A 144,179-nucleotide genomic window follows, 5' to 3' on the forward strand; every position below is an offset into this window, starting at 1 on the left:
GTAAATTTGTGCTGTAGCTGCCTAAATTTGGTAGAATTTTAAGCACTATTGAAAAACCAAAAAAAAAAAAAAGAAGGTAGAATTCTAAGCTGCACAAAATTAACTTGTTATGGTTCCTGCTTTTACTGCCTTTATGTATTATCTGTGCAGTATTAATTTTACTGAACTAAGTAAATTCATTATAGATTGACCAAGTCAGACTTCCGAGAGCCAGTGAATATCGGAAGTGATGAGATGGTTAGCATGAATGAGATGGCCGAGATTGTTTTGAGCTTTGAGGATAGGAAACTTCCAATCCAGCATATTCCTGGCCCAGAGGGTGTCCGTGGTCGTAACTCTGATAACACTCTGATTAAAGAAAAGCTTGGCTGGTCTCCAACCATGAGGTTAAAGGTAAATTTCATGAATTTCCTAACTCATAAGCTTATCATTGTGATTGGTTCTTTTATAATTCTATCGTTATCTGTGACCATTGAAAGGCTCAAACCATACCTGATCCTCTTAATCGGATGTTATTATAGGATGGGCTAAGGATAACATACAAATGGATCAAGGAAGAGATCGAAAAAGAAAAGACTAAAGGTGTGGACCTGTCAGTTTATGGGTCATCAAAGGTGGTGACCACCCAAGCTCCAGTTCAGCTAGGCTCTCTACGTGCTGCTGATGGCAAGGAATGATGCAATTTTTTTCAAGTGAGCAGAGAAGCCGTCAACTGTTTTAGATTGTATATGGGCTTCGCCTCTGCTTTATAGATAGTCATATGCCTTTTTTTGCTATATGCTTAGAAGTGATTTTTGTAACTGTTTTTATTAAGTGTTCTTCTTGACCGAAATATGGCATTATTAATGCAGCAACAATACTCTGTATTATGTGCATCATAAGTTGGGTAGCATTACTGATAAAAGTGTAAAACCAATATCAAGAGCGTGTAATAGAGCATTATTATTATTCTCATTTTCAGGTCATTTCAGAACCTGAAAATGTTGATTGTCAACTCTTACATAGTAGCATTACAATTTTCAAACTCCTATGGATATACTGTATGAAATTTTGGACATGGTTATCATTCAGTGTTAGGCAATTTGTGATTGTTCAGCACAAGCTTTAATGGTGGCCGTGGAAGACTAAAACTGGCGCCTTATTTGAGTTTTCGAAAATTTGAAGCAGTTGATCAACTGTGATGGTTGGCCTCGTGGTGACACTGATTGAATGGGAATATGCTGGTAAAGTGCTAATAAAAGGATCACAATACCAACTCATTTTTGGTACTTTTGTGACAAGAATAGGACATCTTTGTCATGTTTTCAACTTTTTGGTTTGGTCCCTTTATAATCATGTGGAAGCCCCACATCCACTAGACTTCAATGTTAGCAATGGTCGAACAAGTGAGATCGTGTTTGCTGGAAATTGTGTAATTTGGAGAAGAATATACCGTTACAACTTGTTGGTTGGAGGTATGATGTGTTTATGATTATGAATGAACTTATTCTTATCGTCATTATCTTTACCATTTTGCTTCACTCTTGTTCATTTGGTGTAGGGCCGCCTAAATTATTTCAAGATTTTATATTTCTTTGGAGGACATTTGGTATGTGCGAATGAGACTTTGAGAATTAGAGGTGGATGATTGGGACAAATAAGATATTTGGTGATTCATAGAAACGCATTTAGGAAACACTCTGTATACTACATATTACAAATCTATAAAATTAGCCTTCTCTCCTTTTTATTACCAATGGCTATTGGCAACTTTGTCATTACACTCACACAATACATGTCTTGTTACACCAACCTCCACATATATTTTTAAAGGAATACAAGACCATTATTCCTAATCCTCTTTGGCCCTTTCCACTTACACTTCTATTAACTATTCTCATGTAAAAAAAAATTTCTAATAGGAATATAAGTCCTTTATTCCTAATCCTCTTTGTCAATTTCCCTGTATTCTAGCGTAACAAACATGAGATTTTTCTTTTACAACGAGATTAACACTCTCATTTATATCCTCAATATCCTTGTGCCCAACTCCTCTTTGATGCCGATACGGTTGAATTGATCTCATTGTTGGATAATTTTGAAGGTGTTTTAGACTTTTATGCTATGTTTGGATAACAAAAAATGGAAGGGAAGGGAAAGGGAGGGAGAAAAACTTCCTTGTTTGGATAATATGTTGGGGGAGGGAAGGGGAGGGGGAGGGGGTGGGAGGGATCCATTTTCCCTCCTCCTTTAATAAAGACCATCCCTTCAAAATTGGAGAAATTTGAAGGGAAAATGGAGCTCATCATTTCCTCCACTTTCCCTTCCTTCCCCTTCCTCCTATTTCCCTCCCTTCCATTTCCCCTCTAATTTGTTATCCAAACATAACATTAGTGCAAGTCGATTATAGTGATTATGAACTCAAAATTAAGAACAAGGGAAGGTTTTTTTAAAAATAAGGATCTCCATGAAAAAATGTCCTCATTTGGAATCTTCCATTTTTATCATATGAAATATTGAACAACTTTGCCCTTATAAGCATATGTTAATTGCAGTCTTGTTCTTTTTTTTTTTTACCCAAAAGTGTGTCCTAGTAACAAGAATGTTTATTATAATTTAATTATACTAAATTATGTGAGATTTTAGAACAAGCACTTAATTTTGGAACATCCTGTTAAAAATACTGAAATACAAGCTAGGTACTTAAAAAGGACAAAGGAAAGATGATTTATAATAAGGATTCTCTAATGTCTGTCCATGAAATCATGAATGATGAATGCACAGTAAGGGTCTGTTCTCTTTAGCTTAATTTCGGTTCAGTTCATTTCCAATCAGTTCAGTTCATAATTTTCTTCTCTCATAGAAATTTCATTTAAGTTCTGTTTAGTTCATTTCAGTTCATCACCAATTAGTTCAGTTTAGTCCAGCTCAATTCAGTAAATTAGAACAAGCCCTAAGACTTGAAAGATTTTGTAGCTCTAATAACCTTAAAAAGAAATTATAAAAATTCATCATTATTTATAATGACCTTTGAGTCTATGACTATGAGAATTCTAATTTATCTTTAAGGTTCACTGTACCACTTCTTATTTATAATTTGAAAAGAGTACCCTTTTTTTTTTTTTTTTTGAAACTAGTACTTTTTTTTTAAGGTAAGGAGAAGGGTCCTACTCAACTGGAACCTCTTACAAGTCAAATTAATTAAGGTTAGAGTACTTAAGTTTTTTCAGAGTGGTATTTTGGTGAAAATTTCATCATACACCCAGGTGTATGGTACACCCTGTCAAAATACATGATTTATAAAACCGCGGAAAGAACATTGTATACAAATACAAAGTACACAAGCAAAAAAAAAAAAAAAAAAAAAAAAAAAAAAAAAAAAAAAGAAGAAGATTCTTATCTTAGCTTGATTTAAAAGATTGATTTGTTATTTTTATTTCTTGATTCATTATTTACATTCCATATTACTTTTGATAAACAAAATTTCATTTTTATTGTAAAAAGAAAGAAATTGGGTTTATAGAGAGAGACTATGGTAAATTTTGAATTTCAAAGTGAATTAATGTTATTTTGGAGTTGATTTTATCGTTTAGATGATCATTTAATTGAAAGATCGATGTAATACACAAATTCGTTGTTGAGAGAAAAAGGTATTTTCAAATATTTTTTGTTATCAATTTTTCTGTATTGGTGTTATTTTAGGTTGAAGATGATGTTCTTCCTATTTTGATGAATGTTCTTTTATCATTTTTTTCATTGCCATGAAATATGTTTTATAAGTCTGATCAATATGTTCTTTGAGTCTAAAATATATGTTCTTTACAATACAAACAATGTTCTTTAAGGTAATATATATATTAATAATGTTCTTTGGTTATAATAATACAAATTATATTCTTTGGGTATAATAATACAAATTATGTTCTTTTTGCTTATACAATATGTTCTTATATTTTGAATTTTGAATTTTTGAAATTTAAGAAAGGAATCTTGAATTATATTTGTGTGAAATTAATTTTAGATAGAAGTCTAAATATGTTCTAATTCAAATGCAATATTTTGAAATAGTTTGACATTAAATTATTGGTAAAACACAATTCATAATTATGTTTTACTTTTTTGATAATAAGTATCTCATAATATACTGTGTTCTTTATATTTCAGTGATATATTCTTTTATAAATTCATGATGTACTTTATAATTATCTGCTATATTCTTTCCGCTTTAATTTGAGTGTACCATGCGCATGGTACACCTGGGTGTACAAACCACCAATTGGTATTTTGGTTGGTTGGTTGGGTGGGTGGGGGTTGAGAGAATCCCCGCCACAAATTGCCTTTAATGGGATTTGATAATACAACCTCTTTTTGTGAATTAAATTCGTTTTTGTAATACTATAAAAACAAAATACTACCTTCGTTAACGATTAGACATTTTCTCTCTCTGCTTTATGTCAAATCGTTGCACATAACCTGTAACGGAGGTAGTATAATTATTTTTGTAACTTAACATATCTTGTACAAATGTTGCACGTTAAAAAAAATCAAACCGTTCATAGTTACTCCCTCCGTTTTTTTTATATGCATCACTTGGTGATGCGCGGAGTTTTAAGAGGGTAATATAATATTGTGAGTGGATGAATAATATATTATTGATAGATATTATTTTTTTTTATTTTTTTTGGTGTTTAGAGAGCCACAGGGCGGGGTGAAAATCGATCCCAGGATCTCCTGGAATCGAGAGGGAAGCTCTAACCACTTGAGCTATCCATCACTCTCTTATTGATAGATATTATAAGATTATTATAATATTTGTCGCAGAGTAGGATATATTTGTATATATTTGTGATATAGTTTGTATTCTTATCATACTAGGTTTCCTAACAAGATTAGGACTAGTATTGTAACACTATATATATTATTCAATGGTACACACTCCAACCCAAGGAGTTTTCCCGAAATCTAACATGGTATCACAGCCTAGATTTTTTTAGGGTTCCACAAAAATTAATTTTTTTCTAAAAAAATCCGATCCTTTTCTTCCGCAAACTCTAATCTTTCGTGTAATTTCATCACCTAAATTGCTACCTTTTTAGGACCACTTTGCTGCAACATCAAGTCTTTGTTTATTAGCCTTTTTTAAAAAAGTTCCCAGTAACTTGTTGTCTCGGCTCCCTTAGCAATGGCCAAGGATGATGATCAATCAAACACACCTCCTCCTCCTCCACCCTCTAACGACTACCACCCTGCAAACTCCATCAGCAATATCAGGAACGAAGTTCCGGAAATTCTTGACCGTGACAAAGGGAATTATGGTAGTTGGGTTGAACTCTTCGAGATACATTGTCATTCCTGCAATGTTATCGATCATATAGATCCCAAATCACCTCGTCCTACGGACCTCACCTCGGCGCAGTGGAACCGCCTTGACTCAATTGTGAAAAAGTGGATTTATAATACGATTTCTGCAGACCTACGAAGCACGGTGTATTACAAGAACGCTACGGCACAGGAAACTTGGGATAGGCTCGCTAATATTTTTCAAGATAACGGAGAAATTCGTGCTATCTATCTTGAAAATCAATTTAACAATCTTTTGGTTGAGAATTTTCCAGATGTGTCTTCTTATTGTCAGAAATTGAAGGAACTCAAAGATCAACTAGCCAACGTTGGTCAGCCCGTGTCCGAAAGAACTTTGGTGTTACGTCTTTGTGCAGGATTAATTGACTCAGATTATGATGGCGTGGCTCAGTCCATCACTCAAATTTGCCCTCTTCCCGGATTTGATGAAGCAAGATCAAGAATTTTGTTAGAAGAGTCTCGTAAATCGGCAAAAGACAACTCCGGGCAAGCTTTTCTTACGCACACAAACAACACCACCACCACCACCACCGCGGAAGCCGCCCAGCAGCAGCAGCAGCCACCGCAACAGCACGACAGGGGTGGTGGTGGCGGTGGACGTGGCAGCAGCAGCAAAGGGCAGGGTGGCAAACCCAAAGGCAAGGGCAGAGGCCGTGGTCAGCAACAACAGAACCAAACGGCCCAGGCCCAGACCACCCCACCCAACCAAACAGGCCTAACACAGCAGCAGCTCTAGGCTAGTTTTCAGCAGTGGGCTCAGCATCAGACTTGGGCCAGACCGCCACCTCCTTTCCCAGTCCAGCAGCACCAGCAGTCCATCCTTGGACAGCCCAGACCACAGCAGGCCTATTCGTCCCAATACGGACAACCCATGACTCCGGCAGACTTGTCTTCTTCATTCTCTACAATGACACTTCCAAATCCCGACAATCAGTGGTACGTGGATTCGGGTGCCACATCTCACATGACGAACAATGCTGGTAATCTCTTACCCCTGTTTAATTTAAGCACTAAAAATCATATTTTAGTTGGTAATGGTCATCGTATTCCAGTAACAGGTTATGGTCATGGCTCCCTTCCCCACCCTAAAACACCTCTCATCCTTCGTGATGTCCTCCTTGCACCTCAACTCATTAAGAACCTTATTTCAGTTCGTAAATTTACTACTGATAATTTCGTGTCTATTGAATTTGATCCTTTCGGTTTTTCTGTGAAGGATCTTCGTACGGGGAGACTAATAACGAGATGTGATAGTTCGGGAGATCTATATCCAGTCAAAACCACCAAGTCCACTCCGTCAACCTGTCTTGCTACTACCCTCACTGTTGTTTCCCCATCTACTTGGCATAGTCGTCTAGGACATCCTGGAGCTCAAGTTTGTAGCTTTCTTAAGTCTAAAAATTATATTTATTGTAATAAGGAGCATGACTCCCAGTTTTGCAATTCATGTCAATTAGGAAAACACACTCGACTTCCCTTTGATAATTCTAATAACACTACTATCTGTGCTTTTGATATTATACATGCCGATTTATGGACTTCTCCTATTCGTAGTGCTCAAGGTTACAAATACTATCTAGTCTTATTAGATGATCATACTCACTTTGTGTGGACCATTTCTTTAAAATACAAGTCTCAAGCTTTCCAATCTTTTATCAATTTCCGAAAATATGTTGAAACCCAATTTGAGCGTCAAATTAAAAGTTTTCAATGTGATCATGGTAGGGAATTTGATAATGACCCTTTTAAGCAAAAATGTATTGACCATGGAATGCTTTTCCGATTTTCTTGTCCACACACTTCTTCACAAAATGGCAAAGCTGAACGTATGATTCGCACTCTTAATAATATTAAGCGTACTATTCTTTTTCATGCGTCTCTCCCCCCCTCGTATTGGTTTTATGCTCTTGAAACGGCCACTTATCTTCTAAATATTTTGCCCACAAAAGCACTTAAAAACAATACACCTGCTTTAGCCTTGTTTGGAAAAACTCCTTCGTATAATCACATCCGTGTCTTTGGGTGCCTCTGTTTTCCTAATCTATCTGCTACAACTCCACATAAATTAGCTCCTAGATCTACGCCATGTGTGTTTTTGGGTTATCCCATTGACCATAGAGGGTATAGATGTCTTGATCTCACCACAAATAAAATAATCATATCGCGTCATGTCACCTTTGATGAAGCAACTTTCCCGTTCCGAAATTTAGCTCATTTCCAAAAGCATGATTCTGATTTTTTAGGTGATGATACACCCTCACCCTATTTGTTGCATCCCATACTTCACTTTCCGCAACAAACTAACCCAAACACTCCTCACTCACAAACCGGCCCAGCGCCTTCTCTCACCCCACAAACCGGCCCAACAGCTTCTGTCAGCCCACTTCATGCTCCAGCAAGCCCAGTCAGCCCACAAATGCACCCTGCCCAGCCATTCTCTCCTGCCCAACAGCCCGTCCAGCAGGCTACTCCGCAGGCAGGCTGCGGCAGCCCAGCGTCAGCCGCGGGTAGCCCACGGACCCCACTGCCTACACCACCCTCGTCCAGCAGCGCCACCACGCCCACCCATGCTTACTCCCCGCCACCTATGCGTGGCATTCCGCCCATACAACCCACCCGACCACCACCTCCTTCACCCCGAGTCACCCGTAGTCAACGGGGCATTTTTAAGCCTAATCCGAAATACTGCAACCTTACCGTTCAACCTTCGGGTCCTCACCATCATAAATCACCACTTCCAAAATCCTATAAACAAGCTTTAAATGACCATAATTGGAATGCGGCGATGAATGATGAATATAGTGCTTTAATTAAGACAGTGACATGAGAATTGGTGCCTAGGCCTGCGGGGGTGAATATTGTTAATTGTATGTGGCTATTTAAGCATAAATACAAGTCTAATGGTGACCTTGAAAGGCACAAAGCTCGTCTTGTATGTGATGGCAGGTCGCAGGAAATTGGTGTGGATTGTGATGAGACTTTCAGTCCGGTAGTTAAACCGGCCACTATTCGCATTGTTCTCAGTTTAGTTTTGGCTAAAAAGTGGTCGATACATCAATTAGATGTCAAAAATGCGTTTTTACATGGTGACTTGCAGGAAACTGTTTATATGCACCAACCTCCGGGTTTTGTTGATCAGAAAGCACCCACTCATGTTTGTCGACTCCGCGGGGCTCTCTATGGTTTGAAACAAGCTCCCAGAGCTTGGTGTCAACGCTTTGCAAATTTTCTCATTAAATTGGGTTTTGTCATCTCTCAGAGTGACAACTCTCTGTTTACTTTTCGACAGGGTGATGATATGGCATATTTGCTTCTATATGTTAATGATATTATATTAACTACCTCATCTGACAAGTTGTGTGCAGGGATCATCTCTCAATTACAAACTGAGTTCCCTATGACTGATTTGGGTCCGTTGAGTTATTTTTTAGGGATAGCGGTAACCCGTACTCCCTCTTATCTACTACTTTCACAGGAAAAGTATGCACAAGAGATTTTAGAGCGTGCAGGTATGGGCTCATGTAAACCTGCATCCACTCCAGTTGACACTAAGTCAAAACTTAGTGCAGATGCAGGACCACCAGTTCGGGATCCGACTTTGTATCGCAGTTTAGCAGGTGCTCTTCAGTACCTCACTTTCACTAGGCCGGATATTGCCTATGCGGTACAACAGGTGTGTCTTTTTATGCATGATCCTCGGGAACCTCACTTTGAGGCATTGAAACGCATTCTGCGTTATATTCAGGGTACCATTGATCACGGCTTACATTTATATCCGACTGTTTCTCATCGACTTATTACTTACACTGACGCTGACTGGGGAGGTTGTCCCGATACCCAACGTTCCACATCGGGCTATTGTTGTTTCCTTGGGGACAACCTCGTGTCTTGGTCATCTAAGCGTCAGCATACTTTGTCTAAGTCGAGTGCAGAAGCGGAATATCGAGGCGTCGCAAATGTTGTCTCAGAGGCATGTTGGCTTCGTAATCTTTTACTAGAGTTGCATTATCCTCTACGGCAGGCTACTATTGTTTTTTTTGATAATGTCAGTGCTATCTACCTTTCTGGAAACCCGGTACAACACCAACGCACCAAACATGTGGAGATGGATATTCATTTTGTTCGAGAAAAGGTTGCTTTGGGACAAGTTTGGGTTCTGCATGTTCCTACTAGATATCAGTTTGCAGACATTTTCACCAACGGCATACCACGAGATTTATTTCTGGAATTTAGGTCCAGTCTTAGCGTATGCCCTCCTCCCGCTACGACTGCGGGGTTGTGATAGATATTATAGGATTATTATAATATTTGTCGCAGAGTAGGATATATTTGTATATATTTGTGATATAGTTTGTATTCTTATCATACTAGGTTTCCTAACAAGATTAGGACTAGTATTGTAACACTATATATATTATTCAATGGTACACACTCCAACCCAAGGAGTTTTCCCGAAATCTAACAATTATAATATAAGTAAGATGGGGACCATGAAAGAGAAAAAATGTGAGGGAGAGTAGATATTTTTATTATATAAGTGGGGACCATAGAGGAGAGAGAAATGATAAAATAATTTAAGTGAGGTTTAAAGTAAGAGAGAGAATTGATAAAATTGAGTATAAAGTTTTCAAATAAGGAAGTGATGCATTTAAAAAAAAACAACCATAAAAGGGAAGTGATGCATATAAAAAAAAACGAAGGGAGTAAAATACAATGTCTTGATGGATAAATTATCAATATAAGGCTCCTTGAACTTTTCCTAAAAAAAATACTAGTAAGATTTTGAAGTATCCACATTTAATTTTCCTCCAAAAAAAAAAAAAAAAAAAAAATTACTAGTAAGATTTTGAAGTATCCATATTTAATTTTCCTTACTTGCATTTATGAACTTGATATCCAAAATCCAAATAGATTTCATGCGTACGAAAGGTGATTCACATATTAAAAGACTACTTCATATTTTATAATATTCACTTGTTCCTTAGCTTCAATTCATCACCTTTCAATCTTAACACCACTATAAATAACACAAAAATTGGGATTAGAAAAATAAAAAGAGCTAAATATTGCTTCATAAAAAAATAACACCAAAAAGAAAGATGTTGAAGTTTTTATTAATCCTAATATTATCTTTAATAACCATAGAGCAACCCTTGGTGATGGGTTTTAGTTTGCTAAAAGTACGTTATTGGGTGCAAATAGAGAACAAATTAAGGAAAGATGCTCTTGATGTTCATTGTATGGGTGATGCTGGTGCTCACCATGAAGATCTAGGGCTTGTAAAAGTCCCAAATAGTGGTAATTTCAATTGGACATTCAAAAGTCGTTTTTGGATGCAATTAAAATATCGCTGTAATTTGACATGGCCTAATCACGGTCGTAAAGAAATTATAGCTTTCTATGATGAGAGAAAGTTTGTAGATAAGCGTTGTGGTGGGCGTCACTGTTTTTGGAAAGCAACTGATGATGGGATATATTTGTATCATATTCAGAAAAAGAAATATATTTTTGCGGAAACTTGGGATAAGCTTTCCTATAACTATAATTAGTCTGTAATGAATATTGAATTATCAAAATAAAGTTAATAAAGTTATTGCTTGATACAATATATATTACTCGTATCTTATTTATAAGAAAAGAAAGAAAAAAATACTTCATAGTCCCTTAGTAGTATATTTTATTTTTTAGTTATGGTTTTTTAAATTATTAGTTACGAATTTGAAGTTGTTAGTTACGATAATTCGGTATAGCTACTACGGAGTATTATTTTTGCACAAAGTCTTACATGTGGCTAGCCACATGGTGTGGCCACTTCACATAATCACATACAGAACAATTAATTAAGTAATACGGAGTAGGAGTTATTCGAATTATTCTTTCATTTTTTTAAAACAAAAGAATAGGAGTTATTCGAATGAACAAATGGAGTTACTTATTTCTAAATTAGTTGAATTAACTCGTATAATGAATTTGGATTACTTTTATGAACAACATAACATGAGGTTACTCATACATATAAATGAACATTACTCTTATAAACTAATGTGGCCACACGGACCACACCGTGTGGCTAACTACACACAAAACTTACCCTTATTTTTGGTAATTAGTTATTGTTATCAAGTTATTAGAGCATTAGCAAGCCGCAACAACTAGCTACGATATAAGTCTACAACCCTCATAGCTTTTTTTTTTTTTTGGATGCAAATGCAATTAGTATTATGTGCACCATGGTGCACCTAGAAATAGGTGCACAACTCCTATACTTTTGAACATTTAGTGAAATTTTTTTGAACATTTTACAAAAATATGAACATCTAGTAAAAAAATATGAACACGTCACAAAAAATGAACATAAACATGCAATTTTTATGTTCATATTTTATAAAGAAACGTTCATTTTGTATACAGTAAATGTTCAGTTTATATTACAAAACTATTGAATTATTACACTACAAGAAAATAACCTTTTCGTAGCGATTATTTTAACCTTTAGTATCGATTGTAATTGCAACAAAAAGCTTTCCCAACGAATGGTCATTCGATACAATATCCCCCGTTGCCTTAGCCTTTAGTAGTGGTTTTCAATATCGCTGGGGTTGGCCTCAATAATCGATACGAAAAACTACATCCAATCGTGGTGATTATTGTAGCGATTACAATCGCTATAAATGTTCAACTCATTTTCTTCGGAAAAAAAAAAAAACATGCGTATGATCTTTACAAGATTCGAACATGCAACCTCAAACTCTTATATTAAATGTTTCACCAATAAGCTATGACATATTTTATGTATTCTTTGTCAAACAATATTTATATATCTAGTGTTGAAAAGGTTTTTCGTATCGATTTTTAGGATTTAGTGGCGATTGTAAATGATACGATTTCTCAAAATTATATAAATGTGTAAAAATAGTGTGGATATGTATTATTATGCTTTCCGTATCGATTTTATATGGGAAAACCATGGCGATTGTAAAAATGATACGACATCCTTAATTATTTCACAAACATACTTGCATATTGTAGCGAATGAACAATCGCTACGAAATAATCGCTACGAAAAGTGATTTTTCTTGTAGTGTTACGAGTCAGACAAACTTCTTTCAAAATTTGTTTGACTTGCAATAATTCAAAATTTGTGATTGTTCATATTTTTTTTTACTAAAGCTCAAAATTTGTTATTGTTCATATTTTTTTACTAAATGTTCAAAAGTATATGTGTGGTGCATTGCGATTGTTCAGATTTTTTTTACTAAATGTTCAAAATCTGCGATGTTCAGATTTTTTTACTAAATGTTCAAAATTCGCGATTGTTCAGATATTTTTACTAAATGTTCAAAAGTATAGGTGTGATGCATTGCGATTGTTCAGATTTTTTAACTAAATGTTCAAAATTTGCAATGTTCAGATATTTTTACTACATGTTCAAAATTTGCAATTGTTCAGATTTTTTACTAAATGTTCAAAAGTATAGGCGTGGTGCACCTATTTCTAGATGCACCATGGTGCATCTTAAAATTTGCGATGCACATGAGGGGCAGAGCCCATTTATTAAGTCTTTTTTTTTTTTTTTGAAATAAGCCCATTTATTAAGTCTACAACCCTTGTAGCTAGTTGTGCTACCTAATATTTCTCAAGCTAAATGTAATTCTAGCTACAATCACACCATTAATTAGCAACAAACTTGCCCACATAATATTCAACATACTACTAAAATGTTTTACCTAATATATTTTAATTTCTCAATTGGGCTAAGCTAGTGGGCCGGGCTGCCCATGATCTGGTCTCTTCATCACATTAAAAAAAAAAAAAAAAAATACTTGTATTTATGACTTCACACAAAAAAAAAAAAAAAAAAAAAAAAAAAAAGGTATTTATGAGCATAGTATCTTAAATCTTAACAGATTTCATACTAAATAAATGCATAAAAAAAGGTAATTCATAATAAATGACATAGTTTCGATAAAGAAGTCTATGCTCATAATGACTTGTGTCCATTTTTTTATGCAAGCAATCCATAATTGGTGGCACCAATTAGAGCATTTTTGACACTAAGTGTCTGTTAACATTTACTAGAGTGAGTTGAATTGAATTAAACTGAACTGATTGGAGTTGAATTGAACTTAATTGAGTTGAAATGAATATATTTTATGAGATAAGAAAATTACGAGCTGAACTGAACTGATTGGAGCTGAACTGAACTGAAATTAAGTTAATGTGAACCAGGCCCTAAAATGGTACAACTAAAGACGTTTATTAACACAAACAAAGCCTAAATTTTCTCGTACTCTCTCTGTTTTGTAATAATCACAACACTTGACTTTTACACTATTTATATGATTACTTTGACTATATTTTTTTTTAAAACACTTTGACTATAATTTTAATCAATATATATTTATTTTAAAAAACTTATAGTATCATGTAAATTATTTTTGGATTGGTCTTTAAATATATTTTCATTAGATTAAACTTTAATACTTCTTAATAATATAATTTTAAATATTAATAATCAAAATTAGCATTGACGTATGTGTCGATCAAACTGTTATGTTTATTATGAAATGGAGGAAGTAATAATTAATACGTAGTATCAACAAAGAAGAGTAGTAACCAACTAGTCACAATTTTGTTAGCTTGAAACCATCCATATTCACTCATATACCACTATAAATAATACAAAAGTTGAGATTTAATCAAACAATAACAAGAAAAGAAAAGTAAGCTAAAGGTATTGCTTCAATTCATATATACCAACTCCAAATAAAAATTATGTTGAAGTTTTTACTTATCATAATATTATCTTTAATTACCATAGAGCAGCCATCATTAGTGATGGGTTGGAGATTGTTTAAAGCACGCTATTGGGTGCAAATAGATAATCAATTAAGCAATGATACTCTAATGGTTCATTGCACGGGTGGAGCAAAGCATTTTGAAGATCTTGGTGTTCAAAACATTCCAAAAGGTGGTAATTTCAATTGGACATTCGAAAGTCAATTTAAGGTTACAATACAATATAATTGTAACTTGTCAAAGCCTGACCATGGCCATATTAATTTCATAGCTTATATTGATACAGCACCTTTTTTAGATAATAATTGTGGTGGACGACATTGTTTTTGGAAAGCAACTGATGATGGGATATACTTGTATAATATTAAGCTTAAACAATATGTAATTGCGGGAACTTGGGATTATTAAACCTTCTTATAAGTAGTTCTCATTGAATCAAAATAAAATTTAATAAAAAATTATATTGTTAAAATACTTGTTACTCCATCAGTTTCGTTGATTGCATGTTGATTGAGATCAGATATGATCAAAGCGGTTTCATCGTATATTGGGTATAATAACATTGTCATGATGATGGTTCGGTTATAAGTCAGGTTGAAATGATTTTGGGTTGAAACGGGTTCATTTGGCAAGACTCTAGAGGGTCGGGTTGGGTTGATGCTAATAATTACCAAGTTGGACTATATGGTTGGGTCAGATTAGAGAGTGTAAATAAAGTAAAATGACAAATTTAGCAAGTAAAATAAATAGAGATGATATGAGAGATGTAAACCCGGTTCTTTTTTAATTTAATTCAATGTTAATTAAATTAAACCAAATAAAAACAAACGGAGAAATTAAAATAAATACTCATATTCCATATTTTTTTTTTGAAGAACATATACCATATATATTGAAAGACTTTATTTCAATTCACGTCAATTAAACAATTATTGCCTTACAAACTTTGATTAGTTTATTTAGGAGGCACAACCCAATCATACATATGGTTATATCTCTTCTTCCTATGATCATACAAAGCAAGTCCTTTTTCATCTGCTTTCCAAGTACATTCAGGACTCCCACAAAGTCCATCAACAAATTCTGGAGTATCAACAAATGCTTCATAGTCTAAATGGCCATGACCCCATGACAAATAGCATTCATAATGTGTTGATGTCCAAGTTTCATCTACGAATGTCCAATTGAAATTTTCATGCTCCTCTATACTTTGCAACCCTAGATCTTCCATTTTTGGAGCAGTTTCCCTACAATGAACATCAAGAACTTGTACATTTAATTCATTTTCTATTGTCACCCAATAACGGTTTGGGTAAATCCCCCTACCTGTCACACATGGTTGCTCTATGATTCCTAGAATCAAGAATATTATAGTAGCTAGTAAAAATTTCAACATATTTTTGTTATGTTTGTGATTTTTTTCCCCCGAAAAGGTAAAAGCTAGGTAGACTATCTTTATTTCTCTGTTTTTTCTTTCCTTGCTCTAGCTTTTGGATTCTTTATGGAGGTCTTAATTTATAGTAGTAAGTTATTGAAATTAGGCATCTGAAAAGGAAGAAAATATCAGCACCTTTTATTGTTATCATACTCAATAACTTATGTTGACTCAAAAAACATAAAATCATAACTATTTTGAACATTTAATATTTGGATTTTGTTCCTAAAATCATAAGGGATCTTGTAGTTAATGTTTAATTTGCATGAAGGTGTGTAAACATTAAATAGTTTTCAAACGTAATTAGGGGTGCGGTGATCTAAATCTAATTTAGTGTAGTTTAAGGCTTATGACTTGTTCTCATACATTGAAATTCAGTTCAGTTTAGTTCAGCTCCTAATTTCCTTCTCTTATAAAATATTCATTTCAGTTCAGTTCAAATCAGTTCAGTTCAGCCGAGTTCAGTCAATGAGAACAGGCCCTTAGTCCAAACCAAACTGTAAAAGTACAGGTTTCCAAATCAAACTCGAATCATATTATAAGTCAAACTGAACCAAGCCAAGTCGTGTCAAAAGTGTTTGGTGTTATTTGATTTGCGTTTTATACAAAATTTTTTTTAGTGAGAAAACAAATTTAAATCACATTATATTAGCTCATCATAGTAACAATATTATATCTCATTATATTAGCTCATAGTAACAATATTATTAGCTAATTATATTTTGCTAGTCCTAATAAGTTTAAATTAACCCATTCAAATTTATCTATTAAAGGATTTTGGTTTCGATTTCTCTTGCATTAGTGTGGCAGTTTCTTGATGCATTATAACTTATGTATCAATTGATGACTGATGACTAATGCATGTCTTAAAAAATTGTTTAAGACATGTCTTATTGCATTGCTTCATTTTCATATCTCTTGATAACATTTGAAAGTCAATGCATTGTTACTTTATGCATGTCTTAGTGCATTGTTTAATGTATGTATTAATGCATAACTTTAGGCATTGCTACCATTGGAAAATGTAGTTTTTTTTTTTTTTGGTGTTCTACCCGATTCACTCTTTAGACTTATCGGGATTCGAGGATCAGTTATGGGTGGTTAGGTTCCAGTCCCCTCCCAATTGTTGTTGTGGGGGATTGAACACGGATCCTCCCTACCAAGTGTAGTCCAATCACCACTACACCAACAGTCAATTGGTACATTTGGAAAATGTAGTGACATACTACTATCTTATATATGAAGTATATGAGAAACTTCGCATGCATATGATGAATGAAGGTTGAGAGAGGAAATATAATTTCTATCTTATAAATTTGGCATAGAGAATTATTATCATTTATTCATTTTCACAAAATCACAAACACTTTTATACATTGAATTGCAATAATCCTACAAGTTATTGTAATTGTTTATCGTTGTATCTCCTGAGTAATTTCCGTGATACCCGGTTGTAGTATAGGGTCGGAATTATACTTTTGGGAAAGTGATCCCGTTCACGCCTCGAAGGTTTTTCCAATAATTTCATTCCCATTTCATTATGACCCTTGTTTACTAGAAAATCCCCAACATTTGAGTGGGTGTCTAATGTTCATCAAGTAATTAATATTTATCGAATTTAGGAATCTTAATTTACTTTGTACGTGACCAGCCATCAGTCCATCAGCCATGAAAATGGATCACTAGTTCACTTTAGAGTTTAGACGATAATTTCAGTGGTAAAATTTCAATAACAATTGTTTGATGACTCACTTCAATTAACAAGATAATATGGTATGCATGGACATGGGTATTAAAGACATTTTTACGTGGAATAACGTATTAATTCGGTAGATTCAACCAAAAGTCAATCTTCCTCGGAAACAAAAGTCCATCTTACATTTTTCAAAGATTTATAAATTCATCAACATAATATCTAAACAGATTTCATAATAAATACATAGAAAAAAGACAAATATAATAACTCACTATAGTTTCTAAGAAAGAGTCTTTGCCCATAAGGACTTATAGGTCTGTTCTGATTTACTAAGCTGAACTGAACTGAATTGAATTGAATAGAGCTGAAATGAATTGTTTATGAGAGAAGGATTAGAAAGTAAACTAAATTGAACTGGTTGGAGTTGAACTGAAGAGAGCACATTCTATGTTCATGTTTCTCACATGTAAAGCCGATTGGTGGCCAACCTATACATTATTGTTGGCACTAGATACGGCTGGATACAGTTCATGAATTCTATCAATACAAGTAAATTTTAATTCAAAATAAGGAAAATGTTATACATAGCCCTTATGGCTACATATTAACATTAAATACACACTAGAAAATCGTGTAAAGTTAGGATTCTTAGGAAATCATAAAAATATAAACACTAATTCACTGATTTATGTGTGTTTTTATCATAAATTTCTAATTTTATACAATTTTCAAGAGTGTATTTAATAAAAAGGGGTTACACTCATCTAAAATAAACGCGAATCATTATTGACTAGTCAAACCTCTAATATCCACAATTTCTATAGCTTTAATTATACTTATTACTCATTCATAGCACCACTATATAAGAAGCACCAAAATTGAGCTTTAAACATGTAAAACAAGAAAATTAAAGAAAAGTAGGCTAGAGATATTACTTCTAACGAAGTTTATACAAACACCAAAAAGAAAATGTTGAAGTTTTTACTTATCTTACTATTAACTTTAATTACCATTAATCAACCCTTGGTGATGGGTTGGAGCTTCTTTAAAGCACGATATGTGGTACAAATTGATAATGGATTAAGCAATGATAATCTTAAGGCTCATTGCGCGGGTGGTGATAAATATGAAGATCTTGGAGTTCAAAACATTCCAAAAGGTGGTAATTTCAAATGGACATTCGAAAGTGTTTGGTTGAAACAAATAAAATATAAGTGTAATTTGACAAAGCCAGACCATGGCCATATTAATTTTATAGCTTTTGTTGACACCCCAATTTTTGTCGATGATGATTGTGGCGGGCGTCACTGTTTTTGGAAAGCAGTTGATGATGGGTTATATTTGTATAATGTTAAAACTAAACATTCTATGCGTGTGGGAACTTGGGATTATTAAACCCTCTTAGGATTATTTCTCTATGAATCAAACTTAATTTAATAAAGGTATTTGTTAAGAATTTGTTGCTTCCTTTATCTCTATTATTGCACTCTAGCTCAGGAAAATATGTTCCATGCATTTCATCATATAAATTGGGTATAGCTATATTGATGACAATGAACATTGAAATAGAAGGCTAAAGTAATTTACTAGTTCTCCGACTTTCAAATGTGAGGTCAGGGGTCGAATTTCAATAACCTTATTGCAAGATAAATTCCCTAATTTAAATAATTCCCTCCTTAGATGAGTCTTCTCCTTAGTTGTCATAAAATAAAAATAAAAAATATATTGACCATGAACATTGTTTTTCATATGAGTGTGATCTTAGCAAATTTATCATCACTTTATGGCTTCAATGATTTTTTTATATGGGACTTTTTTCATCTAATAACCGTGAGATGTTCTATTTAACTTTTATATTTAGTTCTATTTAATCATGTGGAAGAAAGCCCCAAATTCACTAGAGATTTAGGCCCTGATCTCTTCACCTTAAAAAAAAAATAATGTTAAGTAAAAATAATTTTAGTTCAGTAAAAATAAGTTCAGTTCAGCAAAAATAATTTTAGTTCAGTAAAAATAAGTTCAGTTCAGTAAAAATAATTTAAATTCAGTAAAAATCAGTAACTTCAAAGAAAAAAATATAACATGGAATCAGTAAAATTAATTTCGGTTCAGCAAAAATAATTTCAGTTCAGTAAAATTAATTTCAGTTTAGTAAAAATAATTTAAGTTCAGCAAAAATAATTTCAGTTCAGTGAAAATAATTTCAATTCAGCAAAAATAAGGTGAAGAGAACGGGGCCTTAGACCGATATAACTCTATTTGCAATTTATGCAATTGTTGAATGATTAGATAGGTACATTAAAAAAAAAATTCTACACATGATTCAAGAATTTAGGAAGATGCAATAGTTTGATGCGATATAATTTATACGAAGTAGCAAATTACATGTATGCAATGTACTATATATTGTGACAAATTATCAATAATCAATCAATCAATAATTAATAATTAATAATTAATAATCATCAATCATCAATCATCAATCAATCAATAATCAATAACTATATACTAAAAGACACACCAGCAATGACACGTGTCATCTCCTAGTGTGTCGTCGGTTTTTTTATTTTTACTGGAGTCTTTATAGGAGTTGCTAACAAAGTTAAGGTCAATTAAATTGAACTTATGAATGTTTCAAACTCAATTTTTTTTTTTACAAAAATCCAATGATAAATTACTGGTAAACCCATGCGATGCACGGGTGCTAACCTAGTTAATTAAAATAAAATCCCTGCCACCCACACGGCCCCACCTCCTATTAGAGTATTGCCCCCATTGGCCGCCACCTCCACACGCACCCTACCAGAGTTGTAGAAGTGTCGTCGCCCTATCTCACCATAGGCGACCCCTTCCCACCTTTTATTTTTCTCTTTCCTCTCAAATTCCTCCAATTTGGGAGGAAATGAAAGTGAAATTTTGCAAAGACTCTTTCTTTCCACTTCCTTTCCTTTATCATTTATCATACCAAATATGGAAAAATAATAAAACTCACTTCCATTCTTTTCTAATCTAGCCAAATTCCATCAACCAAATAAAGCCTTAAAATCAATAAAAAAAAAAAACCCCTAAAACTCCGTGCATTCACAACTCTAATATTTTTTATTCTTAAAAAGCAGAAAGTAGTTTTTTCCTCTAATAAGTAATTTATACCTATTATATGAAAACACTTCTATACCTTTTATATGAAAACACTTCTATACCTTTTATATGAAAACTCAAGCCATATACACCACATGTTCTTCTAGCTTTCACCCTTTGAGTTTATTTTGATATTGAAAATTTTTATAATTCCTCTTGCCTTAACACTCCATCTTCCCCATCCATCTCCAATACTCCCTCCGTGTTTTTTTAAGTGTTGCAATTTGACCGGCACATAGTTTTAGACAATTTAATTGACTTAAATAAAATAAGAGGTAAGTGGGGTAGTTGGAGTATTAAAAAATTGTAAAAGAAAGATAGTGAGGTTAATAATTTATTGAAAAGTAATAAATGTGAGAAGAAAGATATAATAATAATAAAAAAAAAAGTAGTAGTGGGTTTGGGTGGGGACCATGAGAAGAGAAAGATATAATATTTTAATATAGCTTTTTGCCAAAAAAGAAAGTGTAACATTTAAAAAAACACGGCCAGAAATAGGAAGTGTAACACTTAAAAAAACACGGAGGGAGTATTTAAATCTCTTGATCAACAGTCTTCAAATTGAATTTTTAGTGTGAAACCTATTAACTCCACTAAAGAAGAACTACATGTGCATTGGGATCTCTAATGTAAGTTTTAAGTGCTTCCTTATCTATAAGTACAATTAAACAAAAACATAAAATTTGAACTTTACTCATCCCAACTCATAACTTTAAACATTAAATAATAATAAAAATCATAAACAGTCTTTTACTTGAAATTCTACATCAAGAAAAATTTAATATGCAAATGTTCCCCACATAAATATGATTATTTTTCATAATTGTGGATCACCCAAAACATATTCAAAGTAGAAAGTACGTGTGTGAATAGTGTAAAATAAAAAAATATTACAACTAAAAATAAACGGAAGAATTATGAGAGATGTGATAGCCAATATAAGTTAGTTTTGAAATTTTGTTTGATCAACTTAGACCAAATAGGAAAAAAAAAATAGAAATGAGATAAAAGAAAATACCCATATATAAAGGTGAAAGCTTTATTATTTTAATTCATGTTATTTAGTAAAAACATACAAACTCCAATATTGGTTTAATTAGGACTATCCCAATCATAAACATGGTTATATATTTTCTTCTTATGATCATACAAAGAAACTCCCTCTTCATCTGCTTTCCAAATACATTCAGAACTCCCACAAAGTCCATCAACATAGTGTGCATCATCAACAAATGCTTCATAGTCTAGATGGCCATGTAACCATGCTAAATGGCAACCATAATGCGTGGATGTTATAGCTTCATCTACGAATGTCCAATTAAAATTTTGGTGCTCCTCTATGTGTTGCAACCCTAGATCTTTTATATCTGGAGCATTTTTCCTACAATGAACATCGAGAGTTTGTGAACTTAATTCATTTTCTATTGTAACCCAAAAACGGCTTGGGTAGAGCCCCCTACCGATTACACGTGGTTGCCTTATAATTCCTAGAATAAAAAATATTATAGCAAGTAAAAATTTCATCATTTTGAATTTTGTTTGCAATTTTTTATTTTTTTTTTTTTTTTTTTTGAAAAAGATAATAGCTAGGAGGACTATCTTGCTAGCTCTTTTTCTCTTTCCTTACTCTAGCTTTTCTTTCTGAAGGTTTTAATTTATATTAGTACTCCGTAGTAAAAATTTGAAATTAGATATGTAAATAAGAATGTAACTATCACCACATTTTGTGTCTGATCATAAATATAATGTTGAATGGTATCAAGATGACATTATCATTCACAAGATTATTGTTGCAAATACCGTAATACTTTAATTACTATTATGTCATGCTGATGACATCGTATTATTTGATTTATAGCTATTAACTTTAAAATTATGTGTGTACTTATACTTCTTCCGTTCTACGTACTATTGTTGCAAGTTTGTTGCAACAATTGAATTTTTTTATTTTTTTATTTTTATTTATTTTTTTTTTTTTTGAAAAGGTTGCAACAATTGAACTTTGTAATATTCATCATTGTTGTTTGACCACATATTATAATTTATACGTGAAGAAAAATCTAGTCATTTTGGATCTTCTTAGATTTGTCTTGTAATATGCTTTAATACTATCAACTACTTATGTACACCAAAAAAAAAAAAAAAAAAATCAACTGCTTATAATTTAAACTAGCTATTATATAATTTAATTATAGGTATTTAATATATAAATTTGGTTTGGGATGCGTAATTTTCTCCTTGTTGCAATATTAATGGAATATAGGAACTATATGTTAATCTATCACATACTCCGTACTATGTAAACATCAACACAAAAATAAAATCAAAACTACTTTAGACATTTAATATTCAAACTTTTTTCTTAAAATCATAAAGGATCTCAAAATTAATGTTGATAGCTACCGAACATGTACTTTTCAAGCAGAGTGGTTGAATGAGGGTTTCTAATTACACATACACTTAAATGTATGTGGACCCAACATACATAAACTCAATACATGTGATCTCAACATACATTATGAGCTGTCAATGTTTAATTAAGGTGTTGTTTGGTTGGAAGTCAATTTCCTTGGAAATCGAATTTCCTAGGAAGTATTAAAATGAAATTGTGTTTGGCTAGAGAGAAATAAGGTAAGCATGGGAAATAGCAATTTGAAATACAAATTCCAACAAACCAGTGGAAAATTACTCACCAACTCTCTTCTTGGTGAGTTAAATTTTCTAGGATGCAATTTCTCATAGTGTCAACCAAACAATTTAGCTTAATTTCTAGAAAAAATTGATAGGCCTAAATGTAAAAGTGGTTCCTTAATTCTATTAAGCGTAATTTCATTTGAAATTTCAAAATGCTACAATTCAAATATCAATTCCTTTTATGAAATTTTATTCACAATTAATATGATAAACTTAATATTAAAATAATTATTTATGTTATATCCCCCCCCCCCTTTTTTTTTTCTTATCTTCACCTTCTTATTAGCAAATAAATTTTTCACCTCTTCATTTCACCTCTATTTTTCTATCATCTATCTTAGCTGTATATTTTTTTTAAAAAATTAGTTAAAATTTTTGTTTGATTCGATATCTTTCAAACTCATCTTCTTACCCTACATAATGAGAAAGAGTTTGGCACGTAACAAATTAAATTATTTTATTATGAATTTGTGCTAAAAATTCGATTTCACGGCATAAGCTTTGGATAAATGCATTCAAAGTGAAAGTATATACGTTTGATACCAATAAGTTATTTATGATACTATACATCAAACATACAAGCGGAACAATATTAGTATCCAATGCAAGATACAAAGGGCATAACGTTTATTTATCAAAATTTAATTTATTGGCGTCACTAATAAACAAAAAAAAAATATTATATATCGAATTAGGGAGAAAAGAAACCCATGATTAACAATCTTTTGATTGTAGAATGAGATAAGTGAGTTTTATACTCATTTAACATTAGGAATTATATAGATTATCTTATTTTAAGTTGTATCGGGCGAGCCCCAAATTCTCATATCGAGAAACGTTAAGTGCTTCTCTAGTGGTATCTAGTGGCAAAAGATGGTAGGAAAATTTTCAATATTTTATCATTCTTTTGGTTGCTGACACACAAAGACATTTACTGCTCATTTTTGGCGTGAGCATCCATTTTCTTCTCCATCTTTTCTTCTTCCGCCCTTCTCATTCTTCCGTTGTCATCAACATTGGCAAAGAGCCCAACAACTCAACAGAAACCATGTCTAACACCACGACATACCCCAACCCCAACACCACCTTCTTTGGCGGCTCCAAATTTATAGAAAACCCCTAAGAAAAATATTGAAATTAAGGGCATGATTAACCTCTAGAGAGTAGGTGTTTCTAGACTCCATTGCTTTCTACAACATTCATTGTTGCAGACCTGATTATTCTTCAAATTCACATCTTTAGTCTTTACCTTGAACTAAAGTTAGCCCAACACTATTGACTAACTCATGAAATTACATTACTTCCTCCACTTTCCTGCTTATTTGTATATTTTTATTATATAATCCTCTTGTGTTAGTTTCCCTTATTTTTGTTGTTTGGAGGAATTCTTCCCCCATATGTTGGTTTGAATATGCGAGGAGCGAGCTATGAAAGTAAAAGGAGAAGGAGGCTTAGGTCTAGAGAGAGGAAGAGGATGAAAAAATTTGAAAGGAACCATCATCAATCTCACAAGTAGATAAAAAAAGAAAGAAGAAAACGGAAGAAGCTAAGAAGTTATCTTAGTTCCCTTACAATCTAAATGAACAACCATAGAAGATCCTCACTTATGTTTGGATAAAGAGAAATGGATAGAGAAAGGAAGAGAAGAGGAAAAGAGGGATGCATTATCCTTTTATTTGGATATCTGATAGGCCGTCGTCGAGCCTACCAAAGATAAAGTCCTATCTTGGTCTCAATAGCTAATAGCAAGGGTAAGAAAGGGTCGAACCCAAGAGAGGCTTTGGATCAACCACCGAGATACTACCGTTTAAACAAGCTAAATGAAGTCGAAATTGGTTTGGTTTTATGTAGCATGTACTAATTCAAATCAACTAATACTAAGGGGTGATTAACAATATTTAGAGAATTCTAGGGCTTGGGATATACCACTCAACTTCGTCACAAATCACAAATGGCATGTAGCAAACAATGATAAATTAAGGGGATAATATAGGGGAAGTCATCTAAAGCACCCAACTACTCTCTCAAGCTAGAGGGATTACTTGAATCATGAATACAACCTACTCTCGTGGTTACAAAGTATAAACAAGTGTTAAAGCATAATCACGATGACAAAAATATTCCCTTGACTGAAAATTCCTATTCTCATGGCATTTCAAGTCAATTAAGCATAAGGGAGCTAACTCAAGTTCATCTCTCGATCCTTCATTGAGAAAGCTTAGATAATAGTTCTAGCAATGGCCATATACAAGAACTAAGCAATTAAACCACTTAAGCTCAACTAATTAACACCCAACAGTTACCAAATTAACACATGCAACAAGTAATTAGTGACTACATTTTACTCAAACCCTGGAAAATTAGACTACTCACAATCCATGGAGATTAAAGCAATTAAGGGTTTAGTAACTCATGAACAAGAATTAACTAAATATTAAGCTAAATAACAATCTAAGCACACAAGAATTAAGCAAGAAAATTAACAATCAAAGTAATTAAATGGAAGAGAAGAGTGAGAAAAAAAATTACTAGAAACTTGAACTTGAAAGTCAATGGTGGAACTTGTCTTCTATCATGATTGAGAATGAAATTTCCAAGCTAATAATTATAATCTAACTAATGATTTGAGAATATTTGTATTTCTACAATTGCAAACTAAGAGGAAGCACTAAAAACTTGGATGCCGTACAAATGAGCTCAAGGGGTTATTTATAAAGACCCCCAAATAAAAAGGACGGAGAAAACAAGAGTCGGGCACGGCTACAGGTCAACACGGACGTGCTGAGGTTGGCACGGACGTGCAACCATACCTGCACGGACGTGCCAAGGTAGGCAAGGACGTGCACCCTTGAAAGCAGGGAGGCAGAATGTACTGTTTTGGCCAGGGCATCCTGCACGTACACGGACGTGCCAAATATGGCACGGACGTGCAGGCCTTGTTCAGTAGAATCAATTTTGAAACTGATTTGGGCTGAGCAAACTGCACGGACGTGCAGGCCTTGAAAGCAGTAGGCAGTAGCTTCTGTTCGTGTTGGGGAAATTCTGCACGGACGTGCCATACTTTCCACATCCGTGCAAACTCTCTAAGGCCTTTATCTTCACTTTTCTTCGGTTTCACTCCATTGTCTCGGCTTCTAACCTTGGTTTATCATCCAAATGCCTCATATGGTCGTCTTTGAACCTAAAAACTCAACAAAAACACTAATAACCCGTGAAGCAAGGGATACATAAAAGTTGAACAAAAATAGAGTAAAAGTGAACCAAAATGCCAGTATACTAAGTAAACAAGGTTTGAAATCACTCTAAAATCGTATCAAATAACAAGTTATCAATATCTAATGCAAATAGAGAAGGAGAGGGAATAATTAAGAATATTCTACTTGAAGGATTTATGTCTTTTTCGTGTGCAATTACTAGATATATAAATAGATCAAATTATGGAGATAATTAAGTTCGGACATTTGGGTTATTGTTTTATCATAGCTAGAGGTAATAACGATCTTTGGACTAGTAAAATATCCCAAAGCCCAATTGGATGGATCCTATAAGGTCACACAAAGGGTCTATACTGGGCACGAGAGGACAAGGCCCATGATGGGCCTCATCCTCTAGTATGTCCGACCATATGGAATAAAATTGAGGGTTTTTGGCTTCCTAACCCTAGTCTAATTATAATGTGATTATAATAGACTAGGTGCCTAGGGTTTGCAAAAAAGTTGAATTCAGTTGATCAGTAAGATCAAAACCCGAATTAGCAAACACGAGACCTAACCCTCTCAAACTCTCCTCTCTCTCATGGCTCTCTCCTCCTCCCCCAGCCCCGGTTGTGGTGGTTCGTGGTGGTCGGCTTAGTCCATTAAAGGTGGTGATCGCGGTTTTCCTCTATCACTCGACTAATCTAGTATTGGTGGACGACTCGTTCGAAGCTCGTGGACTAATTAGAGGAGCAACGCTTGAGGCTCTATTCTCTCCCTGATTTGTCAATCAAGTTGCTACGTGGAATTCACGCTTCAAAGGTATGATTATGTGTCTTGTGTGTTATGCATGTGACCTTGGGATTATGTACTTGATTGAATATGATTCATGATTTTCCGTTGCGTAGTACCTATAAACTCCTACACCACTTTCCTCCCCCTTTTAATAAGATAATGGAAGGTCACAGTCTCCCTTCCCTCTTTTCTCTTCCTCTCCTTTTCCATCCATGACTAGCGATAAACATGAAAATTTCCATGACCATGTTTTATTTTCAATGTAAGCATGAAACTTATGATCTTCTTCGGGAGTCCATGGTCCTTTCTTTATTTAGACCAAACCTATCACAGCAGCCTAGGGAGATCTTCTCATATAGGCATGTTTATCACATGAAACCTTCGAAAAACAACCAGGTGCGTTGCTTCCTTTCATCCCGTAAACCACTATAGCCACGACGTTGCTGCTAGTGCTAGTTGGAGTCGACACCGAATTGAGTAGTTTTGATTATAGTCACTTATATCCAAACGAGGTGGTGGAGAGAGTACACAATTCTAAAAGAGGAGAGAAAAAGATATGGGGAAAGATGAAGATGGATTAGGGTTATTGATTTGGTGAATTTATTTGGGAAGTGATAGGGTATAAGGATTAGATTAGATGAATTATTTTGGGGGTGAATTAATTTGGGTTGAAATTATTGGTTTCGTTAAATTCTAATTTAGAGTTGTAATTTAAACTAAGAACTAGTTTTTAGGCTCGGGCGATGTCCCGAATTATTACATGGAACTAATCAGTAATATATGTTGTAAATCATGATTCAATTTTCTTCTAATTAAATTTGTTGTTCATATTGTCATTTGTTATACATTAATATTTTGTATTCAAAAGATCACATAAAAAATCACATAGCTTGGTGGTAAGACAATTAGTTTTAGAATTAGAGGTTGTGAGTTCAAATCTTGTGATGAATTTTTTTTTTTTTTTTTAATTATTATAAGTGCATGACATGTTATGAAAATAAATGGAAGGGAGAGCCAAATGGCGTTATGAGTAGTTGAATGAGTGATGTGGCGTAATGAGGAGAGTTTATGTGACATGTGAACGTTGTTAGAACGCCTTTTAATATATTAGTGTTTTGGTTGTTTTTGTCCATCGGGAGAGTTACAACTCGAAAACTGGTCCGGTGGCGCCTGTACCTGCAAACCAACGAAGACTCCAAGTGGTTGGAGCTTTGCCTCCGACGATCAAGTTAGAATGCATTGGAGAAAGTGAAAAGATGCGGAAAGTAAAATGAGATCTTCTCGGATTTCGAAATTAAGTATTTCTCTGATGTGAGAGAATGTAGGGTAGCGCAATAAATGAATGTAATTGTCCCCAAAATGGGAGAAATCTTCCTATTTATAGGGTCATGGGGATGCGTGCTCATTAGGTCATTCTTACCTAATGGGCTGCGCCGCTTTGCGGTTTTCTCGGGAATTGGGCCCTGAAGGCCGCAATTCCAACTGATATATGAGGCTAACACATGTCAGCTGGTGAGTGGCCCACATAGGACCTGTCCAGGCTTAACACGTGTCCTTCTCTAATTGGGCCATATGTAGGGGTGTTAAAAAAAACCCGACCCGGTTGTCCCGACCCGATTTCCTGACGGCCCGAAAAATACCCGATGGGAATTTTTGGCAAAAAAGTTGTTTTTTCGGGTCGGGTACCCGTCCCGGGAAAATGGAGTTCTATCCGGGTCGGGACATGGGGCGGATTTTATTATTATCGGGTACCCGAATACCCGATAATAAATAAAAAAAAATCGCCCCCATTCCCTCAAAGGCCCAGCCCATACTGTTCCACATTTCCACTCTACCAGTTCAGTAGTTCACGGTTTAGGGCTAAAAAAAAATTCGCCTCTCTCTCTCTCTCTGCTGCTCTCTCTTCCTCTCTTTCTCTCTCTCTCTCAGATTTGCTTTCCTTCTTCTCCTGTTCACTCGAGTTCAAGGGAGTTTAAGCCTTCAATCTCAGGTAATTTCTATTCTCATGCAAGTTTAATTTTGTTGTAATTTGTAGTAATCCAAATGATAATGTATTTCGTGCTAATTGTGCTAATTGTGGAAACAATTTATCGTGGTATTGCGTTTGTACAAAATTTGTAGTGTATTTCGTGCTCAAATTCATGGTATTGCGTTTGTTCATGGAAAATTGACTGTTGAATGTTGATATGTGTCTTGAATTTGCTATGTGCGTGAGGATTTGTCACCACTCACCAGATTATGTGCGTGAGGATTTGTCTTGAATCTTTAATAAAATGTATGGCCTGAGGATTTGTCTCACTGTCTTTATTTGCTTCTCTTATAATCTTTCTATATGCAGTATATTCCTTGTATATTAACATGTATGGACTGGTTGTATAATCTGTAAGTTTTTTATGTATATTAGCATGTAATGTATGGACTGATTTGTCTCATAGTATATGTCTTGAATTGATGTATATATGTTTGTTTTTTGACCAGAAAATGTAAGTTTTTTGTTTTTTGATGTATATATATTTTTTGCATTATTTGGTTTTGTAGGAATTAAAGACTTGGTTTTGGAGCAACCAACGATTATTATTGATGAGACAATTGAAGTTTCGGATCTCACAAGTGAATGAAACACACCTCCAATCCCATTTTAATTTGCATTGGGGCTTTGTTATATTATTGTACTTTGTAATTCGTATGTTTTTAATTATGTAACTAAAGACTTTCCCTAAACTTTAGCTTTTACTAGTACTTTAATATGTTAAAACATGTAGTTTAATATATTAAAACAGGTTATAAACAACAGGTTTTTACTAAAATGTAGCAGGTACTCAAGGGCTACATTTTATAGAATAGTATTTCTGGAAATACTTGAACAGGTTTTACACTTTACAAGATTTCTAGCAGAACAGGTTTTTTTTTTAGGTTTTTTTTTTTTGTAAATATATAGTAAGACAGTCAGTCACTATAAATCTGGAAATCTTGAATTTTTACAAAAAAAATGCAGCAAGTTTTTTTATTAAAATAAATCAAATTACAGCAGGTATTAATACGTAAAATTAAGTAAAAGTTAATTAAAAAAAAAACGAAAAGAGATCCGGGTACCCATGTCCCGACCCGAATAATCCGGGTACCCGCCGGGTACCCGGATTATTCGGGTCGGGATATGGGACAACTTATCAAGTACCCGAAACTCCGGGTACCCGAATTTGAACAACCCTAGCACGTGTCTAGGGTATTTTTACCCTAAACAATTAGTATATATAGATAGTTTAAGTAAGGACATTTTAGAGATTTTATTTTTTAAAATTTACTATAAATGAAAAAATTTGGAAAGGTTGCTCATAATAGGAAACATCTATATTTAATAGAAGTTGCAGATAATACTGTATCATTTTTTTTTTATTGTACACACACACATACATATATACTACCTCCGGTCCAAATTACTCGCAACTTTGGAATATTTTATATCTCACAAATAATACCCCAAAGTTGCGAGTAATTTGAACCGGGGGTAGTATATATATATATATATATATATATATATATATATATATATATATATATATTGATATTTAATTATATAAAAATAAAATCAAACTAATACATTAACAAGTGTGCAAAATTTGTTTATGACAAATATTACAGGACAGAGATTAGAGAGGGTAAAATAAAGGGAATAGTTTGTACATAACTTTAATGGCAAATTGTAAATAAATGCAACACTTTTTGCCTTTTTGGTAAAATCGCTAGTCCGCTACCAGAAAGGTTAGTGGTTTAGGGTAAACCGCTACTTGAGATTTCAATTTAAAGTGTAAAACCACTAATTAGCGGTTTAGTCTCTAATATTACAATTCTCCGTTTGGTTGGGGGTAATCAGGAAAGGGAATGGAAATCAGCTGGCCCGATTCCCTTTGTTGATGTTTGTTTAGCACTTTCTTTCATTCCCTTTCCCCTCTTCATTACCCCAAATCCCTTTAAGTTCATTCCGCACCCCCTTTAGACTTTTCCATTCCCATTCCTTAGCCACCACCACATCACCACCTTCCTAACTCCACACACCACCAAGAAACCCAACCATCGCACTACCCACGATTCACCGCCTCTCCGACGACCCTCGCCGCCTATCTCCCTCCCCGTAAAACTCTCTTCTCCTCACGCAAAAACATCCCCAGAAAAATATTTGATAGAATCCGTTTTTGGAACGTAACCCCTAGAAATCCCTCCCTCTCCCCGAAAAACCACCGTCCGACCCTCCCCCACCCTCGAAACCCTAGCTACTAGGGTTTCGATGGTGGGGGAGGGTCGGACGGTGGTTTTTCGGGGAGAGGGAGGGAATTCTAGGGGCTGGGATGTTTCTAGGGTTTTTCTGGGTTGATTTTTGGGGAAGAGAGAGCTGCGTGAGGCCGGTGAAGGGCGGCGAAGGTGAGGTGACCGGCGGTGGAGGTGCGGATGGGGGTTTGGTGGACGGATGGTGGCTAGAAAAGGTGGAAAGTGAATGAATTAGGTGGTTGTGTGGTGGTGGGATGATGGGATTGTTTCCCTTTGTTTTAAAACAAACAACATAGAGAATATTGGGTATTTTCATTCCATTCTCTTCCATTTCCTTTGTTTATTCCATTTCGTTTACCCAGTGAACCAAACGGCCCTAAATCCTTTGATTAACGAGCTTTGTTTATCAATAATTCAATATGACAAAAGGGGCGGCCTCTTAAAAATCCGAAGTCTGTCATAAACTCATTACTCATTAGCAAGATTTTCCTTCCTCTCTTTCGTTCTCCCTATATCTCGCCGGAAAACAACCGCCGACCAGCACTCAGCCACCAGGTAAATGCTGTTCTTCCTCCCCCCTCCGACGACTCATTTCAATTAGGCTTCATATAAAATACTGCTTCCGCCGCCGTCAGCTCGCCGGCGATATAGGTGCCGACTCCATCTTCCCATTCATAGATTAGCCTTCCTATAAAACCCTAATTATAAGATTTCACTTATGTATATATTTAATTGTTACTTATGTTAGTTTGCCAAGCAATTAAACGGATTATTAATTATGATATTTGTTTCTAGAATTTAGATTCATGAGTTAGATTTAATTTTAATTCTGGATTGCACTCTTTTGAGGTATATTAGTTGGATTACCTTTTAATACTTTGAAGGAGTAGTTGATTATAATATTGGAAAATTCGGTTTGATTATTGATACATATAGTATAGTGAATTTTGTAAATGAACGTTAATTTTATATAAGTAGTTTGAATGAATTTTCAATATGCTTTTACGAAGTATATATTGACTACTTAAAAATCTTTAGTGTTGGCAAAAGATTAACTTAGTTTCATGTCGTAGTAGTGTGAATTTATATGGTGGATTTCACAACTTGGAACCTTTAGAAACATATTCTAGGTGATGATTTCATTGTATGAAGAATTTAAGAACCTTGTTTACTTGACATTATGCACGGTTTTGTAGTCGTACTATGTAAAGTCTCTTTCAGCAATGTAGCTAAGTTTAAAGAAGAAAACTATGGAATAATAATTTATACTTGTATTACAATTCTACATGGGTTTTATGAAGAAAGACTTGTGTATTAAGTAGAGCATTGTAGATTATGACATAGCAAACTCCTTAGTAAATATTGGGAAAATATGACTCGTTGAGGTTTATTGTTGTCATGTTGTGGCAGGTTAATCTTAGTTTTGGCCTTAGCACTAACTCTTCAAGTAGGTTTGGCGGTGATGCCCTAGATTAATGTTTGGGATCATTGTTATGATCATGGATGGTAATTTGGAAAAGGTTATATAAAGCTTTAATTAGTCCCTAATTGGGTTGTCCTATTTTTGAGGGGGGTTCCACCTAATTTTCCTTTTTATTTTATTGTTATTATAATTGTTATTGCTATTTCCTAAACCAGGGCGTCAAGTTTGGTTTGGTTGATTAATTGGTTGCATAGTTGCGGCCACAAAACTATCGGCTGTAAGGTAGATTGTTATAGTTTGACTGAATTTGGAAGCACAAGTCAATTTGAAGTAATTTGACAGAATAAGATATCAGAAATGGCTGAGGATGCACCTCCTCCCATAAGGTTGATGAATTTCGTGTCCCAAGAAGAGGTTGAATTTCAAACCCTAGTTTTTATTTTATTTATTTTATTACTGTACTTCCTATTGTAATTATGAAATTTTCTATTACATAGTAGTATATTATAATTTTTTTATGGTTTTCATTTTCACATTTCAAAGTAGATATGAAGACCATTAACGTGGAAGTATATTGATTGACTGATGATTGCAGTGGCTGTGTTTGGTTGCTGTATCTTTAATTCCTTGTTGTGTTGTGATTGGCAGTTAGATATAGCAAAGAGTAGTCGGGGTGAAAGAGTGGATGACGGGACTGCACAAAGAGATCGTCCGCTCTTTGAGGTTTTGCATTTTCCGCTTTCTTTTTGTTTCTCTCTTCATAGTATCTAATATGATTGTTTTTTTGGAAAATCTCTTGTTATTCCTTTAAGATGTACACTTATTTGCTACAATATCGAAAGGATCAATAGAACACCAGTGTTTTATCTTTCTATCTTATTTTGACAAGCCTTTGCCAACTCTAGAGCTTTAGAACTTAAACTTCTTTTTAATAGAATCGTTTGATACAAACTGATTGAATTAATCCTTTTTAGACTATCACAACATTTGAGATGTCCCTAACCTATAGGAAACTCTAAACTTTTTTTTTTTTTTTGGAAAGCAGGAAGCTACAATCTAACTAACCAATAGGAAATCATTACAAGAGTTAGCTATTACAAAATATATCTAATTATTGTAATATAATGTCGTGACTGTTTTATGTTGCTGTTAGAAAGCTTCATAATACTGTAGCAATTAATTACATATGGTGGATTTCTCAGCTACACATTGGTTGTTTGGCTGCACTGAACTTGGTCTAGAAGTGTTTTTTGCCCTTAGCTGCTGCTTAGGAGTACTCTGTCCAGTATTATACGAATAGGATTGATTTAACTTTAGGTAATCATAATCCTATTGCTTCTGTTCGCGGAGTATGCCCACTATCCTTCAAGGTTTTTCCATTTTAGGTACCTAGCCCTCCTTTTTTATGCTATCCTCTGGAGTCTTTCCGATAAATTTTCTTATCAATGGTATTTTCTTTGTAGATTTTGAAGGAGAATAAAGATAAGCAAGATGCAGAATTCAATGAGCGGTTTAAGCATCGTATGTGCCTTGATTTACTTTCTCTTTCTCTTTGTTTGCATGAACAAGCCAAGCACTTTGACATTTGTTTTGTTGCAGGACCACCAAAGGCTTTGGACGAAGATGAGACTGAGTTCCTTGATAAATTGGAGACGGTGAGATTTTTTTATTCCTGTGTCATCTTAATTTCTTAGCTTTTCATGTCTATGCTGGGATCCTGGAAAGACCTCTTTCATACATATTTTGTTGTCCCCATAAAAATAGTACTGTTAAAGACATTGGTAGGCATGGTAGCTACAGTAGAAAGTTTGTGAGGTGAAAAGAATAACACCATTGAGCAAGAGCACTGAAAGTACTTTTTGTTTGGGCAATTAATATATGATTTTTTTTTATAAGGCGATATATATGGTTTTATAAACTTGTCAATTACAACATTCTGTTGTTGCTGCTTTTATTTTATTTATTTTTTAGTAGTAATAAAAAATTACACCATATTATTTGTGAATTCCCTAAAAATTTTTACCTGACCCCTTGTGATTCTAAACTGTCTTCCTCACTTAGTTATCAATAAAATTGTAGGTTGAAAATATCATGAAAAGAAATAACTAAGAATTCAGATGGAGCAGACTTCATTCCATGTGTGCACGAAAAATCTTTCTGCGGAATGCTGTTGGATCTGGGCTTATCCTAATGTTGGATCTGAAACTCTGACATGCTATTAGGACAGTGATAGTCACTCTGTTTTGCTTGAACCTAGAAAAAAGTTCATGTATTTTAGGATGGATTTGCTCTCCTTGGACTTTTGGGTAGATTCACAAGACGGTTGCCTTAGCAATTGGATTCTAGTCTAATCCTAGGAAGCTATGGACGTCGTCAATTGCTGGGGTGGTGGTGAAGCTGAAAAGTCTACCTAAATGGCAATATAGACATAGCTCTCTCTGCCCATATTGTTCAATGCCTTTTATTTGATAAAAATTGCCAATTAAACAAACTCTTCTGAATTTCTTCCCTTTTATTGTTAAGCTGTCAGTTTAATTGATATTAAGCTATTTTGATGTTCTTGTAGTCTCGAAAAGAATATGAACGACTGCTAGCTGATGAAGAAGCCCAACAACTCAAGCGCTTTCAAGTAAGATATTTTATCCCATTTTTGTGGAATATATACAATTTCTTTGACTCGGTTATTTATATCTTCCTTAACTTTTGTCTCCTTGTTTCCCTTGTAATTCGGTAACATTTGTGTTCTTGTTGGATGCCCTGTCTAAGACAGTGCTTTTTGTTTTGGTAAAAGCTGTAATTGGTTGGAGAGTGGAGACAATGTGTTACTGGCCTTGCTTCTATTATTGCTCCTTTTTTTTTAAAAAAAAAAAAAGAAAAAATATATATAATTTCTGTGAAGTTGCTTCAATTGGATGAAATTTATATGCATCGGTACAAATGTTTGTTACATTGACCCTCTAGTTCTAAACTATATTAATTGATGCTAGGTTTAGTGTTCCTTTTTCCCTTTAAATAAAATTTAATTTCTGTGAAGTTGCTTCAATTGGATGAAATTTATATGCATCGGTACAAATGTTTGTTACATTGACCCCTCTAGTTCTAAACTATATTTTATGATGCTAGGTTTAGTGTTCCTTTTTCTTGATATTGTTTAGCCATAATTTGTTTTGACATAAGGAACCAAGGCATCTCACAGGCAAAACTTTGATTTTAAGGAGTTCTAAACTTATTTCTGGATTGTTTCTTCACAGTGCATGCAGTTATTTTTGCATGATGGAAACCACTTTTAGTGCTTTTCTCTGAAAAAAGCTGATACGGTGCTTGAACCTTTAAGGGTCTCACTACTTGTAGCAGATTCACCAGGCAACCTTAACATATAACAAGCTATTTCTGGGTTTTTTGGTTAGGAGTTTGAGTTTAAAATAGGAGACACATACTTAGTGATAGTTATTAGGAGATTTCCCCAAAACCCAACAAGTTCTTATTTATATATAGACTGGTTTTGAATTTGGGTTGGTGATGTTGATTGGCAGTGGAGGAGGCTAGTGGTTGGCAATTTTGGGTTGGCATCGAGTTTTTCTCTTGTGCTTAGCTACTAGCTAGCAATACAACACTAAATCCCTTTATTCTCCTCAATCCCATAAATCTGCTATATCCCACGTTCCCACTGGAAGCAATTTTTGTATGCATTAATTTTATTGCTGTCTGCTACCTATATGGTCTGAACAATTCGTAACTGTTTTTATGAATCTTTGTGCTTAGCATTTTTTTTATAGTCTGTGCTTATGATTATGCAGGCTGCTTTTGTTATTAGGATTTCCACTGTTCCTTTTTGTTTCTGAACCTTCTTCTTATTGAATGTAGGCAGCAGTGGCAGAACAATCTATGGTTGTACATGAGGTTAAAGAAATATCTTCTGTGTCTGATGTCCAGGTCAGTGGTGAATTAGGAAAAGCCATTTTTCATGTGCTATTCTTGCGGGAATTTTCCTTTTATTTTCATGTGTTAACTTATTCGTATTACTTGCGAGCATACAGTGCGAGCTATTTGAAGTGGTGTTTACAAAACTTTAATTTTGTTTCCTAATGAAGCTGGATTGTCGTTGGATTTTCCCAAACTGAAGGCTCTAAAACAAATTCAACCTTTGGGAAATGAGCATTGTGTAAGGGGTTAGATAAGTGATGAAGTTGTGAAAAAAGAATTGAGAAAAGTTGCTCTCTTGGCCTTAAAGTCCATTTGAAACCCCACATCTGCCCCATTACCCACCCACAACCTGACATTGGAAAGGAAAAAAGTGGTTACTTGCAACATGATCTTCCATGGGCATGGATAGGAAATTCCATAACAGCCAAAGCACAGAGGGGTGGTTGGTTTGTGTAGGGTAAATAGATTGGAATTTACCTGTAAATAGGATAGTTCAATCTGAAATTTGTCTCGCAGCATTTTTACGCGAACAAATTTTGCAGGTTAAAGGGTAGAGGTTATTTCTCTAAGCCTGGAACTAGATTTGAAATTTGTGTCTGGCGACCATTATGCTTTGTTCACTCAATATTGAATGTTACCTGCAGGAGAAAAAAGATGTTGCGAAAAAGAAAAGTCGTCCTGTTCAGCCCTTGGGAATGATCATAAAAGCTAAGCCACAAAAGAAAGCTAAAGTGGAGCCCTCACCGGAACCAAAATCCAGAGCTGTTGAAAAGCCTTATGCCGAGTTTCAAAGGCATTCAGAGCAGCAAAGAACACCTAGTATCAATGTAGAGAAGTCTCAAGAGCAGTTAAAGAATTCTGAATCCAATGGGGTAAACATCCCTGATATGTTGAAGACTGGTCTTGTTTCGTACAGTGATGAGAGTGATGATGAGTAGTCTCCTTGCCTAAATGTTTTAGAAGCTTATACTAACATAGTAACATGCATTGGCTATTGTGAATTTTTTTTGGTGATTATTGCACAAAGTTGTAGCGGTATCTTATGTATATCTGTTTTTCATCAAATGTAGATGACATATTGCGGCATCTGAAATGCTGGTAAAATACGGTATCAGTTACGAGTAGCTTTTTGCAAGAAGTCTTTTTGTAATCTCTTTGTAGTTTTGGACTAGGTAATTAGTGACAATTTTTTGGACAGTACATTGAAGGGATGGTATTATCTAATAAAAAAGCCTTATTAAAAATAGACAAGGAGACAGAAAACTAACTTTCTTAGCTTAAAACCATTTGTTATCTTGACATTATGTATGACAGTGACAGGTTCTAGAGCCAAAGCATCTGCCAATTTCTGTAAAATAGGCCGAAGTAATTGTGCTTTGGCCTAATTTTTCCTTTCCTTCAGCTCCAAAGATACTGTAATTGTTGTTTTACAGCATATGATGTCCTTGTAGACATGGACACATGGAGTACAGCATGTTTTATTTTATTTTTTAGTTTTAAAATTATTAGTTGTGAATTTCATGTTGTAAGTTATGATAATTTGGTATAGCTACTATGGAGTACTTCGTATTATTTTTTTGGTAATTATTTATTTTTATCAAGTTATTAGAGCATCTGCAGGCCACAACAACTAGCTACAAGGCCTACAAGCTACAACCCATGATCAAGTCTAACTTCATGATATAGCTAGCTAAAATGGTCTATAATGCATTACAACTATTATAATTTAATTTCTCAATTGAGCCGGCCCAGTGGGCCGGGCTTCCCATGATCAAGTCTAACTTCATGATATCCACATTTTCTGTAGCTTATACTTGTATTTACGACTTCACAAAAAAAAAAAAAAAAAAAAAAAAAACGTGAATCTATGAGCGTAATATCTTAACAAATTTCATACTAAGGAAATGCATAAAAAAGGTAACTCACAGTAAATGGCATAGTTTCCATGAAGGAGTCTATGGTCCTAATTACTTGTGTCCGTTTTTTATGCATGCAATTCATAATATTAAGCTTAAACATTATGTAACTGCGGGAACATGAGATTATTAAACCCTCCCATAGGTAATTCTCAATGAATCAAAATAAATTTAATCAAATTATTGTTGAAATACTTGTTACTCCATTTGTTTTTGTTGATTGAGATCATATATGATCAAAACAGTTTCATCGCATGTTGGATATAATAACATTGTCATGTTGATGGTTCGGTATCAAGTCAGGTTGAAATGATTTTGGGTTGAAACGGGTTCATTTGGCTGGAGGGTCGGGTTGGGTCGATGCTAATAATTATCAAGTTGGTTTCGTTCGATTTATTTTAGACAATTTCAATGAAGGTCGTGTCATTATTGGTTCGAGTCATAATAGGATTGGTATATGAAACGGGCAGGTTGGAAACGAGTTTACCCAACTAATTACACTCAAAAACAAAAATAAGATGATCTTGTTTGAAGTAAAAATATGAAAAGATGATACAAGTGTTTTGAAGATGTACATTAAAACAAATCAAACTTACGATTTCATATAGATATGATTTTTTTTTACTATAAATCGCCAACTAAAAATATAAAAGTCAAATTAGAGAGTGAATAAAGTGAAATGCAAAATTTAGCAAGTAAAATAAATGGAGATGATATGAGAGATGTAAACCCGGTTCTAATTTTAATTCAATGTTAATTAACTTAAACCATATATAAACAAATGGAGAAAATAAAATACTCATATACCATATATATTGAAAAACTTTATTTCAGTTCATGTCAATTAGACAATTATTGACTTACAAACTTTGATTACGTAGTAGTTTATTTAGGAGGCACGACCCAATCATACATATGGTTATATCTTTTCTTCCTATGATCATACAAAGCAAGTCCTTCTTCATCTGCTTGCCAAGTACATTCAGGACTCCCACAAAGTCCATCAACAAATTCTGAAGTATCAACAAATGCTTCATAGTCTAAATGGCCATGACCCCATGACAAATAGCATTCATAATGTGTTGATGTCCAAGTTTCATCTACGAATGTCCAATTGAAATTTTCATGCTCCTCTATAATTTGCAGCCCTAGATCTTCCATTTTTGGAGCAGTTTTCCTACAATGAACATCAAGAACTTGTACGTTTAATTCATTTTCTATTGTCAACCAATAACGGTTTGGGTAAAGCCCCCTACCTGTCACACATGGCTGCTCTATGATTCCTAGAATCAAGAATATCATAATAGCTAGTAAAATTTTCAACATATTTTTGTTATGTTTGTGAATTTTTTTTTTTTTTTTTTTTTTTTTTTTTTTTTTTTTTTTTTTTGGGAAAAGATAAAAGCTAGGTAGACTATCTTTCTCCGTTTTTCCTTTCTTTGCTCTAGCTTTTAGGTTCTTTTTGGAGGTCTTAATTTATAGTAGTAAGTTATTGAAATTATGCATCTGAAAAGAAGAAAATATCAGCACATTTTGTTGTTATCATACTACATAACTTACGTTGACTCAAATAACATAAAATTAACTATTTTGAACATTTAATATTTTGATGTTGTTCCAAAAATCATAACGGACCTTGAAGTTATTGTTTAATTTGCATGAAGGTGTGTAAACATTAAATAGTTTTCAAATGTAATTAAGGGTGATCTCAATCAGGTTTAGTTAGTGCAGTTTTGGGCTTAGTCCAAACCAAACTGTTAAAGTACAGTTTTTCCAAACCAAACTCAAATCATATTATAAGTCAAACTGAACCAAACCAAGCTGTGTTAAAAGTGTACAGTGTTATTTGGTTAGCATTTATACATTTTTTTATTTAAGATAATTGTATCATTAAGAAAGTTTGTACAACAAAGGTTTAGCTAGAAAAATAAAAAACTTAGTCAACATATTAGCAAAATAAAATACATCAAGCTACACATAATCACATATACTACCTCCGTTAAATGTTATGTGCAACTTTGGAATATTTTATATCTCACAAATAATACCCCAAAGTTGCACATAACAATTAACGGAGGTAGTATATGGAATACTTCATATGTATATGACAATAATACTAACTCATTTTATGCACAAAATGATTCATTACAGTTTGCTTTAAATTTAACACCTAACCAGACTTATGGTCAATTTGACAAAAAATTCTATAACCAAATCATAATTTTAAAATCGTAATATAAACTAAATCAACCACTAAAAACGATTTGGTTTACAGTTTGTTATGATTGATGCCAACATATGAATCTGGATATTTATAGCTTGACAAGGTTTACTTGTCGATTAAATTAAAATGGAGTACTTATTATTTAGATTGAATTTAAATCTCAGTCATAGTAACAATATTAGCTCATTATATTTTGCTAGTCCTAATAAGTTTAACCCATTTAAATGGATATATATTGAATTTAGGAATCTTAATTTACTCCGTACGTGATCAACCATCAGTCCATCAGCCATGAAAATGGATCACTTGTTCACTTTAGACGATAAATTCAGTTGTAAAATTCCAAAAACAATTGTTTGATGAGTATGATGACTGACTTCAATCAACATGCATGAACATTGAACATGAATATGAGAATTTTCTACCAAAGATACATTCATTTCCACTAATATTTATTACTGGCTATATTTTCTAAAGACATTTTTACATGTTTACCAACCCCTTAAATAAACGTATTCATTTGGTACTAGATTCAAGCAAAAGTCCATCTTCCTGGAAAAAAAAAAAAGGCAAAAGTCCTTCTTACATTTTTCAAAGCTTTATATATTCATCAACATAATATCTATAATAATAAATGACTATATAGTTTCTAAGAAAAAACATCTTTGCCCATATTGACTAGTGTCCATATTTTTTTACACATGCAAAGCTTATTGGTGGCTAATCGGTGCATTATTATTGGCACTAGATACCGGCTGGATAAACTTAATGAATTCTATCAATACAAATAAAACTAAAATTTAAAATAAAAAGGGGTTACACTCATTTAAAAATAAACGCAAACTATTATTGACTAGTCAAATCTCTATAAGACTATAATCCACAATTTTGTAGCTTTTAATTATACTTATTACTCCCTTCATTTCATAACATTAGTCTTATTTAATGTATATCAATGCAAACCTTTGATCGTAAATATTTTTAATCTCACATTAGCAAAAATTATAAAAATAAGATATTATTAAAGTACTTATCGAGACGATAAAACTAGATCTCATATGACTATATATGTTTGTTATATAGAGCGAACTTTAACAAATTCTCTCAAATTTTTAAGAGTTAAAATATTTTAAATGAGACAGGGTCTGTTCTCATTTACTAAACTCAGCTGAACTGAACTGAACTAAGCTGAACTGAACTGAATATTTTATAAGAGAAGGAAATTAGGAGCTGAACTGAATTGAACTGAACTGAGCTGAGTTGAACTAAACTGAACTGAAAATAAACGTAGGAGAACAGACCCTTGTTTCTGCAGGAATCCGATAACCCGAATTCAAGATCCGAAGCTCGAGTATGTAACCCGTTCTGCTCCTATCGGCCAAATAAGAACCTACACAAAGAGAAGAGGTGAGCTAGCCCCGGGGTGAATCCGGGGATAACCACTCCAAAGATTAAGTCAGTAAGTGTTTATAGAAGAGAGGTGATTTAGAGAGAGAAAGTAGTGAGAGAGAGAGAGAGAGAGTGTAATAAATGCTACTTTGTTTATGAAGTAAAACCGGATTATTTATACGTTTACTAGGTGACAGATGGCAGTTCAATAAGTAATATAATTTCTGCCACGTGTCAAACGTGAGCACGACACGTGGCAGCTACCTATATGCTGATATGTATACTTTATAGGAATGCCGATATCAACAAAAGCCATTGGATGGATCGAATTCAAGTACTATGTCGGTCTGTCATACCATATCGGCCCATTATGATTTCCGTTATGTAGATATTTCCCCATACAACTAATATCGGCCCATTATGATTTCCGTCATGTAGATATTTCCCCATACAACTAGCCCCCCAAGTGAGGACGTTCGATCAGATGATCTAACGTGGTCACTTGTTATTATTATTCTGTTTTGATTTGATTTATAAAGTGAGTAGTATACTATGCGTACTTGAATCATGCTGAGGCTGGAAGCGAAAAACTTCGTTTGTCCCCCCAAGTAACCTTGTTTGCCGTTAGCAAACAAGGTTTACTTTAACCATATTTAGGCTGGGAGCGAAAAACTTCGTTTGTCCCCCCAAGTAACCTTGTTTGCCGTTAGCAAACAAGGTTTACTTTAACCATATTTAGGCTGGGAGCGAAAAACTTCGTTTGTCCCCCCAAGTAACCTTGTTTGCCGTTAGCAAACAAGGTTTACTTTAACCATATTTAGGCTGGGAGCGAAAAATTTCGTTTGTCCCCCCAAGTAACCTTGTTTGTCGTTAGCAAACAAGGTTTACTTTAACCATATTTAGGCTGGGAGCGAAAAACTTCGTTTTTTCCCCCCAAGTAACCTTGTTTGCCGTTAGCAAACAAGGTTTTCTTTAATTAAAATGGTTTTAAATTTTAAGCGGGAAAATTATATAAATAGAGGACACGTGTCGATGATCTAACGATTTATTTTTTAAATTAACAATTTGTTCTAACCGTTAGATTTCTTACTAGGTGTCATATCAAACGTCACCTTTTCAACTTCCTTTTTAACTTCTCTTTCCTTCTTTTTTTTTACTTTTCACATTTTCACATCTCCTTTACTAAAAGTTGCGAATTTTATCAGAGAAGGCTTTGGGATAACCGCAATTAGGTCTTGCTGGACTTTTCGCATTACTGAAGCGTCTAATATTCTTCTTTGCGTCGTCGCTGCCATCAAATAGTTTAAGGTATTTTAAAGATTTCAATTTCAATTTGCATGCGTTGGAATACATTCGTTGTTTACCCATTTTTTAGTTTTTAGTTGGTTTATTAAATGTCCAATAATAATACTGAAGAACAAGCCCCCCTTAGTATTGTTAGGCGGCGTCTTATTAGGCAGTCTTTGGGAAAAGATCTCGGCCATAACCAAAGTGGAGTTTCGTCTTTGTCTGATAATATTGACGATCCTTTTCAGCCGTTATCAGAGAAAGAGCAAAAGGAGGCTTTTTACCGTCATAAAATACTAGCGGATTGTGAAAAGGCACGACGCCCTACAAACCCTAACATTCCCGAGGACGTTGAGGTTCTTGAAATTGAACCTGTTAGCATCCGGTATCATTTGCGGAGTTTTGCCGATAAACCTGATTTTAACCAATACGGAACTAACGTCGGTAATATTCACATCAGAACCTCTGATATGCCGAGATCTAGGCCAACTGACAACCCATCTCAGACCGCTGAGGCTGAACCAAGCTCTAGGCCTGAGCCAAGTAAAAGGCCTGGCCAAGCACAAGTTATAAGCTCCTCTAGCTCCGAGTCTGAAAGAGGTTCGAAATCTCCTGTTCACGATTCCGCTATCAAGTCTGTGTTAAATGATGATGATGATAGCGATGAAGAAGTAAATCAGGGCGATAACACTGAAAGCCCTGAGAGAGCCGAAATGATTGATATTATGGCTCAAGTTACTCATGAAGAAAGTTTAGATGAGGAGTATGAGTCTGAAACTGATGAGGCTGATTTCCGACAACCTCTTATCTTACCTTCTAACAGTAAGGTTGCTGAAGCTAGCGTTAGCAAGGTTTGGCTGAAATTAGCCGAAGAAAAGGAATATTGCCGTAAGGCAAAAAGATTTTACGGTTTGCCGGATGGGTATGAGTTAACACTCCCACCACCTTCTGCTACTGTTCTTGATTGCCCTGATGGTCATGTCGCCGTTTATGCCAAACACTTTGAATTCGGCCTCCGATTTCCTCTTCATCCTTTTATTGCTAAAATTTTTAAGGCATGGAATGTATGCCTGGTACAAGTTACTCCTCCTACTATTCGCGCCGTTATTTCCCTGGTTTGGGTGTTGCTATATAAGAATTTTCCGTTAACCTTGAATTTGTTTAGGAGGTTAATAACTTTGAAACGTGATGGACAATCTGAGGGTTGGTGGTCGTTGTATACGGCCTCTCACAAGTTTACCGTAAACCCTAAGTTGTCAAGCTGTAAAGGTTGGCAGGATAAGTTCTTTTTCATGAGTGTCCCGGAAGATTTTCCTATCAGGAGAACTTTCTTTCGGCCTCATCCTCATTTCGGCCATATTGCTGAGAGAGAGCTTGGCCCTCAAGAACAGAAGGCCTGTGATTACTTTGATGCCGTTAGGGTCAATATTGATGGAAAAACTCGTGTTGTTCCGAAAGTGTGGTTGCCAAATGTAAAGTACATTTTGAACAACGCACCACTATCTTATATCGGTTTATGTCGGACTAACAATTATGGTACTAACCTTATAAATTATTGTTATCCCTTACATTATCAGTATTTACGCATTAATATGATACTTTTGTTTGTATTACTCATGTAGATATGGTTTTTAATGGTTTATACTTATTAATCATCTTTGACATGTAGGCCCACAAATGTTGGACAAGGCAGCCCTCGGCTTATCATCTGACGGCAAGAGAGTATTGTCCCGTTGTCCTCCATCTCCAAGACCGGCATTAGAAACCTTCACTTCTTTCTGCTCGCGTGCCCCTACACGTAATCCTAAAAGAAGAGCAGAAGAGATGGCTGATGAGAATGTGAGAAGAAATCGGCGTCTGACCTCGCTGGCTAACAGACGCGGTGGTAGCGTTCCTTCCACCTCTACAAGGAAGGAAGATGAGCCGGCATCAAAGCGGTCAAAGACCGATACTGAACAGCCAGAGGCTCCATCGCCACCTAAAACTTCTGCTCCCGAAAAAACAGTTTCGGCAACAAACATAGAAAATGCCGATAAGGTGTTTGAAGATTTGACTGTGTCTCCTATTCCTCAACAGGTAATAGACTTGGTATAAAAATTTACTTGTTATAACGGCCGAAAATAAAATTATTACTATATGGCTATCATTAATTTTATTATTTTTTACTAACTCATTGTCTATTAGGAAACTGTTCCCATTTCTGCTGAACCTCAACAGGTCGGTCCTGTTAATTCTGACGTAAGTGTTCCCGGTATCACTTATCGGGGCGAACAGTGGATTGAACATGTTGAAGGAAAGATTCCTGATGAGGTTTTGAATAGAGTAAGGGCTCCTGAGGGCCGTTCTCGTGATCAATGGCGGCCTGAAATGGACGTCTTCCGTAATGAATCCATTTTCACTGATGATCCACTTCGAGGTGGAAATCTGGGATATCGGCTGCTACGAAATGTTTCAACTCCAGTTGATAGGCCGTCTGGACAGATCGGCCCAGTTGCAGCCCAACACATGCATGATATGATGAGGGTATGTAGTTATAATTTACGATGTATTCATCATTCATTTTTTTTTTATTTTATTTATTTTTTTTTTTAAACACCTGGCTTATTTCTTCTATATTGTATTTGTTTATAGGCAGTTGCTTCTGGAACAGAGTTGGTTGAGATGTATAGGTTTTATCAAGATAAGTATCATCAGAACACGTCTAACCAACAATCTCTGGAGACAGCTTTAAAGAATGCCAGAAAGGCTCTTGATGGAATTAAGGTGATAAAAGCAAAAGATGATGCCGAATTATCTTCTCTGCGCAAGAAAGTTGAGAAAATGAAAAATCTTGAAGAGGAGATAAAGGATCTTAAATCTCAGCTTGAAGATAAGAACGCTGTGAAGGATCAACTTTCCATTGCACAGAGTGATCTTTCTAAGGCTAAAGCAACAATCGGCAACCTAGAAGGTCAGCTACAAAAAATAGAAGCCGATAAATCTGGTATACGGCAAAGGGCGGTTAGCCGTTATTTGTCATCGGCTGAGTTTTGCATTAAACTACAAGATCGTTTTGATGGTGGTTGGACTGCTGCTCAGAGGTGTGCTGCTCATGCTATCGGCCTAAAACAAGAAGACTGGGCTAAGATTGAAACAACATTTAATAATGAGGCTCACAAGACACCTTCTGGATTCGAGCAACAAGAGTTCTCGGACGCAGATATCTTTAACCTTGCTCCTCCTGCTGATATCGGCGTTTCCGATCCTAAGATTTTGGATTCTCCTGAACCCGAAAACAAAACGGCTTAAAGGGGCGGGCAGCCATCACCATCATCATCTTGTGGTTCTTGTGTTATCGGGCCTTACTCATTGTAATTTCTATTTTGATTATGTACTTTTAGAAAACTTTCTTTTGACAATGCTGTTTTATCGGCATATACCCTTTTGTGGTGATGTCTGTCGATCTTTATTTTAGCTTTGCCAAAAAATTGCTTCCTTCATAATATTATGTTTGTATACCTTTTATGCGATTCTCTTAAACACTAACTGTCTTAGTTTTAACTTTTATTTAACTTCTATTGCTTTTAATCACTCATTTCGGAATCAATTTACTTTATATAACTCATCCATTATACTTATAAGTATAAGGATATCAACATAGCCCCTTATTAAGACTGTAATATCGGGCATAGTATAGCCCCTTATTCTTTCCCGCTTAGTGCAGACATCATTTTCATGATGTATGTACTTACACATTTTTTTTTGTATATACGACGGTAGTTTGTTTTATAACTCATTGGTCACTTGTGAAACTATATAATAGTTTCGCAAGTACCCTTATCGGCTATCATGTTCTAGCTGCGTCTCATATCGGCGCATACTATATAGTGATTTAGCCGGGATATTATATTGAACCAACAACCTCGTGATTTAACGAATACAACTGATCAGGTTGTAAGAGCGTTATCATCACGGAAGTGGTTTTTAGCTGTCCATCCCAATTAACGGTGATCTGTTAATTGGAGGATGCCTTTAAATTCAAATTGTAGAGTAGATCATTGCATCTGATTTTATTTATCATCACTATCATACAAAATACTTTAATTCGACTTTTATATTACACATAATATTTCTTAAGAACTGCAGTATTCCAGACATTCTTCAGCGGCTTTCCGTCTTCAGTTTCCAGATAGTATGATCCTTGCATTACCATGTCTCTTATTCGATATGGACCTTCCCAGGTAGCCGTTAACTTTCCATCTTCATTTCCCTTTCCTATTGCTGATGTTCTTCTCAATACTAAATCTCCGACAACTAATGGCCGGTGATTAACCTTCTTATTGTAAGCCCTTGACATTCTGTTTTTGTATGCGGCCGATTTAACTGCCGCTTTTTCCCTTACTTCTGGCAAAAAATCTAACTGTTGTCGCAATAGTAGATCATTTTGCTCTTCACAGTAATGTTGTATTCTGAATGTCGGCAGACCGACTTCGGCTGGTATAACGGCTTCTGTTCCGAAAACCAAGTGGAAAGGGGATTCTCCTGTTGCTTCTTTAACTGTTGTTCTATTTGCCCATAAGATCTCTGGAATCAAATCTGCCCATAATCCTTTGGCATCTTCGATCTTTTTCTTTATTGCCATTACTATCTGCTTATTAGCCACTTCTGCCTGGCCGTTTAATTGTGGATGACAAACTGCTGCATATGCAAACTTGACTTTGTAAATTGTTAGCAAAGTTTTTACGGGCTTGCAATCAAACTGTGATCCATGATCAAAAACCATTGCTCTCGGAAGGCCAAATCTTGTAAAGATATTTTTCCAAATGAACTTTCTGACTTCTGCTGCCGATATTGTTGTTACTGGTTCTGCTTCGATCCATTTGGTGAAGTAATCTACACCCACCAGTAGGAATTTTCGATTTCCAGTTGCTGACGGAAAGGGACCAACTATATCCATCCCCCATTGCGCAAATGGTACTGGATTCAATATCGGCGTTAAATCATTTGGTGGCCGGTTCAGAATAGGTGCAAATTTTTGACATTTTTCACACTTTTTAACATAAGAAGAAGCATCTTCATTCATTGCTGGCCAATAATATCCTCTTCTCATTATTTCTTTTGAAAGAGCTCGTGCCCCCAGGTGATTTCCGCAAGTTCCTTCATGAATCTCTTCTATTAGCTTTGTAGATTCCTCTGCTGTTATACACCTTTGTAATGGGAACGAGAACCCTCTTTTATAGAGTTGGCCCTGGTACAGTATGAACCATACGCTATCTTTTTTGATTTTTCGAGCTTCTTCTTTCTCTATCGGCAAGGCCCCTGTCAGCAAGTATGTTAGGATGTTGTCATACCATTGCTCCCCTAGCTGAATGCATTGAACGTCCTTTGCCGATTCGTCTATAATTCTCTGCTTCAGAACCTCTACCATAACAGTTCTTTCCAAGTCATTAAAACTTGAACTGGCTAGCCTTGCTAGAGCATCAGCCTGGGAATTTTGTGCTCTCGGCACCAATTGAACTTCAAAATACTGCAGTTGGGCTGTAAGCTCATTTATTTTTTCCAGATATTTTATCATCGCCAATTCTCTTGCTTCATATTCCCCACGAAACTGACTGGAAACCAATTGCGAATCAGTTTTGAGGACTAACCTTTTCGTTTCTGCCGCTATAGAGAGCTGAATACCCGCAATTGCTGCCTCGTATTCAGCTTCATTATTTGTAGCTTTGAATTTAAACTTCAAGGCATATTCAAAAACCTCTCCATTCGGGGCTGTTATCACAATACCAGCTCCAGATCCCATTGAGGTTGCTGAGCCATCTACTGATACTTGCCATGTCCCCAATTCTTCCTCTTCATCATTATAGGAGGTTTCTACAACAAAATCTGATAGGGCCTGTGCTTTTATTGACACCCTGGGTTTGTAATACAGCTCATGTTCCGATAATTCAACAGCCCACTTCAATAACCTTCCTGATGTATCCATTTTCTGCAATGATTTTTCCAATGGATGATTCGTAAGGATTTCTATTGGATGTGCATCAAAATAAGGTCGTAATTTCCTAGCAGCAATTACGACAGCAAAGGCCATTTTTTCGATCACTGGATATCGTCGTTCAGCAGCATTAAGGACATGACTGACAAAGTATATCGGCATTTGCTGTTTGGTCCTCTCAACTATCAGGACTGAGGCCACTGTTTTTGGCGACGCTGATATATATAACTGCAAGTATTCTCCCGGTTATGGTCGTGCAACTGTTGGGAGAGACTTCAAATGGTTTCTTACCACCTCTAGAGCATCAGCTTGATCTTTTCCCCATTCAAAGGACTTGTTTTGTCGCAAAGCTACAAAAAACGGAAGTGCTTTATCCGCCGATTTGCTGATGAAGCGCGTTAAGGCTGCCATTCTTCCCGTTAATCTCTGAATGTCTCGAATTGATTTAGGTTGTTTCATTTCAAGAAGAGCATTAATCTTATCAGGATTTGCATCAATGTCCCGCTCGCTAACCATAAATCCTAAGAATTTTCCAGATCGGACTCCGAAAACACATTTTTCTGGATTGAGCTTCATCTGATATTGCCGCAAAGTTGCAAAGGTCTCTTTCAAATCCTCTATGTGATCTTTTTTCATCTTGCTTTTTACTATTGTATCATCTACATATACTTCAACATTACGGCCCTTCTGGTTTGCGAAAATTTTATCAACCAGCTTTTGATATGTCGCACCAGCATTCTTCAGCCCAAATGGCATTGCCTTGTAGCAGTATACCCCGACATCCGTTATGAAAGCCGTTTTAGGCCTATCAGCTTCATGAAGACTAACCTGATGATACCTAGAGAATGCATCTAAGAAGCTTAGCATTTCATGGCCAGAAGTCGAATCTACCAACTTGTCTATCCGAGGCAACGGATAACAGTCCTTTGGGCAAGCTTTATTCAGATCTGTAAAATCCACGCACATCCGCCATTTCCCGGTTGGTTTTCTAACCATTACAACATTTGCCAACCATTCTGGATAAGTACATGGTTCTATAAATCCTGCCGTTAACAGCTTGTTAACCTCTGCTTGAATGGCTTCAATTTTTTCTGTTGAGAAGTTGCGCTTCTTCTGCCTTATCGGTCTGAACCTTCGGTCCACATTGAGTTTATGCTCCATCACTTTTGGGTGTATGCCTGGCATATCACTTGCCGAAAAGGCGAATACATCCGCATTTTCTCTCAACAAGCTGATCAGATTACACCTCATTTCCACATCCATATCAGCCCCCACCTTAACTGTTTGACTTGAGTTCCCTGGTCGGAGCTCTACTTGCACTGTCTCACCTCCTGGCAACGGCCTCGGCACAGTTTCCGGCCTAGAATCAAAATTCTCCATCGACAAATCTCGCACTGTTGGCTCTCTTGCCCGCTTAGGGTTGTTTGGTACCTCTTCTTTCTGCCCCGGATTTTTTAACGCCGTGACATAGCATGACTTTGCCATCACCTGTCCACCATGTACCTTTTCCACAACCCCTCTATTCAACACATAAGCAATAGTTAAATGGTAAGTTGATACTACTGCCTGTATGTCATGAATTATCGGCCTTCCCACAATTGCATTATACGCCGACGGTACATCCACTACTAAAAATTCAGCCATCGCATCTCTTGCTGTTGTACCGTCTCCAAGCCTAATAGGGAGAACTATACTCCCTTCTGGCCTCACTGTTGAACCGTTAAACCCAATCACTGGATATGATACCGGCGTTAAATATTGTCGGCCTATCATCAACTCATTGAAGGCTTGCATAAACAGAACATTTGCTGAACTTCCTCCATCAACTAGAACCCTTTTCACATCGGCCCCATTAATCTTTGTTATTAATACAAGGGAATCATCATGAGGAAACACTATTCCTTTTGCATCTTCTTTGGTGAAGGTTAGATTCGGGATTTCAGACGGCTGTGGGCGATCAGCAACATCTAATGCATTAACAATGTGCCGATATTCCGACAGGTGCTTCCGTGCTCCACTTATGGTTCCTCCGTGAACTGGTCCACCGGTTATTACATCAACTCTTTTTCCAGTAGACGACGGTGGTTGTCCGCCTTCACCCTGTCGGTTCACTTGACCTTGTCTTTTTGGCCGATATTCTATCTGCTGGCGTTCTGGTTGCCTATATTGTTGTTGCTGACTTTCCCCAGAATGCAACCGGTATTGGGTAAGATGCCTCCTTCTTATTAATTCTTCAATATTATCCTTCAACTACACACAGTCCTCAGTGTAATGCCCTACATCTCGGTGGAACATGCAATACTTCTTGGTATCCCTTCCTTTCGCTTTCATCGGCACGGGTCTCACCCATCCTTCTCGGTTTTGATTTATAGAATATATTGCAGCCCTTGGTGCATTTAAAGGTGTATACGAATTATATCGCATTGGTGCTTTGGTTCCTCTAACCTCTTGGCGGCTTCCTCCTCTTGCTGCCGTTGGGTTCCTCGATCTTACAACTCCTGAAGATCCCCCTTCAGACATAGGGTGAATTCTATCAGTAGAACTTATTCGGTTGCTTGTATTCATCAATTCTTCACTCTTAATATAATCATGAGCTTTATTGAAAGCTGCAGCTAATGTTGGCTGATTTTTTCGGGTTAAGTATCTCTTGAATTCCGAATCATTCAGACCGTTCATTAGTGCCATGACTGCTATCTCCTGCTGCAATCTTGGAATTGTATTGGCTTCATTATTAAACCTCCTTATGCAATCCCTTAAAGATTCATCTGCTTTCTGAGTAACAACCATTAACTCTCCAGAAGTTCTCTGCCGAACACTATTACTGACATACTGCCCTACGAACATTTCGGCTAACTGCTGGAAACTGTGAATTGCTCCATTTTCAAGATTATTGAACCAATCGGCTGCTGCTCCAACCAAAGTAGTGGGAAATACCTTACACCAAACGGCATCAGAATTGGTGTATAAAATCATGTGACCCTCATACGAGGTCATGTATCTACCTGGATCTCCCCTACCATCATACCGACATGTCGGCATTTTGATTTTCTCCATTGGCTGATCAAGGATGCTTTGTGCAAATGGTGATGCCCTCAGCTGAACTACTCTTCGCACCGCTCCTTGCTGGTAGGTTCCCGTACTTTCATCCTGACCTGAGGATCGAACCTCCGATTCTCTAGGGGTTTGCTGGGATCTTATCGGCGACCCCTCATTCCGGCGTCTTTGCGAACTTCCGGCCTGGTTAAATTGATTGCCATGAGCTGTGAAAGGCATCCCTCCTCCATCTTGGGTTGCCCCTATTTCTTTTCTTTTTTTGCTCATAGCTGTCATTACCCTTGCAGTTGTTGCCAACTCTTCTGATGTAAACCCTGCCATAGGGTCTATATCTGTCCCGGCCTGCCCTTCAGGGGTTAACGGCATATGGAATTCATTACCCTCCAAAGTATGAGTTTCATCCTCAATCTGAATTTCTGGATCAGGCATATTTTTATATATATATTTTTTTATTTATTATATATATATATATATATATATATATATATATATATATATATATATATATATATATTTTTCGGAAAGTATAAGGCTCTTTCAGGCGATAGAAGCTATTGAGTAGCTCCCGTCCTTCTAGCGCCAACTGTTTCTGCAGGAATCCGATAACCCGAATTCAAGATCCGAAGCTCGAGTATGTAACCCGTTTTGCTCCTATCGGCCAAATAAGAACCTACACAAAGAGAAGAGGTGAGCTAGCCCCGGGGTGAATCCGGGGATAACCACTCCAAAGATTAAGTCAGTAAGTGTTTATAGAAGAGAGGTGATTTAGAGAGAGAAAGTAGTGAGAGAGAGAGAGAGAGTGTAATAAATGCTACCTTGTTTATGAAGTAAAACCGGATTATTTATACGTTTACTAGGTGACAGATGGCAGTTCAATAAGTAATATAATTTCCGCCACGTGTCAAACGTGAGCACGACACGTGGCAGCTACCTATATGCTGACATGTATACTTTATAGGAATGCCGATATCAACAAAAGCCATTGGATGGATCGAATTCAAGTACTATGTCGGTCTGTCATACCATATCGGCCCATTATGATTTCCGTTATGTAGATATTTCCCCATACAACTAATATCGGCCCATTATGATTTCCGTCATGTAGATATTTCCCCATACAACCCTAATATTATGAAATAGAGGGAGTAGTTATTACTCACTCATTGACCACTATAAATAGCATAAAAATTGAGCTTTAAACATGTATAACAAGAAAATTAAAGAAAAGTAGGCTAGAGATATGGCTTCTTAGTTCTTACAAAGTTTATACCAACACCAAAAAAAAATGTTGAAGTTTTTACTAATCTTACTATTAACTTTAATTACCATAGATCAACCCTTGGTGATGGGTTGGAGCTTATTTAAAGCACACTATTGGGTACAAATTGATAATGGATTAAGCAATGATATTCTTACGGCTCATTGCGAGGGTGGTGATAAATATGAAGATCTTGGAGTTCAAGACATTCCCAAAAGTGGTAATTTCAATTGGTCATTCAAAAGTGGTTTTTTGGAACAAATAAAATATAAGTGTAATTTGACAAAGCCAGACCATGGCCATATTAATTTTATAGCTTTTGTTGACACCCCAATTTTTGTGGATGATAATTGTGGCGGGCGTCACTGTTTTTGGAAAGCAGTTGATGATGGGTTATATTTATATAATATTAAAACTAAACATTCTATCCGTGTGGGAACTTGGGATTATTAAACCCTCTTATGATTATTTCTCTATGAATCAAACTTAATTTAATAAAGGTTATTTGTTACAAATATATTTGTTGCTTCCTTTGTCTCTTTTATTGCACCCTAGCTTAGTAAAATATGTTCAATACAATTTCATCATAAATTGGGTATAGCTATATTGATGACGATGAACATTGAAATAGAAGGCTAAAGTAATTGACTAATTCTCCTTGCCTGAATGTATTAGAAGCTTATACTAACATAGTATCATGCATTGGCTATAATAGTTCATTGAGAACATGGCAGGATCTATAATAGTTCATTGTTCCGTGATTCCATTCATATTATCATTTTTATTGATCAGAGGTTTGGAACTGGTCAACTTATTACACGTCTGTTGCCTGTTGCTCTATAATCGACGCTAGTCTATAATTCTCTATGATCAATCCAAACCTGTGAAGAGAGAAGCAATCCTGTTCACGTCTATTGAAGGAGCATGCGCGAGTGCAATTTAAATGTACCGTCACATACAAATACGAATGAAACTAAAGCAGAACTTTTACTTTGATAAGAGGCCACCGTATTGTCCATTTGTCCATATACACAATCGCAGCTACTAGGGAGACCGATTGGCCAATCACTCAATTTGCTGCAGTCTTGCAGAAATTCTTGAAATATTCTTCCAGATTAGGAGTGGAAAATAGTATATTACGCTATACATGAGATCCAATCTTATTAACCATATGGGATACAAAAGATCCAGTATACATGCACACATCATAAAACCATAAAGCTCCCTAACCAACTCAATTGACAACATCATGGAAAACAGGATTGGCTTGTAACTCAGCTGCAAATTTCTCGAGGATCTGCCTCACAAGATCTCCAAGTTCGTTTTTCTTCACATCCTTGGCTCTCATTTTGTTATCTATGTCAGAAAATATTGCATCATACAGAAGAATAACTGTTTCATTGGCTTCTAAAGGAGGTAATCCTAACTCATTCCCGTTCTTCTCGAGGTAACTCCTAATAACTTCTGCACAACCTTGCTCTTTCTGACACTCACTGGTTTGCTGATACATATTCTCTGTTACATCACCTAATTGGTTCTTGTCGGCCAAGAGCTGCAATGTTAACTCGAACTTTTCAGATTACCAAGCAATTAGGCCTTTGGATGGAGAAAAATAAATAGATAAATGGATAAGCTTCTTGCTATCAGAACCCTTTCCATTATCGTCATATTGGGAGTCACTACTGAGAAGCTTTGAACCACGAATGTCTAGTTTAGACTTAAGTTAACATCTTTGATATTTGGACAACAAACATTTCAATTCATTTAGGCATGTTCGCTAACACATACTTTTAAATGTTAACATCTTTGATATTTGGGAAACAAACATTGAGATAACCTAATACTTGTATGAACCCACATGACTATGTTTTTCCTTAACACTAAATCACAAAAGGAAGTCAAAGTAAGTTATGTGAATAGTGCACAAAGTCAAAATGTGTCAACTAAAAAGGAACGGAGGAAGTATGTTTTTGTATTCACTTAGGTGACAAGGAAGAAAAATAGGACAAAATGCATAGAATCATTATCCTTTTTTGGACCATTCATAATCGTGTATGTTGCTTCAATGCAAACTGTTAATTCTGATTTTGCCCTTGCATATTCAGAGGGAGTGAGGGACTGATGGCACGTGTCATAGTTGGATCGTGTTTGTTGGCCTTTAAAAATAGGGAGTATGTAGTACAGAATGTAGATGGACTAGATGTATCCCTTTCGTTTACCCCTTTTTAAATAGATGACTGATGAAGTTAGCTAGTCAGAAAGGCCAAATGATATCTTCCTAATCAAGTGTCTAACAATGTCATCTACTGTTGAAGGGCAAGGTCAGTAGGCCACATAGAAACAGGGAGAAATGACTTGATAGCAAGGCCAACAAAGAAAAGTAACCAAAAGCATGAAAGTTTTCTATTTATCTGACCAATCTATACTTGGTAATTAGTGACAATTTTTTGGACAGTACATTGAAGTGATGGTATCATCTAATAAAAAAACCTTATTAAAAATAGACAAGGAGACAGAAAACTACCTTTCTTAGCTTAGAACCATTTGTTATCTTGACATTTTGTATGACAGTGACAGGTTCTAGAGCCAAAGCATCTGCCAATTCCTGTAAAATAGGCTGAAGTAGTTGTGCAAATTGTGCTTGGCCTAATTTTTCCTCTCCTTCAGCTCCATGTTTCTTCAATATGTCATTTGCCATCGGAAAATCTGTTCAGCGATATGATGAAGATTAACAGGCAGTTTGAAAAATTTAAAGGCACTGAGATTTCTGGCACAGTGACAAACTGACAATGGCAAAAAATGGAGACATAGCATGTTAATATGATATATCAGAGGAAATAAAAAATCTGGTATGGATACTGTAATTGTTTACAGCATATGATGTCCTTGTAGACATGGACACATGGAGACGATGGAGTACATCAATTCAAATTTTTACAACCTCCATTATTATTTTAGCTGAAATGTATTCCTTTTAGGAAATTTCATTTTAGTGGGCATGTTTCCTTTTTCTATAGCTTTCACTCTTTACATATCCATTCGCCTTTTTTTACCCACTTGGTTTTGCCTTCTCCCTTCTCTACTTGAATTGTGTGCCTACTTTTAATAGTCAGCTATAATGAAACAATAGATGATTTAGATTGCAACAGAATAGAAGCAGATGTGCGTTGTTATCATCAGCAACAAACTATAGTTGAGTAAGCAGCATTATAGAAGAGCCTCCAAGAAAACACATTTTAAGTATGTTTCCTTTTCTGAATTCATACAAAACTATTTTCTTGAAATTGATTTTCAAACTACCCCAACATGAGTAAAATTTTACCAAGCTTTTCTATTATATGGAAGTTTCTTTCAATATACGTTATTTGCAATATTTTGATATATCGAAGATGTCAAAAGATATACACCCTCCATTGCCCATTAGTTGACACATGACTTTGACACTATTTACATAATTCACCTTGACTTCATTTTGTGATTTATACTTAGGAAAAAGTCAGTCATATAGGGTCTTGTTTAATTCAACTTGACAACTTGTATATCTTTCAATTTTCAGATATCAACAACTTGTAATATTTGCCTATTAATAAATAAAAATATTAATGTTTAAAATCACACCTTGGCAAACGTATCACTAATATGAAACGGAGGAAGTAGACCATTAGCTAAAAATAAGTACAATTCAACATACACAAAATTATGTCAGTGTATTATCAGAAACACTGAACACTTACACCAGGTCATTCTTATGGGCAATGGCACCAAACCCTGCTGATGAATAAAATGTCGACTAAAACCTTGACATTCTTGTTAGGTTCATGGTATATAAATATGATATTCACAATGATTCCATGGTGGAATACAGAAACATAGTTAGTTACATGCGAATGGATGCACAAAACTAAGGATAGTATACCAGATCAAACATATAATGCAGCTATTACACAATACAAGTGTCGAAAGCTTCTAAAAAAGTAAGCTGAAGTATTTTGCTAAGGGATAAAAGCAGACCTGAAAGTGGAGGAACACCCATCTCAACTCCCATATTAACTAAGGCATTTCGTATTTCACTCTTGCTTAGCTTCCCCTCATCTTCTGCATCCAAGTCGGTGAACAGATTCTCAGCCAACATAGCAAAATCATCTTCATCCTCTAAAAAGAGACGAATGGTGTTTCCATCCAGAACTGATACTACAATTGGTTCATCTGCACAGACCAAAGCGAAACTCAATCTGTCAATCATTTGATCAGAAGCGTGGAAAAAATAAACAGAAAAATTGAAGTGTAGGATAATCACCAATAGAAATGTACATGAATAGATTTGAGCCAAGTATAAAAATTTATGAGCTCTTTAATTGTTCAACTTTTATTTTCAAGCTTATTTAATTACTAGATGAACATTCCAAACTTATTAATTAAAATCAGTGATTATAGAAATTGCTAGACGGACAGGTAGCCCCAAGCTCCCAACCAAATTACTTTTAACAACTATGAGAAAATAAAATGATTAGATTGCTAAATTAATCCCAGAGTGCTAACAAAAGATTAAATTAATTAAATTATACATTAAGAATCAGAATTTCATCGAATTAAATATTGGAGGTAAAAATGCAGCAGTGTTCAAGCTTGGCTCCTATATACAAGTTGAAAATCGTCTTTTATGTTTGTTCATTTGCTCAGCAAATGAGTTTAGACTAGATCATGTTTGACTTCTAGATGATCATGTGTGTAATAGCACATTGGATCATTTACACCCTTAATAATCCTCCATGTGCAATCAAACATTGTAAAAATTCAATACACTAGTTAACTAACTCATCCAATAGGATTTACTGATAATAACGGGCACATTCTATGAATTCATCCTCAAACATCATATCACAATCTAAAATCACAGTCCAATGCTTAGTAATTCAGTAGAAACTTCATTTAAGCTAAAATTCAGATCCGAAAAAAAGAATTACAAAACGTAACATTATAATAACTCGATACTGTACTGATGATTGCAAGAAAATTCTATGATTTCATCCTCAAACATCACTCTAAAATCACAGTCCAATGCTTAGTAATTTAGTATAATATAACTCCATTGAAGCTAAAATTCAGATCCGAAAAAACAAATAACAAACTGTAACATTATAATAACTCGATGTTTTACAGCAATTATCATTAACAGATAAGAATGCGGCATGGACAGTGATCAGGAAAATCTGGAAAACAAAACATAAATCAAATTTTTGCAATGTCGGACTTAGTCAATGGTCATTTTGAGTATAATGGATTCCAATTTCCCCAATTTAAGGAGCATTATAATGCTGACCGATTTAATTGCAATTTTCAATCAAATTGCAAACTATTCTATTTTATGGCGAATCGTTTAATTCAATTCAAGTTTTAGTCAACTTTGGTTTATTCCTCAATTCAACAAAACTCAAAAGAAAATAATAATAATAAGATTAAATACAAGCAAAAAATCTTTTAAAATTGCATTTTAAAACTGAAAAATGTAAATCCGAAATTATTGTTGTCATTTAGAAATTTAAACTGTTATTTTAAGCTATTAATCGCTACTATTCCAGAAAAAATAATTCAAAATCAACCAGAAAGCAAATTTCAAACGATCTACTTCATCAAACAACCAATTTTGAACTGATCAAAAGTCAGAATTGAACAATTAAGCGCAAGATAATGAAAAAGAAACAAGTACCTCGCAATTCATCGGCGATCGCAGAGATGTAATCACGTAGAAGACGCTCAGCTTTTGCACTATCAATCACTTGACCTCGAACATCATAATCAAGTCGTTTAAGAGCAGATGATTTGAGAAACTCCGGCAATGAGAGAGAGTAAAGACAGTCGGAAGCTCTAGACTCGGCGATTAGAAGAACACGATCGGCGGCGATGTCGCCGGAAAATTCTTCCGGCAACGAAGTGTCGGCGGCGAGGAGGTGAGTGCCGTCGAGAACTTGTAAAGCTCCGTCGGACATTGTTGAGGAGAGAGAAAGTTAGGGGGAAGGTTGGAGCAGAGGAAGGAAGGAAAGTGGTGGACTGACTGATGAAGAAAAAAGTGGGAGAAGATTTTGTGAGAAGAGGGGGGGAAAGGGAGTGAATATGTAGGGGATATCTTCATATCTTGTTTGATTTTTTATTTTTTTTTATTTTTTTTTTTAAAACATATCTTGTTTGATTTTTGACAAGGGATTTTGGTACTTTTTGTAGGGCGTAACGTATGTGCTACGTCTAGGTTACTCCGTATGTGACGCGGTTTTAGTGTTTACTTTGATATGTTGGGTCAGTTTGGTAGCTGGTAATAAATTGATTAAGGAAATGAATTTGGGTTGGGGCCTTGTCCTCCGTTTGCATAAAAAAATATACTTAGGACATGTTTATATTTACTGAGCCGAGCTGAATTTAAATTAAACTGAACTGATTGAAGCTGAACTGAACAGAACTGAACTGAACTAAATTGAATAGTGCTGAAATGAATAGTTTATGAGAGAAGGAAATTAGGAGTTAAACTGAAATAAACTAAACTGAACGGATTGGAGCTAAACTGAAATGAAGGGCATGTTCTCTTACGTTGAAATTCAGCTCAGTTCAGTTCAGTTCAGTTCGTTCAGCTTAGCTTAGTTCAGTTCAGTTCAGTTCAGCTCATTTCAGTTCATTTCAGTTCAGTTCAGTTGAGTTTAGTCAATGAGAACAGGCCCGAACTGAAATTAAGCTATAGTGAATTGAACCTTAAATTTGGGTTTTTCTTCAGAAGCGAGCGTTCGTTACCAGTCTTACCACTCAACCACCCAATACCACATCCATGTGAAGATATTTGGTTTTCAAGATTGAGTCACTATATTAATGTGTAAAAAAAAAAAGTGTTTTTTCGAAATAATTTATATGGTATTGGTATGTGAAATGTTTCGTGTGAAGCAACGTAATCAATGAAAATTTCAAAGTACTATCAACACACCAACTTATTAAGAAGAGATTGATTTTCAAGGTAATGATGCAAGTGAGAACTTTGATATGAGGACAAATATTGAATATATTACCGTATAAATATTGAATAAGTTTTAGGAAATTTTGACATTTGCTACCAGGGAAAATACTTGTCTTCACATTTGCTACCGGTTTAAAGTTTTTTTTTTTTTTTTTTTTTTTTTTTTTTTAACCGCCTAAATTGGAGCTTGTTAAAAATCACTACCCCATGCCTTATACCGTTACCATTTCCGTTAGTGGGGTCCAACCGCCGTTTAGCCGCTTTCTAGCCACCTCACTGCCACCTCCCTACCCCCCATCAATGTTGCCCCTCCCCTCTCTAGAGACTGGCGCCGACAAACTCACCCCTTCCCTTTTCCCCTCCTTCTAGCCACCAATTCGGCGATTCACAGAAGCCCGCAAAACCACCACTGCCACCGATTTCGCAGACCCCCAATTCGCAGAAGCCTGCAACACCACCACCGCCACCAATTTTGCGAACCCCCCAATTCGCAGAAGCCCGGAACACCACCCCAGTCACCAATTTCACATACCCCTAATTCACAAACCCCAATTCGCAAACCCCCAATCAGCTACAAATCACATCAAATGGGCGACGCGAAGGAGTTCATGCGCACCAGCCAACCGCAAATAGCATCCAACAGGCGGCGCGAAGGAGTTCCCCAACCACCCAAAACCACCATAAGCGAAACCCTAAAACCCGTTTGGGTGGTTTCGGACTGGTGATTTAGGGTTAGGGGTGTCGGTTTTTGGGTGAGGGAAGGGGAGGGGTTCAATTCCAATGGGGTCGCCGGCGCAAGCCGCATCTTTGGCGCCGGTCGCCAGAAAGGGGAGCGCTGACGAGAGGGACTGGCTGGGCTGACAGGAGTGTTTAAGGGTGGCTGGTTTTTTTTTCTTTTTTAATTTTTGATTTTTTAAAAATAAAATTAGCAGAATCATAACGGATCCCGTTAAGTGGTAGTGATTTTTAACAAACATTGTTTAGGTGGTAGCAAAGTAAAAAATAAATAAAATAAAATAAAAACACTTTAAATTGGTAGCAAATGTGAAGACAGGTGTTTTCCCTGGTAGCAAATGTCAAAATTTCCTAAGTTTAAAAAATCTAAAATGTTAAGCTCCGTAATGATTAATGAGTCAAAATATTTGGATCAATTTTAATTCAAGATGATTTTGTATCGAGTCAATTTCCAAGTTGGATTAACTTTGGTTTGGGTTGATTTAAGGTTGGGTTTAGGTCAATTTGGATTTGGGTTGGATTGATTCAATTTCAGGTTGAAAGATTTATTTTTTGGGAAATTATTCCGTGTACTACTGAGGTTTTAATAAATGCATTGTGTACCCCTGAAAACTTTCAAATGCAACAACATATTAGAATACGTGTACTTCAAATTAAATAAAATACAAACTATTGGCTGCGGCATGTTTCATGCGGCGAGAAGATGACAATAACGATGACACAGCGAAAAGGAGAGCGAGCTCATGCCGGAAACGAACTTAGTGGCGGCACTATGGCGAAGGGCGTTGATCGAAAAATGGATCTTGCGGTTGTATGAAGAGGATAAATTCTCTGCTCTTTGTTAAGAAGGAAGATGTTGTGGATCATGTTTTAGGGGGTGTGAAATATGTTGTTAAAGGGGGGAAAATGGAGTTTAATGATTTTATAGAGGCATTGTTGGTGGTCAGCCGCTTTATGGGCATTTGGATTTGTAGGTTATTCAGAGTGCTCATTCTAATGATTTTATTTGTTTGTTTACATTTAGGAAAATTTGTAAATTGCAGCCATTTAATTTGCGAATTACAACCATTTAAAAAATTGCAAATTGCAGCCTAAAAATTCTTATAAATTGTAAATTGCAGCCCGATTCAACTTTTTTTTATCTGTTTACGTGTTAAAAAATATTTGGTTAAGGTTTGGAGGTCATTTTAGCGTTTAAAAGTCCGAATTGAGCTCGAAATTAGCAAAAAAAATAATGTAAGGGCCTCGTTTTTACAACAAAAAATAGTTGCCCACAAATCGATACATTTTGTTACGCAAAACGATGCACTTTTTTTTTTTTTACTAATTCTAAGCTCAATTCGGACCCTGAAGAACTAAAATGATGCATTTACTCATTTACTACTTGATAAGTACTCAATAATTAGTAATTTCCATTAAGCATTTAAAAAAAAAAAAAAAAATTAAAACTAAGCTTTAAAAAAAATGATATTGGAACTCCATCTCTGGGACGTGACCCTAGTAGCAACCCCTTGTGCACTGCAAGGGATGATCTTGCAAACGAGCCAGAGATTTGAAAAAACTCCATACTCGTTTCAAAGAGAGAGAAAGAGGGGGCAAAGAAGAAAGAGATAAGGAGATAAAAATACTTCGTATGTTGCTAATCATATTAGACAACAAATGACGCATATCAACCAATAAAAGTAACATATTAACCAATTAATGTCTGATTTCAATCAACATTAGGGGCATATCAGACAACACAAGAAACCTTTTAGCCAATAAAAGATACATATCAGCCAATATGAAGAATATATCAGCTAACAAAAGGTACTTATCAACCAACAAAAGGAACATCAGCCAACAGAAGGAGCATATCAGCCAACAAAAAGATAAAGTCAGCAAACAAAAGCAGCAGGTAAGCCAACAAAATAAACATATCAGCCAACAAAATGAAACATATAAGCCAACAATTAAAATATGCATATCAACCAACAAATAAAGATGTCATCCAACTAAAGAAATATATTAGTCAACAGATGTCTAATAGCAACCAGCAAAAGAAACAAATTAAAAAAAAAAAAAATCAGTTAACAAAAAGAATATATTATTCAACACAAAACCATATTAGCCAACACTACAACACATGAAGCCATAAGTCAACACATGAAACGTATCAGCCAAGGCCACACGCATAATTTGCATATGATAGTCCTCACTCAATACCTTCTCATCAATTACTTGCCAATTTGCCATTGTGACTCTCAAACACCGAAAAAAAAAATTAAAGCGTAAAAATAAAAAAAAATCAATTTTTTTGAAAAATAAGGCCGTGCACAAAACCATATTAGCCAACACTACAACACATAAAGCCATAAGTCAACACATGAAACATATCAGCCAAGGCCACACGCATAATTTGCATATGATAGTCCGCACTTAATACCTTCTCATTAATTATTTGCCAATTTGCCATTGTGACTCTCAAACACCGAAAAAAAAAATTAAAGCGTAAAAAGAAAATCAATTTTTTGAAAAATAAGGCCTTGTTTAGTTCACCTTATTTTTACATATTTCAGAAAAAAAAAATTTATATCAGATCGGATAAAATAAGTTCAGATCAGGTCATCGTTTTATGTGCAATTGTAATCGCTAAATATCCTTAATTTCGTAATGATAAATTAATATGAAAATCACATATTAATAAAATACACATTATTACGAATCTAACAAGACCTCACATAATATATATTTTTGTATAGATTATTATATATTTAAGGTCAAAGTTGTAATCGCTAAATATCCTAAATTTCGTAATGATTTTTTTTTTTATGAAAATACATATTAATAAAATACACATTATTACGAATCTAACAAGTCCCCACATAATATATGTTTTTGTATAGATTATTATATATATAAGGTCAAAATTTGATTAAATCTGACATTCTAATCAGACCAAACCAGACCAGATCAAATAAGTTCAGATAAGCAAAAATAAGGTGAACCAAACAAACCTTCAAGAAATGATGGGTGTTGTTAAACGTCGCTCCCGTTTTACTAGGCATCGCTCGCTTTTTTTTTTTAGGATTTTTCATTTTTACCCCTATCAAATAAATACTCACGAATCATTCCACGACACTCACAACTCTCATACACTCTCATTTTATCTCTCTAAAAAAAATATATGTAAAATCAGGGGAAAAAAAAGCCACTCATTGATCACAACAACAATAAAAGTACTAATACTAATTACTCAATTAGTTAAAATAATAATAATAATCATAAAATAATTACAATAATAATAGGCGGATCTTCCTTGGTGGATCTTGAAATTTTAGGTGGATCTCCCACATCCGCCTAAAATTTACTAGGTGGATCTTAAGTTTTTAGCCGGATGTTTTATTTCAATTTTTTTTTTAAAAGAACGACGACTTACAGAATCCTCCGACGAAGCTTCCGGTGTCGGATATGGTAGTGTCGGGATTTTTTTTTACCACGTGGTAGGAGATGGAGAGGTCGGGAAATTTTATCAAAACCGCCGACATTTAATGTGAATGGACACAAATACCCTTACTACCCCCACCCATCTTCCTCTTTCTCTTTTATTTTTTTTTTTCTTTCTCATCACCTGTAAAGACCACAACCACCACTCCCCAACCACCATCAACCACAACAACAACAAATAAAGGGAAGCGGTGGTCCCGACTGCAGTTCGTCGGAGGTGGAGCTATCGGCGACGGTGGCAGCGACGGAGGTGAAAGGGTAGTACCTCTGTTTTTTTTTTTTTTTTGTTTTTTTTTTTTTAAAAATTTCTAGGCGCTCACAATCGGCATGCAAAACCGATTAAACACTATGGTAATTGATTTGGATGTTTGTCAACCTGGTCGTCAATCGGCGTGCAAAACCGGTCACCTGGGACGGTAACCGGTTTTGGACGCCGATTACCGTGGTCAACCGGCTCTTAAAACTGATTGATGTCCTGGGTTACCGGTTTTGAGAACCGATTGTGCTGGTCGTCGGGGATAAAATAACCACCTTCGCGCATGACAGGGAAGGTGGTGGGTCGTCGTTATTCCAATGGTGGTTAACTGACTCGATGTTGGTGGTTGTCGAAAATATAAGCTTTAGCTTAAAAAATTCTAGTACCTTGATCTAGTCCTTTTGGTTGTTGTGGGCAGTGATGCTATAGTGGGTGGTGGTGGTGCAATAGTGAGTGGTGGTGGTTGTGGGCGGTAATGGTGCAATGGGTGGTGGTAGTTGTGGTGGCGTGGGCGGTGGTTGACGATTGAGTTTGAGGCTTAATGGACTTAGGAGAGAGAAAGCAAAGTGGGGATAAGTAAGGGTAGCTTTGTCTTTTCATCATTTTTGTTGGCGATTTGATAAAAAACGTGGACGGTATTTGGCAATTCACTTACACGAAGGCCAATATTTCCTTTTTGACGAGCGTTAGTATGTAAAATGGGAGCAACGGTTAGCAATCTCAACAAATAAAAAAAATTATATTTGTGTAAAAAAAAAAAAAAACAATCCCCCAGGCCCCAGTTTCTTCTTTTAACGGAGTGTTTCCACTTTCCAGAGTATTCCTGACAATCTGACATGCAACCCATTTTACTTCTTTTAGAAAACTTGCACTTCTCCGGCGGAATTGTAGAAATCCCGAATTCCTTAAATTGCAGTTATGATCATAATTCTTAAGGTCAGATTTTTCATTTTCTCGGTGATATTTTACTGTTTTATTAGCTTAATACGCACTTTAATGGTTAATTTCGCCCATATTTGTGTGTGTGTGTGTGTGTTTTTTTTTTTTTTAATCAGAAATTGTCAATCATATGTTTTTATTGATCTGGTTGTTGGGCATTCCACAAATTATATATATAACAGTAATACAGGATAACCTGGATTTCAGAAGAATGTGAGAGGGTGTAATTGTGCAATGGACATTTTGTTTTTTAATTGTTGTCAAGGTTGATGGTACTTGTATAAAATTGTGATTCTTAATTTTGAGATTTTGTTAAAGCTTGATGGTATATTTTTAACTTGTTATCAACAGGAATAATTATAATTTTAGTGGGCAAAGAATCAAAGATAACAAATTTTAACCTTAAACAAAGGATCCTACAATTTTAAAATGGAGGGATTATTAGGTATTGCAAGACTCCCATTTATAGAATTGGCTATTGATTGAAATTGAATTTTGGATTTCTTTTTTATGTTGACTTGCTATGATATAGGCCGTGTAATAAAGAAAAGAAACAGATGACACAAAAATTTACGTGGTTCGGTCGATGAGACTTAGTTCACATGTAGCCGAGTGGGGGGTTTGAGAGCTTTTAGACTTACATGAAGTCTTTCTAATGTGGCTTAATTTGATGATCATGGCTCCCTTTTTTTATACTAGTATTCTGTATATGGAATTTCAAATAGTACCCTAAATTATTTCCCAAGGAATAACCTAGTACCGGAGTAGCTAATAATGTCGTAGTTGACACGAGCAAGCCGTAAAATAGGAAACAAAATAAAATTAACAAAACCGTATTGAGGAAATGCACGTGGCCGCCACTGGCAAGGTTCGGCCAGCTCTGGGTAAGGTGTGGGTGAGCCACAGTATATAACCATCCTCGCACTCACTGGTGTTGTAACTAGCTTGGGTTAGCTTGAATGAGTTTCTCCACCCATAGCACCAATGCCACTAGCATTCTCCTCTTCTTCTCATGATACAAGGCACGCACATAACAATGAGTTGGATATTTAGTTTCTTCATTCATACCTTGTGGAAGGGTGGATCATGAATGTGTTAGTCTTACACTACATGTAAAATTTAAATGTATAGATTGTAATGCATATTGATTGTATCACAAAGGTTGGGTGAAAGTGAAAATTGGAATGATTTAGAACAGCATAAGTTTGATTATAGTCTCATTTGTGTAGATATAGCTTCTACTAGGAGCATATCCTCTTTTACAACTTAAGAATGAGCTTTTTTTTTGACAAATCGGAATATATAGTGATCTGTGGTGGATCTCCTTTGTGTAGGAGATAGCCCACTAGGAGCTTATACTCACATGGCTTCAAGACATGGCTGACTTGTTTATTTCTGAATATGCTTATTAGCTAAATTCATCATTATCTATTCATCTTCTCCTTCATGTTATTAGCCTGTGCTACCTTATGTTGTCATATGAGCCAAATAAGTTGGACATAAAGTTTAAATGGAAACCAGTCTTTATTTATTTTGGTAACGATCTGTTTAGTGAGAAAATAAAAATACTGAATGATTTATGTTCTTGAAGACGAAGATGGAGTCTTAGGTCGAGTGAGAAGCATACAGTGTTTTACTTAACGTAATTCAAAGCTGTGTAAGAACATATTCACCCAACCACAACCCATTTATACATACATATCCCACACTCCTATTCAAGCCTCCATGAGTTGTTCTTGTGCTGCTGTAACGCCCTTTTTCATTTTGGCTTTAGCTTTGAGGTTATTTTCAGTCAAATGCAGTCACTAAGTATAAGAATAATAGGATTGTGAATGTCAAGTCAACCTGCAAAAGGTTTCTTGTCTTATCTGGTAAGTGAGTATTTATCATTTTGGATGTTGGTGTTGAATGATGGTGTCTAGAATATCTGAATCTACTAGTGAAAATTGATAAATGAGCAATCCCTCTTCAAGCTTCACTTCACAGAGCAAAATATATAAATTTATGCTGTCAGAGGTTTTACAGGAGAATGGTTTTTGAGATGGATCGATTGCTTTGGTTAGGAGACCTTTGCTTATATTGAGAATTTGAGAGGCATTCAAATTTATGTTTGTGTAATATGGATTATGGATAGCGTGTCTCCAGCATGCTTTCAACCTGGATTCATGCGTTGTAATAATAGTCTATTTCACCTCACAATAAGGACAGTGATAGGTGTTTTAGAAATTTGGAATTGGTGTTGTAGAAACTTCATTCGGACAATAGGATCCTTGTCACTTATCTTCAGCTCTATGTAATTTGTGTACAAAACATAGGTGAATAGGTGATGTTGTTTTAGTACCGTGGTGAAATTCCATAAATGTAATATATTGGTTTTGGTCTCTAAAGACCAGAGATTCAAGCTTTGCCATCAAGGAGTTTCTTCCCATTGGACTGAAGTCAACAGATTTTGTGCTGATCCATCAATATTCTAATATTGTTAGGGGCTACTTAATCTTTAAAATAAGTTGTAAAATAGTGGGTGGAAAATTGAATTTTTAGGCTTCATTGTTGAGTATTTCCAGTTGAGAAAATTGTTAAAAATGACCTTTTAAGTGGTCGACTTTTTGAAAAAGGACCTTTTAAGTGAAAATTTGTGAAAAAGGACATTTTAAGTTGTATTTTGTTCGAATGGGGTACTTGGGTGAGCTTGCATGGTGGTCAACACCGGAGCTTCGGGGTTGACTATCACGTATTAGTCACGTTTTTTTTCCCCCAAATTTCCATCATTTCTCGACCGAACCCTTTCATATAATATTCTCACGGAGGTCGGGAAAGGGGGGAATATTTTTTTTTTTTGAAAATAAGTCATGTGACTAATTTGTGATAGTGAACACCACCGGAGCTCCAAGATTGACCACCTCGCAAGCTCACACAAGTACCTTATACAAACAAAATACTTCCTCCGTTTTCTTTTAGATGCAACACACACTTTTTCACGGTATTTTAGAAATGTGGGGTTCACATGATATAATACACTTTAAAATGAGATGAGTGGTTGTTAGGATTGTAATTTAGTGGGCATGTGCTTTAAATAAGGGAAATAGTATAGTTTTTCCCTAAAGAAACTTTCCTTTTATAGTGTGTTGCAAGTATTGTGACATTTCCTTTTTAGGGAAGTGTTGCAAGTAAAAGAAAACGGAGGAAGTATAACTTAACAGGTCCTTTTTCACAAGTTTTCACTTAAAAGGTCTTTTTTCAAAAAATCAATCATTTAAAAGGTCTTTTTTCACAATTTTCTATTTCCAGTTTGATTCATTTGCTTTTGGATGGAGTCATTTTTAAACAAATGGTGTATTTTGGTGTTAGCGAAATTTTAAAAATTATTTACGATATAATTTTCTTTACTTCAGACATGATCATATCAGTTGTGAGGTTTTATCCTTTTTTTTTTTTTTTTTTTTTTTTTTTTTTTTTTAAAACGATTGTTGGGCTAGCAAGATGATAACTAATAAGAAAAGGCTTATCAGAATGACAATTTTGGAATTTTATCTTTCTTTATTTATACTAGCCATGCATACCCCTAACTTTCTTAGAAGACTCTGAATCACTTATTGTTTACTCTTTCATAGAGTGATGCCTTACATATGTTATAGTAGTTGGACCTACTATTGTTGAAGAATTTCCCCTTCTTTTCCTTGCAAAGTTGCATCAAAACACCCGAGTGGAATTGTGAAACAACAATAATCAACTCTTGGTGTGCATTCCTTGCTTTAGGGTGCAGGAATTAAAACACTATCCTTTTGTTTGAAAAGTAAATTAAAATGTTTGGAAATATAATGTTGTTGGCGCGTCATGTGGATGTACCTTTCATCTAATATCAAAGTGGATTGGAATACTTAAAAGGTTAAGTAATGTAATAAGAATTATACATTCAAGTAATTGACTTATTCATGAATCTAGGATGTTTTACGATTCTAAATCAACTAACTATGAAATATTAACAAAGACTCTGTTTAATAATCTGATTGAGACTGATGCTTGTTTTATGGTCATTGGCAGGACTTTTAACTGCGTGCCGAGAGATTGTTCTGCATGCTGGAAACTGGAATAAATTTTACAAGCCAACCAATGGGCCAACTCATTGCAGCAATTGCTATGCATGCACTCCACTGACCCCAGTTCAACCTTTCAGTACCTGCAAATTTCTTGAGGAATTCCACCATCACCACTTGAAGAAGAATTGTCATTCCAACTATCCCCAGAAATAACCTATTCTTATGAATACCTTCAAATATGTTCTTCTTTTCCAGCTTTCTTGCATTGAACTCGTTGAATACTTGGCAGAGCACAAAACAGTTGAAAATGAGGGTGTCCTTTAGTCTCTCCCCTACTCCAAATATCGACTGGCCCTTAAACTGTAGGGTTAACAAGACAGCCATCTGATATAATGCCTGTGCAATGAGGTTTCGCCACATGACTTTGGTTATGAGTGGCTCGGTTCTTCCGACTGGTTTTTTCTTCATGAGATCATTAGTTGGCTCTTCAGTGGCCAAAGCTAATGCTCCCAAGGTATCCATGATCAAGTTCACCCAGAGCAGTTGGACTGCAGTCAGAGGAACATTTCCTGAAGAAACTGCAGCAACAAAATTGATTACAAGGGCAGCAACATTTACTGTCAGCTGGAACTGAATGAACTTCTGGATATTGTTGTACACACATCGACCCCACCTCAAGACGGTGACAACAGAAGCAAAGTTATCATCTAGGATGACAATATCGGAACTCTCTTTTGCAACTTCAGTGCCCTGGATACCCATTGATAATCCAATGTCGGCTTCTTTAAGTGCAGGAGCATCATTTGTACCATCACCAGTCACAGCCACTACATGGCCTTTCTGCTTCAGGCATTGGACCATGAGAAGCTTGTCGAATGGGGATGATCTTGCCATTACTCTAATGTTGTCAATTTTAGCCATTCTTTCTTCAGGTGAGTAATTTCTGAACTCTACGCCTTCTATGACAGCTTCATGTAGTTGGTTGTCTGGTTTGAGGATTCCACATTCTGTAGCTATCGCTTTTGCAGTGAAAATATTGTCTCCTGTTATCATTTTGACACTAACTCCTGCTTTCCTGCATGATTCTACTGCTTCTAGAACACCAGGTCGACATGGGTCCTTCAATCCGACTATACCCAACAAAGTGAGCCCACTATCATCGAGCTGCTGCATGACACCGTCTTCCTCTCCTTGTTTGTGAGCAAAAGCAATGCATCTTAGGCTTTGAGCCGCCATATTGTAAATCATTTTGCAGAAATATTCTTTATCTTTTTCCTCCAACATCACAGGCATCCCTTCTTGGTCGTAATAGCTCGAACACATGGCTAGTATCATCTCCGCTGCTCCCTTCCAATGTATATGCACTCTGTTGCTACTCATCATCCTAGCCATAACCCCGCTTCTCTTTTTTTCCGAGTTGAATGTCTCAACTTTCAGAACCTCAAAGCTTTTGTTCAGAATGCCCATATCCATCCCCAAATCACAAACAGCCCATTTAAGGATTGCTTTCTCTGTGGGACTGCCGGATATCTCAGGAGTTGATTCTGAAGGTGTTTGACAGACACTTCCTGTTGTGTTCAAGCCAACAGCTTGATGAAGTAATTCATGAACATTCTTCGACAAAGAAAAGGGCCTTTGTACAACTTCTTTGCCCTGCCAGAATTCAGTGACACTCATTTGGTTAAGAGTTAGAGTACCAGTTTTGTCGGTACATATGGTAGTGGCTGACCCCATTGTCTCACAAGCTGAGAGTTTCCTAACCATGGCATTATCTCCCATCATTTTCTTCATTGAATATGCGAGGGTTAATGTCACAGCTAATGGGAGACCTTCAGGAATGGCAACTACTATAATGGTTACCGCAGCAGAAACAATATTTATGACTGCATTCATGACATCATTTGCTCTTGTTTTCTTTCCATTGTATTCTCGATTTCCATGTTCATCTCTAGTATGCCCGGTGAAGTAACGAATCAACAGGACTAGAAGAACTAGCAATGCAACAAGAAGACCGACCTTACCAATGTATGAGGTGAGCTTGTTGAGGCGTTTCTGTAATGGAGTCTCTTCTTCCAAATTCTGACTTATGGAACTCATCATCTCACCCCATGTTGTGTTCATACCCACTGAAGTAACCAGCATCCTCCCATAACCATCTGTGACCTTTGTACCAGAGAACAAAAACGGATTATTTTTGTCATTTACCTCAACATGATCACTTTCTCCTGTCATGCTTGACTCGTCCAGCTTCAGGGAGTGACCATCCAAGAATAACCCATCAGCCGGAATTTGATCCCCTATCTTCAGAAAGACGATATCACCCACAACAACTTCAGAGATGGATACATGCTGGCGACGACCATCTCTCAACACTTCAACCTGTATGTCATTGCTAACGCTTGAGAGCTTTTCAAACTGTCGGCTCTGCTTGAAGTTGCTGATGGCAGAAACAGAAACAACAAGAAATATAGCAATGATGATGCTTCCCCCATCATACCACCCTTCTTTCGGGCCATGCTGTTTAATGCCAAATACAAGGGAGAGACATGCACAAAGAAATAGTATGATGATTGTGGTGTCTTTCAATGCTTCAATAACAAAGCTTAGAAAGCCTTTTTTCGGTGGTTTTTGGAAAACGTTAGACCCATAAACAGTCTTTCTGTTTAAAAGTTCAGTAGTGTTGGTGCTACTTACACCAAGTGCATTGTTTGTTCCTAGCGTAAAAGCAAGATGCTTTACACCACCAAGTTTCGAAAGAGATTCGACGTCCTTTTCCCTCGTCATGGACGTAAGAATCTTTTGGTCTATTTCAAATGGAAACGACAACGTTGCTTGAACGTCATCATGGATAAAAGAACTAGAATCAGATTCAACATCAACAACAATGTAGGACCGAGAACGGGCAACAACGCTTCTGGTGTGTTGGGTGTTATTGGTAAGGATATTTTTGGATAGTGCAACAATGAAGTAAACTGTGTTGCATGGCAAACTCCATAGTTTTTTAGGTTTCGGAACGAATGGTATGTCATCGTTGTCGATGTTGTTGGAATGGTTTGTGGTTTTACGTTGGTGTAATTCCATAGTTATGAAGGAAAAAGAATCAACTGAGAGTCTGAGAGAGATGAATGGACCTTGGGAAGTTAATATTTTGGTTTGGTTTGGTTTCCTTGGTTTATAAATATAGGATACGTGAATACAAGTAATCACATGTAACGCGTTCTAAGAAGATTCAATGTAGTTTCCCACTTTTTTTTTTTTTTTTTTTTTTTTTTTTTTTTTTAAAAAAAAAAAAAAAAGTTATTTTCATCTTTTTTTTTTTAAGTCGTTTTTGAATATTTTTTTCTCATGATACTCCAGATTATTTACCATTTTCATGGTGTGACATATTTAAAATGATTATACAAAGTATTTTACAGTTAACTTCATACTGAATATCTATATACTTTTACATGTCATTCATGAATTTAACGCTTTTTGGCTTAATTAGTTTCCTACAATACTTTCCTGGACCTTTCATATGGGGGTAACTTCCTAACACTTTCTTACTTTATGTTTTGATATGTCAATAAAAAGAGTTAGGATTCTCCGTCCCTTTTTTTTTAATTGAAAAAAATTCTCCGTCCTTTTTAATTAGTTGTCATATTGACTCAATCTTTTTACGAGTATTATAATGTATCCCACGTATGCTATCCTTTATTGGTTTTGTTATACTCTAAATTAACTTATTAAGTACTATACATATAAAAGTTTTTTAGAAACAGGAGGATATATGAAAACCCAATCAAAAAACCTACTCCCTCTAAAAGCCCTATATATATATTAATACTTCCTCCGTTTTATTTTAGATGCAACACACCCTTTAGCGCGGTAATTAAGAAAGGTGGGGTTTACAGATATAATAAACTTTAAAATAGGATGAGTGGTTGTTAGGATTGTAATTTAGTGGGCCATGTGTTTTAAATAAGAGAAATAGTATAGTTTTTCCCTAAAGTAACTTTCTTTTTATAGTGTGTTGCAAGGATTGTGACATTTTCTTTTTAGGGAAGTGTTGCAAGTAAACGGAAGAAGTAACTTTTTCAATTGAGCCAAAATGATTCACTTTTAAAATTTAATTGAATAAAGCCCAAATTTTGTGAGAAACTACCTAATAAAAAAAATGTTGTAAAAACTACATAATAAAAGGTAAATGTTGTAAGTAACTACCTAACAAAATATTAAATGTTGTAAAATATTACCTCCGCCGAAAATCCACAATTGAACCACCTCAAAACACCCCCAAAACCACCGCTTTCACCCTTGAACCAACACAATCTATTTGAAATTGCCTTCACCAAGCCGAAACCACCCTCCAATCCCAAAACCACCACCTCTAACCCCAAAAATCAAAATCTAGAACCACGAAATTAAACAACCCTCACCAATTTGGAATATCTTCTAACCACATCAAAAATAACCTTACCACCTTGAAAAGCAACATATGTGGTGGTTTCGGGGGTGGTTTGAGGTAGGTTGATGCCTTAAAATTAGATTAACGGTGGAAATTCGGCCAAAGGTAGTACCTTACAACATTTTACCTTTTATAAGGTCGTAGATTCTTTTATTAAGTAGTTTCTCACAAATTTTAGGTTGCATTAGGTAGTTTTTGACAAAAAACCCTAAATTACACGATGTCCATATTATGGTTAATGGTGACTTTTAAAAAAAGATTATCGTGTTTTAGTGTAAAGTTGTAAAGCCTATGTAAGTTCATCACTTTTTGTATAAAGTTCATCACTTAATTGTTTATTTGCTGTTATAAAAGATGTTTTTACTGTGGTCATTTGAAATATGAGTACCATATTATTTAATGATAAATAATATAATCAATTTCTTTTTAATTTCACATTATAACACGGACACAATTAGTTTTCTAATATTTACAATGTAAATATAATTTTTGAAAATTTAATCTAATATAAAATAAATATTTTTCGAAAAATTATTAAATATGAATAAAATTTACATATCTGAAACTAAAAATTTGATAGATAAAACATGTTGATAATACTATCTTATACCAATAATAAAGTAATATAATTTATAACATTGAAAATTTGTTATTTAATAATTAAGAACTAAATAATCATTAAAACATTATGATAGTCACATATAGGGATATCAATGGGGCGGGTGGATATTGGCCTTCACATTTATCAGATCCCCACCTAAAATATTCATCTCCATCCCTATCCCCATCCTCGTGGCGGTTCCAAATTTCATCCTCATCCTCGCCCCGGCGGGTACAATTCCAAAACCATCTCCGCCCCACCCCCACTTGGATATCCATCTCCACTTAATCCCCACCTAAAACCTGCCTAATCCCCACCTTCCAATACACAATTTAATATAATTAATATAGATTAAAAAAAATTATTGTTAGAATTATACACTTTTTTTAGTTATAATATTAGTGTATTACAAATTATTATATCTACAATTTAATTTTACATAATTTTTTTAAATAAAATAGTATCAAAGTATATAATTTTGTTTTTAAAAATATGAGTAATGTACACTACAAGGTACTAAACTTTGCTATTTGTATCAATTAAGGTACTGAACTTACAAATGTATCAATTAGAGTACTATGACCATTTGAGCAAGTTACCTTTCCGTTTGCTACCAGTTGCTTCAGGTTACTTCGAATTTAAGAGTTTAATAAAAAAAAAATCTGTCAGAGAAAGCCTCGAGAATGCAAAAAGCCATCATGAGCTTCGTTTGGCGCGCGAACTCAAAAGGCAGATGCCTTTCCACCACTCATTTCTTCCTATATAAAGAATTGAAGGAAGGTAAAAAGATCATTTTCATCTTCTTTCACATAAACCCTAAACAGAGAGGAATTCTCAAACGTGTGTGTTCATTAATGTGGCCTGCTGATTCAGAGTGTAACTCCTGCAAGTACGCTAAGCTCTACTTAAAAGAAGGTATATTCCTTTTCTTTGTTGTTTTGTGTTAAATTCTGATAGTGATAGTTGTTTATTTCTCTGTTTTGGTATTTTGTTGATTAGAATTATGAGTTAAATTTTTTTTTTTCTCAAAATTGTTCATGATTTTGTGTTGTTAGTGTGTAAAGACTATGAAAAACATAGTTGATCATATAAATTTTTGTTAGTGTGTTGAGAATATGCAATTTAGGTTAGGGTTTTGATGTAATGGGTGTGTGGGTAAAACAGGGGTTAACACATGAACTAGATAGAAACTGATATATACCTTGATTCGGCCTTAGGTATGGACGCTCTTGGGCACGCTCACCCTATGTTCAGCCAACAGGACCTCCTCATAACCCATATCTTCAGCAGAGTTAACTGGGAGGACAAAGTGAACGTCCAGCTGGTGTGCAAGAAGTGGAGAATTTGGTGGCGCCTCCGTCACTTGGCTCTCCGTCTCCCCTTTTATGGCCCACATGCTGAAGTGGCCTGGCGGAGTGGGTTCTGAAGGACATCGTCTTTAATGGGGGCAGGGACTTCCATTCCTGGATGACCAAAGACATGACGATGTACTTCGATGGATTCCCTCTGCTCTTCAAGGAGGATTAGGGGACCTAGGCTGAGGGTAGGGTAGGAAGGGGTTTTTCTTTTTGGTGCAGCTGATTAGGAATGAATGTATAGTCATGATGCTGCTTAGTTAAGCTAATTATGGTGTTTATAGGTAGTTATTCAATGTCATGGGAAGGTAGTCTTTTGGAGTGACAAAATGTAGGGCCTTTTGTGATTTTGTCACTACCATGACATTGTTTAGTTTCATTTTAACTATGTCTGCTTTTGTAAACAATTAACAATGCTGGTTTTTGGATTTGGATGTTTATAAAAGTTGAATTGGAATGGTTTATGGTTATTTATCAACCTGTTTAATGTTGTTATTTATGTTTGATTTAATTAAGTGTTGTTTATGTTTGATGATCATGGTGTATCATAACTGAATATTGTGTTCATCCAAACTAAATTAGAATGTGAAACATATGTAATATGAACTGAATTATGTGTGTATAATTAATGAATATTGTGTTAATTATAACTTAAATTGATTGAGAAACATATATAAAATAGATTGTAGAAACATATGTAATCATAACTAAAATAGATTGTGATGATCATGGTTTGGTAAATCTAAAGTTGTGTTACATTACTTTTTGACAGAATAATGGCTTTGAACCCTTGCATTGTGGTTCATCATGGTGGTCAATGGTTGGTTAGGGGGGATATGTATTATAGTGGGGGTAGGGTTAATGTCTTTGAGGACATACCTGAGTGTGTGGATTCAGATTATGTGAAGAATATAATTGAGTTTTTAGGACATGATGACATTGTGAAGATGCATTACTTAGATCCTAGGAAAACAATGGCTGATGGTATTAGGTTCTTGGCTTTTGATAGTAAGACAATTGATCATTTCTTGTCTCTTTTGTTTGAGTTTAAGGTAATTCATATCTACACAGAACATGAGTTAGGGGCTACATTACATACAACTGGTATGGGTTTGGGTCATGGATCTTTCACTGACTTGCTTACTGGTGGTGGGGTAGGGTGTTCAGCACCTAGGGATAATGAAGATGTTGGGGTTGATGTTGATTATGATAGTGAAGGGACAGATGAGGATGATGATGAACTCCTCAATGCTAGGAGTAAGGTAAGCCAACATAAGTTAGAGGAAAAGAGTTATGAAGAGGAGATGGATATGTTAAAGAGGGTAGCAGAATCTAAGGGTGGGGAAGCTGATTTCATTGCCAATGATTGGGAGGGTGAAAGTGATGTTGACAGCCCTAGTGAAAATGAGGATGATGATGACTTTGGATACCTTATGCCACCTCAAGGTGAAAAAAGGTAGAGAGCTATTGAGAGTGACAATATAAAGTCTAATTTTTTTATAGGACAGAAATTTGAAAATGCTGTGAACTTCAGGAAAGCTTTAGCAAAATACACAATTGAGTGTGGAAGGAATTTACATTTTTATAGGAATGATCTAAATAGGGTTGGGGCTAAATGCAGAAATTTTGCAAAGGGTTGTCCTTGGAAGATATGGGCATCCTTTGAGCAGGGTAAAAGGAATTTTCAGGTTAAACTTCACAATGGGGAGCATACTTGTGGGAGGTTTATGCAGATAAAGAGAATGAATTCAAAGTTGATTGCAGAATATTTTGCAAATAGGTTTAGAGTTAACCCTTACATGAAGGTCCATGACATCATTCAGACACTTTGGTTAGATAAAGGACTGAAAGTGAGCAGACTAATGGCATATAGGGCAAGGAAAAAGGGGCAGGCTAATATTGTGGGAGAGTATGAAGAGCAGTACTCTCTCCTGCCTAGGTATGCTGCAGAAATAAGGAGGTGTAACAGTGGGAACACTGTGAAATTGCAGTTGAATGATCACGTGTTTAAGAGATTGTACATATGTTTTGAGGCTCTAATGAAGGGTTTCCTTGTAGGTTGTAGGCCATTTATTTCTCTTGATGGCTGCTTCCTAAAAGGGCCTTTTGGTGGTCAATTACTTGTTGTAGTGGGAAGGGATGGGAACAATCAAATGTTCCCTATTGCATGGGCAGTTGTAGAGGTTGAAAAAACAGATACTTGGACCTGATTTTTTTTTCCCTACTTGCAGATGACTTGGGGACACAACAAGGGGCTGGATACACTTTCATGTCAGACCAGCAAAAAGGCTTATTAGCAGCTGTTGTAGCTATATTCCCAGAGGCTGAGACAAGAGTGTGTGCCAGACATGTATACTGCAATTTCAGGACTGTATTTGGAGGAGGGCTTGAATATAGGAAGCAATTTTGGATAATTGCAAAGAGCAACACAGAAAATGATTTTAAAGCAAACATTGATAAGATGAGAGCAATATCAGAAGATGCTGCAGAGGATTTGCTGAACAGAAATTACAAGAAGTGGTGTAGGGAATTCTACACCCCTATGTCCTGTTGTCATAGTGTGGACAACAACATGATTGAAGTATTCAATGCCTACATTCTCACCTCAAGGCATAAGCCCATTATCACTATGTTAGAAGATATTAGAGAAGGATTAATGGAGAGGCTTCACAAAAAAAAGAGATGAAATAGGCAACAAAGACATACTATTATGCCCTAGGATCCAAAAGACTCTTGAGAGAAATAAGATATGAGCAAGGGGGTGGAATGCTTTTTAGGATGGGGGTTTCTGTTATGGGGTGAGGCAGGGTGCTACCCAAGACAAATTTGTGGTCAACTTACAACACAGAACCTGCAGTTGCAATGCTTAACAAATAAGTGGAATTCCTTGCAAACATGCTGTGGTTGCTGTGTGGAACAAAGTGGATGAGCCTGAGCATTATGTGAATGAGTACTTCACAAAACAGACTTATCTCAATGCATATGACTACCTTCTAGAGCCTTTGAATGGGCCCCAAGAGTGGCCTGAAGCTGATGGTGTTGTCATTGCACCAAAATTAAAGAAAATTCAAGGAAGACCCAAGAAAAATAGGAGGTATCAGGTGGGAGAAGTAACAGCAACTGGCAGGTTGAGAAAGACTGGAACAACCATGAAATGCAGCTTGTGTGGTGTCCATAACAAAAGAGGTTGCAAAAACTCTGGTCAAGAAAGGCAACAGAACACACATAACCAACCCAGTGCATCAGAACAGGAAGCATCTACAACTCCTACTGTTCCAATGCACATGAGAGGGGTTGGGGTCTACACTTACCCCAATGGATATCAAAGAGTTGCTACTGTAAGTTCACTACTTTATTAATTTGTAAATTGTTCTATCTGTTGATAATAGGTCATTAACACTACTATTTTTACAGCCTGCAAATTTTCAAGCACACCCTCCACCTTCTGCACAAGCTGCTCCACCAAGGCAACAAGTGCAGAGAGCATTTTACAGTGACTATGAGGGAGATCAGACTGTGTACTCTTTCAGTCAAGACTACCCTCTGTCAAGCCAACAGAGCCAATCATATGTAATTTCTAGTCAAGCATTGCAGGTATTACAAGTTATGCAAATACAAATTCATTTGAGTACTTCAATATCATTTCCATTCATTAATCAAGCAAGTCATTACATAATGTGATTACAGGACCTAGCAAGATCTAAGAGAAAAGGCAAGCAGTAAGGTAAACCTGATCTACATTACATATATTATTATTGGCAATACATTACATCCTAAACATATACCAACAAAAACCTACAAATATCATAACAACCACTTTCCATAAATCACAGTTAACCCCCTAGGTTAAGTCTAGCAGCCCTTCTCATCTTCAACAGCAGGTAATCACTCTCTATTTTCCTAACATGCTGCTTACATTGCCTCAGTTCCTTCCTCATACTCAACAATTCAGAATTCAACTCCTGTTTCTCTTGCATTAACCCTTGAATTACCTCTGTCCGCCAACTGGTTGGATCCTCCTGATCCACCCATTTGAAGTACTTGCAGCCCCTTCTTCCTGTGTCTGCATCATAATCAGGGCAAGCAAGGAACCTCCTACCAGGATTATCCTTTGTCCATGCCCTGCTCTTGGACACTAACAGTCCACAGTTGCATCTCTTTGAACCAACACTCATCCCAGAACTACTCCTAGACATCCCTTAAATTTATATAACCAAATTGCTAAAAAAAATTTCAACTTAATAATTTTGTGAATTTTTTTTCAATGCAGATGATGTGATTCTGGTGCTGTGGAATGGCAAAAAATGGAGCCAAATATTTATAGAATCTCAAGTTTTTGAGTAAATTGTAACGGCTACTTATTTTTTGAAAAATTGCCAAAGTTCAGTACCTTCATTAAATTCTGTCAGAATATTAAACTTTCCTTTTTTTTTTCTATGCTTAAACCGGTTACAGTAGGTTCAAAGTTTAGTACCTTGCCTGAGAGTACCTTGCCTGATACATTTAGAAGTTCAGTCCCTTGTCTGATACAAATAGCAAAGTTCAGTACCTTGTTGTGTATATTACTCTTAAAAATATATAGATGTGGGTGTGAGATGGGATGAGGCGGGTACGAAGTGGGGCAGGTACAACGTAAAATCCACCCCGTCCCATCATCCATGACGAGTATGATTTTTATCCCCATCCCCATCCTCGCCCCACTACCCGCCAAACAAAGACTCATCCTCACCCCACGCGGGTCTCCTACTTGGCCCGCCCCACTGGCGATCTGGCATACCTAGTCACATACTCACTTATCATATGACCACTATAGAATTATAATTTTTTAGTAATAGAAAATCCAAAATTGGACATGAACTTATAATTTAAAATGACCTTAATCTAAATTGATTAAACGTGATTGGAACTTGTTGAATCTTATTCAAATTTATTATAAACTTTTAACCACCACCACTATGATTATCATTATTATTATTACTCGTATTATTTAATTCACGACTAAATCTTCTCCTAATTACATAGGTCATAAATTTCATTGGAACACTTTTAACTATATAAAATTAGTATAGATTCTTGAATTTATAATTTACTAATTTGTGTCAGCCCTTTAATCTTAACAAACCAATAAAAAGACAAGGCATTAGGTTTAACAAACAGCAACAAATTCTTGCAAAGTTACTAGGACTTTCGTGACATAATTGTTGCAATGTCATCTGATTACGTGAACTTGAACGACGTGTAAGTCATGACTCATGAATCATCTAGGCACACTAGCCATCACTAATTAACAAAGGATAATCATATGATAATATTCAATTCTTTCAAAAAAAAAAAAAAAAAATGGTAATATTCAATTATTAGTATTGACTTGTGAATCTTTAGTGAAAAATCTTGGATGACTAGTTGATGACCCACATAGACTATGATTATTCAAACTTCACAAGGATGATTGTCTAGGTCTTTTAACCTTTAATTTTATGATACGATAAATTCATCATATGTAATGCTTTAACTTAAATAGATTCAAATTACTCGTAATTTAATACGTTGTGTGCACTGAAATTTCTCAAATTTATCTATGCAACTAGGTCAATCAATACGTTGTGTGCATTGAAATTTCTCAAATCTATGAATCATCTACGAGTCATTAAAATGTGTGACATAAGTTAGATGATGCATGGTCATGAGGTCATGCCTAGTTCATACTAGCAATTCTGTTGTTAGTCTTACCAGTCACACCTAATTAGATATATCTTGGTAATATCCTCGTAGATAATTGATAGTGGATTTCTACATGTTGCCTAATTGATGTGATAATCGTTTACTATTGCTAGGTGACATTTGGGTCGCACAATATAATATAAGTTTACAATTAGGAATGAATAAAGATTGATATGAGAATGGAACTTGATTTTACGTATTGTTTATCATTTAGTTTTATTCTAGGATTAACCTCATTAGGCTTTTAAAACTTCATATCTTGGGGTTTGAGATACATGACTTGTTTATTTATTTTTAACAAACACTAGGTATGAGTTGCAATCATTCTAAAAAGAAAATTTGCAAGAAAGAACTACTTAATAGAGCGACTTTCTGAAGAATGACCTTTCAAGACAAAAGTTAAAACTTTATAAGTTGTTTGAGGTTGTGAAAAGAGACTTTAGTTATTTTCCAGCTAATCAACACCCAAGTTGGACATTAACTTTTAATTTTATGTGTCTAGCACATAACACTTAAAAACAAATCCTTGTTAGTTGTTATTTTTTTTCTCCTTTTTCCCCGTTTCTCTTCATGTCCTTGGCACGTGGTTGTTTAAATGGAGGGAAACATGGCAAAAAAATGTTACAAGAATCTTTTTTAAGTGTCGTGAAAATGAAAACGCTGAAGTCCAGCATTGACTAACCAACCAAAGTCCCTCTTCACAACCTCGCACTTAAGATAAAATGTCAACATAGTAGAGAAGTCGTGAGAAACTACGTGACTCCGTGTTATTTACGTACATTCGAGTTTGGAAACATTTCATAGACAAAAATGTATAAATATGAAATTAGCATTCCCTCTGATCCGTTTGACAGTGATCTTTAATTTCCATTTTATGATAGATATATGAGGTCTAGCTAATTTGATTCCTCGCTGAATACATTATTAACATTTTATTTTCATAATATTGCTAATGTGAGATCAAAGATATTTAAAATCAAATATTAAAATTTTTCTTAAATATATCATATATGTAATGAAAAGATCATTATGATTTATGAAACAAAGAGAGTACTTAACTAGTTATTGTCCACTCTTTTATAACTACTCCCTCCGTTCTTTAAAGTTTAATATTTATCAAATGTGGGCGTTTTATTAAGTGTCACATTGTCATTTTTGACAAAACACTCCATTTTAATATTCTATATCTCTCTTCCTATGGTTCCCACTCAAATTCACTATTACTAATGTTTCTCTAGGCATATATGCCAATGTAAAACTTTGACCAAAAAATATCTTAAATTATCAATAAATAAAAATTGTAACAATTGAATATTAATGTATATTCCCGTAAAAAAAAATTTATTAATATAAATTATTCATTGAGTTGATTCCAACATTTTTTTATGATAAATTACTAACACTAACGAAAGTGAATTAGGTGAATGTGCAAAAACTCAAACATTTCACTTAAAGAAAAACAAAGGAAATGTGCTTTATTGTAAGTGGTTATTAATCACAAAAGCTAGCTAGTCGTCAAAGACTCAAAGTACTGTATATATTGTGATCAGTGCATGTTAGAAGTCAAAAGTCAAGACGTACCAACTAAAATAATAATAATAATAATAATAATAATAATAATAATAATAATAATAATAATAATAATAATAAACTAAGGAAGTATTATTCAGTTTCCTATCACATTCTTTTAAATAAAATAACAACCACATTTTCTTTAATTTCTTATAATATTTAAATACCCCAATTACTCTCACTACCTCACTTATATTTATAAAAATTAATTAATTTACCTAAAACTGTATTCAAAAGAAACTTCAGCCTTTTCTTTGTATGAATTTCTTGGAAATGTTAGTTACTACTCCGTACTCCATAATATGGAGTAGTACTCTGACATGAAATATCTTCTGCGAAGATGAACCCAAGGAATAAATGCGTGCATCACTTTCTTTTGTTTGTTTGTTTTTTTTTGACACATACTTTCTTTAAGTATCGATGAAGGAATAATCGTATTTATAAAACTAACAAACAACTTAAGGAATAATTGAACCTTCTCTTAGCTTTAAAGGTAAGACTTTATTCCTTGAAATGCAATTAACTCGTTTTCTTTTTGAACAGAATTGATTCTACTCGTAAACTTGTTGCTGAAACTTGTTTCTTTAAGAAAATTTGGCAAAAATAAATGGAAGTTTGGGTGATAATGTGCATAAAAATAATCCCTACTTGAAAACTTTCATTTTATAGTCCAAAATTTAGGTTGGATTAAGAGATATTTTACCAAAATAGCTAATTTGACAAAAATATTTACTAAAACGGCTAATTATAAAATTTAATTCCCAAACTAGCTAAATTTATTGATTTGAAGGGATATTATTTATTTTTTATATTCCTTTGAACCCGTTCAGTTCACTTTATGTTTTTTTTTTTTGTTTTATTTAAAAAGAATTAGTTTTTTGTTATGATAATATCTAAATATAGATGATTATTATCCCATGTACAATCTAGAATATTCTAGAGTTGGGTATTTGGTCTTATCCATTGATGGAACCCTAGGTAATGTACATTATATATATCCCGTACTAGATGGAATATGAAATACAACGTAACAATCTTCCCTCATCTCTCTTTATTTTCTCTTCCATATTTAACACGTTATCAGCACCATTGCTAGTCAACTGAGTAGGATTACCAAACATTTATCTAGAATCCCATATTATTATTATCATGTAAGTATGATCGCAGCCCATAACAATTATAATTTAACATTTATCTACTTTTGATGCTTATTTATTGGAATATCAACATATATAACGAATACATAGCATGATATATAATTTAAGGTTCCATTCTTATTTTTCTCCATGCTAACGTTCTCATCTTCTATTTTGTTCTTATTTATGCATGACTTGTATCAGGTTTATTTATGCATGATTATAACGTTTAGTACATATTTTGGATACTATTTATATATACTTATCTTTTAATATTATTTTGTATAGTGAAAAATGTCGAACCTTGCCAAGCTCGAATTTGTGGCCCTTGATATTACCGGAAAGAATTATTTATCATGGGTGTTAGATGCTGAAATACACCTAGATGCTAAAGGGATTGGTGAAACAATAAAAGAGGCTAATAAGGCAACACCTCAAGATAAGGCTAAAGCCATTATTTTTCTTCGCCATCACCTCCATGAAGGGATCAAAAATGAATATTTAACTGTGAAAGACCCACAAATCCTTTGGAGTAATCTAAAGGAAAGGTATGACCACCAAAAAACAGTGATACTCCCTAGAGCTCGTTATGAATGGTTGAATTTGAGATTACAAGATTTTAAATCTGTTAGTGAATAACTCAGCTATGTTTAAAATAACTTCTCAATTGAAATTATGTGGAGAAAATATTACTGATGCAGAAATGCTTGAAAAGACATACTCCACTTTCCATGCTAATAATATTGTCCTGCAGACACAATATAGAGAAAAAGGTTTTAAAAAATATTCTGAATTAATATCTTTTCTTCTTGTGGCTGAGCAAAATAACGAGCTGTTAATGAAAAATCATGAATCACGTCCTACTGGCTCTACTCCATTACCTGAAGCGAATGTGACAACCTATAACGGGAAAGAAACTAAAAACAGAGACCATTCCAGCAGTAGTGGTCGAGGTAGAGGTCGTGGTCGTGGCCAATGGCGCGGCCGGGGTCGTGGACGTGGATATGGTAGAGGTCGTGGAGGTCATTTCACAAACTCACATTCCCACCAGAAGTGGGAACGTAGGGATGAAAAAGAGAAAAGTGATAACAATATATGTTACCGTTGTGGAGGAAAAGGTCATTGGTCTCGGGTTTGTAGAACTCCAAAGCATCTTATTGAACTTTACCAAGAATCATTGAAGAAAGGAAAGAAAGTTGAGGCAAACCTTGTTCTTGAAGATGGTGAAGGTGATTTTGATTTTGGCAATGCCAATCAATTTGATGTTGGTGATTTCCTTACTTCCCCGGAAGGGAATAATTTTGATTTTGGCCGTACAACTCATTTAGAAGTTGCCGATTTCTTCACTGCCCCAGAAGGGAATAATTAAAATTATATTGTTTTATGTTAGTTTTAAGTATTAGACTTATGTTTGCTTATTCTAGTGATTTATTTAAGTTAATTTATGAACTATTTGAGTGTTTTTATTGATTTATTTGTTTTATCATGTTTATTTTTATGCTTAATATTTTGACATGTATTTTATTTCATGAAGAACATGGATATTACTCAAGTTCAATTTGCTATGAAGGGTGAAGAATTATGTCTTGCTGACAGTGCAACTACACATACAATACTTAAAAATAAAAAAATATTTCTCTCATTTGATGATGAAAAGAACTAATGTGAGTACCATATCGGGTAGTACAAATATCATTGAGGGCTCCGGAAGAGCCACTATAAAGTTGCCTTGGGGAACTGAAATTAAAATAATTGATGTTTTATACTCCCCATTGTCTCAAAGAAATTTAATAAGTTTTAAGGATATTCGCAACAATAGTTATCATATTGAGACAATCAATGAAGAAAATAACGAATTCCTTCAAATCACAAATATAACTCAAGGCTCAAAACATGTTTTGGAGAAACTACCTACATTCTCTAGTGGTTTATACTACACAAAAAGCAATGCTATTGAAGCTCATGCTATAGTAAACCAGTAAACCAGAAGTTTACTGATGATTTTGTTGTTTGACATGACCGGTTAGGCCATCCCGGTTCAATAATGATGTGAAAAATAATTACGAATTCATGTGGACATTCTTTGAAGAGCCAACAGATTCTTCATAATAATTTTTCATGTGCTGCTTGCTCGGAAGGCAAGTTGATTATTCGCCCATCACTAGCTAAAATTAATTTTGAATCAATTAGTTTTCTGGAACGTATACAAGGAGATATTTGTGGGCCCATACATCCCCTATGTGGACCATTTAGATATTTTATGGTTTTAATTGATGCATCAACTAGATGGTCACATGTGTCTTTGTTATCAACTCGTAACCTGGCGTTTGCGAGATTACTTGCCCAATTGATTAAGTTACGGGCACATTTTCCAGATACTCCCATTAAGACTATTTGGCTTGCCAATGCTGGCGAATTTACATCTCAAGCTTTTAATGATTATTGCATGTCCATTGGGATAAATGTTGAACATCCTGTAGCACATGTTCATACACAAAACGGTCTAGCAGAGTCATTAATAAAACGTATTTAGTTAATTGATAGACCACTGCTTATGAAATCCAATCTCCCAATTTCTGCTTGGGGACATGCTATATTACATGCAACAGCACTAATTCGCATTAGGCCAACAAGTTATCACAAGTTCTCCCCATTACAATTGGTTTATGGTCAGGAACCAAATATTTCCCATCTAAGAATTTTTGGATGTGTGGTTTATGTTCCAATAGCTCCACCACAACGCACTAAGATGGGTCCTCAAAGGAGGTTAGGGATATATGTTGGGTTTGAATCCCCGTCAATAATTAAATATCTTGAGCCTACAACAGGGGATTTGTTTACGGCTCGTTTTGCAGATTGTCATTTTAACGAGTCACTTTTCCCAACATTAGGGGGAGAAAAGAGAGAGTTGGAAAATGAAATTAAATGGAATGAATTATCATTATCCTATCTTGATCCTCTAACTAAACATTGTGAACTGGAAGTTCAAAAGATAATTCATTTACAAAGTTTAGCGAATCAATTGCCAGACTCGTTTGCTAACCCAAAAGGAGTGACCAAGTCACATATTCCAGCTGTTAATGCTCCATTTAAAATAGATGTCCCGGAAGGACAAAATAAAATTGCTAATGAGTCTAAACCACGCCAGAAACGTGGAAGACCAATAGGTTCCAAAGATAAGAATCCTCGGAAAAGAAAAGGAGCATTGATTGATGATGGTCAAATTGAAGAAACAATTTCCGAAGGATCTCCAGAAGAGACTTTAGACATGATACAAGAAGAAATTCAGGTACCTGATAATGAAGAAATTTCAATAAATTATATCATGTCTGGAATTACATGGAACCGAAATAAAATCGACGTCGATGATGTTTTTGCATGCAATGTAGCATTATATGTTATGGATAATAACGAGGATCATGAACCAAAATCCATTGAAGAATGTAGACAAAGAAATTATTGGCCAAAATGGAAAGAAGCAATTGAAGCAAAATTAAAATCTCTTGGAAAAAGAGAAGTATTCGGACCAGTAGTCCGTACACCTGAAGGTGTAAATCCAGTGGGATATAAATGGGTCTTTGTGAGAAAGAGAAATGAGAAGGGTGAAGTTGTAAGATATAAGGCACGCTTAGTTGCATAAGGATTCTCACAAAGACCTGGTATTGATTATGAGGAGACATATTCTCCTGTGGTGGATGCAACCACTTTTAGATTTTTAATTAGTTTGGCAATAAGAGAAGGACTTGACTTACGTTTGATGGATGTAGTCACAGCTTATTTATATGGCCCACTGGATAATGACATTTACATGAAGCTCCCAGAAGGATTCAAGCTGCCGAAAGCAGCAAAATCTAGTTCTCGAGAACATTTCTGTATTAAATTGAACAAATCTCTTTAGGGATTGAAACAATCTGGGTGTATGTGGTATAACCGTCTAAGTGAGTATTTGTTGAAAGAAGGTTATAAGAATGATCCTATCAGCCCATGTATTTTTATAAAGAAATTTGGATCAGGATTTGTTATAATTGCAATGTATGTTGATGATTTGAATATCATTGGAACTCCTAAAGAGATTTCAGTGACTGTCAATTATTTAAAGAAAGAGTTCGAAATGAAAGATCTAGGAAAGACAAAATTCTGCTTGGGGTTACAAATAGAGCACCTAAAGAATGGAATCCTTGTGCATCAATCATCATACATAGAAAAGGTTCTTAAAAGATTTTCTTTGGATACAGCACATCCATTGAGCAGCCCTATGGTTGTAAGATCACTTGAAGTAGAGAAAGATCCATTCCGACCTCGGGAAAATGATGAAGAAATTCTTGGTCCTGAAGTACCGTATCTTAGTGCAATTGGAGCACTAATGTACCTTGCATGTCATACACGACCTGATATATCATTTTCAGTTAATTTATTAGAAATGTTTAGTTCATGTCCAACCCGAAGGCATTGGAATGGGATTAAACATTTACTTCGTTACCTTCAAGGTACGAAGGATATGGGTTTATTTTTCCCAAAGTTGTCCAAAGAAAATTTTATTGGTTTTTGTAGACACCCATTTGTGTCTCCCCAAAACCAAACCCGGTGATGAGTACCTTTCACGTCGAATCATAATCGAATGAAGCGAAAGTGTGGAAAGTCTAGTGTTGCGGAAAGTTTTATTTTCTTTTCTCTTCTCTCTGTTTTTGAAAACTTATTTTTAAGAAAACAGCCAATCCAGTTTGGTTGGTCCATGATATGGTTCCAATAGTAGTATAGTTGGATGGGGCTTGCAAAGACCTTTCCAACGATATATTATAAGCCCAATTCCGATAAATATTGAGGAAGTTATGGCCAATTTACTAAACTGGGTCCGGTTTGAGCTTTATATACGGCTCAATGATCTAGGGGAGGGCCTAATATGATTTATCATTCCTAATGCAATTAGGAATGGTTTTGGTCTTCTAGAATCTTCTAGAAGGTTCTTTTCATTCCTAATTCAATTAGCATTGATAAATTGACTTTTGTTGACTTTTCAGAGTTTTAATCAAAATCAAATAGCATTTTCGAGGAAATTATATGATTTTATCCTCCAGTACGGAAAACTTATCTGATTTTCAAAAACGCGTTAAATTTAAGCTTGGCGCCTGGAACCAGGCCTGGCGCCTGGCGCTAGCCATTGGCGCCTGACGCTAGTGTTGGTGTCTGGCGCCAGCTAGCCAGGGTTGGCGCCAGCTCTGTTTTTTATGCGTCAGTGTTTTGTTTAATTTATCTTTTTGGCTGATTTTCTCTATAAATATCGTATTAAAAACTCCGTTTTGATTCACCTACAATCAGTTTTCATTCGCAATCATTAATTCTCTAATTCTCTCTTAATCATTCACCAATTCTCATGATCTACAATCAGTTTTAATTAGCATTCATTCATCGTTCTTCTCTAAACTTTGTTTTCATATACAAAATTCCGCATTCACAAGATCTAGAAACACCTAGCCATATTCGAAGTTGCCTTCGCCCTAGACGTGAAAGGTTTTAATTTCTGAGGGTTTGGTCCCAAATCTCTCTTTCAATTATTTAATTTAATTGTTTTGTTTATTATTTTCCTTGAAGTTACTAACGTGTGTATTTTGTTATTAGAAAGAGGTACGAAGCATCAAAGTAAGTACTTATATTGATTTATTGATTAATTGATGTAGAAATCATGTTTTTATTGTTATTATGATATTCCTAGTATCATGTCTAGGGTAATTTTAATATTAAATATGATTGTTACAATGCTTCCTATATTCTTCCTAATGTTTATGATTGTTAGTATCATGTTAGGGTTAAAGATTTGATTTTTATTGCTTAGTGACATTCTAGGGTTTGTTATTAATCTTGTTAGTATCATGCCTAGGATCTTGCTATTTTTATTATGCTTTAATATTAACATGAACATGATTATGATTATAATTGTTATAATTTATGATTATTATTATTTCGATGATGATTATTTTATTTATGATTATTATTGTTATGATTATAATTTTATTATTCATGATATTATAATTATGTTGCTTGATTATATTTATTTTTATTGCTTGATCACACCTTTATTGCATGTTTAAAGGGAATTGACACTTGTAATCACGCTTAATAAGATAATTAATAATCTTGTTTAGGGTTAATTATGATTATAATTTCAAGTGATCGCCAATAATAGTTTTATTTGTGCATTAATATTCAACCAACATAGATAAACAGGTTTAGGGTTAATCCTAATGATTGCATGTTAATTAAAAAGCGCACATGAATATGATCAGAATAAAGTAGAGGCCTATTATTAGGGCAGGTTCAATCTCTTTTAGGTTGGATTTGTACCTTCATCCCCGAACCCTTATTTGGTTCATGACCTTATGGAGTTGGCGATCTCTTGGATCGTTAAGGGGTGTAATCTTCACCTCGTGAACGGTTTACAAGTTCCTAAAACTTGTTGGCGACTCTTTTGCTCTATCTTCTTCCCTTTTGGACGCCACTGTACTTTAGTGTATGATCACAGTGGGGTTCAAGCTAGTGGGATTAAAGCTTGAAATTATTCCCTACAGTTTTTGGCGACTCCGCAGGGGAGGATTTCTATTTTAATTCCTGAATTTGTTTCGGCAATGATTTAGAATGAGTGGATGAGACTCGAAAAGTTCTAAGTATTTCATGTGCGTAATTTTGATTAACATTATTGTCATATGCATAAAAAAGATCTCATTGGAAAGACCATTCGTCATGAGTTAAAAACATAGGATTTTACACGTAGGAAATTTGAGAAATATCTTTCACAACTAGGACTGAAATAACACCGCGCGAAACTGGAAAATTTTATCGAGCACAGAAAGCTGCTGAGGCATGTGGGAAGTAGCGTCAGGGGCCAGAGCTTGGCGCCAGCATTTTAGTCGTAGCGCCAGACGCCAATATCGGCGCCAGGCGCTACAGTTAAAATCTGGCGCCAGTCTGTGATTGCTGGCGCCAATTTCCCCCAATACCGAGCCAGAAATATGCGTTCTAATTTCGACCGGTTTTTCGTATTGTTTGCTCGATCCTACTTCCTGATTGAATTTTTTCTCACTTTTCTGAAACCCATATGTGTTATACATATGGACATAACCCTCTGGGAATTCATGCTCCATCTACCCGATTGAACGCTCCGTGCAACAAAGGGTACATCCGAGATGTTGAATTCACCAAACCATGGAAGCGAGTTTTTTCTAAAACTCGCGGTGTCCCATCCACTCGCGCCAACCCTTCACGGTTAGGCTTCCGCGCGGTGCATCCGGACAATTAACCATGGACCCTCTTTGACTAAACCATATCCCGAACTTTAGAGAACTAGAGCCATGGTTAGGTTGCGAACTCATTGCATCATATTGTGCCTACTTGACTAAGTGTGCATTATTTGTTGTATGTTTTTCTTAACCGTTTGTTGACTTGTGTTGAGACTAAAAAAAATTAATGACTCAATGAACTTTGCCTAATTAATTAAATAATTAATTAATTTGAGTCATTAAAGTCTAATATTTCAATCGGAATTGACCTAGTACGACTTTAGGCATACTCCGATTGACTAATAACACCGAAAACAGTCCCAGACCGAAGCTCTAATATTGGCGCCAAGGTCTGAGCTGTAGTGCCACATCATGGAGTGTAGCGCCTGACGACAGCTATGTTGTCTGGCGCCAAGCTTCACAGTGCGACGCCAGTCCTGTCGCTTGGCCGACAGTTCGGATTATTGGTCGAGTCATCACTTAGAGTCTAATTAATCAGTTTTCTGTTTAATTCGGCTAAAATCTTGCTGTCAATAGTTTTTATTTGAGTCAATGATCGAGTTTAGGCACTAAGTCCCATGGTCTTACACAAGAGTCCAAGCATGTCACTTACACTCAACGCACACACCAATACACATACTTTGACCATGTTTAAGAGAGTCTTGTGTGCGCGTTTTTTTTCCGTCATTTTTTTAAGGGGGTAAGTCGGATATTAATCCTCCAATAAAAAAACTATACCCAGTTCCCTAAAAATATGTACATTATTTTTGCAAAAAATAGACACCTTTTTTCCTTTTTCTTTCTTCTTCCCCTTAAAATAAACCATAAAGTCAAGTTGATTCGAGTCAAGTAATTAAAACGCAAAATGGTTTAATTTACAGCGCGTGGTCAAGAAAGGAAGGACGGTTAATCAAAGATAACCTCTTCGTACAAGTCCAACTTTTCGACAAACCCATAGCTCGCAAGAGAAAAGCTAAGACTATAATGGAAACACAAGAAGAAGTCAATGATCTTAAGAACCAACTGGCTACTGTGACTGAGACACTGAAGCTTCTCGCACTCAAGATTGATGATCCCGTGAAGCAACAACAGATGGACCTCATGCAAGAAAGTCTAAGCAAGTTGTCTAGCGACTACAAGTTTCAAGAGCTTACATCACAAGGGGTCTCGGTGGACAAAGAGCTTCTTCCGCAGAAGTTCAGCGCCAACGACATCCCAAAATTCAGAGCAATTGACAACCCTTACTTTCATTTAAGAGCATTTGAAACAATAATGAGTATCAAGGGTATCGATAAGAAGGTCTTCCCTTCTCTGTTCTCACTATCTCTCGAGACCGTTTGCCAACAATGGTTCTTTTCTCTCGAGAAAGAAAAGACCTCTACCTGGGAGTCTATAGCAAATGCTTTCGTTGATAGGTACAAGTGCAACATTCAAGTCGAGACTGACCATAGAGAACTTGAAATCCTCAAACAGAAAGAGAATGAAGGTTTCACCTCTTTCTTTAACAAATGGAGAGATACCTCGGCTAAAATGATTGAGGTGCCAAGTGAAAAAGAGTCTGTGAGACTGTTCATAAAAAATCTTCAAGAAAAATATTCCAAGCATCTCAAGTATCAAAATAATCTCCATACCTTCAAGGCTGTTTATGACATTGGGATCAATATTGAAGATGACTTGGCTAAGTCAAAAGCTGCCAACAATAACTCCAACAGTGGCTGGAAAGGAAAGAAGAATGACAATCCTTCTTCTTCCAAAACCGCCCACTCAAATAATGTTAACACCTTTAATTTAGGAGAAGTCCTTGCCATGAACAACTAAGGACAGAAGAAACCATTTAGGAGGAACTTCACTCCTATTGGCATGAGTTATGACACCGCATTTGATCGATTAAATGCAAAAGGTCTTATAACTCCTATTGGACCATTTGGGGACCCACCAGTTGAGAAGAGGTCGATTAACTAGAACCCCAATGCACACTGCAAGTATCACCAAGGTAGGGGCCATCACATTGAAAGTTGTTGGAAGCTTAAGGAAGCTATTCAAGACCTAATCGACAATAACAAACTGTCGTTGCCCCCGCCAGTAAGAAGCCAAGTATTGACAATGCACCTCTCGCTCATACCCTAGCTATCTCCGATGAAGAAAACGAGGTTGACCCCTCATCTCTCATTAAACCTGTCAAAGAAATATGTGTCAAAGAAAAAGAAGAGGAAATCTTTTTCGATGTCAAGGATAGCCTTCCAGAACCGGCAAATAAGGAAGATATACAATTGCTCACACTGTCTATGAGGGAGGTATCACAACTACTACGCGAAGCTCTCAAAGTTATGAACGAACTCCATAAGAAATATGATGAGCTTCCACTTCCGAAAGAAGAACCTAAAAGAAAATTCACACCAGTGAGAACGACTTATGAGGCAAAACACTTTCCCTTACAAGTCACTGAAAAACCCAAGAAGAGCAATAGAATCTACACTCCAATTGGGATCCCATATGCGCAAATGTTCGAAATGCTCTCCGATAGTGGTGAGGTCAAACCTCTCGAACCGAGACCATTCGAGTCATTAAAAAGGACAGATAGATATTACTGTTAGTATCATCAATCAGGGGGTCATACTATAGAAAACTGTTTCATATTCAAGGATTTGGTACAGAAAATGATTGATGAAAAGAAACTAGTCCAAGTTCAACAAGAAGAGGATACAACCATTAATGGAGTTTGGGACAGTGATGAAGAAGATGTCTATCTAAAGGACATAGTAGAACCTTCACCTTCTGTGTCATACACCACATATGACATTTGGGCTGAAGAAGATTCATTAATAGACGTCCTCACAAGATCTGGGAGAATGAAACCTCCCGTTTCAACACAACCTATGCCAACCATACACCAAGTTCCCATACCTATCATCGAAGACAATGACATTGTTAAACAGTTTAAGAAGACAAAAGTTGAGATGAATGTGTGGAAACTTCTGGCAACATCTCGAGAGCATAGGTTGGCTGTAATGAATGTCGTGGATAAAATCGGGATAGATTCTGACACTACTCCTGAGGGACTAGCCAACTTCCTCACAAGTGACCTTCCTAGTCCGATTAATTTGATCACCTTTTCTGACAAAGATTTACCCCCAGAAGGTGACAAACATTACAAGGCATTAAACCTCACGGTAGTTTGCAAAAGGATGAATGTTCCTATGACTCTTGTAGACAATGGATCGGCTATCAATGTCTGTCCACTTAGAACTGCGAGGATGCTCGGCATAAGAGATGAAGACTTAACTCCGTCCACACAAGGAATAAGAGCCTACGATAATACTCGTCGTCAAGCTCTTGGCAAAATTACCCTAAATGTAACGGCAGGAGCAATAGAACATGCTACTACTTTCCAACTAGTGGACATCAAAGCTTCATTCAACTTATTGTTGGGACGCCCTTGGCTTCATGATCTAAAGGCCGTCCCTTCATCTCTGCACCAACAAGTAAAAGCTATAGTTGGGGGAATTCCAATCACTATAGATGCTTGGCCCATGAGAATCAAATCCATAGAGAATCCAATCATTAATGTAGAGCACGACGAAGATGATGAAGATTTATGGGGCTTTAACGAAGAAGTCTCCTTAATCCAGGAGGATGAAAGGACCCCTCTTTGCCATGACCCCCATTCCAACATGATTGTCAACGCCATGCTGAAGAAACAAGGACACTTTCCTGGGATGACTTTAGGAAAGAAGAAAGGAATGGCAAAACCGCTGGAGTCACCTGGCCTCCCTACGTTAGATACTTTCGGACTTGGTTTTGAACCGACTCGGAAAGATCTCAAGCGAGCCCAGGAAAAGTTGAAAGCACGTAGGGACGCTCGCATTCAATAGAAAGCAATTCTAATGGATCAGTACCCTCTTACGCTTAATGGTCAGTTCATAAAAGAAGGAGAGGACTATCCATGCCATGAATTTCCCGAGCCATTTGTTGTAAACGGCATAAGACAACCGTGATTCGAGATTTTCTTGGATTTCTACTTCACTGATGAAATCCCAACTCCCGTCCATAAGGAGAAAGCACCCCCATGCTTTGACTTTAACGTCATGGGATTATTGTTTGGGCGAGAAAAGAATGAGTCAACTTATGAAGAAGATAACTCCTCGCTCATTCAAACAGTCCTACAAAGTGAAAGCTTCGACCCCTCGAAGCTAATTACTCCAGCTGAAGGATCACTACAAGGGTGGCGCAAGACTATCAAAGTGACTACTCCAAGCGGAAGGAAGATATCAATCACGACAGGACAGGGGACGATGTTTGAGGAGTCGTCTGAGTCGGAGTCTTTCCCTCTAGAGTTTTCTAAGTCTTTAGTAGTAACACCTCCCCCTCTTATTTCTTCTCCTAGGATAGTTAGTGATCCAGTCCCTGAGGACATATCACTCTTTGATGTAATGATCTCAGAGTATAATAATATTTCTCATTCTCCTTACTTCTTGTGTTCCTCCCTAACCCAAGATGACGAGCATTGCTTAGCTTACGATGAAAAAGACAAAGAAATTATTAAAGCAATGGAAACACTCGAAAAGAAAACACCGGTAATTGAAGAAAGTGAAACAGTTGTCAACACAAATGATTCAACTCATAAAAGAGAAGTTAAAATCGGATTTACATTGAATAAGCAAGAAAGAACCGACTTAATTAACCTACTTAAAGAATTTATCGTTGTATTTGCTTGGTCATATGAAGACATGCCAGGCATTAATAGAGAAATAGCTCAACACACTATACCACTAATTCCAGGAATGAAACCTGTAAAACAAAAGTTACGTCGAATGAAACCCGACGTAGCACTTAAAATAAAAGAAGAAGTTCAAAAACAGATAACCGCAGGTTTCATCAAGGTATCCAAATACCCCGAATGGGTCGCCAACGTCGTCCCAGTTCCGAAGAAAGACGAAAGGGTAAGGATGTGTTTCGACTATCGAGATCTAAATAAGGCAAGTCCAAAGGAAGACTTCCCTTTGCCACACATCGATATTCTAGTAGATAACACGGCAAATCACGCGCTTCTTTCGTTTATGGATGGATACGCAGGTTACAACCAGATTCTCATGGCAGAAGAAGACATGGAGAAAACAACCTTTATAACACCATGGGGCACTTACTGCTACACGGTAATGCCATTCGGGCTGAAAAACGCGGGTGCTACTTACCAACGTGCAGCAACTGCCTTACTCCATGACATGATGCACAAAGAAGTCGAGGTATATGTCGACGACATGATTGTAAAATCAAAAGACCGTCCAGGCCATCAAGTAGCCTTAAGGAAATTTTTCGAAAGGTTAAGAAAATATAATATGAGGTTAAATCCATCTAAGTGTGCTTTTGGAGTCACCTCAGGCAAGCTCTTGGGTTACGTCATAAGCTCTAGAGGAATAGAGGTAGACCCAACCAAGATCAAAGCAATCATGTCCATGCCACCGCCCAAGACTGAGAAACAGATTCGAGGATTTATTGGCCGGTTGTAATACATAAGTAGGTTCATATCAAAACTGACGACGATATGTGAACCAATTTTCAAAAAAACTCAAGAAGAATGTACCAGTAATATGGGATGACGAGTGTCAAAAAGCCTTTGAAAAGATCAAAGCCTATCTCGCAAATCCTCCCGTATTAGCACCAGCACTCCCCGGAATACCTCTTAGGTTATATTTGACGGCTACCAAAGAGACAATGGGAGCTATCCTAGCACAAGAAGTAGAAGGCAAAGAGAACGCAATTTACTACTTAAACAAAAAAATGCTCGAATACGAGGCACGCTATACACCGCTCGAGAAGTTGTGCCTCGCCTTGGTGTGGGCCACAACTAAGTTAAGACATTACATGTTGGTGCATATCGTTTTCGTAGTCTCCCGATTAGATCCACTCAAGTATCTATTCGAGAAATCTACACTCAATGGACGCATTTCAAGATGGATAGTCAATATAGCCCAGTTTGATGTGAGATTCATGCCATAAAAAGCTATCAAAGGATCCGTGGTATCAGACTTTCTAGCAGATTTTCCAATAGAAGACTCGACGCCAATGCAAGACAATGAATTTCCAGATGAAGACCTAATGGTTACTGAAGACGACACTTGGACCTTGTATTTCGACGGAGCCTCAAACCAAAAGGGATGTGGCGTTGGAGTACTACTAGTATCACCTAAAGAGGAGCATATTCCAATCTCCATAAAGCTTGATTTCGACGTTACCAACAATGCTGCTGAATATGAAGCATGCGTGGTAGGCCTTGAAACAGCTTTGGCATTGGGAGTAAAGAAGTTAAGGATATTCGGAGACTCTTCTTTGATCATCATTCAGATATCTAAGAGGTGGAAAGTAAGGAGCGAAAGCCTAGCCCCTTACCAAACCTATCTGGAAACTCTTACCGATCAGTTAGAGAAGGTAGAATACACATATCTACCTAGAGAAGAAAACCAATTTGCTGATGCCTTGGCAAGATTAGCCTCAATGGTTAGGATTCCCACGGAAATCGAGCAAATGCCTCTAACTATTGAAAAAAGGCACAAACTAGCATACATCCAGGCCATAGAAGACGACGAAGTAGTCCAAGGCGAAGAAGAAGAAGAAGAAGAAGAAGAACCATGGTACACGGACATAATCAATTATGTCACCAATGGAGAATACCCTCCTTATGCTGACAAAAGAGCAAAGCGAGCATTAAGACTTTTGGCTTCTCAATATGTACTCATAGACAACGAGCTACATAAAAGGGTACCTAAAGGTCGAGCTCTCCTATGCGTAGGAAAGAAGGATGCACAAAGAGCAATGCGAATAGTCCACGAAGGAATCTGTGGGACACATATAAATGGAAAAATGTTAGTCCAGAAAATAATGCGAGAAGGATATTATTGGACTACAATGAATAGGGATTGCCATCAATACGTAAAAAGATGCCCTAAGTGCCAAATTTATGCCAATTTACAACATGTCCCTCCATCTTTGCTCTACACCTACACATCGCCATGGCCATTCTCTACATGGGGAATTGACATCATTGGCAAAATCACTCCCCCAGGAACAGGAGGCCACGAATTTATCCTAGTAGCAATCGATTACTTTACAAAGTGGGTCGAAGCGCAATCGTACGCTAAACTCACTGCAAAACATGTAGCACTCTTTATCGAAAGAAATATTATTTGTCGATATGGAGTCCGACATGAAATGATAAGTGACAATGGAACTCACTTTCAAGCCGAATGTGAAGAATTGCTACAAAAATATGGCATTCAACATCATCATTCTTCCCCTTATAGACCTCAAACAAACGGAGCAGTCGAGGCAGCTAATAAAAATTTAAATACTATCATCAAGAAAATGATGGAAAATTATAAGGATTGGCCTGACAAGCTTCACTTCGCATTGTGGGGTTATCGCACGTCAATCCGTACATCAACAGGAAATACGCCATTTTCCTTGGTATATGGAATGGATGTCGTACAACTGGTCGAACTAGAAATACCATCTCTACGGATTACGCTAGAGAGTAAACTCGATGAAGTCGAATGGACTAGGGCAAGATATGAAGAATTGATTCTACTCGATGAAAAACGACTAGAAGCTCTACATCACACTCAGTGTTACCAGACTCGTATGGCTAGGCATTTTAATAAGAAGGTCAAGACAAGAAATATCAAAGTAGGAGACTTAGTGTTAAAAGCACTAAGGAAAAATGTTTTAGATCCAAGGGGTAAATTTAGACCTAATTGGTCTGGACCCTACATTGTCAAAACAATCCTGTCAGGAGGTGCAGCAAAATTAACTAATATGGATGGCAATGAATTCTCAAACATGACAAATCTTGACCAACTTAAGATATACTACCCATAATTACTTGAGTAGGATACTCAAGAGAGCTACGTTCGGCTTGATTCCTTAAGAAAGGATACGTAGGCAACCCTTTACGGGTGCGGCCACTTTATTCTTCGATATCCCCGCGTTCCAGAATTAAGTAAAAATTTGACAGAAGATCGGCGAATCAACGGCGTCGCAGAGAAGAACTTGGCGCCAACCAACAATCATCAGCGCCAACCGATGATATTGGCGCCTGGCGCCAGACTTCAATGATTGGCGCCAATTGCAAATAAGTGGCGCCAATCTGGAAATAAATTCTGGGCGAAGTTCGGTGTTTTTTTTTTTTTTTTTTGGAAAATTTTCGACTTCCGTACTCGAAGAATTTCTGGAAAATTAATTTTTTTTCGATTTTCATTGCTTTAATAAAATAAATTTAAAGTAAATAATTTAATTGAAAGCTCAAATTTCATTAATAAAATAAAATTACATTATTGATGGAATTTAAATAAAGCTGAAATAAATTAACTTTAAATAAAAATAATAATCTAAGTATAATAAATTTAAAGCTAAGCAATGCTCTTAATCTTTCTTTTCCTTTCTAGCTCTTTTCCAATTTTTGTCTGCTTCCTCCTCCTCATCCATAACTTTAGCTAGTAGGCATCCTTTAGAGGACCTACATTCAATTTTGGAGTAGATGGTCTCCCCTTCAGCTAACACTCCATGCTTCTTTTCCACCCAAGCCTTTCTATCTGTGGTGTTAGCTTTCCTTTTCCCTTTACCTTTGGTAGCACCTTTCTTCCTAGGCATTGCAGGTATTTTAAATTCAATTCTTGCACCTAAGCGTTCCTTGGCGGGAATCACCCTGTCACCTAGACAATTCTTCACATCGGTTCTACCCTGATCAATCAAAGATTTCTTCAGCAACCACTTCTTTACATCATTGGGCAAAGAAGGAGGAACCTTTTGGGTAATCACTTCCCATAAAGGTCTAGCGCTCCAGTAAGCATCAAATCTATCTACTTCTTGAGATACAGGGTACTCATAGGGAGGACGAAGATCCCCGGAAGGAATATTCTGAAGCAAGCCATATTGTCTTTTTACCCTGCAGGGATAATAATAAGTTACACGAGACAAGCTTGGAAGACGGCAGAAAGGTTACTTGTTAACACCAACCATCCTTTCTTTTTTCCACCATGGGATGACCCACTTGATAGCAAAATCACGTGATTCGAAGACTTTTCTCCACCCATGGCGCCCAATTTTAGGGATGCGCTTCTTCCTTCCCACGAAGCAATTGGGAGTATACTTCTCAATATCGTCCGGAGGGCTAATCAATCCTAGCCTCTCCATTAGCCACATCTGTGAAAAAATTGCAATGCAAATAAATTATTATTACAATACAAAAATATATTTTTTGATTTCTGTAATTAAAAATATTATTTTGCTACCTGTAATAAAATTGGAGAGCCGCGAAAATGCGCTTTTGGGTCCCTTTTCAATTCATCCAGACTAATCATAGTCTCTCCAACTATCAATGGCATTGGATTTCTCCCTGATTCAATTTGTTCTAAAACAGTGGTTATAATTGATTGGCCCTCATTATTTTTACCACTACTAAGAAAAAATTGATTAAGCATGCAAAACAGGAACGCCCTTCTTCTTATATATGAAAAGATTCAGAAAGAGGTTTATCAAAATAATGGCGTGCAAATTCTTTCAAATTAACTATGTTGTCATCTACTATTTTTGATAAATCTCTTTCTTTCAAATTAAAGAAGCGCTCAAAATCCTTATAACAATATGCATCTACTCTAGGGATTGCTATAAGGTCTATTGCAGGGAAGCCTTAGATAGCACCATATTCCTCCGGCAAAGGGCTAATCTCATCATACCCTATTCTGAAGCAATGAGTATCAATATTCAAAAATTCTAGAGCGGTATGTATGAAATATAAGTCAAGATCTACCCCTTTGATGCCATAAATTCCCCCCAAGTGAAATAAATCTAATTCTTTTCTCTCCCTCGCATTAAGAGATCGACACCATTCATGAGTATATTGGGTGAAGGTTTTGGTGACTAAAGACATGGTTATTATTTCTAAAGCAAAGAATAATTTTATTCGCTGGAATTATGAAAAGAATCGGCTGGGCAAGGGGCTATTTATGCACAAATTGCGAGAAGTTTTAATTAGAATGAAATACGGAATCAGCGTCAAAATCCTGTAATTGGCGCCAGCCGCCAACGCTTGGCGCCACACGCCATATTGTGGCGCTAGCTGGCGCCAACTTGTCACAGCAGGCGCGTGATTAACCTGTGTTTTTAATACTGAACTTGAGTCGACTAATGACTTTATGGCTCCGATTATCTTTCCTAAGCATCTTCTTTTTTATCCTTTTTCTTAACTAATTAAAATAGCTATCATTTTTTTTATTATATTATTCTTTCTTTTGGACTTTATTTAAATTCCAACACCCGATATTTCATGTGACTTTTTTCCTTTTTTATTTTTCTTTTTGGGGGAGAGAGTCGGATACCCTTCATCAATAATAAAAATGACGGAATTTTTGCGCAAAATTGTTGTCACAATTCTCTTGCACACACAAACATACACATAACAATAAATAAATTCATAATAGCATAAATATACAAAATGTGTCTATAAATAATGAGTCTAAGGCAAAGTTCTATAAAAAAAGTCAAAATAAAATATACACAGGAACAAACTACGGCGCTGCAGGACGTAGGCCCATCATATCATAAAATTGCACCATACGAGGAGTCACCTCTCCACCATCTCCAGCTCCAGCTCCAGTCTCCGTAGGAGGAGGAAGACTCAATATAGGACCACTCCACCCAGGATCAACCTGAGGCCGAGGCTGCGGAGGCTGCTGCGATGACGAGCCTACCTCGTACATCCCACCACCTCTGAAAGCCGAGGTAGCCTCTCCTACCGGTGCAGCATGAGCACCCTCAGAAGAAGATCCCGAGCCCTCAGCAACGTTAGCACGGGCAGCCTCGGAGCGACCACCTCTACCCCCTGACGAAGTACGACGACGTCTCGAGCTGGACCTCGCCGGATCCCTCCGCCCCTCAGGTCTCGCGCGGGTGTAAGAAGCGATAGGCTGGTTCTGCAAAAAGAATTAAATCAGAAACAGGGCAAAATTGAAACAGTAATGCAAGGAAATATATAAAGAAAGACTACCTCTCGGGTGACGTCATCCCGACGGCAAGTGGCCGCGTTCCTCATCCGAACGAGCTGGCTCCGGAAGGCATCTATACATCGTGCCATCGCCGAAACCACCTCACGTGAAAACTGTCAGAAAAATAAGTCAGTAAACATGCGTGATATATGGACAAAAACAAAAAAATTTGTGGGTAACTAGGCTTACTCGAGTTTGGTGGCGAGGAATTGACCGCTCTACGAAGCGCTCACCCTCGGGAGCTGGAGAAATCATCTCCTCAATCGGCCCGTACATCCCCTGATAGTGGATGGACATACGGGGTGGCACAAACTCAGCAGCACCGTCCTGATAAGACAAAAAGGTCAGTAAAACATTACTTGGGGGCTACTTCGTGGAAAGTAAAGAACTGAAAATCTTACCCTCACATTCTCAGCCGGTACGGGGGCTGGAGCTAACAAAGGTAGTAGCTCCTCAGCATAGCACCGCCCGAGGATCACATAGGACCGCCAAGGGGTACCAGCTCCCTCAGACATGCTCGACAAACGCGCGTCATTGAACATATGACGTGGTGGAGGAGTGGGAACGACGAAGACATCAGAGGAATGCTGTCTAGCAACCCTCTCTCCTAAGTACGCGACCGCCCCAAAAGTCCCCAAGAAATAGCGAAGCTCAGCAGAATACTGTGCGGCTAACCCAGGGACTGTCCAACCGCCCCACGGCCGGTACACCACCTCAAGACCCTGCAACGAACATCAATCAGGCAAAGGTATACTTAAAGCATCGCGAAAAAGCAAAATAAATAATAAAAGTCGTACCGCGATGATCCGGTTTCGGACATGTGTAGTGGACATGTCCACATGGTGGCCGCCCCAAGAGGCGCTCACTGGAAATCCCCGCGGCGATGGTCTCGCCGGCGCAACAGAAGGAAAATACTCGTAGAACCAGATCTACAAAGAGCTAAAAGTGTGAGTAAATGCTAAACTAATATGCAGAGCTAAACTTTATAGGGAGTAAATGTTTACCTCTACGACCTTCCAAAAGGCAGACAAAGCAACGTTCGTCCCAAAGGACCAGTGTCGACACGAGTCCCTCAGCGCACGAACAAAGTCAGCATAGGCCAAGCTGGCCCAGTCATAAGTCCCTATCCGATGGAGATCACGGACAACAGGGAGGTAGTAAAGCAATGCCCTACTACCCTCGTCAGGGGAGAATGTCCCTGACAACAACATCAGCACAAAGATGCGCACCCGCTGCTCTCGGGTGGTCGCATCGTCATCAAGAGCCGCTGCCAGCGTCGAGCGGCGAATTCCTCTAGCACTAAACTGAGTCGTCGTCTTGACCTCAGCTCGGGCCCAAATAACGATCGGCCCCAACAGATCCTCGACCTCCGAAGAAAAGACGTCGATTCCGCTGTCAAACGGCAGTGGCACAAAGGTGAACTCCAGTCCTGTGATGAGACTGAAGTCCGTAGGGGTGACCATCATCTCGCCCCAGGGGAAATGGAAGGTGTTGGTAGTGTCCCAGAAGAACTCCACCAAAGCGCGCACTACATGATGACCCCCGCTGGAGGCGACCATAGCCTCAGAGGTCTCGAACAGAGTAGCTAGCCCGCAAGACTCCCATAGGAGTCTCGTCTCAAGATCCCTGGCGATGTACATCCTGTACAAATCGCCCAAACCATCACAGCCAGAGCCGTGATGTCGTGTCCTCCCGGGTACGATGCCCTGTCTCACCCTCTTAGAAATGTGGTGGACAGGGGCGAAGAACAGGGTCCGCTCATCCCACTCCGGAAGTCGACCAAGCGAAGTGGAAGGCGTGATGTCATCCTCTACAGGCTCATGCTCCCGTCTAGTGTTTCCGGACCGTGAACCCGAGCCTCGCTGTCTAGCCATGCTACATTGTGCAAAATTATCATAAATTAAGGTTCTATAGTATCTAAGGTTCGCCTAGCCGCATGATACTATGTTCGCAAAAACAGAGTACGTAGTACTAAAACAGAGCACAAATTCAAATTGAGCATAACGGCATTTTTTCAGGCAATCAAACAATTTCTTGCAACACTATAGTAATTATTGTGACGAATTGGACAAGAATTACTAGCAAAAATATCAAGAACGAGTCACATTGTTCTTCACGACCTTAAGAGGTCCAATAATGGAAAATTGCTCATTTCTTCACCAAATTGAGTCAAACGAGTCTCAAATTACTCCCAAGACAATATATAAACATAATCAAGCAATTTCATGGCATAAAACTTGACAAACAAAGCAAATTGAGCATTATTAATTTCGAATTTTCATGAAATTCGTGAATAAGCATGCCAAAAATTCATGAAAATCGATGTGAGTTTGAAGGAAACTTACATAGATCGGGAAAATAGATGTAAAGAGCTTTGATTTGCAAAATATTTGAGTAAATTCGGTTGAGAAACGAGCAAGAAACGAGCAATTGAAGTTTTCGGACTTTTTTCGAGCAAAATCGCGACGAGCAAAGCAGCAAATGAAGAGGAAAGGGGTATTTAAGGAAATCCTCGTGCTGGCGCCAAGCCCTATGCATTGGCGTCACAAATTAGGCTTGGCGCCTGGCGTCACAAATTAGGCTTGGCGCCTGGCTAAATAAGTGGCGCTGATGGCTTTTCAGTGGTGCCAGATCACCCAGCCCCTAGTGGGGTTGATCTACCTTTCTGCAACATATTTTTTGGGTTCCTTGGTACACCAGTTAGCCCCTCTAAGAAATTTGACATAATTTAGTAATCGGCTTGATTACGTAAAGTGATCGACCTGATGAAAGATCGTCTCACTTAGCTTAAAGCGCCTAAGCATTGGCTCATTAACAAAAGGCACCGACATATAGGTTCAAAAGCAAAAGGGCACCGACGTACAGGTTCAAAGCAATAGAAGCGCCGACGTACAGGCATAGCGGGAGCAAAGTTCAGGCGAACTTTTAAAGATCGACAGGCGTGGGTCTTCGGTAATTTCCTTTGGAAAATTATCGCATCAAATGAGGATGACTTCAAGAGAAGATATCTTCGACAACATTCCCTAGCTTGCGGAGAGTTGTCACAAACAACTGGAGGTATTTTCGGGCAAAGTTGTCTTCGATCATATTCCCTCAGGCATGGAAGATGGTCATAATGCGGATGAGGATTGTTTCAAGAGAAATAATCTTCGATAGTATTCCCTTGGATGTGGAATATTATCAATGCGGATGAGGATTGTTTCAAGAGAAATAATCTTCGATAGTATTCCCTTGGACGCGGAATATTATCGTTGCGGGGGAGGATCGTTTCAGGCGAAGCAATCTTCCAAATTTGGAAGCAGTTACGGGCGTAGCGGTTTTCAAGCGGGATGGCATTCTCTAGATTGTAGAGGTCATCAAAACAATTGGTTACTTTTAGAGACGTGTGCTCGACGGTGCAAGATACGCGTTTCTTAACTCTTTTATCTGTTTAACTAACGCTAGTTTGCAGGTATCGGCGTTGCAAGATTGATTCAGGATCGCAGAACGTTCTGAATCATTCTCCGTCCCTATCGATACTTTGACTTTTGTTTTCGAAACCTGCGTTTCTCCAAACTCAGTCAAAGTGGGGGCTTCTGTAGACACCCATTTGTGTCTCCCCAAAACCAAACCCGGTGATGAGTACCTTTCACGTCGAATCATAATCGAATGAAGCGAAAGTGTGGAAAGTCTAGTGTTGCGGAAAGTTTTATTTTCTTTTCTCTTCTCTCTGTTTTTGAAAACTTATTTTTAAGAAAACAGCCAATCCAGTTTGGTTGGTCCATGATATGGGTCCAATAGTAGTATAGTTGGATGGGGCTTGCAAAGACCTTTCCAACGATATATTATAAGCCCAATTCCGATGAATATTGAGGAAGTTATGGCCAATTTACTAAACTTGGCCCGGTTTGAGCTTTACATTCGGCCCAATGATCTAGGGGAGGGCCTAATATGATTTATCATTCCTAATGCAATTAGGAATGGTTTTGGTCTTCTAGAAGGTTCTTTTCATTCCTAATTCAATTAGCATTGATAAATTGACTTTTGTTGACTTTTCAGAGTTTTAATCAAAATCAAATAGCATTTTCGAGGAAATTATATGATTTTATCCTCCAGTACGGCAAACTTATTTGATTTTCGAAAACGCTTTAAATTTAAGTTTGGCGTCTGACCCCAGGCCTGGCGCCTGGCGCTAGTGTTGGTGCCTGGCGCTAGCTAGCCAGGGTTGGCGCCAGCTTTGTTTTTTATGCGTCAGACTCTGTTTTGTTTAATTTATCTTTTTGGCTGATTTTCTCTATAAATATCGTATTAAAAACTCCGTTTTGATTCACCTACAATCAGTTTTCATTCGCAATCATTAATTCTCTAATTCTCTCTTAATCATTCACCAATTCTCATGATCTACAATCAGTTTTAATTAGCATTCATTCATCGTTCTTCTCTAAACTTTGTTTTCATATACAAAATTCCGCATTCACAAGATCTAGAAACACCTAGCCATATTCGAAGTTGCCTTCGCCCTAGACGTGAAAGGTTTTAATTTCTGAGGGTTTGGTCCCAAATCTCTCTTTCAATTATTTAATTTAATTGTTTTGTTTATTATTTTCCTTGAAGTTACTAACGTGTGTATTTTGTTATTAGAAAGAGGTACGAAGCATCAAAGTAAGTACTTATATTGATTAATTGATGTAGAAATCATGTTTTTATTGTTATTATGATATTCCTAGTATCATGTCTAGGGTAATTTTAATATTAAATATGAATGTTACAATGCTTCCTATATTTTTCCTAATGTTTATGATTGTTAGTATCATGTTAGGGTTAAAGATTTGATTTTTATTGCTTAGTGACATGCTAGGGTTTGTTATTAATCTTGTTAGTATCATGCCTAGGATCTTGCTATTTGATTATTTTATTTATGATTATTATTGTTATGATTATAATTTTATTATTCATGATATTATAATTATATTGCTTGATTATATTTATTTTTATTGCTTGATCACACCTTTATTGCATGTTTAAAGGGAATTGATACTTGTAATCACGCTTAATAAGATAATTAATAATCTTGTTTAGGGTTAATTATGACTATAATTTCAAGTGATCGCTAATAATAGTTTTATTTGTGCATTAATATTCACTACGTGAAAAAACGTAATTGGCACCAGTTCAAAACCCGTCAATGCCACCGGTTTTGAACCGGTGCCAATGTGGGGGGTGCCAATTACGAGCATGAAAAGCCACCGGTTCAAACCGGTGGCAAAAATAGATTTTGGCACCGGTTAACCGGTGCCAAAAATGACCCAAATTTTTTTTTTTTCCATTGTTTTTGGCACTGGTTAACCGGTGCCAAAAATGCCCATTATATATATAATTTTTTTTGTCATTTTTCACCTAACAATTAAATAAAAAAAAAAAACATCACAATTAAATCTGACGAATTTCAATCAATATAATCCAAATTTTACAATATATAATAAAAAAAAATTACAATCAATTACAACATATAAATAAATAAATAAAAATTTACATTATATATAAAAAAAAAATTTACAATATACTCGTAAATAAAAAAAAAATAGAATATAAATAAAAAAAACCTACACATCTAAATCAATATTCTTGAATCTTGATTCTTCAATTTAAGATCTAAATTGATGTACCTGCACCAATTAAAACAAAAAAAAAATTAATATAAATAAGCTTCGAAAAACAAAAAAAAAAAAAACCAGAAACTCAATCCAAAAAATTCAAACCCAGAAAATAAAGCAGGAATTCAAACCCAGAAAAAAAAAAACCCCAGAAATTCAAATGTATGACAATCGAATTGAAACCCAGAAAAAAAATAATAAACCAAAAATCGGAAAATCGAATTGAAACCCAGAAAAAAAAATAATAAACCAGAAATCGGAAAAAAAAAAATCAAAATGAAATCTAGAAAAAAAAAATCAAAATGAACCCAGAAAAAAAAAATCAACCCAGAAAAAAATTCAACCTCGAAATCGAAATTGAAAAAAAAAAAAATTAACCCAGAAAAAATATAAACCCAGACATCGAAAAAAAAATGAAAATCGAAAAAAAAATAAACCCTGAAAAATTGAAAAATTAAACCGAATTAAAATCCAAAATCACACACATGCAAGAACTCATAAAATCGATTTAAATCCAGAAAATCGAAAAAAAAAACACATGCAATAAACCCAGAAAATCGAAATCAGAAATCGAAATCCAGAAATCGAAATCGAAAAAAAAACACATGCAATAAACCCAGAAAATCGAAATCCGAAAATCGATTCAAATCAATTGATGAAACCCTGAGAAAATTCGAATTAAAATCCAAAATCAAACCCAAAAAAACACCCAATAAACACAAACCCAGAAAAATCGAAAAATTAAACCCAAAAAATCAAATCCATCTTGATTAGATTCGTTATTGTTTGTGGTCTTGGGTATTGGACTTGGTGGTGGTGTTGGTGGTCGTCTTCGGTGGTGTTTAGGTGAACAAGGGGTTTTTTTAGGGAGAGGAGAGAGGAGAGAGAAGAGAGAAGAGAGGCCGAGAATGAGGGAGGGTAGGGTTTAGGGAAATATATAAGGGTTTTTTTTAAAAAAAAAAAAAAAAGGTTTTTGCCACCGGTTTGAACCGAACCGGTGCCAAAAACCTTTTCTAAAAAACCCGCCTACTTTAACCCATGTTTTTGCCACCGGTTTTGAAGAACCGGTGCCATTAAGGCGGTGCTATTCTACTTTTTTCACCTAGTGTTTGTTTGATGTCACATAATTAGCTATTGATGATATCATCAAACTAGAAAAATGTTTATCATATACCCAATTCATTAAGTATATTTATAACTAAAACAAATGTCCAAAGAATGTGACATTGCGAATTGAATAATAATTTATTTTTTTTTTTATTTTTTTTTTTTTTTTTTGTGTGTGTGTTTAGAAGATGTAATTAGTTTTATGAATTGCAATATGACTATATGAGATTTAGATACCACTATTTAAAATCATCAATAGAAAAATGGTGATACGATGTATATACTAAGATAACGGTATATCAAGTGCTAATACGGTGTGTTCAACATTGAGATAATTTGAATAAGTTGGATATGAAAACGGAACTATTGATGTTCGATGTTGTTGCTTGTTTTATACTTTTCACTAATTTAAAAAAATCTTGCTAACGAACGCTCTCGGAGCGTCGGATAAGCATTTAAAATATTAACTAACTAATATGGTATTAATTTGAAAAAGCATGACAAAATTACGCGTCGATTAGTGTAATTAATGTTAATTTTTAGTTTAATCCTTCTACTTTTAGTTTGCTTATCCAACACCCATGGGACATTTGTTAGCTTTTGCCTTTTTCATAATTTTTTACTAACCATTAAAGATAGATAATCAAGATTGTATCTCAGCAAATGTGCAAATTCAACTCTAAATTAAAATGGTGGAAATGAATACCATTAGCACAAAAGTCATTTTCAAAAAGTCAGTTAATTTAACATGCATGATGAGAAAGTGTTAGGAAGTTGCCTTCATATTTAACGAGGTGGTAGCTCGTTGGTAGAAACCTATAAATAAAAAACATCACAAATATAGTCATATAGATTATAGAGCAGTAATCTACGAGAATCAAGAAACCAGCCAACAATTTATACTAATTAAACAACTAAGGGCCTGTTCATATTTACTGAACTGAGCTGAACTGAACTGAACTGAACTGATTGGAGCTGAACTAAACTGAACTAAGCTGAAATGAATATTATATGAGAGAGGGAAATTAAGAGCTGAACTAAACTGATTGGAGCTGAACTGAACTGAACTGAAAATAAGTAAATATGAACAGGCCCTAAGTACTTTGTACGACCATTTAGATTTTTTTTTTTTTTTTAATAGCATTTAAATTAAATCTTAAAAACGTTTAAAATTTACTACTTGTACTGTCGTACTTTTCTCATATCCAGGTGCAAGAAACTGTATAAAAAGTATTAATAGTTGCATGCACGGATCACATTAAAAAAAAAAAAAAAAAAAAAAAAAAAAAAAAAAAAAAAAAAAAGAAAGGAAGAAAAAACCATTTAATTTGAATTTGGATTGATTAGGGTTGGGTAGGGTCTTTTTCTTTTGGTAAATGAGTAGGGTCAACTATTGCCAATATTTTGATACAATAATCATTATTGATAATTGATCGGTTTGGTTCTAGCTAAGCCAAGCCAATTAATACCAATTCGTGATTCGTGAAGGCGGGTGTATCATGTGCATGATACATATGGTACACCTGGAAGAACATTACTGATAAATAAAATAACATAGCTTATGAATAAAGAATATTACATATAAATAAAAGTACATTACCTATAAAAAAAGGAAAAATTAGAAAAATTAATCCCAACTTTCGTTAATTTGCGTGGAATAATCCCAACTTTCATTTATACTGGAATAATCCCAACTTTTGGGGGCTTTGTTTTTCTTCAATTCCTACAGGTCACCTTACCTTCTACTTCAGGTAAAAGTCCTACGTGGCTTTTTTTGTGTGTTTCAGTTATTTCCTTTATTAAGGACCCTTTCCCTTTTTGTTACCATTGCAATTCGTGTTTCCCCCTTTCTTTTACTTTCCCTTGTTCCCCCTTTCTTTTCTCCTCACTTCTGCGAACAAATTGCTTGATGATTAATAATGGCAAGTGGTTCTTGTGGTTCTTCTGCGAACTCAAGGGGGGGATTTCGTTATCCAACAATGAAGTGTAGTTGTGGATTGGATGCGGTGGTGCGAACTGTCAAGAAGGGGCATAATTTTGGTTCGAAGTTTTATGGCTGTCCTAAATGGCCGGTAAGTCATGAAAAATAATGGAGTTGCAATTGTTTGTGTTTAAAGTCTGGTAATTTGAACCTAATTTCTACTTAATTGAGTTTAATTTCAGAATTAGGGTTTCACATAAGTGATGCTTTATATGAATTCGATTGGGATTGTTGTGTGTAGGATACGAATTGCAATTTTATGAAGTGGATTGAAGCCAACAATGAGGATGTTCTACGATTTCAAATATTTGAGAAGGACACTATTATAGTAGAGATGGAATATCAGAAGACATTGATGGAAGAGAAGCTGAAGAAAGTGCAAGGAAGGAAAGAGAAACTGGAGGGAGAAGTGAAAGAATTGAAAAGGGAAGTTAGCCAGCTGAGGATGGAGCTTATGCACTGCTCAAGGGTTGAAACAAATTTCTATAGGAATCTCATCTTTGTTTGTATCATAGTGGGCATTGTGATGGTGTATCTGAAGTAGGTAGGATTTTAGAAGTGAAAGAAGTGTGTTTGTAATGGTGACCTTTAATGGTTTGTGAAATGAAATCCTTTTTCTGTGCAAAAGTTTTTGAATTAAGTGAGATATGCAAAAATATTATATGAAAAAGAGTACACTAAATAAACAAGGATAATGAAATAACCTAAACAGTAGCATAGATAACTATTCCATTCATACATATCAATGTTTACCAAAAGACACAGCTAGACCTAATGTGATATTAGTTTGGTTAGCTGATTTGCATACAAAAGCACCTATTTCATGCTGACATAATGTCATAATTTTTTGTGCAACAAAAAAAAAAAAAAAAACAAAAACAAAAACCATAAGCACACAATGAAGGTGCTACTGAGGCTGCTGGGTCATTGTAGACTGCTGACTTGGCTGGGTGCCCATAACTAAGAAAATCAGAGCACCTTGGTTCACTGATATGGTCCTACCCCTACTGCTTCTACTCCTATGGGTTAGAGCTCCCCTTGTGACCTGTGAGCCATGCAAAATCCAGATTCAGTTTATACACCACAAACAAGTTCAACAAAATACATAATAAATTAGAATTGCACAGAACACACATACATTAGTTGTGACAGATCCATCTTTTGCAAAAAGAACACCAACTCCCCTTGGTGGCTGAGATCTTCCCCTTCCTCTCCCACCTCCTCCTATGCTTCCCCTAGCTCTGTGACCCCTTCCTTGGCCTCTTCCACCAGTAAATTCACCAGCTGCAACACCTGTTTGGTGAGCCTGGCCTCTCCCAGCAATTGAGTGGCCCCCTTAGAGCCTCTCCCTCCTCTTATAGCTCTGCCTCCTTTCCCAAGCTGAGTTGGTTGGGCAGACACTCCATGGTGTGGATCAGCTGTTTGTTGTTGTGGTTGTTGAGGGTCAGAGGTTTGGTGTTGGTTTGATTGTCGTCCATCAGACTTTGGTCTTCCCCTAGGCCTTTTAGCTACAGGTTCAGGTGGGACAATTTTGCCCTTTTCAGGACATTTTATTTTGTTGTGACCTTTCACATTACATAGTGAACAGGTCATTTCCACACCATTTTTGGTCAACACCCCAGGCTTCTTTAGGTTCTCATAAGGGTCCTTCACCCTCTTCTTTCTAGGTCTACCTGGCCCAATTTTGATGGTTGGTGGCTGCAATTGGTATGTCACCTTGGGCCAGTACCTTTCCCCAACCAAAGGAGGAATTGAGCCTGGTACAAAGCATAGAGCACATTAGTTAGAAACATTTTGTTGAACAATAACACAACTAAGCCACTTTGTAAAATACTACCTGCATGAGCATGTAGCTTTCTTTTGTGTAACACTGGTGCACAAACTCTTCAGCTTCTCTGTTCAGAAAGAAAATGCAAGCAATTGCATGCTTGTAGGGAATGCCTAGCATATCCCACTTTCTGGAAGTACATGACATTGTTTCTAGATTCACAACAACCTGATATGTGAAACATGTAACATTGAATAGTTGCATTGTTGATGGTAGCACCTCACACATGGCTGCTTTGTCCTTCTCATGATCCAGCTTTGTCTGAATCCTTGGGCATAAAACAGATGTACACTTCTCCATCAGTTGCTTTTTTTGAACTATTATGTGCATCAGGTTTGATCTGATTTCCTCAAGCATGTGCATCAGATGCTTGGTTCTTGCATTTATAATATAGCCATTGAAGGTTTCAACTATATTATTGGTTATTGCATCTGTCTTAATGTGTGTGCTAAGGAATGCTCTGCAAAAGTTTTCTGGGTTGTAAGCTTTAAAAGCCAGTGCTGCTTCAACATTGATCTCATTCAGCTCAACAAGTGCTTCTTCATAATCAGCCTTATTGTAGCACTTTGCAATCTTCCAAAATTGGAGTTTGAATTCATCTTCCCTATAAGATTTAGACCAGTTGGCATAGACATTCCCAACTCAGCAAGTGCTTCTTCATAATCTTCCTTATTGTAGCACAGTGTCTATGTTCTGCTTGAGGGAGAATTGAAGACACACCACTTATGATTGCCTGCATAATAATCAAGGGCACCATAAACAACTATGTATACAATTTACCAAGCCAAATACATTACAAACAAATTCCAAACCAACTAATCATACCTGATGCTCATCACTGAGGATTGCTAGACCTGTACCATCACCAAGCTCCAGAGATTTCTGCAGATGCTTGAAAAACCATTCCCAACTCAAGATGTTCTCCCCTTCAGTTACAGCTCAAGCCACAGGGAACATCTGATCATTTGAGTCCCTCCCAACAACACAAAAGAGCTGTCCACCCAAAAAGGTATTAAGGAAACAACCATCAACATCTAACACTTTTCTGCATCCCTCCTTCCATCCTTTAGCCAAGCCCTCAAAACAAATATACAGTCTCTGAAATATTAGAGGGGGCTATTTTGGCATCACAGTAACCAACTCAGAATGACTCTCAGGACTGCAACTCTCAAGGGCAGCTAAATATCCCCCAACTTTTTGGTAATGCTCATACATTGAGCCATGCAAAAGCTTGTGAGATGAATATTTCACTCTGTATGCCAACTCTCTTGTCACAATGACCTTGAATGCCCTTCTAATGCAGTCTACAATTTCCTTGGCAGGCCAATGTAGTCTGGTTTTGAACACATCAAGGAATTGTTGTGCAACCCATTTGTCCTTCATTTGCCTATTCTTCTTCATTGTCCTATTGCAAGTGTGCTTATCACAAACTTTTTTCACTATGTAAGAAGCTTTCCTATAGTGCCAGGAAGCATAAATGTAAAAAGGACAATCACCACTACACTTTACACCTAACCTTTGTTGCCTGTTCTTGATACCAACATTGAATGTTAGATTTTTCCCCTGTACTACAGCATACTTAGTTACAGCTTCTCTGAAGTCCTCTCTCTTTGCAAACCTTAATCCAACTTTCCATTGGAAATGAGAAAAGTCTGAATCTGGACTCACCAAAAGAGTTAATGCCCTCCTCCTACTCACATCATCACCATCTTCATCACTACCTACTGGTGACAATGTTTCATCCCCACTGTCTTCATATTCACTCAAACTAAGACTACCTTGATCTTCAGTCAGACTGCCTGGAACCTCTTATTCTGCAGCCTTTCCCTTAGCAGCCTCTCTCTGTTTCTGTTGAGCAAGCTCAACCAACTGACTGTTGCAAGCCTTTACCCTCTCCTTGGCAGTCTTAAACTCCTCATCACTAACATCAGATTCACTTTGCAAATCTTCACCAAAAAGAGCTTCATCAAACTCCTCTTCTATTTCTAGATCTATCTTCTCCAAATCCACCTCTGCACTCACATCAGCTTCACAATCACCTTCCTCTTCATCCTCAGTGTCAACATTAGTGAACACTTCACCAAATATCCCAGCACCTACTTCTAAACTCCCTACAACTACTCCTTTTCCTTTGTCTACCCTAGGATCATAAGGAGGATCTTGGTCATCACTGTCAGAGTAATCTGGGATGAGGTCATTGATAGGAATTGGGCTATTAGGCCTGTCATCATACCAGTCAAAATCTAGATCCTCAATTGGTTCATGGTGTGATGTGGGTTTTTCTGTATTTGAGGAAGAAGTGAGGTTTAGAGGGGTTTTTTGTGAGGTAGCAGGAAGAAAAGATGAGGTTCTGAGGGGTGGCTCAGGGCTAGCATCTTTTATTTGGAGTGAGGTGGAAGATGCTCTTTTTTTTAAGTGTGGAATCACCTTTTGAAATTAATTGTGGTTGAGTGGGTTGAATTTTCCTAGGACTTGACCTCACTGTAGTCAAAACAGTTTTATGTGGTGGTCCCCTCTTTGGTTTCATTTTATGAGGTTTAGAAGATTGAGGCGCACTTTGTGAAGCTTGTGTACTTAGCAAGGGTTGAAAATATGTTGGCTGCTCTACTAGTTCTTGTGGGTCCAGTTCTGGGTCCTCTTCATCATGCAAGACATACAACTCAACACCCGTATACTTCCTCCCTAAAGCTGCCACCTCAACTGCATTATTATCATTATTAATTCTCCTCAACCCATTACACAAACTAAGTCCAGGAATCAAATATAATAGACCCTCAACACCCTTACCCTTAGAACATTCTTTACCCAACTCTAATAGCTCAAAATAAGATAATTCATCTGGGTCCACTGACTTTGTCCTCCCTCTACCTCCCTCATATACCAATTCACCATTAGCTACTGTCTTAAACCCCCTTCCATGCCACACTTTCAAACTAATTTTCTGGAAATACGTACTCATATCAACCTAAAAACTCATCACAAAGCAACAAACACAAAAAATCCAATCAAAATTACTACACATCTATCAAGCAAACAAATCCAAATAGAAATAAACTCAATTGTTCGACTATGACTAAACCCAGTAAATCAAAAACAGAACCCAATCACAAACACATAAATTAAACACATGCTCAGCATAATCAATCAAAATCTATCTTTTACTTCAAATTCCAGCAACAAATCACAATCAAAATGCTAGGAGTAAATAATTTGCAAGTTCCTAGGGTTACCTGAAGTATACGATTCCACTTCGTTCTTTGCTGTCTACTTCCTCTTGCTGTCTCCAATTTCCAAGTTGTTCACAAATGGCGATTTGCATTCAAGGAGAATTTGGGGGTGGTTGTGTTCAATTATGGTGGAGAGTACGAATTTTAACTCCCTTATCAAAAGATTAATGGCGCGTTTAATGGAGAAGTAGGGGAGTGGTTGAGATTGCCACGTCTCCTCTAATTATGGGAGGGAAATGAGAGAATTCGGTCAACAAAAGGGATATATTGACTTCAAGGGGTCATGTTTACTTAAGTAGCCAGTTTCCAGTCAAGTAGGATTGAAGAAAAACAAAGCCCCCAAAAGTTGGGATTATTCTAGTATAAATGAAAGTTGGGATTATTCCACGCAAATTAACGAAAGTTGGGATTAATTTTTCTATTTTTTCCTAAAAAAAATAACTTATAAATAATAGAACATTATATATAAATATATTCTTTAAATTTATATAATAATAGACACATAAAAAAATTTGTAGTTATAATAAATTATTATATATTACAAACGAACATCGAGTACATCATGTTTCCTGAAAAAGAACATTAAATATAAATAAATAAAAAATCCAATGTTATTTTATTTATATGTAATGTACTTTCAGGTGTACCATGCACATGATCATACACCCCCTCTACTATACTATTTTCAATAAAAAAAATTAATTAAGGCCCTGTTCGCTTCACCGTAAAAAAAGAAATAATGTAAAAATACTTTTAGTTAAGTAAAAATAATTTCAGTTCAGTATAATTTCAATTCAGTAAAAAAAAATTTCAGTTTCGTAAAAATAAGTTTAGTTCAGCAAAATTAATTTTAGTTTAGTAAAATTAATTTCAGTTTAGCAAATATAGTTTCAGTTTAGCAAAAATAATTTCAATTTAGTAATTATTAATTATGTTCAGCAAAAATAATTTCAGTTCTATAAAAATAATTCAGTTCAGCAAAAAAAAGGTGAAGTTTACGGGGCCTAAGTATGGATCAGGAAATCGATTTTGTATTGGTTAGTTTTGTCAAATGTTTTTATTCCTTATGTATTCTCTTAAAATTAAATGTTGTCATATACTCCATCGGTTCCAAAATAAACCCGACATTAGACTTTTTTCACTATTCATGTATTAGGTTTGACCATAAATTTTTGCTAACTTAATTAAAACATATTTTATCATAAAATATATTTTTAGATAGGTATTAATATAAAGTCTCATAATATATAAATCTTAAAATGACTTTCATTAATATTAATTAATTATATAAAAATAATGTCAAACTAATGAATTGACATGTGTACAAAGTTACCGTGTCAGTTATTTTGGGATAGAGGAAGTAATTGTTTTGTTTCCACATTTAAAATATGCATCACATACATGATTTCAAAATTATTTTTATATAACGAGTCAAGTTATTGCAAGTCGGGTTATGTATTGGGTTGATAATGGGTAGACTAACAAACTATTAATTAAAATAAATATTTTCCTAAAAAAAAGTAAAAAAAAAAAAAAAACAAATAAAATAAATGTTGGACAAAGCCATTGTTAAGTAAATATAAATAAAAAGGGCAAAATTGGCCTCAACACTCTGAACTTTGGCTTGGGTGCACTCAGCACCCTGAACTAAGAAAAATAGCCAAAACACCCTGAAGTATTACTATGGGTGCACTTAGCACCATACAAGAAATTTTCCGGCCAAAAGTGGCCGGATTCCGGCGACTTTTATTTTTAATAATTTTTTTTTAATAAAAAATGTTTTTTTTAATAAATTTTGTTTTTCTTATTATTATTATTATTATTATTATTATTATTATTATTATTATTATTATTATTTTTATTATTATTATTATTATTATTATTTTTATTATTATTATTATTATTATTATTATTATTATTATTATTATTATTATTATTATTATTATTATTATTATTATTATTACTATTACTACTAAAATACCTTGATTTGCGTGTTGTTATTTTTTTGACGGAAATGGTTCAGGAACGGTTTCGGGTGTCATTTTTTCCCTTATTGGATCCAAATTTAGCTCAAATTTTGCAAAAAAAACGGAAATACCTCGTTTTGCGTCTCGAGAAATATCTAAGTAGCTAAGACACACAAATCGAGATATTTCTTGACACGTAAAACGGGGTATTTTCTTTGCAACTCTCGAGCTGAATTCGGACCCTATAAAAGAAAAAATGACCCCGAAACCAATACGCAAATTGAGATATTGCTTGACACGCAAAACGAGGTATTTCCATTATTTTTTTGCGAATTCCGAGCTTAATTTGGAACCATTAAGGATTAAAATGACCCGCGGAACCTTACCCGAACAATTTCCGTAAAAAAATAAATAACAACACGCAAATCGAGGTATTTTTGTAATAATAATAATAATAATAATAATAACATTAATAATATTATATAATAATAATAATAATAATGATGATAATAATAATAATAATAATAATAATAATAATAATAATAATAATAATAATAATAATAATAATAAGAAAATAAAAAAACATTTTTTTATTAAAAAAAAAAAGTCGCCGGAATCCGACCACTTTTGGCCGAAAATTTTCTTTTGTGGTGCTAAGTGCACCCATGCTAATACTTCGGGGTGTTTTGACTATTTTTCTTAGTTCAGGGTGCTGAGTGCACCCAAGCCAAAGTTCAGAGTATTGAGACCAATTTTGCCAATAAAAAAAACATCAATGTACAAAGTATTTTTTCCGTTTACAGCCGTGTTTAAATAAATGAAACTTTTTTTTTGGTAACTTAGAATTCTCTCTATTTTATAATAATACTAGATGAAGCCCGTGTGATACATCGTTTATTTGAAAATTTTTAAATTTATGTACTAAAAATTGTATATATTTAGACAAAATTCCTGATATCAAAAGATAAAATTTTATATTTAATTAATTTAAACTTGGAAATCTCATTCGCCAATTTTGCTTATGTGTCATTTAAATTATTTGATTCTAAAAGAAATTACTAATCTATACATATATATAGATTAGTAATTTCTTTTAAATTGAACAAATGTTTTAATTCTATACCCAATAAAGGCCTTACCCATTAATAACCATTTAGGCTTAACTTTCACCTTATTATCATTAAGCTACCTTATTCAATAACCAAGTCTAATTTGGATTAAATAATCAGATTACCACCTTAACACGGATGCAACATAAAGAAGAGGGTTTACATTAGATCACAAGCGGTTATGTTTTGTAATTTAGATGACGTTATCTGATGACGCCAGCAACACCTTCGTCATTTATTATATGGAAAAATATAACTAATGGACATATGGCGACCTTTATAGTTCTTTAGAGTACAATCACTTGACTTGTTGACTTACTGCCTAAAGACTCGGGCAAGTCAATACAAAATTTGCAATTATTATTAATTTTCTTTCTATATCCTAATTCTATAAATAAAGATAAGAAAATGGTAGGAAGTTGCCCCACAAAAAAAGTGTTAGGAAACTACTCCATTCAAAAAGGTAGTTACTTCACAACAAACATAAAATACAGGAAGTTATTGAGGAAAGTAACCCCTTAATAAATAAATACATCCCGTAAATACATACTCCATAAATAATAATTTTGCGTAACTACATATTACTATGAGTACAAATCAACATACATGATACATAGTCCATTATCAAACAGAGTAAAAAAGGGAGGAATACTATGAATCTTAACTTAAGAGTGAAATTTACATGAAATTACATCCATACTTCTATTAAGAGTCAATAGTTTAATTTATTCGTTACTCTATATAAAATGGAGTAAAATCTTTAACAATACATAGTTCAATCCAAAAGAACATACACTTTCATAATCATGGAGTTACACCAACGTAACACTACAAAAAATGCCACTTACTCCGATCAAAATCAACCCTTTCCGGTTAAACCCTCGAGTCGATGGAGTTTGCCGTGCAAAGCAGTTTACTTCATCGTTACACTCTCCAAAAAAGCTAACAAAAACACACATCTCTACAAAAGAGTTCTACTCCGTTCTCCGTCTTATGTAGTCCTAGATGTAGAATCTGATTCTGTTTCTATCCATAAGAATGTACAAGAATCGTTGTCGTTGTCGTTGTCATTGTCATTGTCATCATTGCCCTTATCCATTAACCAACAAACCCTCACTTCCATTACAAGAGAGAAGAATCTTGAATCACTTTCGCAACTTGGCGGTGTTAAGCATCTTGCTTTAACACTAGGAACCAACAATGCACTTGGTGTTGATAGCACTAACGCTCCTGATATTTTGCATCGAAAGAGTGTTTTCGGGTCTAATTGTTTCCGAAAACAGCCTAATAAAACCTTCCTCAGTTTCGTATTTGAAGCATCAAAAGACACCACAATTATAATACTTTTCATATGTGCAAGCCTCTCTTTGGGGTTTGGTATGAAGCAGAATGGCCTAAAAGAAGGGTGGTATGATGGAGGAAGCATCGTTATTGCAATATTCCTCGTCGTTTCGGTTTCTGCTATCAGTAACTTCAAGCAGAGCCGACAGTTTGAAAAGCTCTCCAACATTAGCAGTGACATACAAGTTGAAGTATTGAGAGATGGACGCCGCCAATATACATCCATCTTTGAAATAGTTGTGGGAGATATTGTTTATTTGAATATAGGAGATCAGATTCCGGCTGATGGGTTATTCTTGGATGGATACTCCTTAAAGGTGGATGAATCAAGCATGACCGGAGAAAGTGATAATGTCGAAGTGGATGAGAGGAATAGCCTCTTTTTGTTCTCTGGCACAAAAGTGACAGATGGTTATGGGAGGATGTTGGTTACTTCAGTAGGGATGAACACTACATGGGGTGAAATGATGAGTTCGATTACTCGAAACATGGATGAAGAGACTCCATTACAAAAACGGCTTAATAAACTCACTGCATATATTGGTAAGGTTGGGGTTCTTGTTGCAACACTTGTTCTTATTGTACTGTTGATTCGGTATTTCACAGGACACACTTTAGATGAACATGGAAAACGTGAATTTAATGGATCAAAAACGAGTACTAGTGATGTAATGAATGCAGTTATAAACATTGTTTCTGCAGCGGTTACCATTATTGTTGTAGCCATTCCAGAGGGTCTCCCCTTAGCCGTGACTTTAACTCTGGCTTATTCAATGAAGAAGATGATGGGAGATAATGCTATGGTGAGGAAACTCTCTGCTTGCGAAACTATGGGTTCGGCTACTACTGTATGCACTGACAAAACAGGTACACTCACTCTTAACCAAATGAGTGTCACTGAATTTTGGCAGGGCAGAGAAGTGGTTCAAAACCCCTTCTCTTTATCAAAGATTGTTCTCGAGTTGCTTTATCAAGCAGTTGGGTTGAACACTAGTGGAAGTGTCTGTCAATTGGGTTCTGCAACAGTTCCTGAGATATCGGGAAGTCCGACTGAGAAAGCAATCCTAAAATGGGCTATATGTGCTTTGAAGATGCAGATTGAAAATTTGAATAAAAATTTTGAAGTTATGAGAGTTGAGGCCTTCAACTCTGAGAAAAAGCGAAGTGGGGTTATGGTTAGGATGATGAGTGATAGTAAAGTAGTGCAAGTGCATTGGAAGGGAGCAGCAGAGATGATTTTAGATATGTGTTCGAGTTATTATGATCAAGGAGGGATGCTTGTGAGGTTGGAGGAAGAAGATAATAAATATTTTCGGGGAATAATTCAAAGTATGGCAACACAAAGCCTAAGATGCATTGCTTTTGCTCACAAACAAGGAAACGAAGGCGATGCCACACATCAGCTTGATGAGAGTGGCCTAACCTTGTTGGGTATAGTTGGGTTGAAGGATCCATGTCGGCCTGGTGTCCGAGAAGCAGTAGAATCATGCAGGAAAGCAGGGGTTAGTGTGAAAATGATTACCGGGGACAACATTTTCACTGCAAAAGCTATTGCTTCAGAATGCGGAATCCTTGATGATCAATTATTACATGAAGAAGCTGTCATAGAAGGTATTCAGTTCAGAAATTACTCTCCTGAACAAAGAATGGATAAAGTTGAACACATTCGAGTAATGGCAAGATCATCCCCATTTGATAAGCTCCTCATGGTCCAGTGCTTAAAAGAAAAAGGCCATGTAGTGGCAGTGACAGGTGATGGCACAAATGATGCCCCTGCTCTTAAAGAAGCCGATATTGGGTTGTCAATGGGTATCCAAGGAACTGAAGTCGCAAAAGAGAGCTCTGATATAGTCATCTTAGATGATAACTTTGCTTCAGTTGTCACAGTCTTAAGATGGGGTAGATGTGTTTACAACAACATCCAGAAATTCATTCAGTTTCAACTGACAGTAAATGTGGCCGCGCTTGTGATCAACTTTGTTGCTGCAGTGTCTTCAGGAAATGTTCCTTTGACAGCAGTCCAACTGCTGTGGGTGAACTTGATCATGGATACTTTAGGAGCATTAGCTTTGGCAACTGAAGAACCAACTAATGATCTTATGGAAAAAACTCCTGTAGGAAGAACTGAGCCACTCATAACCAAAGTCATGTGGCGAAACCTCATTGCACAAGCCTTTTATCAGATGACCATCTTGCTGATCCTACAGTTTAAGGGTCAGTCAATCTTCGGAGTAGGGGAAAAGGCGAAGGACACACTCATCTTCAACTGTTTCGTGCTATGTCAAGTATTTAACGAGTTTAATGCAAGAAAGCTAGAGAAAAAGAACATATTTAAAGGTATTCTTAAAAACAGATTGTTTCTAGGAATAGTTGGAATGACTGTTCTTCTTCAAGTGGCAATGGTAGAATTCCTCAAGAAATTTGCAGGTACTGAAAGGTTGAATTGGGTTCAATGGTGCGTATGCATAGCACTTGCTGCGATCAGCTGGCCCATCGGTTGGCTCGTAAAATGTATTCAGATTTCTGAGACGTAGAATTCCTGCCATAGACCATAAAACAAACATCAGTGTCAATCTGATTCATGATAAAAGAAAAAGTTTTTGCTGATATTAATCTGAGTCATTTCATATACTTTTTAGTCAGTGGATCTAGAATAGTACAAATTAAGACTTTATGGAATAGTTTGTTAATAATGAAATGCTTTTATTAAACTCCAACTTTATAGTAAATCTACATCAATATGTAATTGAATATTACCAATCCAGACAACAAAGTGACTTTTTTTTTCCTTACACCCTAAAGCATGTATGCATATCATTATGTCAAGAGTTGAGTATTGTAATTTTACACTTTCACTCTATTATTTTAAGCAATAGTTTACTTTTGAGCCTTACAAAAAAATAATATTAGGCTGACCATGTATTTCTTTTAGTCTTTTTTTTTAAAAAAGCACACCCTTCCCCTGTTTTTTCTTCTAATTAATTCAATATTCTTGTTTTTTCATCCATCTATTGCAATTAAAGAAACAAAGGGGAAAAGAGAAGGAAAACAAAGAGGTGGCTAAAGGGCAGGGTGAACTCGAGCAGGACCGGTGCTTATAGAGTAAAACATATGGTTCCAAACTTCCAAGTTTGATGTATAAATCATACTGGACTTGTATTAGAAAATAAGCCTAAAATCCAAACATTAATAAACAAAAATACTAATTTTGTTGAGTTTAACCTTTAAGGTAGAAACTCTTTGACGCCGAACTTGAGCCCCAAGTCATCAGATAATGTAACCAATGATTTCATTTCTGTGGTAAGACAATCTAGACTTTATGACATACAAAAAACAAATATCTAAAGAAAATTTTACAGGGTCTTCTAACAAAAATTCCACCTCCACAAGTTTCAAAGACCCTTTTATCATATTTTGACATGAAATAGTGCATTTACATAATCTACCATGTATACAGTATACATCCAGGTGAACTTAAATGTATTCTAATGTCTCAATATTAGCAAGCTATCCTCTTCATAATCCGAACTCCTGTAACAATTTTGGCATAATTACATGTGAAGAGATATGTTTGGCTTATTGCATTATAAAGTATATCTTGAAGAGGGATTAGTCACTTAAATTTCCCTTGTTGAAGAAAGTAAATTTCACAATATCCCTTTGGTTGCTATCTTTAAGTGAATATGACTCGAATTTCATCTATCTTTATTATACAAAGTAACATCTTAGTGGGCATTATTGCTTGAAACAGGGCAACTGTAAGCTGTTCTAAGATTACAACTTAAGGTGCCACCCACCTTAGTCAATTCTATCATCCATTTTTTTCCAGCAAAATTAAATACATCTTTCCCACGAATGCGATTATTTCTTCATAGAATGGGACATCATTCAAATCAAGGTTTTGCCCTCTAAATAAAACTACTGTAATTTGTATTCCAACAATCAAATAAAATCATATGAAATGTACCTTTTGCAAGCGAGCTTCAACTGTCATTCTAGAGGACGACTTTGCTCCTGCTGTCTTGCTTAATCTGCATTTCACAGAACATTCAGTCACTTGATCTTCAAATTCCTTGAAATACTATCAAGGATCTTTATCACATTACAACAGCCGTAGCAGTCTAGCAGGCAGTCCTAGGCTCGAGTAAGGCCAGGTGCAGTTCTAACTGCTAATATAGCTACTCACACTACAACTTTTCCTGATTCTCAGTATAACTGTTTAGCATCCTTAGATCTAATTGTCATAATTAAGTAAAAGGATTGTGGTTCTCGATTAAGTTGAACAGTTATGGCCAACGATTCTTGGAAGATTGAATGTATCAACATTACCGCATTACAGATGCATAGACAGATAAGTAGATAGGACAATTAAGCTTTTTATAAGCAGCAGGCACAATGAGGTAGGCATAATGAGGTTTGCCTAAGTCATAGAGAAATGAGGCACAACGAGGCGTGCCTAAGTGTTAGAATCCACCTCTAATCCGGTGTCAGAACACTTGGACCGTGACACTAAGCCATAGAAAATTTTATTTATAGCGCCTTAATGTGCCTTTAGCCTTTTTATACAATGGATGTATAGTTGTATACTTGTATTTATGAACAATATGAACATATAATTTTCTTGACAGGTTTGAGAACATTCTTACAAAATGTAGTCCTTCCTTACTATGCACAATGATATATGTAGTACTAAATAACAAATATAATACGAAATTAACAATCAAAGCTAATCTGAACAAATGATCAAACAACATTTCAAAAAAAAAAAAAAAAAAAAAAAAAAAGTAGGCAATTCACCTAGAATTCAAGTTATGAAGAGGCCAAGAGGTTGAGGAAGGGTGCAATTTTACTGACTCTCACATGTAGGGGAGAAGAATGTAGGCGGGTGTAAAATTAAACTTGTACTCAAATGGCGGCCTCAAGCCGAAATAATAGGTGCAAATTATGAGGGCTAAGATTTGGGTGGATTCATTATTTCAGATTACTTGCATAGTTGCATAGCATATGGGTGGATTCATTATTTCAGATTACTTGCATAGTTGCATAGCATATGGGAATTGATTATCAAAATTTATGTATTTTGTGTTTACCTGAATTCTTCTAATCTTTTCTTTTTCTTGTAGATATGTAGTATAGAGATTACGAGTGTCTTTGTTTGATTATTTTATACTCCAATGATGTTTAATTTGTATCTAAGAGGGAAGAAAGCCATAAAAAAAAATATATATATGAAGAACCCTAGATTCAATATATTTGATTGCAACGATAAATCAAATAATCTATAACATAGAGAAAGCAAAATGTAGTACCAACAGGTTAGGTAATTTTTTTTAAGTATCAATCAATCAATCAACATACTCCCTCCGTAACAATTTACTCGCAACAAACTAGGGGAGAACGGACTCTTAGGCAAAAGTTTTTAAGTGAGTAAGTTAAAGTAAATTGCATGTGATTAGTAGTGGTAAAAAATGAGGGAAATAAAGGTGGTCCCTTTTTAGTGGAGGCCATGTGGCCCCTTTTGTTCATTTCCCTCTCTTTCCTTCCCTTATTCACGTGAAGGCAAGAGTGTTTTTGGGAGGGAAATTTTTTTGCCTCCCAAAATTTTCATTTCCCCCCCCTTAAAATTCACAAAATTTAAAATCAATTGAAAAACTCAAGTACAGCCAGCAAAAGCAACAAATTTTTCAAACCAAAAGCTCCTTATAAAAAGGAGTACCTGTTTCATTCAATACCCTCATTCAAACACAAGAGGGTATTGGGGGGGGGGGGGATTTAGAATTCTTCAAAAGTAGAAGTTAGAGGATACAACCAAGTGTTTGCAAAATTACAAAAACCATAATCTGAAATTAGTCCTAATTCCTAATTGATGTGTTAGTAGTAGCAGCATTAGTGAATTTGTACACGAATTAGGCTCCGCTGAAAGCTCCCAAAAAAAGGCAAGCCACCTCCACTTCATCACCTACCATCAAATCTGAAAAAAAAAAAAAATTTAAGGGACTCATGGCAGAAATGTTGGATGATTTTTTCAACATAAACCAACTGCTCATGGAGCAGGATTTGGTGATGGAAGAAACTTCCACTACTTCTGGGTCAGAAACTCAAGAGCCAACTCAGCAGCATCAACATGAACACAACTCATCAGCAGAATCAGAAACAGATACAGAGCAACAAAATCAGCAACATGCATTTGTGAGGAGAAGCAGAGAATTAAACATTGAAGAAAAAAGGCAGATTGTTGATGATATTCTGTTTAATATGGTAGGAGACACACTGCCAAGAGGAATGCTAACCTCATTGGCAAAGAAACATCATGTACACAAATCTACTACAAGCAGGTGGCTCAAAGTAATTAAACAACACATGCAACTGGGAGAAGTTGTGGATGTGAAGACCAAAAAGTTAGGGAAAACTGGTCGCAAGCCATTTGAATACTATGATGAGTGGCTTATGTCTGTCCCTCTTTACAAGAGAACTACGCACAAACAGAAGCTATGGTGCTGCTCTACATGTCCATCATATGGTGATACACAGTTTGAAGAAAAGGGGCAGACTTAGGGCAGTGTCAGCAAGTAATCACCCAGCATTATCAGAAAATCACAAAGCTGCAAGGATTAAGTGGGTTTTGCAACACATTCATCCAATTCCAAGTGAGGGGGACCCTACAATTATGGATATGCAACATCACATACACATTGATGAGAAGTGGTTCTACCTAAACCCAGAGACAAGGACTTTCTATCTTACCCCAAATGAAGAGGTCCCATACAGAGCACAACAGTCTAAAATAAAGGTTTAAGATAAAGGCAATGTTCATGGGAATGGTGGGCAAACCACTTTATGATGCAGATGGGACACTTATTCACTCAGGGAAGTATGGGTTGTTCCCTTTTGTGAAATATGAGAGGGAAAGTCAGAAGACCAAAGACTGCCACACATAACCATTAAGTTGAAAACTAAGTTTTTGTATGTTTTGTAATGGTTAGGTGTATTTTGTTAAAAATAGTAGGTAGGCAGTCTTAGTAGGTACTTATTATTGAAATGGAACTTTGTACAATCAACAATTTTTTGGGCAAATGAAATCATAGCATTAACAGGTACACAATGTGTTTAAAGTATGGGTTGGTTATTGTCTGTTTTTTCCATCAGATGGGATTGGTTTAACCATATAAGCCACTATTAACAGGCACCTCAACAACACCCTCTGTTAGAAGATGTTGGAGCTCCCTTAAGTAATGGGCTCAAGTCATAAGAGTCCCTTCATCATATGGAAAACCTACATCTATGATGCAATGTGGGTAAAGGGACTCAATGCATCATCACAAAATACCAATGGCAGGGAGTGACTCAAACTGTGGGGACTCTTAGGCAACAGATATTCCACAGGCTATTCATCTCAACAATAACCAACCCACACATTCATCTCAACAATAACCAACCCACACAGTCATATCAACAATAACCAACCAACATAGTCATATTAACAATAACCAACCCACACAGTCATATTAACAATAACCAACCCACACAGTCATATCAACAATAACCAACCCACACAGTCATATCAATAATAACCAACTGAGAGGCAGTAACAAAACACCACACAAGCCAACCAACTGAGAGGCAGTATAAAAAAACCACACAAGCCAAGCAATTCATGCTCACAATATAACCATAACAACATGCAACCAATGAATTCAAGTGAAATGCCCAATATAACAATAGAACAACAAATTTTCCTTACCCAAAGCAACAATTTCAACCAACATAAGCAAACGACCAAACACCCCCATTTTATAATCACAATCAATAACAATGCCAATTCGAAATCAACAAAATCAACTCAAAAACTACAACCAAACAACAACAACCAAACAACAACAGTTTTACCCAACAATAACAAACAAGCAATGAATATCACAACCCAAAATCAGTCAAAGGGACTCATATTTAAGCAAAATTCATTAAATTAGGGTTTAGTAATAGTTACGCTGCAAACTCAGAGATCTGGGGGAAAGTCATGAGGGTACTTGTCCCTCAAATATGCCATGTAGCAGGGATCTCAGTCACTGTAGTCGTCCTTCCAGATAGATAGAGGCCGCTTCTGTCCCCATGGAGACGCCCCTTCGCCTGAAACCTTCTCAGGCGTCACCACGGCGTCAGGACCAACATTTTTGGGGCTTTCATTCGTCGTTTTCTCAGCAGCGACAACTTCAACAGCAGGAGGAGGTAGTTCAGCCACCACCTCCGCCGGAACAGGGACGGCCTTAAGCGGATCTACTTCCAGAACTTCCTCCTCGTCGCTTGAAAAATATAATTTCGCCCCAATTTTGCCTCCAGAGTAACGAGAAAACGAAGAAGAACAGCGACGAACTGGTTTCATAACACCAGATCCTCTACGGGCGATGTATAGAGTGGATTCCTCACCCTTTTTTGGACGAATTTGGGAATCTTTCTTCGCTTTTTTGGAACTCATTCTCACAGAAATTAAACAGAGACAACAGAGAGAGAACTAGGGTTTCACTGAGGAGAGAGAACAGAGGACGAAAATGAGAGAGAAGCGAGAGAAATACAGTAGATCTAGGGTTTATAATGTGCTTCTGGAGAATTCTCTAGATTAAGGAGAGTTTGGGCACCATGAACGAGGAAAATTGAATGTTCTTCATTCAATTCTGGTAGTTGAGGAGTTGGGAAGTTGAATGATTTCTAATGAAATCAGAAAGGGGAGGGTTATTTTTGGTGGGAATGATTAGATTAGATTAGGTTAAGTGTATTTGATTAAATGTTAGATAAGTAGTGTTTAGGAGTTAAAAAAAAAAATTTCAGGAATAACTAAGGGTAAAATAGTCATTTCACCATTAAAAATTTACCATAATAGGAAATATTTTTCTTTGTTGCGAGTAATGTGTTACGGCTAAAAATAGTAATTGTTGCTAGTAAATTGTTACGGAGGGAGTATATTATTTAAACTCATGGCAAGATATGCTACTTTGTCATGCGTCACCAATTTTGCCATTTGGCATATGATGTGTCACCAAATCATATCAAACCATTTATAATTGAAAAAATTCATACATTAAACTCCATGTATTGTTTAATTTAATTGATAACCTCTTCATATGCATAGCACCCTATCTAAATTTCCCTTAGAATGTAACTTCAATCCTTAATAATTATAGAGCAAAAGGATTTTGTGCATTATGGAGTAGTATATATTTTGACATCAAATTTATTAAGAATTTAGGTTAATGAAAAAAAAATATATTTTTATAGTCAAACCAGTTCATATAAACAACAAACTACTTAAGCTATCATCTTAAGAAAAAAAAACCCGCCACTTAAGCTCTCGGTGACAAACAAATTTCAATTAAAGTAATATATTTATAATGACCCGGGGCATTGGCCGGATCAATAACTAGTTTTTTAATTGAAAAGTAAATATCTTTTTTAACGACTTGGTCAAATTTAATAAACGGTTAAGATCTAATCTGATACTAATAATAGCTACAATTTTATTGTAGCTACTCAGCCATTTACCCTTTGCATTAAATACTTAATATATATATATATATTTTTTTTGAGAGGAAATACTCAACCCCTATCTTTATCAATTTAGGTTAGCGCCGTTTTCTAGGTCGTCTGCTCTGTTCTTAATACCTAAAATCCCCAGTAATTAATGCCAGAAGACTATGAATACCTTGAGGAGGTATGTTCCAGAGTCCAGATAAAACTTTATGATTTGAATCAACAATTTTGATTATTAATGGTATGGTGTTTGTTTGTGTGTTACAGATGTATGCTGAATCAGCCAAGGCTGATACGTTATCTGAAATAAAAGAATTTCATCTCTTTTGGGATCCAAGTTCTAGTTTAACAATGGCTAGTCATACTGGTTGTCTTACTGAATTATTTGAAGCAGAAGAGACTGCTTACCTTGCTGATTACTACGCACTCTCCAAAGAAATATCCAAACTTATTAAAATCAATGACAAGGATATGTTTGCATCTTTCATCGTTCGAAATCATGACAAAATTAAGGCTTTCCCTGCAAGCGAAGTGTTCGTGCGCCTTTGCATAAGTCGTGCTACTGCTTGTGTTGCTGCATTCCTTGATTCTGAATTCGGTAGTTGTGTTGATTTAAATGACGATAGAAAATATGGACAACCGTTGGTCCAAGCTGCTAGGAGGTTATCTTATAGCTTTGCTCACCTTCTTTTATCCCGCGGAGCTCTTGTCAACGACAACGATGTTTTCTGGAAAGCACTGAGCTCTCTTACATCTTATGACTGTGTCAGACGTTGGGCCGATCGTGGAGACTCACTCTTCAAGTTTATTAAATTACTGGAATCGTCGGAATTGGTGATGATTATTTTCCCTTAGTTTGTTTGATTTTTTTATTTTTTATTTTTATATAGCTAATTGTTTTCAAAACACGTGCTTTAATTACTAGGTTTTGACAAAGATTCCTTATGTTGTACCAGGATAAAATTCTTGACATTATCGAATTGCTGGCTTCACATACTGAACAAGCAAAGTTATTTGAACTTTGCCTATCGTTTATTCTGAATGATAGAATTATTTATTTATGCGTCTTACTCTATGTTTGTTGGGATAAGCTGCTGGTTCCGTCTTGTGATCTAGAGAATACCCCAATCGTGCAGTTTATATTGACGGAATTGGCACAACCATCAGAGCTTAAAATGTATAAGGAGGAGGATATTGCGAATGTATTCAATGTCATTGAAATATTTAGGCTTCATAGAATGTTGGAGAATAAGTCAAAACGTGACATTGCATACAGGTGTTTACTTCTCAAGCTCACCTCTGAGTCTCAAGTGTTGTCAAGGAAGATATTTTCGAGGACTGGATCATCAACTCCACACTCGAGCTCTTTTGTTGGGGTGCAGAAGCCTGCATTGGGTACTGATGGGTTACAATTTTCGCAAATCCGTCAATGGTCATCAGTCGTGCACAATCAGATATCTAAAACCACACCGTTGAAGTCATCATCGTCGCGTAATGTTTTCACATTAGTAGGAGTTCATGCGCCTCTACTTTGGAGGATTGTCAAGAGGAGTATCAAGTAGGTGTGGGAAGTTCCCAACAAGCAGTAGCACTTATAAGGCCTTTCGGCTTTTGCAGCCATCCTGGTTGACTTGCTTAGCTATCTGCTGTCATGTCCTTTATTGTTTCTTTTGATTTTAGTTGTACGCCCGGTTGATGATGCCCGGGAAGGAAGGTTTTTTTTAGGTTTTGTATAAATACTCTAATAATGATCAACTCATCAAGTCATTCTATTATCTTGTTATACAAAATTTGTCAACACTCAATAATTCCACAAAAACTTGAATCCAAATGGTAAAATTATCAACGTATCAAGAAGGTATATAAAGAACAAAAATAACAGTTAAAAAAAAAAATTGAAACTTTGGCTAATCAAACGATACATTTTAGAGGAAAAAAATGAGTTATCTAACCTTTTATTTATTCGATTGTCGCTGCAATTAAATATGAACAATTTGAGATTTCACCAAGTAAAAAAAAAGATTAAAACTTCTTTTTTTTAGCTTTCTAAGCTTTAGTGCAATACTTCTTCCTTTACTTAAATGACATTATGGAATCATCCAAAAATTTGTTTAGTGTTAAAATTTATAACATTAAAAAAAATATTTTTATTTACAAATTTGCCATTTCAGAAGCATAATATTGAGAAATCTCATTGCTACAAAGTTTGATATGCTTTATTGATATGGTTACACAACCTTACTTTCTTGAAATGAGTTATAATCAAATCTTAGGTTTAAAAACGAAGGTAAAAGTTATCTTCAATGATTCCAGGCCCGTTCCTAGCAATCTATAGGCTCGGGATAGGATGATAAATTGAGGCCCCTTAGACGCCATCAATATGTACAAATTTTTACCTACATCCCACAGCAGGGAATACTACCTGCACCCCCCACCCTCCGCGCGTGCTCCGCCCCCGCCCCTTTTCATTTATGAATTTCCTGCAAATTTTTATAACATGTTCATTTTTGTTCATTTATGTATCATTAGATATTCATTTTAACAACAAGGAGTTTTTGTTCAAATTAATATATTTTCTGAATTGAATTCTAAGATTTTTCTGTAAAAAAAAAAAGGAGAGAAAATTTATTTATAAGGATTACTGCGTTCAAATCAATTTTATTGTAAGAAGCATTGCATCATCTAATGTTCATTTTTGTTTATTCGTGTTCAACAAATGTTCATTTTTGTATCATCAAATGTGCATTTTTGTACCATCAAATGTTCATTTCAAGAGCTATGTGTAAGTTTCATAGTAAGATGTATAGTATACAAATACATACGTCTTAGAATTCTACTTATTTAAATAAAACGTTGTTAAAAAATAATTTCCAATATAAAATAAATTTAATTTAATTAATTACAATAATAACGCATTTTTTATATAACTATACTATTAGATGTAATAATTGTTTCATAAACATGAAAGTGAACCAAATGTACATATATGTCTTGTTAAAAGAACATTTTTTGTTACATTTGATATAATAAAGTGTATATATGTATATCCTCCTTGTTGCACCTCTAACATATATATGTGTGTTTTCCATGAAATATATAATATGAGCACAGTACATTTATCGCCTTCAACTTCCTTACTTGATTATCCTGTACAATAAGAGATCGATCAAGTTTTATTTAAAAAAAAAAAAAAATATTATAACAACACATTCCAAACAAAAGTACGTTAAATATAAGGATTTAAAATTGAACTTTAACGCATTAATAATAATTACAAATTTAGAAATGAACACACTATAAATATATAAAAATATTTCAACATGAAAATGAAAACGTATAAAATCTGAATGAACATGTATTAAATTCTAAATGAACATTAATTCAAAAGAATATCTATAAATGTAAATGACCATTAAAAATAATAATCCAATATATCAAAGTACAACTTATTATGTATTGATATTAAATGTGAATAAAATACCATAAGATTAAATTATATTTCAAAATAGAATCACCAAAGGTTTATGATGAATGAACAATATGTGATTTATTTTTGAACTTTTTTGACATGTGAATGAACGACATTAATATATATGTGTGAATATACACATATCCAAATGAACATCTATGTATCAAATTCGAATAAGCATCTATCAATATTAGAGCTAAAATGTATGTAATATAATATTCAAATGACGCTCATGAGCATATAATTTAATATGAAGTTAAACATATATTATTATAGTCTATGTGGATATTTTCAATATTAGAATGAACATGTACATATTTACATTAAATAAACATATGTTTAAATACCGGTAAACATTCATTAATATGTAAAGATCATAAACAAAATTAGGGTAATCTTCTCTCAAGAATGAACCCTAGTAGATGTAAGGTGAGAATGTAAATGATCATATTATACTACTATCATAATGAACATATATCAAAATGAAAATGAACATTTACTGAAAATGAACATTTGTTCAGCAACCGTCTTCTCTGACGGAACCTTCGAAGTGTTCTTCTCTGTTTCGTTTCTACAAAAATACCACCAAATATAGTAGATTTTAGTCTATTTTGCACAAAAATAAGTGTATTTATAGTAGATTTTGTTTTAAAATATCAAAACGCAAAAAAAAATAAAATATAAAATATAGGGTTTACACTCAAAATTCTAATTAAATGAACAAATTCTTACTTTTCTTTTTCGGAATTTAGTTGCGATTGACGAACTTCATTTCTACTGTCAGACATTTTTAGATGTTTTGATGTAATTTGCAGTAATTTCGAAGCAATTTGTAGTGAGTTTCATGTAAAATTTTGGTTTTGATGTGAGAGAATTTCATGAAAATAGGTTTGAAATGAAGGTTTTGATTTTTTTTCCCTTTTTGTATATAAATGTGAGGAATGGGCATTTACTTGAATTTACCGTGGTTAATGGGTGGTAATTATATGGTTAGTGGGGTGTGGGTAAGGGTTTTATTGTAATTGGTGTGGGGGTGGGGGGGGGGGGGAGTGGGGGAGGTAGTTATGGCTACAAGGAGGTGTAGCCATTGTAGCTATTCTGATTATTAGGTCTCGTCTTTTGGGCTTTGTAATTATAATCCACTAGCTGTTGCTTACGTTTTATAAGAGGAACGGTAGTAGACAAGTAGTGTATAACTGTATAAGGGAGGTGGTAGGACTCCCAGTTAGGCGGTTACTGTGCCTATAAATGTTGACTTTTAGGTTGCTTTTGGGGAGCTCTTGACGTAGATTAGTAGTATAACTAGTATTAGAGTTTTACTTCCTTTTGTTTTCTTTTCCTTATTCTTAGTTTTATTATTTCTCTGTATTACTTAGTTTTAATATTATTTCATTGTTTTCTCTTTGGTTTAATTATTTTCATATTAGTTTACAATTATTGTTTTTAATCATGCATTCTTTATATGCTTTGATTAATTTAGATTTAAATATATGTGAGTAGTTTAATTCTAGGGTTTGGGGATCCATAAATAATATAAAGGGTAATTTATTATTGTTGATTGTCAATGCTTGATTAATTTCCTATTGATTCGAGAATTGAGAGATGAGAAATGATAGGCATGTTAATTTATAAATGATTAAGTCAAGATTCGAGAGATGTGATTTAATACTGGTAAATTAATTCTGTGATTGTAATACGTAGCGAAAGCCCTTTATGATCTGATTAATTGATGCATTGGTGATTGATTATTGTGTTTACCCTAGAATATTATTTATTGGTGAACCTATAAGCTTTTATTTATTGATTTCTCCCTACTTTTATTCTCCTTAGTTTAATTCCCTTCACAACAATTTGGTTTCTTAATAACTTAGATTATATTAATTAACTAGTTTTGTGCCAGTGCGATGCCTGGGTTGTTTATTGAATTTTAAGATAAAATTTTAATCAATTAATCTATATGTCAAATTTTAAAACATATCATTGATACAAAATTAGTTAGGAATTGATGTGTTTTTGTGACGATTTAAATTAATTTCCTTCTCTCATATAATATTCATTTCAGCTCTATTCAGTTCAGTATGTATAGCTCCAATCAGTTCAGTTCAGTTCATCTCAGTTCAGTAAATGTGAACAAACCCTAATAATAATAATGTTGGTGAAAAATATTTTTTGACCCGTAACATGAAATAATGACCATATCCGAGATAACTCGTGACCCGACCCGATTAACAGGCCTACACGCAGTAATAAAATTATATTAGATTGTGAAATATATTATTTTAATTGATTAGAATATATTATAAATAATGGATGTGGTACATTTTGAACTAATTCCTCCGCTCCAAAAAAAAAATATTGTGATACAAAACATAAATTTATATGATAATTTATGAGAGTTATAATCTAATAATTTTTTGAATAAAATTATAATTCAATTTGTACATATGAAATATTGGTACTTTATCGAAAATAAAACTCTAAATTAACAATTTTATCCTAAAATTCGATAAATTTGATTGAAAATAGAATTCTAAACTAACTTTTTTATCCTACAAATTGAATTCTATATAACTCTATCCTACGTGGCGTGTGACACTTGGCGAAAAGTTAGAATGCCAAGTGTCGTTGTCTCGTCGCTGGGCTAAAAGTTTAGCTTTATATATTAGTTACTATTTTGTGCCCGTGCGATGCCCGGGTTGTTTATTGAATTTTTAAATAAATTTTTAATTTATAAAATTATTGATACAAAATTAGTTAGGAATTGATGTATTTGTGACGATTTAAACAATATATTAGGCATGTAATGACTAAGAATAATAATATTGGTGAAAAACATTTCTTGACCCGTAACCTGAAATAATGACCCTGTCCGAAATGACTCGTGACCCGACTCGATTAACAGGTATAAATAGTGGATGTGGTATATTTTGAATTAATTCCTTCGCTTTTAAAAAATATTATGATAAAAAAAGATTTGTATGATGATATATGAGAGTTAAAATCTACTTATTTTTTAAATAAAATTATAATTCAATTTGTACATATGAAATATTAGTACTTTATCGAAAATAAAACTCTAAATTAATAAATCTATCCAAATTTGATTGAACATAAAATTCTAAACTAACTTTTTAATCGAAAATAAAACTCTAAATTAATAAATCTATCCAAATTTGATTGAACATAAAATTCTAAACTAACTTTTTAATCCTACAAATTGAATTCTGTGGCGCGACACTTGGTGAAAAATTGGAACGCCAAGTGTCGCTGTCTCGTCGCCTGGCTAAAAGTTTAGCTTTATATATTAGTTATATGATTAGGAATAAGAAGACTTGTTTTCCTGTGGATTCAACCCTACATCGGGAAGTTTTTTTTCCCAAGAATTTGGAGCGCCACATAGGAATTCACGTAAGATTATGATTTTTTTTTTTTTTAAAAAAAAAAAAGTGCCACGTAGCACCACGTAAGATTATGATTTTTAAAAAAAACCCTAAAATTTTCTCTGTTCTCTCGCTTCAAACCTAGCCACCATATTAAAACTTAGGGGCTGCCATCGATTTTTATCGATGGTAAGCCCCAAATTCTTCTCTAATTTAAAGTTTTTGGCCAATAAAGATCACCATCAGTATAGTGGTTATAGTAAGTCCCTCCATGTAGGGTTTAGTATTGTTTGTTCGTTTGGTTTTAGTGTGTGCAGGGATACAAATTTGGAAGATTCCTCTTGCAAATTTGAGGAATTGCGCGTCTGTTGGTATAGGGGTGCAGATTTAGAAGATTCGTCTTGCAAATATGCAGATCTTGATGACCAATCAAGTTATATCTCTTTTGTGACTATACATCAATGGAGTTGTGTCAAGAATGATGCAAAGAAATCTAAAATTATCCAGGAGCAGTTCAGAAGTGATGCCATTAGTTTAGGGGTTTTAATTCTTGTATTGAGAATTTAGATCTCTTAAGGGATGATTGTAAGTGCCAAATGACTATTATTATTTAATGAAGTCACCCCTCCCTATTCCATTCAAAAAAAAAAATTATGATTTTAAAAAGTGTCATGTAGGCTTATGGTATTAAAAAATTTAACTTGAATAAAGTAATGCTAAAAAATCGTATTTAAAAAACTGGTCTTTATCATTAATAAGGAACTTTTGACATTTGCTACCGGGGAAAACACCTCGCTTCACAGTTTCTACCGGTTTAAATTTATTTTTTACTTTGCTACCACCTAAATCAGAGTTTGTTCAAAATCACTACCACTTAACATTAATGTTAGTTGAGACGAACACTACAAGAGGGGGGGTGAATTGTATGTGAACTCCTAGTGACTAATTTTGCGGAATATAAACAAAATGAAATAGGAACTTGCAATGCACACACGATTTTACGAGGAAACCTTCCAGGGCCCAACTGGAAATAAAACCTCGACCCTACCTTAGGGATTTCAAACACAAACCACTTCACTATAATAGGGCAAACACCAAGTTACAACCTATTATACTCAGAATTTTACTCACAAGTTCCAGAATGAACTTGCTACACAGTAGGACCCTATCCTACCCAATCTAAGTCCCACACTTAGATTCACTCGTACTCCCAAAGTACAATTCTTCACAGCTTCACACTAGAAGCTCTCTCAACTGTATGCAAAGTATATTTAACACACTCACCCAAATAACCTAACCAAATACAAGTAATGACACCTAGTATATGATAGGCAAGCTATGCATGAAACCCGAAACTAATGTGACAAGATTATAAGCTTGGCAAACTTACACAATTAAAGCACTGTGATTTCTACACGCATAAACTCACAAAAACCTAATGAAATGAGATCGCTTCTATTTATACAAGTATCACTCGTATATCAAGTAGGTTTTCCAAAAGATAAAGATGTTAATTTTCCTTATCTCAAAACACGGTTTTAAGTAAATCATTTTAGAGAAAATCTTTTTCTGAAAATAAGATAAAGGAAGATTATGTTAAAAAGAATAATATCTTTTTAACAAACTGATTTTAAGAAATAAAACTTTTTAGAAAATCTTTTCTTAAAATCTATCTTTTATCTTTTTCCTTTTAATTAATTTGCCAAGCTAACTTGCCACGCTTCTAATAAATCTCGTGCATAACCTACTTAACATATTTAGCAATAAATCTAGAAGATAAAATCTTAACTAAACCATATTGCTGCACCGCGCTCCTATACGGGTAGGTTACTTGGGCTTCACGTAGACTAAGTTCCTTTAGGAACTTACTGTCCTCATTCGCAGACCAGGTTGACACCTCAGCTTGCTGTCTTCAAGTTCCTGTTTGGAACTAAGTTCTTGTTAGAGAACTCTTCTTCTTCTCTGTTTAACTTTCTCCTTAAAGGCTTCTTCATTTCTTCTTAGCTTAAGCTACTCTTCCATCACCAAGATATATTTCACTTGTACTAAACAAACACTTATAAACCTTTATAATTGAGTTTGCTTTAGTTTAAGTTGTAGGAGATTATAGGTACTAATTGCGGAATAAACATGAATCATATTCATATAGCACCAAACCAAGGATCTCATGCATAACACATAAAGAAGTAAGAATTATACCTTTGAAGCGTGATTCCACTAGTGATCGAGCAAGAACAAGGGAGACAAAGAACCCCACGTGTGATTCCTCTACTAAGTCCACGAGCACGGATTAAACCTCCACTAATGCTAGTTAGTTGTGACCGAACACTTCAATCAAACTTCTACGGATATTAGAGTCACGAGCACACCATAACACCACCCACGCGCCACCACACACGCCACCCGGGGAGGAGGGTTGTACGGTTAAGGGGAGGAGAGAGAGAGGGCCGAGTGGAGAGAGAGAGAATTAGGGTTTGGGATTTTGATTGCTTGTCTGACAATTCACAGTGTGTTAATTGTTATATCATGCAACCCTAGGCATGGTTTATATTTATAGATCATATCTAGAAATTATAAAACCATGTCAAGTCCAAATCCTAATTAGACTCTACTAACTATCCAAGCCCAAATCAACATAGTGTGTCATATACTCATGAGGCCCAATAATGGGCCTCCAACTTGTTTAATCCAGTACTCTTGTGTGTGACCTTGTAGGATCCATTCTAGCTTTGGGCCATTTAACAAGCCCAAAGACCAAATGTCACATCTAGCGCTATAAACATTGGCGACCTTATAGAATGAACTAATTATCTCCATAACTGTGATCCTTGATATATCTAGTAATTGCACTTATCGAAGACATAACTCCTTCAATCTCCCACTTGTTTGAGACAAGTGCACAATATTCAAATTCCTTAAGTCAATGTGTGTCAATTTGATAATATGATTGCATCTCACGTCGTGATCATATAAGTCTACAAATCTTTTCTTGAAATCAGAGTTAGAATTACTAAACAAATGGTTATTATGTAACACATTTGAGCACGGCCATGCATTTTATGAATTCTCCCTCTTCAAGGGGCCAAAAAGGACATATTCCTAATTAAATAGGTAGACTCTATCCAATCTTGCGGTAACCAAAGCTCCCACTCAACTCATGAAGTAACCGGGAAACATCCTTTATAATCTCTAGTTACGGCAAGACGCTTGAATGTACCACAGTTAAATCAATCAATGAATGGAATCACTGTTCCACTCATGTCAAAGGAATCCACTAATATATCCGGAAGTTCTATACTTGAACTTCAAAGTAGGTCTATAGTTCGATCATGCATCATTCATGCATATCCCTGTGATTGACCGAGCATCATCACTATGCTCCTATAGCGCATGAAATTGCACTATCCAATCAATCTTACATGCTAGTCCAATTTTAAGAAATCATTTATGTCCAATTTAATGATTCCAAACCAGGAACTTAAATAATATATGAATTTAGTCACTAGTAGAAAAATTGAAAAAGGCACCGCTCAATGGCCACCGGTTTTTGTAAACCGGTGGCTTAAAAAATGGGCGGGATTAGGCATATGTACATTGCCACCGGTTCAAACCGAACCGGTGGCATAAATGATAAAGGCCACCGGTTCAATAATCAAATAATAATAAAAAAAAGCCCACCATTCTCTTTCCCCTTCCTTTATATACCCTAACCCTAATCTTCTCTCTCCTCTATCGCCTCTCCTCCTCTCCTCCTACTCTCCTCCTTCTCTCTATCTCCTTCTCTCCTTCGTTCTTACTCCCCCTCTCTCTCCTTCTCTCCATCTCTGTTCTCTCTCTGTAAATCTCCCTCTCTGAATCTCCCTCTCTAAATCTCTCGCCGCTCTCCCTCTCTAAATCTCCCTCAAAGGCCAACGTCACCACTCAACCACCAAGACCGACATCAACAGTTTTCAGTTTCCCACACCATCGCCACTGACCACCGCAGCCACCAACATCGTCACATTTTCTCTCTCCTCGTGATGAAACCATAGGTTTTCAGGTCAAATTCGACCATCAAAACTCTAGATCTAGAGTTTTTATGGTCGAATTTGGCCTCGTAAACCTAATTCAAAGTATGGAGAGTCGTCGAATGAAGATTTGTGTGTTTTTTTCAATTTTTTTTTTCATTTTTTCTGTTTTTTGGTGGTGGGTGATTGGTCGATTTTTTCTGTTTTTGTTAATTTTAGGTTGTTATTTTCGAAGGCGGTGGTTTTAGGTGGGTGGTGTGGCGGTTTTAGGTGGGTGGTGGGGTGGATTTAGGTAGGTGGTGGAGTGGGTCGTGGGTCGTTGAAGCTGGGTGGTGGGTCGAGGGTTCTGGGTGGTGGGTGGTTGGTTTTGGGTGGTGGGTCGAGGGTTCTGGGTTGTTGGGTGGTGGGTCGTTGGTTATGGGTCGTGGTTCGTGCGTTGTGGGTGGATTGTGGGTTTTGGTGGTTTTTTTTTTATTTTTTTATTTTTAATTTTTCATATCTAAAGTTTTTGTATATCATTTCTTATTTTTAATTTTTTTGCAGATTTTTTTTATTTTGATTTTTAATTGTGTTTTAATTTTTTGTGTTTTTTTTGCAGATCTATTATTGCATATTCAAGGTTAATTCAAAGAGCTATTTTTTTAAAAAAATTGTAAATTAGCTATTTATTCATTGATGAATATACAATGCATGTAATTTATGTATATTATGATTATTTCTCAATTTCTAGGGAAAAAAAAGATGTATATTATGATTATATGTAAGTTTCTCTTGATTTTAAAGTGAAAAAAAATTTGTATTTTTTTAGGCATTATTGCCACTGGTTCCACCTAAAAACCGGTGGCAATACTTACTAATACCAAAAAAAAATGCGGGAAGTGTTATTGCCACCGGTTAACCGGTGGCCTTAAGCCTTTTTGCCACCGGTTTTGAACCGGTGGCCTTGCTTCGGTTTATTGCCACCCCCCAAATGACCACTGGTTCAATACCGGTGGCCTTGGGGGTTTTGAACCGGTTGCCAATTCATATTTTCGCCTAGTGAGTTCACCTGTGGGGTTTCATTCAAAAGGTCATCAACCTAGTGAGCCCATCAATTCATAATTATTTTGGACATTTTATTTAATATTGAAACCACAATTAAATAAGAGAAATAATAGAATTTCTGATTAAACATAATTCTGCAAATGAATGTATTACATGTGTAACTTATTTTTCTCCAAAAACGAAAACAACTTCTAAATACATCATTCGCCTCAATCCAGTTTCATTAGCATGTTTCTCATGCTTTAGAAGTGGAAGGGGTTTAGTAAGCGGATCAACAATGTTCTCATCCGTATGAATTTTGCACATCTTGACATCTCCTCTGTCAACGATCTCTCGAATGAGGTAATACTTCCTCTCTACATGTTTGGACTTGAAGTGTGACCTGGGCTCCTTAGACTGAGAAATGGCGCCACTATTGTCACAGTAAAACTCGATTCCCTTTTGAGCACTTGGTACGATATCCAGCTCAGTTAGGAATTTCTTAATCCAAACTGCTTCCTTATTTGCTTCAACAGCAGCCATGTATTCTGATTCTGTCATAGAGTCTGCGACAGTGCTTTGCTTCGAACTCTTCCATCTCACTGCTCCTCCATTCAGACAGAAAATGTACCTAGATTATGATCTAAAGTCATCTCTGTCTGTTTGGAAATTCGCATCTGTATAGACAACTCTGTCTGTCTGGAGACATGGGGAGAAATCCACTTTTAGAGTCTTTCATGGAAAACCTATCAAGAACCTTATCAATATATGTCTCTTGACTTAATCCAATCATCCTTCGAGATCTGTCTCGATGGATCTTAATCCCCAATATGTATTCGGCCTCACCTAAGTCTTTCATGGAGAAACAACTCTTCAACCATTCCTTGACTGACTCAAGCATTAGTATATATGTCGTTCCCCGTGAGTAGTATGTCATCTACATACAAGACTAAGAAGACTATGCTTCTCCCACTAGACTTCTTGTATACACAAGGTTCCTCTTCACTTTTGAGAAAACCAGACTGTTTGATTGCTTCATCAAAACGAAGATTCCAACTCCTGGATGCTTGCTTCAATCCATAAATGCAATTCTGAAGTTTGCATACCTTTCTAGGATTTTCAGGATCTTCAAAACCCTCATGTTGTGTCATATACACTTCCTCCGTCAAGAACCCATTCAAGAAGGCGGTTTTGACATC

The 144,179-nt window shown here is 35.7% G+C and overlaps 6 protein-coding genes, 1 long non-coding RNA gene and 2 pseudogenes across 8 annotated transcripts in view; 5 read left to right on the forward strand and 4 right to left on the reverse strand.

Moving 5' to 3' along the window:
- LOC145628914 (GDP-mannose 3,5-epimerase 2) overlaps nt 1-994 on the forward strand; it is a 3,271-nt gene extending 2,277 nt beyond the window's left edge. The window contains exons 6-7 of the mRNA XM_081681344.1: nt 186-393; nt 522-994. Coding sequence (XP_081537470.1) covers nt 186-393; nt 522-677 — 364 coding nt within the window. The 3' untranslated portion in view covers nt 678-994. The remainder of the gene's footprint in view (nt 1-185; nt 394-521) is intronic.
- A 27,920-nt stretch (nt 995-28,914) lies between these two features.
- LOC145626684 (uncharacterized) lies at nt 28,915-29,964 on the forward strand. The gene is made up of 2 exons (XR_014111056.1): nt 28,915-29,081; nt 29,630-29,964. It is a non-coding gene; the product is annotated as an uncharacterized LOC145626684 (long non-coding RNA).
- Nucleotides 29,965-31,781: 1,817 nt separating this feature from the next.
- Nucleotides 31,782-37,933, forward strand: LOC145626685 (uncharacterized). Of its 2 annotated transcripts, none has more exons than XM_081679149.1 (8): nt 31,782-31,909; nt 32,993-33,191; nt 33,426-33,500; nt 34,241-34,298; nt 34,377-34,432; nt 35,344-35,406; nt 36,642-36,710; nt 37,346-37,933. In XM_081679149.1, exons 2-8 carry the CDS (start codon nt 33,135-33,137, stop codon nt 37,637-37,639), a joined length of 672 nt encoding a protein of 223 aa, XP_081535275.1. In that variant the 5' UTR covers nt 31,782-31,909; nt 32,993-33,134; the 3' UTR covers nt 37,640-37,933. The 2 variants fall into 2 exon arrangements, with proteins under 2 accessions (XP_081535275.1, XP_081535276.1); XM_081679150.1 differs by having other exon boundaries at nt 31,830-32,005.
- Nucleotides 37,934-39,502: 1,569 nt separating this feature from the next.
- LOC145627651 (S-protein homolog 74-like) lies at nt 39,503-43,598 on the reverse strand. Its single transcript, XM_081680014.1, has 2 exons — nt 43,595-43,598; nt 39,503-39,900 (listed from the first exon to the last, which is right to left on the reverse strand). The coding sequence occupies exons 1-2, from the start codon at nt 43,596-43,598 to the stop codon at nt 39,503-39,505; spliced, it is 402 nt and encodes a 133-aa protein (XP_081536140.1).
- A 6,136-nt stretch (nt 43,599-49,734) lies between these two features.
- LOC145627652 (uncharacterized) lies at nt 49,735-52,971 on the reverse strand. The gene is made up of 2 exons (XM_081680015.1): nt 51,835-52,971; nt 49,735-51,732 (listed from the first exon to the last, which is right to left on the reverse strand). The coding sequence occupies exons 1-2, from the start codon at nt 52,969-52,971 to the stop codon at nt 49,735-49,737; spliced, it is 3,135 nt and encodes a 1,044-aa protein (XP_081536141.1).
- Nucleotides 52,972-54,768: 1,797 nt separating this feature from the next.
- Nucleotides 54,769-59,929, reverse strand: LOC145626686 (uncharacterized). Its single transcript, XM_081679151.1, has 4 exons — nt 59,508-59,929; nt 57,812-58,006; nt 56,325-56,506; nt 54,769-55,352 (listed from the first exon to the last, which is right to left on the reverse strand). The coding sequence occupies exons 1-4, from the start codon at nt 59,785-59,787 to the stop codon at nt 55,035-55,037; spliced, it is 975 nt and encodes a 324-aa protein (XP_081535277.1). The 5' UTR covers nt 59,788-59,929; the 3' UTR covers nt 54,769-55,034.
- Nucleotides 59,930-70,104: 10,175 nt separating this feature from the next.
- Nucleotides 70,105-73,411, reverse strand: LOC145626687 (calcium-transporting ATPase 12, plasma membrane-type pseudogene; annotated as a pseudogene).
- A 47,618-nt stretch (nt 73,412-121,029) lies between these two features.
- Nucleotides 121,030-124,188, forward strand: LOC145626688 (putative calcium-transporting ATPase 13, plasma membrane-type pseudogene; annotated as a pseudogene).
- Nucleotides 124,189-131,165: 6,977 nt separating this feature from the next.
- LOC145626689 (uncharacterized) lies at nt 131,166-132,856 on the forward strand. The gene is made up of 3 exons (XM_081679153.1): nt 131,166-131,282; nt 131,369-131,935; nt 132,058-132,856. Exons 1-3 carry the CDS (start codon nt 131,253-131,255, stop codon nt 132,661-132,663), a joined length of 1,203 nt encoding a protein of 400 aa, XP_081535279.1. The 5' UTR covers nt 131,166-131,252; the 3' UTR covers nt 132,664-132,856.
- Nucleotides 132,857-144,179: the final 11,323 nt, after the last annotated feature.

The sequence above is a fragment of the Chenopodium album genome, chromosome 4, assembly GCF_948465745.1.
Source record: "Chenopodium album chromosome 4, dcCheAlbu1.1, whole genome shotgun sequence".
Taxonomy (NCBI): Eukaryota; Viridiplantae; Streptophyta; class Magnoliopsida; order Caryophyllales; family Amaranthaceae; genus Chenopodium; species Chenopodium album.

What these genes read in the sequence shown, in the direction of transcription:
- LOC145626689 (XM_081679153.1), top strand. Translation starts at nt 131,253, where the DNA reads ATGCCAGAAGACTATGAATACCTTGAGGAG. An exon ending in ACTATGAATACCTTGAGGAG is followed by an intron (nt 131,283 to 131,368) that starts GTATGTTCCAGA and finishes TGTGTGTTACAG; the next exon opens with ATGTATGCTGAATCAGCCAA. An exon ending in TACTGGAATCGTCGGAATTG is followed by an intron (nt 131,936 to 132,057) that starts GTGATGATTATT and finishes ATGTTGTACCAG; the next exon opens with GATAAAATTCTTGACATTAT.
- LOC145626686 (XM_081679151.1), bottom strand. Translation starts at nt 59,787, where the DNA reads ATGTCCGACGGAGCTTTACAAGTTCTCGACGGCACTCACCTCCTCGCC. An exon ending in GGGTGTTCCTCCACTTTCAG is followed by an intron (nt 56,507 to 57,811) that starts GTCTGCTTTTAT and finishes ATCGCTGAACAG; the next exon opens with ATTTTCCGATGGCAAATGAC. An exon ending in ATGGTTCTAAGCTAAGAAAG is followed by an intron (nt 55,353 to 56,324) that starts GTAGTTTTCTGT and finishes TTAACATTGCAG; the next exon opens with CTCTTGGCCGACAAGAACCA.
- LOC145627652 (XM_081680015.1), bottom strand. Translation starts at nt 52,971, where the DNA reads ATGCCTGATCCAGAAATTCAGATTGAGGATGAAACTCATACTTTGGAG. An exon ending in ATCAAAACCGAGAAGGATGG is followed by an intron (nt 51,733 to 51,834) that starts GTGAGACCCGTG and finishes GTGTAGTTGAAG; the next exon opens with GATAATATTGAAGAATTAAT.
- LOC145626685 (XM_081679149.1), top strand. Translation starts at nt 33,135, where the DNA reads ATGGCTGAGGATGCACCTCCTCCCATAAGGTTGATGAATTTCGTGTCC. An exon ending in GAGATCGTCCGCTCTTTGAG is followed by an intron (nt 33,501 to 34,240) that starts GTTTTGCATTTT and finishes TTTTCTTTGTAG; the next exon opens with ATTTTGAAGGAGAATAAAGA. An exon ending in CAATGAGCGGTTTAAGCATC is followed by an intron (nt 34,299 to 34,376) that starts GTATGTGCCTTG and finishes GTTTTGTTGCAG; the next exon opens with GACCACCAAAGGCTTTGGAC.